Genomic DNA, 144,179 nt, shown 5'->3' with positions numbered 1-144,179 from the left:
TGTATTTTGGAGGAAAATTTTCCTTTTTATTAAGATTGATTAAATATATTTTTTGAAGAATTATTTACTTGTAAATGCTCTTTTATTTTGTTCCAAAAATAAAAAAGCTCTTTTATTTTGGCTTAGTTCCAATTGGAAAGCAATCTCAATATACAATTGAATACCTAGTCATAATAAACATTTTAGCAAAAAATGTAACTCGTGTATTGCACAGGATAGTATTAGTTATATTTATATGATGTAGCTTGGTGGTAGAGAATGCAAGAACTCGTGATTACCTCCACGTAATCCTGATTGCTTTTAAAGTATGAAACAGAGGTAATATTATTGAACATTTTTGGATACTTTAGTAGAAAAGACGATTTTTTTTTTAAGTACTAATCCTAGTTGTGTTTATAAAATACAACTATTCATTTGCCTTTTTTTTTTAGTTGCACCATTTGTGATATCACACTTAACAAATGCATTACCTTGGTCATTAGTATCTTTAATTATACTTCATTAAATTTTTTTCTCACCTATAAATCACAAAAGAATAAAAGATGGTCAAAAGGGATGGTGTGAATCCCTACCTTATAAAAAGTACAAGATTACTCTTATGAATAGTGTGCTGCCAATAATACCCTTTAAAATGTGTATTTACATGTTTCTCTATCCCTATATTTATCCCTACCTTATAAAAAGTAACATTATTCTTATGAATAGTGTGTTGCCAATTATACCATTTAAAATGTATATTTACATCTTTATCCTTATTGATGTGTACATTTTTTTTCTTTATTAACGTAAATTGCCTTTTTTTTAATAATTAAATCACTTTTATGAATAGTGTGCTATCAATTATACTCTTTAAAATGTGTAATTACATCTTGACCCTTATTAATATGTATAACTTCTTTTTTTTCTTCATTAATGTTAATTGCCTTTATTTATATATATATATATATATATATATATATATATATATATATATATATATATATATATATATATATAGGGGTTTGCACACTATTTTAAATATATATATATATTATATATATATTATATATAATATATATATATATTTAAAATAGTGTACAAACCCCTAAAAATATTTATTAACATATTTTCCCTGATTACTGGAACCAACTACTGAAAAAGCTCGTCATACATAGCTTGCTATAGTATGCATCACGCGCGTTAGCCATCCTAGTTAACATTAAAATCCAAGTAGTTCAATCATAAAAATACAGCATAATTTTCAATCATAAATTGCAAACAAGTCCTCTTTGTGATTACCTCTACTCAAGGAAACCCCCAAGGCCCTAATATATAATCCAAACAATCCCTTGACACCACAATAATATCAACCTTGACCACCTCCCAATTCCCAAACTTTCGCAATTTCTAGTATTCCTAGTGTTGTATTTTTACTTTACACAATCTCCCATTTCTCTTCCTTTTTCATTCTCTCTCCTCCTTCGTACGCACCTCGTCCACCACCCAACCCTTCATTTTCTCTCTCCTCCTTCCTACACCGTCAAAGGCGGAAATCCGAATCCTCTCGAAGATGTTGAGGGTGGCGGCAAGGCGCCTCTCTTCTCTCTCCTCTTCTTCATGGCGTCCCGCCGCCTCATCCTCTGTCGTCTCCAAATCCCCTCTTTCTCGCGACGACCAGGAGTCCAGATCTACCCCCTTGTTCTTACCCCATTATTATACTCACCTTCGAGGTTAGGGTTCTCTTCTGATTCAAAGATATCAAAGAATTTTTTGATTTGGTTGAGTTTTTGTTGTTTTGATTTTGAAATTAGGGTTTTGTTTGATTGTGGTTGTTTTGATTCTGTTGATGATGATTTTGTTGCTGGGATTAGAAAAAGATCTCGAAAAGTTGCGATTTTTGGTTGTTTTTAGATGGATTTGTTATGGGTATGCTTTGAATTTGTATATACTTGAACCCTTATTGCTTAATTATTCGGCGATTCGATGAATATGCGGATATGTGTTACTTTGTTTGTTGTGGTTGAAGTCTGAATCAATATAGGCTAGGTTTTAGGAAAGGTGAAATCATTTGGATTTGTGTAATTCGAAAATTAATAGGAGCCTGCCCTGCATCTGGGAGTTTAGATGCCGGTGATTGGGTGTATTGAACTTACCGTATTGAGTTTTTTTAATCGGGTATTTTAGGAAAAATGGAGAGTTGGAGATAGGGATGATTAACTTGAATTATTTGGGAGCGATGTTATTTTGTGTGGGCATACTATCTGTTGATTGCTGATATGATTGTGGTAGCATTGGGAAGATGAAAATTGGGATCGAAATCCGTGGTTTAATAAGCTTCATGGGTGGATAGTTTATAGGAGGAACTGTTGCTTTTAGCAGTTGGCAATTATAGGTTTTCAATGTGGAACAATTTTTTTCAGGGAATTTGTTCTTCCTGAATAATCGCTGGGATGTGCCTTTTAATTTTGCAACATTCATTTCAGCAGTTTATAAGTTGCAAACTTGCATGCTTGGTTCTATGCTAAACCTTGTTAAAACTACATATATCAGCTGCAATCTGTATCTGCACATCTATGCAGGGTCAAGAATTAGGGGGTATTTTGTGTGAAATGTCAAAACATATTTAAACATAGGCTAAGGTGTTTTTGAGGTCAGTCTTTAAATATATAGTCAACCACAAAGGCACAAATTAAAATATCTTAAAAGTAACAAGGAATCAAATTAAAGAGATATTCCAGGAGTTGCTTTTTCAAAATCTTGTAGGAAATTCAGTATTTACAGAAAATCATCATAGTTTCTCAGGTAAAGAAGAACTTTCATTTGAATCCTGTTGAACTACAGTTCTATTTTATTTTTTATTTTTTATTTTTTTGCCTCTTTTGATATCTATTTATTGGAAACAGAGGGTAGCCAAGCCATAAGACCGAGGAAGAAACAGTAAATCTTCCCAAATTGCACATAGATGATCCATTTGGGAGTTTGTTTTGTCTTAATAATATCAATTAATCACATTGCAATGCAATTGATGACAATAGGACTTATAGGAGAACTGAGGCTATTTTGAAGGAATATAAATTCTAGTTTCCCTTGAGCTTAGCTTGATAGCCTTGGGAGAGAGCCCTTTTTCCTTTCCTATTGTTCCTGGCTTTTATACTGATGTGATTCAACGTTTATTTTTTTTTTTTGCTTTGATGCTTGATGAATGTTGTCCATCTTTTTGGTTGGTATCTATTATTGGCGATTCTTTTATATTAGTATTAATTTTCTTATCTGGAAATGTACATGTTGTTAATGGTTCTATGTTAGTAATATTAGTACATGTATAAGTGTTTTTTTCGAGTAGTCGTCTTTGTGAATGATATATGAGTTTACCTTTGATTTTGAATCTAGAGCACCATGTCCGGCTGTATCTGGTTTTGCAATATGCTTCATGTTTTGTAATAGTGTACGCTGTTCTCTTGCATTTTCATTTGAAATTGTACAAATAGCATTTCATAATGTGTAATATTTTTTACTACTAGCTGATTCAAGGATTATTACATTATTCTGGGGCCAACTACTGGACTTTTATAGATGTGGCCATAGGATTTTGTGCTTAACTGCCAAATTTTTTTAGTGGTGAAACATTAATCTTTTGGACTTTGATGGTTGAATGCAGGATTTGCTACTGAGAATCTCGTCCCAAAAGCTGAACATGGCATTATCCCTGATGTTCCAGCTACTGTGGCTGCTATTAAGAATCCCTCGTCAAAAATCACCTATGATGAATACAACCATGAACGATATCCTCCTGGTGATCCCAGCAAGAGAGCATTTGCTTATTTTGTTCTCACTGGTGGAAGATTTGTCTATGCTTCACTTGTCCGCCTGCTTGTCCTTAAGTTTGTGCTGAGTATGTCTGCCAGTAAGGATGTCCTTGCTCTGGCATCACTTGAGGTTGATCTCTCAAGCATTGAGCCTGGCACTACTGTGACTGTGAAGTGGCGTGGAAAGCCTGTCTTCATCAGGCGTCGAACGGATGACGACGTCAAGCTGGCTAACAGTGTTGATCTTGGTTCCCTTCGTGACCCACAGAAGGATGAAGAAAGAGTTAAGAACCCTGAATGGCTTGTTGTGATTGGTGTCTGCACTCATTTGGGTTGCATTCCTTTGCCAAATGCTGGAGACTATGGTGGATGGTTTTGTCCTTGCCATGGTTCTCACTATGACATATCTGGTAGAATTCGGAAGGGTCCTGCTCCTTATAATCTTGAGGTACCAACTTACTCTTTCTTGGAAGAGAACAAATTGCTAATTGGTTGAGGAGTGAGATGGTGAAAGCCACTTAAGCCACAGGGATGATGGTGATATCTAGAATTCTTTTTTGGTTTTCCTTTAGCTATAAAACTTGGATATCAGAATATTCTGAGACATTTCCAGATAAATTTATTTTGCTATAAGCATGCCAAAAAATGCTTGGTGTAATTTTGAGTTTGTAACTTTAACTGGTTGAGTTGATGTTGTCATTATTAAGAAATAATCTGCTGGGCAACTTGCTTAGTATAAATTTTTGTTGGTAGTTTCAACATCTTGCATACAATACATTCAACTCGTGATGTTATATTCATCACTGTTGAGCAAAATTTGATTGTAAAGATTTGAACTTTAGATGCATGTGGCTCTGTAGATTTCTAGAAGTATTTACATATCTGCAAACTCTATTTGCCTTACAAAATGCTCTCAAGACAGATCAAGGGAGTGAGATTTGTTGATCAAATATAACATTTTACTAGTATAGTATTTATTAGTAGCCGGAAAAAGGATCTGCGCCTCTGTGGAGGGTTCTGCTTGATTTGGTGTGACTATCTTTCCAAAATGCCCTTGACATAGACCATCCCTTTTTCATTCAGCTGTAGCTCCTTCCTCATTTGCTCTACTTGCTGATCATCTCCTTGAACTATGACGTCGGACAGTGTCCCATCCTCTCCTACGACCATTTTGATCTTGATCTGTTCCTTTCTTGCTGCACGTTGCCAGTAATATATTCCACTGTATAGGCAAGAAATTACAAGTCCATTAATGCACTAGATCAGAACCATATGCTTCATTGAAATTTCAGGATTTGGCATTTTGGTGCCATTGAGGCATTTGAGGGAGAAGCTGATGGTTGTAGTTAAAAATTGCACCCTGCTCACTTCAACAAATTCAGGATTTCCCTTTCAAAATAACTCTCTTATGGCCTATCAAGTTAGGAACATCCAAAATGCCACTATGTGACCGTGTTTATTCCTCCCTTTGTCTCACTATGATTGTTCTATATTCCTATCTTAGACGTATGATTGACTCATTGTGTTTGCCACAATTATTTATCTCCCCAAAAACCCCAAATAACTCTCGCATATAGATCTGGATGGATGAGTTTATGTAATTAGTAATCACTATGATAAATGTATCATGCTAGGCCAAACTTTGATTGGTCATCGAACGACATTTACTTCGTATTTACAATGTTAAGAGTTTGAAGACTTACGCCAAAGGACTAAGGGCAGTGATAAAAAACCAATTGTTGCCCACATCCGGAAACGTAATCGTCAGCACTAGAGCTACACTTGCTAGGCTTATGCAAGTGCAGAATGTCAGCAATGCTGCTTGCCCCCTACTCGGTACCATCATCCCTTCAAAACTGCACATGCACACCCAAGCCAATACTTTCGTTATTAATTAAGAAAGAAAACTAGCCCTTAATACATCCGTTCGAAAATAGTAGTCACATTATTATTACTAGTTTAAATTATATTAACGACGTGCTATTAACCCGAACAAAGGAGCACAAATAATTAAACAATGCTGGAAATGTGGGAAAGTGTAGTCCACGAAAATAGAAGCAACTTACGTAATAGTCTCTCCTCTATCGGTCACCGCAAAATTGTTACGAGTAAAGTAGGATAAGATTTCTCCTGCAACCTGATTTGGTGCCTTTTTATTCTCATCCGCTTGTACATAAGCCTTTTTTACAATCTATAATTTCAACACCAAAATTTATTAATTAGCCATATGAAATGAAAAACAAAAAAAAAAATCAATTACTAGAGTAAAAAGTCAATAGAACCAATGGCGAACTTAGAAATCCGAGAGCCACAAAGAGCAGTGATGTGTATACGGATAATGGGTACTGGCCTTTTAAAAGTTAATCGACTAAGCTACTTGGCATCTACTCGATTATGAGAATTGAAGCTAGAATAATACCTTAGATTTAACAGAGCGTTTGATGAGAGACCAAAGACCAGGAACAGAGATAACAAAGAGACCCAGTGAAGTATAATAGCTAGCAACAGAATACCCAACACCTTCTGCTATTAGAAACAAAGAAGATGGATTTTCATGAAAATGATTGGCTAAATCTGATGCTATTTCAATTTCTTGGAGGGAGGCAGAAACTGAAATCTTTACTGCCCTTTTCGGCTTCGAAATGGCTGGAAACTGTTGTTGGGTATGATAGGAGAGAGAAAATTCTCTGGTTTTGTAGTATTTGGAGATTGAAGAGCAAGATGATAGTGGATGAGAAGGAGAGAAGAGGTTGGCTGCCATTTTTGTCAATAGGATTGTGAGGGGATAAGACAATGAACAATGTGAAATGCTACAATGGAAGAACTTGGAATGGTGAAGCTTTTGGTGTTAGAAATTGGTTGAGTTGATTTGTTTAAAAGATGAGCACCACAAGCTTTGAATCATGGCCATTGAATTGGTATACATTGATATATGTTAAAATCTAGACCATATACTAGTTCTAGGTAACAAATGACGAAAGGTTACTTTCTTCGTTCCTTAATTAAAAAAAAAATTAAAAAAAATAAGTTCACATACTACATTCGTTAAATGTATTGTGTAATTTTTTGTCAAAAACGGACGTTAAACATTATGTGTAACTTTTCCAAATCTTTCCATTTTTAGTAAAAAAAAATTGAATAAAATTACAAAATACCCTTACTTCAAATTTTTTAACCTCAATCAATAATTAACTATATACTAAAGGCGAAACCTAAAATGACCTTCCTGGTTAAAAAATTTCCTGCCTTATTTTTTTCTTTCCTTTTTATTTATTTATTTATTTATTTATTTATTTTGTCATATATTAATGACATTCATTTTATAACATACAATAATAGCTATTTTCATTTTGACAACATATTTAATCCAATTATACTCATTTTTTTTTACATATATTTTATATACTAGGAAATTTTTAGTTACAAAAAAACTAATATAGATTGAAAATAAGGTAATTGTTATGAAATATTGTGTGGATATCCATTATCCTCCTTTTATCATTCCGGAATATTCTATATCTAGGGTTTATTGTTAAACGCAAACCCTAATTATATTGTACGTATATATACCCTATCATATGGAATAAAGATACACACATTAATTCTCTCTCAAACTTTCATGTTTCTCCCTATTTCACAACATGTTATCAGCACCAAACTCTACCCGATTGAATTAGGTTAAGATTGAATTAGGTTAATCTACTATGAGAATCAGAGTCAAACCGTAACTCTACGCAATTAATCCAATTGTAATTAAAGGTACGCATATACTATACAATTGTAATTAAAGGTACGCATATCCAATTGTAATTATGTTATAATTGATTTATAAACAATTAGCATGAATATTTTGAATAATCATTACCCCCAACAATTCATACTAGACTAAACAAGTACAGTACAACTACAACTACAAGTCTGTTATTTTTGTGCCCTACGGACTGTTGTAATTATATATTGCTTTGTTAACTTTGAATCAATGCCATCGATGCTCTTATCATGATGGGAATTGTTTTGCGGTGAAATTTTACGTGTAGCGGCTTACGTGCAGCGATTTCTCGTTTTATATACAAATGAGGTATATGTTTCACATATAGTCTTGGAACTCACTTGATGGCTCTTTGATAATTACCTTACATGCATGATAAATCATACTTTTTACTATGTATTTGGTTTGTTTTATCAATTATTTATGTATGATATCACATATTGATATTATGTGAGCATTACTTTAAATTATCTAATTGAAATATAATGATAAACAAAATATGTCATAAAATTATGTCTTTAGATCTAATTTTTTTTTTTAGTAACTTGACATCTGTTATACATGATGGTTGCAATAATGCATGTATCGTTATATATACATTTCTGTTAATTTCTCTTACGAGTGAGATTGCTAATATATGCATGATGTCATATTTTTAATATAATTGACTATGTGGATTTTTTTCTAGTTGACCTCAAATTAAATTATGATAATACGAGTATACAACCCCTTTGACTTTACATGCAATGTTGAGTATTACTTTAAAAACAAACTTGAGGACAAATCCATTATTTTGTTAATCATATCAAAAAGGATTTGATTGATGAATTACAGTTTGTGATGATAGTAATGATTATGATATGATATACATATGATTTCTATGAAATGGTAAAGGAAGTAGTGTAATATTATTAACTCGCAAGCTAATACCTATAAATGTATACTCCGTTTCAATTTTAGGACTTGAATTCCAAGTTTTTGGTCTTTAACACTTAGAAATATTAATTTGTGTATGATTGAATTTATTTATATACCTATATACATGAAGTTGGATTATAGGAATGATAAATAAATTGAGCATGAAATACTTACACATATATATGGAGCTAAATTTCCTTAAATTTATAAAGGTTTAAAAACCCTAAAAAATGATATAAAGATATGTATATGACCTAGAAATTTCTATTAGTTTCTAATAAAGTATATTGCTTAATAGCATCCGCGATATTAATGCAATTCTATAGACACAATTCCATGTGAAAAAATATACAAAAGGTTTTGAATGTATTCTAGATATTGAACTCTAAGTGAGTATTGAGATACATAAATTACTAGATTTACTCACTCCATAAGTGAATGAGAGTTCATGTGATTGAAAGAAAGCATGTTTGCATGATGTTTTCGTGATTACAATTCATTGAAAAGCTCATTTAGAATTGCAAACATGATTACATATCAACTATTGGACCAAGAAATAATGTTTATGAGTTTATAAAATGCAAACATAACATTGAGAGAAACTTTACATGATCAACGTTTTATTATGCCCATAAATATAAGAGGTTTCGTTTTTTTAAGATGAATGTGATTGGGCAAGAGGAACATGATTAAGTGTTCTATAAGTATAATTTTATCTAAGCATGTTTTTGCTAAAAGGAACACGTTACTTGATACATGACATTGCCAATAGAATTTATGGCTTAAAAGGTGTAGGGATTTTAAAGGTTGTTGGATTGATTCCATGCATACCCTCATATGTAAGGATTAGGGGGAGATTGTAAGTAATCCTTACACATAAATAATAAAATATATTGATGGTTAGTTTGATACATACATTAACTTAAATATCAACGATTTATCTAATAGAAGTGGCCACATGTTAATTATTTATTTTGAAATGATACCATCCTAAAGATGGAGATAAATAAATGTCATTGATCATATACTAGTTGTAAATGCTCCAATGAAAATTGATGCCCAAGGACAATATCAATTGCTAATGAACCTATAGCACGCCTGAAGCGTGATAGATCAATAGGTTCTAAAGATAATTAAGTATCTTTGAAAAGGAAAGAAGTCACTATCGACAATGACAAATTTGAGGAAGTGATAAATCCCGTTACATTTCTAGAAGAAATCATTTTTAGTAAAATTCATATGTTCCATGATTATATAAAAGACTCCAGAAGAGTATGAAATGTCCAACAAGATTAACATGTTTCAAGATTATAGTCAAAACTCTAACAGAGTATGAGTAATTATTGGATAAAATATTAGTTGATTGTCTTGCCAATTGTATAAAGAAACGCATGTTGGTGTTCTAATATCACATCATATTCATGGCCATGCATAAAGTAAGTTTAATAAAGTAATCACTAGTCTTGAAAAATTGAACAGAGTTCAAATTTAGAGAAGTGACTAGATGTGATAATTAATTAAATTAGGCCATCCGGGTTTAATAATTACCCGTCATGGAAACTTGAACTTTCACTTGATATGAAAGTAATAATGTGTTGACGCTCTCTCATGTTAGATGCATGAAATGAATCGAATGGCAAGACATAACATTGAGATTGAGCTATTATTGAATAGTGATTTGTAATAATTTGTATTGATGAAAATGTCAAGAGTTAATAGGTTTTGATTTTTTTTTTTCACGAAAGAGTAATGGGTGACCAGAAGTTCACCAGAATAACAAATATGTTATTGTCAACTATTAGGTGACCAGAATCTCACCAAATACACTATTTAAATCTTTAAAGATCTCGAAGATCACTACCTAGTAGAATTCTAAGCAAGTGATTTATGCTTGTATAAGAATTCTTTTGATTGGGGCTATTATATGTCAGCACATAAGAAATTGGAAAAGAAGGAAAAACGTATAGCTGCACAACACATGTCTCCCCATTGACATTGATTTCCAGAAGAGAACATATTAGAAAGTGTAACAATAAATACACATGCAATGTAAAGTTAATGAAGAAATGATTCTTCATTGAAATTGTTCTCTAGAAGAAATAAAATTTGTTTAATACAAATCTTTTGAGATAATTATTTTGATTGTGATCCTCCCGATGAAAGGAATTTTAATGTAAATTTGTATACTAAGTTGGTATAGAATTAGACGTCCCTATAAATGAGATATTTTACCAACTTATGGGGAGAAGGATTAGCAAAAGTTGGAAAAATCGGAAAATATATAATTGATGATCCCTATAAAGGTAGTTTAAAAAGTCATATGCCAACTTTTGTCTATATATTATCAAGATATGTTGTACATTTATGATTTGATTTGTATTTAGTTATGACTCATGTTGCATAGCGTTGAAGATACATTTTGGTCATATTATGTGTATACAATGAGATAAAATCTTGCCAATTATACTTGAATTATTACATTTGAAGTGTAGATTGTAAGATCGGTTCCAATATATGTGATATATGGCAAGATAGTGCAGTTGATATTAATACCATAATGTATGAAATACCACAAATAGAAGTGGTATATAGAGATATCTAATAACTATAATAGATGGCCTATGATATGAAAAAAAGGTTATAATGGTACCAATTGGAGATGTATTCAGATATCATAGTAAATTAGCATGCGAAATTGTATCTTATTGAATTTTATAATACCGGTATACTATAGAACCGATAAATAATATGCATATGCATGATAGAATGGACTAGTGAATAAGGGATCTGAAAAATATGTCCATTTTGATGTCGACATAATGATAATGATTATAAGTTTATCATGGACCAGAAGTCCAATAAAATATGGATTTTTAAATCCACACTGTACAGTGTCTTGTAGTATTTTGAGTCCTATGTTTCTTCATATGCATGTGTGAGTCATAGGTTAATGGATTATTCATTGCATATGTCAGAAGTTGTTAGATGCATTACTCATTGTATATTTTGAATAATATGTTATCATGTTTTCTATATCTCATATTGCATGCATTACTTTTTATACAATAATTGTGGTGTATGTGAATGTTCATTCAAAGTATAGTAAGACATATTTACAACTTTGATGGAAAATTAAAAGGAGATATTTATATTCCAATGGACTTATAATTGTAATGAAATTATTGATGACGCCAATTTAATTGCATATTATGAATCATGTAAGAAGAATTCTTGAAGAACTTATATACGACGTATTTAAATATCCAGTCCTACAAAGTTTATATTTTGAATATTGCAATTATCATCAAACTCTTGAAAAGTTTATGTGACTACATCATTGATATCTCAACCTGAAGTTTGAGCATATGAAAGTTAGTGAGATTTGCTTTTTGTATTTGCAAAAGAGCTGTCATGTCAATTATGAAACGTCTAAAGAATATCAATGGAATACTTATGCGTGAGAATGTTTTCTTATGGTCTGGAAGAACCATGATTAGCGTATATAATTACATGTGTTATATTATAATTCATATGAGATTGAAGAATGACATTAATAATATCAAGTTTTGTCTCAAATTATTATTAATGAATGTTTAATTAAATAATGATCATAAATTCTATTATTCACGACCTCCAGAAGAAGTCATAACCATAAAAGTTAAACAGAGGTTTGGAATGATATAGAGATGAATACATGTATGGTGAAATGAAGACACTTCACATGTTCACTTGAAGATGCAATTTCAGTTTAGGAGGATCGAAGACCAACGAATGATATTTTACTACTTATTAGAAGATATCCAACCATATTGGATTCATTGTTGCGGCACTAGAAGATCTCAAGTTATGCATTCATCAGGGGGAGAAAATACGCGCTGCACTCTTTTTCCATTGACCATGGTTTTGTCCCACATTGGGTTTTCCTGGTAAGGTTTTTAATGAGGCGGCATCTCGAGTGTATTACGAAGAATGTTGTACTCTTTTTCCTTCATTAGGTTTTTATCCCACAGGGTTTTCCTAATAAGGTTTTAACAAGACACACTCTTTGACAATGGACATCCAAGGGGGAGTATTATGAAATATTGTGTGGATATCCATTATCCTTCTTTTATCATTCCAGAATATTCTATATCTAGGGTTTATTGTTATCCAAACAAACCCTAATTATATTGTATGTAAATATACCCTATCATATGGAATAAAGATACACGCATTAATTCTCTCTAAAACTCTCATGTTTCTCCCTATTTCACAACAGTAATGTAATATATTATTTTCCAAGATTTTTTTTTATTTTGAGAAAATTATTACCATTTTTTTTTTCTCCAACTTTTAACATTTAACAATAAAATTTATTTTAATTAAAAAAGAAACATAACGTTTATAACAACAAAATCATTTTGTTATAGTATACATAACATATATTGGAAAATTTAATCTAATTATTCTAAATATTAATGTGATTATTTAAAAAATAAAAACCCCTACTACTCACTAAAATTAAAATCAACTAAATTTTCATATTATGCCAGTCAAAGTGTGTCTAACAATTTAAGAATAAATGTATATGAGTTTGTATATGGCTACTAACCTAATCTAATATTTTAATTATCTTATATAAAACCTTATAGCAAAATCAAAATTAATTAATTACTAATCTAACCAAATTAATCTAACTATGCTTACCAAATTTATTTCATCTCCCCCAATAACTCATTGAAATCAACCAAATTACTTCGTCTTTTATGCTAAAAATCATCAAATTTCTCCACATTCATACCCTAATTCTTCACCTTAATCATCTTTCACGTTAACTTTCTCTCTCCTCCAACCTCATTTCAGATCTGGTACTATGAAGAAAAAGACGATTAAGGTTGTTGTCGGTGGGTTGGATGGGTTTTCGTTTGGGTTAGGCGGTATCGTGGGTGGTCTGGGTTCGAGTTGGGGTGAGTTTCGTGGTTCTAGGTTCGAGTTGGGGTGGGTTTCGTGGTTCTAGGTTTGGCTTGAGGTGGTTTGGGTTGTGGGTACGGTGTTCTGGGTTGTGGGGGTACGATGTTCTTGAGGGTGTTTGTAGTGGTGGTTCTGGGTTGTTCTTTGATTTTTGTACGGATTAATGATTTTCTACGGCTGATATTCTTTCATTCGATCCATGGGCCACTATTGTATGGACGATTTAAGGGAGGTTGATAACCGTGAGATTTGATGAAGATCAACGGTGGCGATGATTGTTGATGATGGTGGATTGAGGAGCACGAAGAAGGAGAAGAGGGGAGGGTCTGATTGTTGGGATTTTTTTTTAATTTCTTTATTTATTTTAGAACTCCCCACCTTTTTTAAGTGGGTTAGTCCCACCTTCTCTCTCCTCTAATTTAATTACGTGCCATTACATTTTCTAATCTTTGCCCCTCAAATTTTGCCTTCATTCCCGTAAACCCCTTTAAAGTTGTACAAAATATTTAATGGTGGTAGTATTTGATTTGGATAGTTTTAAATAGAGGTCAAATACAAAGTATGGTTCAAAGCAGAACTCCAAACAAATTGATTTTTTAAGTTTTAGGATGTGTTCTCTTCACCTTATTGGACTTGAAATTATCTGAATTTATCTGAACTCATCTGACCTTATTAAACTTATTAGACCTTATTAAACTTATTGGAACTTATTAGACTTGTTTGAACTTATTAGAACTTATTGAACCTTATTATATCTTATTATTAGTAATTGTTAATACCAACATCCAAGTGTAGGTGTTTCGGGGTTTTCTGATGTCCTGCGGGAGAGTTACAATTCCGAGACTGGAACCGGACGCCTGTACCTGCAAAACAACGGAGACTCCTGGTAGTGGGAGCTCCGCCTCCAACGGTCAAGTTAGTACTTGATTAAGGAGTAATTAATGCGGAAATTAAAGTGATTGGGTCTCTCTAGGTGAGAGTGTTTAATGTATGTAATCTGCTTTTTTAGCGTGATCAGCATGTAATTCATGTAATCCCCCTTAATGAGGATTAAGGGAGGTATTTATAACCTTGGGAAACGTGCCAATCCTAGATTTAGGTTAACCTAGGGCTGATTGGGCTTCCCTCGGAAGTTGGGCCTGGGTGGCCGGTTTCTCCATTAGGCATGGAGTATGCCACGTGTCATGACATAATAGGTCCAAGGTGGACGAATAAGCACGTGCCACGTGGCAAGCCCTGACAGTTCCAACCGGGGGACACTTGGCAGGACCTGATTGGCCCACGTGGCGCATTCCGATTGGTGGGAGCAAAATCCCCTAATCATTTGCCCCTCACAGGTGGCACGTGACTAGTCACGTGTTACCTGTGACAGGTGTCGCACTGTAACAGGCGACGGCCTGCTACAGGTGTCACTCGGCGAAAGGCCGAGAGATTCTCCCGCCCAAATTTTGAATTCTGGAAGTGACCCTTCGCCTTCTCACTTCGCCTATATAAAGGAGTGTTGACTTCAGTCATTTTCACACTTGAGAACTTTGTGAGAGAACATTCGGACCCCTGAACTTGCTCTGACATTTTGGACCCTTTCTGCCTACCGCCTGACAAGCCGACTGCACAGGATTTTCAGAACTCCATTAACGTCACTCGTTCAGGTAACCGTCGGTTCTCTTACTCTTAATTTTCTCTTTATTTTATTCTTTTTTGAAATGGCACCACGGAAGCACACGACACGACCTAGGTTAGTGATCAGCCGGTCACCGGGGACGGCTGAATCTAGGACTAGGAGTGTCGCCTGCCCTTTTCCGGACCCATCTTTGCCCTTTATACAAAGTCCGACTGTATCTGTGTCTATGCAGAGCATGATGGCCAGAACAAAAAAGACTGCCAGGATCTCAAATTCAGACGGCTCCTCCCACAGGGTGCCGATTAGTGAAACATCTGACCAGGCGCCAGATGTGGAAGTGAAACAAAGCGGCTTGAAAACCGGCAGTTATGAGGGAGGAGTCAAAGTGACCCCTTCCCATTTTACAGTTGACAATTCTTCATTCCCTCCGGCTCCTTTTAAAGGAGAGGAGGCGGGCCCCTTCGGGAGAGGGGAGGAGTCGTCCTCTTCGGACTCGTCAGAGGACGATTCCGAGTCTAGCTCTTCTGGCCATGCTTCTCTGGACACAGAAGAGAAAAACAGTCGCCTGCAAGTGGCGAGGCTTTCTCACGCAGTTGAGAAGGGGGACGATTGGGCGGAGCCATCCGCCTCTTACCGAGAGCAAAATACCCCCTACTACTGCACGGTACCTCGGGGCCGGATCACAGCCATGCAAGAGAAAGTGGAGAGCTTTATCGCAAACCACACAATGGGCCCCAGCTTTTTAGTGTTTGTGCCGGATCCAGAAGACACAGTCGTCTGGCCGGCTGGTACCAGTTATGATAGCGCCTGCTTTGGCTGCTACGAGGCGGCCATCAAGGCTGGGCTGCGCTTCCCACTACATCCGGCTGTTCAGCGGATCTTGGATGGGTATGAGTTGGGGTTATGGCAGTTAGCCCCGAACTCCTGGGTCAACGTACTCGGCTATGTGGCCGGGTGCGAACTGCACGGGGTGGAGCCGAGCTTCGAGGCTTTCGCCCACATGAACTACCTCAGCCGGACCCCTAAGGCAGGCGGTACCGGCTGGTATCAATTGACGAGCCACAGGGGCTACCTCATGACGAGAGGTAAAGCAAACAAATGGAAGGACTGGCGGAGCACCTTCCTCATCATTGAGAGTTCAGACACAGAGCTGAACAAGCGCTTCAACAGGTGGAACAGGAATCCGCCCCTTCTTGCAGGCGGCCGCAGCATGCCGCCTGTTCCCCCCAAGGCTAAGAAAGAGATCCTAGATAAAGGACTCTTTAAAGTAGAGTCGAAGGTGAACTCTACTTCAGGGGTACGAGAGCAAGTACCCCTGCACTGCGTCCCAAGCTTCAAATGGCTCTACGACGAGTACTTTTTGGCCGCCTGTGGCCTCAGCAGTCGGTGCTCAAGAGGTAGTCGGCCTGTCGAATACTCTGCTGTTCCGTGCATTTTGTTATAACTTTTATTAACTTTGCTGTTTGTTTTTGCAGCGGACGCCATGAGCAAAATTACCGCCTCCAAGACTGTGGCGACCATGTTGCGGGCCTCCATCATGCAACAGTCTTCAACCGACTCCCCCAACAAGGGGGCACCCTTGGTGGGCTTCGAACCTTTCACCCTCTTTTTGGAGTTGTGTTTATGCATATACTGACTTTTTTCTTCTTTTTTAGACGGGCGCTCCAAGAGTTTCTTCTTCCCAACAGCCGGACCCCAAGGCCCGGAGGACGACTGTTGCGAGCTCTCCTGGTTCTGCCAGGAAACATGCGGCGGCTGAGAAACAGCCGGCCACTTCTTCTAAAACTCCAGCTGGGCCGCCTAGAAGTATGAAGTTGTCCTTGTAAATTTTAGACTTGCTCCCTTTTTTACTAGGTCTAATCCGTTTGTTTATGCTTGATGCAACCGGCCCTCAGGAGCCTGACTTGGTCGAGGTGGCCAAGTCTATGATCAAGGCCGTTCCTCCAGCTGAAAGGGAGGCGGTCAGGGGTGTCGGCACCCTTGACCTAGACGGGATTGCAGGGGTCCTTGCTGAGGTATACTTAGCATATTTTTGAGTATTTGAATTCCAGGTCGCCTGTTTTCTTTTTGTTTGGAAACTGACGCCTGTTCCTTTTTACTTAGGCCCTGCTCCGAGTGAACGGTCTTCGCAAGCCGCTTGACCGGAAGAACAAAGAGGTAAAGGCTGCAAAAGCTATGGCCGCCTCTGACTGTGATAAGGCAATGTTTCAAATTGCCCAAAATGAAGTTCTGACCATTGATATTCTTTATTATCAGGCGCAGGCTACCGCCGCTATCCGGGCTCAGTTAGAGGCGGCCCAGAAGAGGAATAGCGAGCTGGAGGCGACCATCAACAATCTCAAGGCCGAGCTGAGACCTCTTCGCCTAAAGATGTACTCATACGAAGCCTTGGAGAAATCCTTGGCCAACGTAAAGGAACGCCTGGTGACCCAGGAGAAGAGTCTTACTCAGGAGCTCTCGGGAAAAGGCCGAGCAAGAAAAGAAAGAGCTGGTCCGAGAGATGATGGAAGACTCTGCTCAAATCCAGCGCATGACTTGGGGCCGCCTCTTCCCCAATGCCGACTTTGCCTCATGGGAAAAAACGTACCGCCAGTGTTCTAATACATATAATCAAGAGATCCTGGCGGCTGCTGAGGAAGAGGCGTTGGAGGAAGCGTTGGAGGAGGAGGAGCCGGTAGTGGCGCTTGTGCCGCTTGGGGGTAATGCATCAAAGAAGGATGCAGCTGAAGCCGAGTCCAGCAAGAAGAGTGCTGACCAGGCGGCAGCTGCTAATATTGAAGATCTGCCCCCTTCTTAAGCTTTATGTCTTCTTTCCACGGCCTGCGTGCCGTTTGTTTTGTATTTACCCGGCCAGGGGGCCAGGGCTCTGAATATTTTGCCGGTCTTTAATGACCGGCTTCTTTTTAATGATTTTTTTTTGTTTTGCTTCAAATTTTTCTAAGTATTGAATATTCTGATATCCAATTGTTCACTATACCGACTGTTTTACATGGCCGATAGTTGCAGACAGGTACGGATAGTTAGTCACGCCGCCTATGCCCCTGGACGACTGGTTGTCTGTTTCCAGGCTAGACGATCAGTCGGCCATTTATCCAATCGTTATTCGAACCATTTTAAAGACTGGATCCCCTTTAGGCAGGCGGTCTTGTCATTTGTAAAATTAACCAAGTAGGAAAGTGGTTTGACCAAGTAAACATTATTGTTACCTAGTCGCCAAGTAACTGAGTAGTAGAGGTATCAAGCGGTGGGTATCGGTTGTTCCCCTTTATTCGCCAATGTTTGTTGGCTTTTAACTCATAGGTTGTTAACCTAGCAGGAGTAGTGGTTGAGAGCCCCTGTTTGCTAAAAACAGGCGAACGACTCATACCTTTTAGGCTCCATACTAAGTTTGAGAGAGTGACTATGAGTTAACTTTGGTGTTACTCAGTCGCCGTCACTACTGCTTGAGTAGTAAAGGTACTAGGCGGCGGAGGCCGACTGAACCTTTTGATTCGCCAATGTTTGTTGGCTATTAACTCAAGAGGTACCCCCTGCATTTATCCCAAGTAATACAGGCGGTCATCTGACTCAGATGTCAACTGCTACCACTGGTTTGGTTAGTGATAGAGTTATCCTTGTCTCAAAAACGGCTACGTGGTTGCCCTTGGGGACAGTCGTATAGGTGCCGTGTAATTAGTTTATAGAGCAATGTTCCACCCAAAAGGGAGCTGCTCTCTGCGACGAATTTCATCCGGAGGGATGCCGCCGGACGCCTACTATGATGTTGGGACAAGTCGTATTAGTCTTGATTTGATCAGTTGGCTTGGCGCCTGGTCTGATCATTCGGCCTGTGGCCTTGGTTAGTTCTTGGTGAACGTAGGTGCTAAGTAAAAAGAGGGTAGCCGCCTGTTAGGCACAGGGTCGGCCAGACCCTAATCTTTTTTAGCTAAGTATAAGGGGGGTGGCTGTGTGCTTTGGAACCAGTCGGCACTCTTCTATGGAGAGTAGCCGACTATATGTCCAGACGGCGTGCCCCTATGGTGAGTAAAATACTCGATGGAGAGTAGCCGACTGTAAAGGTACAGGCGGCATGCCCCTCTGAAGATAGAGTAAAATACTCAATGGAGAGTAGCCGACTGTAAAGGTACAGACGGCATGCCCTTCTGAAGATAGAGTAAAATACTCAATGGAGAGTAGCCGACTGTTTGTTAGTAGGCGTGCCCCTCTTAGTACAAAATTGAATGTTAAGTATGAAAACTTTTATTAAGTAGCCCTTGACTATTTACATCATTCAAAAGAAATATTACTTAAGATTATCTACATTCCAAGTTCGAGGCAACGGTTGTCCGTCTGGTGTTCCCAGACGGTAGGTACCGTCCCTGACCTCTTCACAGATTCGGTAGGGTCCTTCCCAGTTGGGAGTTAGTTTGCCAGACTCATTAGCCCTACCAACTGCTTCCATTTTTCTAAGTACAAAGTCCCCCACTTTGAGTGGACGCCTGTGTACTTTTTTGTTGTATGATCTAGTCATTCTCAGGCGGTAAATTTCATGGCGCAAGACAGCATTGCCCCTCCTTTCAGGAAGTGAGTCTAATGCCAGGCGCATGGCTTCCCAGTTTGCCTCTTCGTCATATAGCATTACTCGAAGAGTCGGCTCGTAGTGTTCTATTGGAAGAACAGCTTCCGCACCATAAGTTAGGAGGAATGGAGTTTCTCTAGTCGCCCCTTTTTCAGTCGTCCTAATGGCCCAGAGAACATGTGGTAATTCATCCGCCCATAGGCCGCCTGCTCGTTCAATCTTTTTCTTGAGACCGTCTGAGATGATTTTATTAAAGGCTTCTACCTGGCCGTTTGCTTGTGGACGGCCGACAGACGCAAAGTAGTGTGCAATTCCTTGGTCAGCTTTTGAGAACAGGCGTCTCAAATTGGGGACCATTATCAAAAACCATAGACATGGGAACCCCAAACCGAGTGATGACATTTTTCCAAATGAATGAAATTACATCCTTCGTCTTGATTCCCTTTACAGCCTCCGCCTTTACCCATTTAGTGAAGTAGTCGACGGCAACAAGTATGTACCTCCTTCCGCCTGTAGCAGGCGTATATGGGCCCAGAATATCCATGCCCCACTTAGCAAACGGTAGTGGTCTATGAATGGTAGTGAGGTAAGTAGCCGGACGGTGAATTAGCTTGCCAAACCTTTGGAACTTGTCACATTTTTTCACCATCTCCATTGCATCTGCTTCTAAAGTAGGCCAAAAGTAGCCCTGCCGCCTTGCCCGTTGAGCAAGCGTCTTACCGCCTATATGAGAAGCACAGTAACCAGAGTGAAGATCGTCTAGTATCTCTTGTCCCTTTTCTGGAGTAACACACTTTAAGAAGGGTTGAAGGTACCCCCTTTTGTGAAGTTCTCCCTTTATTATTTCAAAACTGGTTGCTCGTTTTTTTCAGTGCTTCCGCCTGTTGATGATCATCCGGCAGGGTACCGTTTGTCAGATACGCCCTGATTGGATCCATCCAGGTTGAGCTTCTGTCTAGGATTGCAATAGGTTCTTCCTCAATGCTTCTCCTAACCATTACTTCCCAAAAAACAGTTCGAGGAGTATCACAGGAGGCGGATGATGCTAATTTCGAAAGTGCATCCGCCTGGTTGTTTTCAGATCTCGGCACTTGGGTCAGATGGAAATCCTCAACGGAGCCGACTGCTTGTCGGACCGCCTGTAAATACTTGATCATGGCCGGATGGTTTGCTTCGTATTCGCCATTGTACTGACTCACTATCAATTGTGAATCGGAACAGGCGTCTATTTTTCTTGCCCCTGCCGCCTTGCACATGCGGATTCCGGCTAGTAAAGCTTCATATTCTGCCTCATTGTTTGAGGCCTGAAAACTGAAGCGTAGAGCATACTCGTACCTGTCGCCCTCTAGCGACTGACATATGACGCCTGCTCCACAACCATTTGAAGTAGAGCTTCCATCCACATATACCTTCCAGACTTGGTCTGGAACTTGAGAGTCAGGAGGACGAGTCATCTCAACAATAAAGTCAGCAAAGGCTTGCCCCTTCACTGCTTTTCTAGGCTCGAAGGTAACTTTGAGGCTCTGTATTTCTATGGCCCATTTGATCATTCGGCCTGACGACTCCATGATGGTCAGTGGCCGCTTGATAGGTTGGTATGTATACACGACGACTGCATGTGCCAAAAAGTAGGGCTTCAATTTTTTAACAGCCATGAAGAGTGCAAGACCAAATTTCTACACTAAGGGATACCTCAACTCGGCATTTTTCATTACATGACTGACAAAGTAGACCCGGAGCTGACAACCGTCTCTTTCAGCAAGGACAACAGCGCTTAACGCATGATCAGAGACGGCCAGGTACATGTAGAGTAATTCTTTGGGCAAAGGGCTGACCAGCCTCGGCAAGGAATGCAAGTAAACTTTCAATTTCTGGAAGGCCGCCTCAGCATTCGGCCCCCATTCAAACCTTGCCTTTTTCTTAATTGCCTGGAAAAAGTATAGGCATTTGTCGCCTGATCGGCTTAGAAATCTTCCCAAGGCCGCCATACAACCTGTTAACTTCTGAACCTCTCGGATGGTACGAGGCGACTGCATGTCAATGACCGCCTACACCTTCTCAGGGTTCGCCTCTATTCCTCTCTGATTGATAAGGAATCCGAGAAATTTCCCAGACTCAACTCCAAAGACACATTTCTTGGGATTGAGCATGACATGGTGCCGCCTGAGTGTGGCGAAAGTTTCTCGGAGGTCCGACAGATGATCTTTCTGAAGTTTAGACTTGACAATCATATCATCAATATATGCCTCGACATTTCTCCCAATTTGATCAAAGAACACAGTGTTTATCATTCGCTGGAAAGTGGCCGGGGCATTCTTAAGACCAAACGGCATGACCGTGTAACAGTATAACCCCTGATCAGTGACGAAGGTCGTCTTCTCCTGATCTTTCTTCCATAAAGGAATTTGATGGAAACCAGAGTAGGCGTCCATAAAGCTCATCAAAGCATGGCCGGCTGTTGAGTCGACCAGGTTATCAATTTTAGGCAGAGGGTAACTGTCTTTGGGGCACGCCTTGTTTAAGTCTGTGTAGTCTACACACATTCGCCAGGTGTCATTCGGCTTTTTAACAAGCACCACATTTGCAACCCAGTCTGGGAAGTAGCATTGCCGAATGAACCCTGCATCAAGTAATTTTTTAACTTCGGCGGCTGCCGCCTGACTTCTTTCTTCGCCATGGTTCCGCTTCTTCTGCCGTACCGGCTTCTTTTTCGGATCCACGGCCAGTTTATGTACCGCCAGATCAGGACTAATGCCTGGCATTTCATGGACTTCGAATGCAAAGATGTCCTTGGATTCTTTCAATAGTTTGTGAAAGTCATCACCAAGGTCTCTCAGAGCAGTCGTCCCAAATTTGACTGTTCGCTCAGGACGTGATTCGTCTAAGATCAAGTCCGTATGCTCACCAGCTGGCTGAGGGCGGAATTCATCCGACCGCTCCTCTGCCAATGATTGCTATTTTTTGTCTTTTCTTGCGGCCCCTGTCTGGGATGCCTTTCTCTTCTTGTCGCCTGCTTCTTGAACAGGCGCACTCTTCTTGACATTGTCAAGGTCTGTTTTTCCACCAGTCGACCCAGTGGCCATAACAGTGGGCTTGACATCCGAGAGATAGCACTCTCGGGCCATCCTCTGATCTCCCCTTAGGGAGCCGACTGTTCCATTATCCCTCTCAAACTTGAGCAACATAAGAGATGGGATTATAACAGCCTTGGAATTATTCAGGGTTGGTCGTCCCAGAATCATGTTGTAGGCCGAGAGTTCTTCTACTACCAGGAACCGGACTACCATGTGTCGTCCTTCCCCTTTTTCGCCCAGGAGGATGGGTAAGTCCACTCGTCCCAGTGGGTGGACGACTCCTCCTCCAAACCCTACTAAAGGGTGGGATGCCGGATGTATGCAATTAGTCTGATATTTTAGTTTCGACAGACATTTGCTACTGATGAGATCTGAGGAGCTTTCGGTATCTATGAGGATTCGGCCAACTCTCTGGTTGGCCACTTTACATTCAATAACGATAGGGTCGTCATGCGGCAATCTTACCCCTCCTAGATCTTCTTCAGTGATGACAATCTCAGTAAATGAATATTTGGAGGGCCGTTCTTGGTGAACTGAATTTACATCGAACCGTCTGATGTTGTCTTTGTTGCCCCTAATAGTGGGGCCGCCTCCTGAGAAGCCGCCTGCAATGGTGTAGACGACTGCATCATCTGTATCGGAGCTGTCGGCCTTTTGATTCTTTTTGGCCGACTGCTTTTTTGAGGAAGTGTTCCCCGCAGATTTCTTGACATAAGTGTCAAGATCACCTTGCTCACCCAGGTGGTCCAGATACCGCATGAGACTGATGCAATCATTGGTGTGATGACCAACATCTTCATGATACTCACAGAATTTTTCTTGGTTCCGATAGTTTGCAGAACCCTTCATGGGGACCGGCTTCTCAATTGAGATCCGTCCCTTGATTTCCTTTAGGATAAATTGGCTATCCTTGTTAAACGCATACTTTGGGGAGTATGGTTTGAATTCTTTTTTCTTTTTCTGGGCCGGCTGTTTAGAGGAATCAGCCGCCCAGACCTCTTTTCTCTTCTCGTCTTTGTTTGACGACTGTTTCTGTCGTCCTTCTCTTTTGTCGAACCTTTTCCCGTCCGACTGTTTTACTGTACTACAAAGATCAGTCGCCTGTATATAGGCTTCCGCTTCAATCAAGGCCTCTTGAAGAGTCGCCACCCTCTTTCGGACCAAATCAAATTTGAAGGTCGACCAGTCCTTGAGACCTCTTAAAAAGTCAGTATAGGCTACTTCATCCGGTAACCCTTGAATCTGTATTCTCATCAGGTTAAACCGCCTGATGTAAGAACGAAGACCCTCCTTCTCGCCCTGCTGAATTGTTCCTAAATCAAGGGTCGTCTTCTTCGCAGGGATGTTCATGGCGAAGTTGGAGGTGAATAAGTAAGCAAGCGTCCTGAAGTTATTTATACAACCAGTCGGCAGGTTGCCGAACCATTGTTGTGTGATTCCTTTGAGAGTCGCTGGGAAACACTTGCACCAAGTGGGATCATCCAACCCTTGAAGGTACATCAGGTTGGTGAATGCCATCAGATGGTCTTCTGGGTTAGTAGTGCCGTCATAGGCGCCTACTAATACATTTTTCACTTTGGCCGGCTGAGCGGCTTCAGTAATTTCCTTGGAGAAGGCCGACGGTTGTTCACCAAGTCTAAGCAACCGTAGCTGCCAGTCCATAGGTTGGACGTTTTTTGCTGCATGTCCACCAAACGGAGGTGGTTGTAAAAAATACTGTTGTTGCGGTATAAACGGTAAGTTTGGTACCGCCTGGTCGCTATGAAAGCCGGACCGACGGGAGGTGCCGCCTGACTGACTCTCATGATACGACTGAGTATGCCTCATCGAGGTATTTCATAGACTGTCTTGGAAGTGTGAAGTAGAGGCCGACTCTGACAATCGGTCACTCTTCTTCTTCTGTAGCAGTAGCCGAGCGTCTGTGTATGTTTGCTTCGACCCGTCCGCTTGAATATGCAGGTTTCCTATTTCCTGGAGTAGGAAAACGGTATTTTGTGAAATCAAGGGCAGGTGGCTCCCACTTCCTAGATTTAGGATGAGGGGTCGCCTCTCGCCCTTGAACTGGTTTCCTCTTCCGTGAAGTGGAAGGTTTCTTAGCCGACTGCTCCTTGTCCAGAGCAGGCGGCTTCTTGTTGATCAACTCTTGAATTTCTCGCTTGAAGTCCCTCATGAAGATCATGAGTTCGTTCCTTGTGATGGGAGCAGACCCATCAGTCGGCTGCTGCCGAACAGGCGGTGCGCCTGCTGGCTCACATCCAGTTTGAAGATGTTCCCGTTCCCTCCTTTCGGTATGACGGGTACGTCGGGCCCTTAGGGTCCCGTCTGAAGCTGTGTGAGCTTCAACTTCAAATTCATTCTCAGTATCGTGGTCCGACTGAATTTGAGGGTCGTCTAGGGGACGCCTCTCTTCAGGAGTCGGTACAGACTTGGATGCCATCTCAGAAGTACTCTCCCCACAGACGGCGCCAAATGTTTCGGGGTTTTCTGATGTCCTGCGGGAGAGTTACAATTCCGAGACTGGAACCGGACGCCTGTACCTGCAAAACAACGGAGACTCCTGGTGGTGGGAGCTCCGCCTCCAACGGTCAAGTTAGTACTTGATTAAGGAGTAATTAATGCGGAAATTAAAGTGATTGGGTCTCTCTAGGTGAGAGTGTTTAATGTATGTAATTTAATTTTTAGCGTGATCAGCATGTAATTCATGTAATCCCCCTTAATGAGGATTAAGGGAGGTATTTATAACCTTGGGAAACGTGCCAATCCTAGGTTTAGGTTAACCTAGGGTTGATTGGGCTTCCCTCGGAAGTTGGGCCTGGGTGGCCGGTTTCTCCATTAGGCATGGAGTATGCCACGTGTCATGACATAATAGGTCCAAGGTGGACGAATAAGCACGTGCCATGTGGCAAGCCCTGACAATTCCAACCGGGGGACACTTGGCAGGACCTGATTGGCCCACGTGGCGCATTCCGATTGGTGGGAGCAAAATCCCCTAATCAGTAGGTACTAATACCTACACCTCCCCCCCCCCCCTTCCCAAGTAACTACAATCAGGTTGAAAAAAAAAAATCCCCTAATTTCTCTCCTCATATAAATGCTAAAAAAAGAAATATTACTACTATATTTTTGCTCTCCTCAAATTTTACCCACTCTCATCACTTTTTCACTCCATTTTCTCTCTCCTAAACTATCAAAATCTCCCAAATTTCTCTTGAAAAAAATTATTAAAATTCTCTTCGATCTCAACTAAAACATTGGATTTAAAGGATGGAATCACAAAATCGAAGGAATTTTCTTTAAAGAAAGGTCGAAAATCAAATTGTAAGTTATTTTTGTTTATTTTGGGAAGGTAAAAGTACAAATCCCAACTTTTTGCCTTGGTCTTCAGTTATTTTTTGTAGACATATATTAAACTTCGGTAATAGTTTTTTTTTTTTTTTTGGAATAATTGGTAATAGTTCTTGATTTCTCATAATTTTTTTTTTAATCATAAAATTGATTTCCTATAATTATAGTAGAATGATGCTTGGTATACTTGTTGAATCTATTTGTAGTGTGTTATTAAATTACAAAAATGTTGGACATAAAAAATGAAAATTGAGTGTAATTGTCTTAATTTTCTGGTTAATTTGACATATTTCGTAGGATTATAGAAATGTAAATTTAGTTCGCAGTGAATTCTTTTTTATGAATGTTTATTTTCAATTTGATGAATGTTCATTTTTCAATGTTCATTTTTCATTTTGATAAATGTTTATTTATATATTAGTATACGGTCATTCATATAGTAATAAACGGTCATTGGAATTCTTATAAATGTATTTTTCACCATTTTCTTCATAGATTCTATAGATCTAATAAAGGATTTCAATAAGAGTTTTTGATTTCTCATACTTTATCATGGAAGTGATTCTTATAATAATATTTGAATTATGTTATAAGAACTTTCATTAATCATAACATGAGTCAATTAAAATTGTTGTTCAGTAAATTTTGACTAGTAAATTAATCTATTGTAAATGTTCATTTTAGATGAACTTTATGTTCATTTGTAAAGGATTAATATTCATATTTTAATAACTAAATTATAGACAAATTATCAATTTGATATATGGAATATAATCATTGATTCTTAATTAATATTATTTATTTTGTTAATTAAAATTGTTATTTGGCGAATTTTGGCTATCAAAATTTAATCTATCATAAATGTTCATTTTTTTATACAACAATAATCATTTTAGATGAAATTAATGTTCATTTATGGTCATTTTCATTTGAATATATGTTCAATTAAATTTGATACATATTCATTCTCTTAAATTATATGTTCATTCTCATATTGAAAGATGTTCATAGTCAATCTAACACAATGTTCATTCTCATATCTAAACATATTTGTTTAGTTTAATACTTATTCATTCAATACTCACATTAAAAGATATTCATTTGAATTTCAATACTTATTTGTTATCATAATGAAAAAGCTCAGTTAAATTTTAATATTTGTTCATGCATTCTCGTGTTGAAATATGTTCCTTTGACTTTTAATAATTGTTAATTTTCATGTTAAAAGATGTTCATTTAGATTTAATTAATAGTTGTTCATTCTTATATTGAACTATGTTCATGTCTAACAATGTGTTCAAATTTGTATTTACAAATGTTTATTTGATTATCCAATTTTATTTATAGTGTGTTTAATTGTAACTAAAATTTTCTTTACAAATTTGATCTTTTACAAGATAATCAAATAAAAAAAAAATGTGAAAGACGATGATGTATATATTGAGAAAAAAATTATGTATGAAGGAAAGCACACAAAACATCATAATAGTAGAAGGGGTACAAGTGTATAACTAGGAGGATGATTCTATATACCTTTTATTTATACCAAATGTATTACACATTAAAAAAAATGATGTTCATTTTGTAAGATATATGTATAATATGTACATTTTTTAAGTTTAAGATTTTCACTTTTATTGTTTTTTATAGTTTTATTTTTTTTATTAAGCTTATGTACATTTGAAAAGTTAAAAATATATCCTTGTATGCTTAAGAAACAATGAGCATGTGTTAATTTAAAATGATGTTATAATGTAATTATATTGAATTACTTTTATTCTATACTGAAAGATATATTTTCAAACAAAGTCTATTAACTGAACTAGATAATAAGGAAAATTAATAAAAACTGTCTGAAAACAAAAATATATACAATAATTTGAATATAGTAGGTCATATTAACAATATTGAACATTTAATGATACAAAAATGAATATTTACATGTACAAAAATGAACATTTTATGTGTGATTCGAAACCGAAAAATATAAGATGACACCATTATGAATGAAAGGGGTGTAGGAAAAAATTTGTATATTATTAGACTTGATTAGAGCTTATTGGAACTTATTAGACCTTATTTAACTTATTGGAACTTAGAGTGTGTTCTATCCACCTGATTTTCACTTATCTGAACTTATCTTATCTTATATGAATTTATCAGAACTTACCTAAACTAATCTGAAATTATTAAACTTTATGAAACTTAATTTATCTTATATGAATTTGTACTTGGGTATCCCTTATCATAACTTATTTTTCCTAAACTGAACTTATCTGAACTTAAGTGAACTTAGGCCTTGTTTAGTTCAACTTATTTTTACTTATTTCAGAAAAAAATAAGTTCAGATCTGAAAAAATAAGTTCGGATCAGATCATCGTTTTATGTGCTTTTGTCGCTAAATATCTTTAATTTCATAATGAAAAAAATTATGAAAATTACGTATTAATAAAATACACATTATTATGAATCTAACAAGATCCCACTTGATAAATTTTTTCCTTATAGATTATCGTACACTTAAGGTCAAAGTTTGGTCAAATCAAACAATAAGATCAGATCAGACCAGATCAGATAAGATCAGATCACACCAGACCAGTCAGATAAGTTCAGATAAGCAAAAATAAGGTGAACTAAACAGGGCCTTATATGAACTTATTACACCTGAAATAAGTGAAAATAAGGTGAATAGAAGATGCCCTTATTAGACCTTATTAAACTTATTGGAACTTATTAGACCTTATTTAACTTATTGGAACTTATTAAATCTTATTGGACTTATTAGACCTTATTAAACTTATTGGACTTTATTGTAACTTATCTGAACTGATCTGAACTTATTAGACCTGAAACTTATTTTTATAAGGTGAAGAGAACAAGCCCTTAGTCCGAGTGTATTGAATCGGTTTTTTTTAGTTATTTAGTTTTATTTTATTTAAATCTGGTTTTAATAGGTATGGATCTAACAACCAAACCAAACTAAATTTATACGGAGTAATATGTTATATACCATTATAGATCTAAAACTAAACTAAAATACCCGCAAGAAAAAAAGTCTAGTCACTAAGAACTAATAAAATATTAAATGAAAATAGGGACCATAAATCTCCTTTTCTATTTCCATTAGTTGCTCTCATTCTCACTCTATCTCTTGTCTTGCAGACTCTCTCACATCTCTCAATTTTTTTATAAGCCCTCATCGTTTTCTTATCTATAATATTATTAAAACTCAAAGGAACAACAAGCTAACGATATGTGTCATCGTCCTCCCGTATGATTTGGCACCACATGAGCGGTATGTGTCACCTAATGTGTCATTATTTATCATTCTAAAACTCTTCATATACGTAACATTCAATCGTATTTAATTTTCCCATAAAATTTAACTCCTAAGTAATTGCACAATATTCTACAATTTAATTTAGAATGCTTTAATCACACACTAATGGTCATTGATTCCTTGGATGCTAATTTTCTACATTCAATACCATTCAAGCAATTATACAAAGTACATTAATATTATTTATTATCATTTACCTAAGTTATTATTTTATTATGCAAAGTAAAATGTATAAAAACTAATATCCATTAATCTTAATTTATTATTTTATTTTCATTTACTTATAAATATTGTTGAACGTTAACCTTCTAAATTTAATTTTGATCAACTTACAAAATTATAGAAATTCGGGGCATCGCCCATGCCAATAACTAGTTGGTTATATTAAAAGATAATTTTGTTTATAATGGTATAATTTGTTACGGAGTACTTGATATGGACATGAGCCATGTTGGCACAAAAAAGGTAAACACGAGCCCGACACGACATAAGAGGTATGTCGGTGAGCCATGAGTTGTATCATTTTGTTGACACTTAACATTAGATACAGTTGTGGAATTGGTATCAGAGTCAAAGCATATGCCACCCAAAGCTCACGTTCTCTATCACCCATAATGCAAACTTGAAACCTTCAAGAAATTAGTAAAAATTTGAGAATTCACGTGTTGCGTACAACATGCTCTATGAAAAGCCAAACTAATATAGTTCTTCCAAAAATATCTGATTTGAGATTTTTTATTTTTTATTATTTTTTATCATTATTATTATGTATACGTAGTATATTTTCATGCCATTATTTAGTAAGCTCTGAAATTTTAGAAGTGCTTTGTTATATTTTTTATTTTCAAACCAATATTGAGTTGATGTAGAGGATGTAAAATCAGTACAAGGGAGCAACTCAAGAGTATGAAAAAAAGAATGGAATAATTTTATAATCACACATCAAAAATTTGCAAGAAAGAATGGAGATAATGATGTAAGGATGGAAGCAATAGAATGCTCAAAGATTTTTACTATTTCCATGACCATTCCAACCATCCAACCAGGTGCCTAAGGAATGGGATACAACTAATCCATAAGCTCTTAAGTTTTTCGCTTTAAATTTTAGAATGTGGATCAAATAATGTAGCACATATTTTACAAATTGGGGAATTTTCTTGAGATAGTTAAATTAGCTTCACAATACACGTTTGTGAGTCTAAAAATTAGATTGGTAATACTTATTTTGGAGGAAGTCACACTAGTGGAAAAATTGCTATTAGCAGCACCCTTTTTGCAACTGGCGTTAAGTACGCTAGTTACTAAAACACTAATTGTAACTTGCTAAAATAATGTCAGTTACAAATTTCGTGTCATTAGCAACTGGTGTAGATATGAGCGTTGCTAATAATTAGTGTGTAATAAAATCTATATTAGCAACTGGCCTATTTAATGCCAGTTGCAAATATTATGTCATAATTGGCTTGGGTATAAAGTTCGAAGATAAATGATACGGCAGATTGAAGAAAGAGTTTTTGGATCTCGATCTCCTCTACTTCAAGCACATCCTTTACTCCATACAAAGTATTTAATTCAAAGTATCGGTTCACTAAGGAGATATATATAAGAGATTGGACCGCATTTGATAACCGATTCAGGTTCGAAGCTTGATATCGGACCCAGAGATAATTTGAAGCATAAGGCTTCGTAAGAACAATCGAGCCCAGTGATTAAAGACTCGGTTCATTGAGTTGCAAGGATCTATATCTTGAGACCTAAGGGGAAGGCCACGAAATATTGAGCCCCAAAGTTTAGAGCTCACGAGCCAATCTAAAGTCAAAGGAAAGAACCAAGGCCCTAAAGGGAGCCCTCAATAAGAGCTTAGGCCCAATCGACAAGTATACTTGCTCGGGTTAGCTCTAAGCTAAAGACCAGGCCAACATCGCGCACTCGGGCTTGATCGGGTGACCTGAGGCCTGATCGGGCGTAGGTGATTTTGCTGCTGCTTCGTTTGTTGGACATGTAATTTATGGGTTATGATTTATAAACCCAATATACTTCGTTTTAATAATTACGTTTTTACACTCTCAATTCCACATTTTTAGTTATTAGTTTTTAAGCAATCTACAACACTCTTGTTCAACATCTATACTAATCTATACTTATATATTAAAATGCGTTGCAATGTAAACCCCTTTCATTATCCCACATTAACTAACCTCTTATGAGAAGGGTGATTACTTAACCATTTAAGACAATTATCAACCATGTTATAAGCATGAAAATAAATGTATATGATTGCAAATCACAAAGTCTAAATAAAAGGAAAAAAAGACACCACAAATTTTAAATACATATAATCACATGCTTTAAATAAAGTAGCAAACCGGTGCAACGCCCGAGCCACACACTAGTTTAAGCTATAATTAAATGCAATTCAAAATTTCTGAAAATTCTCAGTATTTAATTTCTCACTTTTATTTGCTTTAGTTATTATTATTTCAATATGTTATTTATTTGTGTTGTTTGGTTTATAGCATGAGTGATATTTTTTTTAGTTACTCTTGTACAACATTTAAGCTTTAATCAATCATACCGCAATTTAAAATTTCTATAAATTCTCAGTATTTTGTTTCTCACTTTTATTTGCTTTATTTAGTTAATATTATTGTTTTCAATATGTTTATTTTAATTTATTTGTGTTGTTTGATTCATAGAATGAGTGAATGGTTAAATTCTAGGGTTAATGGGATCCATGAATGATATAAAAGGGATGATTGTGGTTATTGATTGTTTGATAATGCATGTTAATTCCTATTGATTGTTTTATTGCTTTTCAATTAGATTTAGACACGTTTGATTTATTTGTGTCGTTTGATTTGTAGCATGAATGATAGTTTTAAAGCGTTCTACTTTACTTTTGTTCAACATTAAAATTTTAATCAATCATAGCGCAATTCAAAATTTACGTAAATTCTTAGTATTTTGTTGCTCTATTTTATTTGCTTTAGTTATTATTATTGATTGATTTCAATATGTTTATTCTAATTAATGTGTGTTGTTTGGTTTATAACATGAGTGAATAGTTAATTCTAGGGTTAAGGGGATCCATGAATGATATAAAAGGGATGATTGAATATTAAGTTATGCACGCACTAAGATCGAGGTACAATATAAATTTGATATTAAGGCTAGTTTCAACATGTAGATCTGGATTTAATAAATAAAAAGCCTGTAAAATTTGTTCCATGGTTAATATCAATTCAAGAGAGCATATTGACCTAGTTAATTGCATTGTTGATTGTTGACGATTGATTGATTATCCTGAAATATTTTTTTTTGGTGAACCTATACCCAATACCCTAGACCTTTTATTATTGATTTAATTATTCTTTGTTATTACTACATGTTATTTCTGTATAATCTTATATGTATTAACATTCGACCTCAATAATCTAGGTTTGATTGATAAATACGAGTAGGAGTAAAAGTATTTACCTACCTGCATAATCCTATTCCCTACCTCTCTTACTACTTGTTAGAGGACTTTAGGATAACTTTTGATTAAGTGATATGACTATAACTCGTCAATGACCTTTTAATGAATCATTTATAGTTTTACAATAATACATAATAAAAATCATTGATGGTCAAATGACATCTTAAAGACCATGAAAATTAAAGCAGGCACATCACGATAAAGGGAGTATATAATTGAATAGCCCAACAACTATGTTTACTTAATACTAACACTATCAACAACTAATTTAAAAGCTAATCTTTACACGCTACTAATTGATCGCTTCACGCTATCTTGACCGCATGTATTGCTCTCTACAAACTACTTGCTATTGCTAGTCTTTACCAACAAGACCCGCGATTTTAATGTCACTTACGTTCCATATTGACCAAGGTCATGAAGCTCACCTAAATACCTAATGACTTTTAAAAGTTAAATCAACCGTTACATCACACCTTAGGACAGTTAAGACTCATGAATGTGGACGTTTTACCAAATTGAGCTTTAAACGGAAACTATTTACGAAAATGGTTGCGTGGAAAAACTATTTACCAAACTAAGCTTCCAGCATAAAACGCTGTCCGAGACAGCGTTTTATGCTCTGGTATAACGCTGTCTCTGACAGCGTTTTTACCTTTTGTATTTTTTTAAAAAAAATTATTAACAATTGTATGTTGAACATAAAACGCTGTCCCAGACAACGTTTTACCTTCTGTATTTTTTTAAATTCAGTAGGGCATAAAACGCTGTCTCGGACAGCGTTTTATCCTTGGGTTTTTTTTTAAAAAAATTCAATGGGTAAAACGCTTTCCGGGACAGCGTTTCATGGCCATATATCAGTATGTTCACTTCAGCAGAATGCGCAAGAACTCAACCTCAACCTCAACGCTTTCCCTCCTCCCTCTCACACTAAACCACGACCGTACTCAAACACCCGCATTGCCGCCGCCGCCCACCCTTGCGCCACCGCTGCTGCCGCCACCTTGCTACTGCCCTCCTCCCTCTCACACTCACTCACTCAATTTCGTGGTTAGCCCTAAACTGAATTTAGTGTAATTGCATAGTTATTGTGGTTAATTATTGTGAATTGTATGTAATTGCTCTTACTTGTTGTTAATTCATGTCAATTGCATGTAATTGTTGCTAATTATTAATGAAAATGTGGTACATTGTTGATAATTATTGATGGTGATGTGGTACATTGTTATTGAAATTGTTCATGACATTGGTGAAGTTGATGATGGTGAAAATGTTGAAATTATTGAAATAGTTTAGGTTGAAATTGTTGAAATAATTCAAATTGTTCATGAATTTGTTGAAATTGGTGAAGTTGTTGAAAGTGAAGTTGTTATAGGTGAGAAGAGTCTTATTTCAGTGTTGATAATTTACCTCGCTCTAGATTTCGATAATCCTAAAATGTGTTTTGGTTATGTAGAATATGGCGTCACAAAATGTAGTTTTGTTATGCCGGTGGGGAGGAGAAATGCTGTTTGATGGACCCCGGGTCGAGTATAGTGGGGGAAATATGGAACCACTAACACTAGAACCGAACATGACTATGAATGATTTGATGAATGAGGTTCATAGTAGTATTGGTTCAGACCCGATGACCGTTGACGTACACATTAAAATGAGGTTTGAGACCGGCAATGGGGTTCAAGTGTTACCGGTTTCTACGAATAAGCATGTGACAGCTCTAAGGAACGTTGTTGCAATGAAGGGTGTTCCCACTGAAATATATGTGGAAACGGTGCCTATATGTACCCAACAAAGTACTCGGCCAGAACAACAATCTACACGTATTTCTGGGTACAACACAGAGCCCTTTCAAGTGCCGTCACACGACATTCCATCAACTGAATATGGGATGGGATCTTTCAGTCGAATGCTGCACGACGATCAATTTCACATGCCATTTAGTTCTCATATTGCTTCACCTGTACATGGGGGGGCATATTTGGCATTGACTGGCGAAGCTTCACCGTCTCAGCATGCGCCGAATCATCTTGAAGATATTGTGAATAACGAACTTTCTGTGTATGATGTGTACACAAATGATGAGGCCGATAGCGGAGAGGAGGAAGATGGACTTCAGAACATGGATGTAGAACCTGCTCGGATGGAAGTGGGCGAGCCCCTGGTTAGAACTCCCATTCCTTGGTTCAGTCAGGTGAACGAGAACTACGAAGTTGATCAGGATTGGGCCGAATCGGGTAGTCATACGTCGTTTGTTCCGGGGGGGGGGAATTTGAGAAGGGGATGTGGTTCGAAAGTAAGAAAGTGCTCCAAGAAATGGTGAAGATGTATTCCATACAGAGGAATCAGTTCTACACCACAATTACATCGAATGAGAGTGTGCTTCATTTGCGGTGCAAGAAAAAATGTGGTTGGATGCTACGGGGTACCAAATCTAGTAAGCACTCGCGTGGCTTCGCCCTAGTCACATACAAAGGCCCGCACCGGGAGAACTGTGTCACGGAAGTATTGTCCACTGATCACCCGCATTTGGATTCGTCGTTAATATCAGATTTTGTGAAGTCCTTTGTTCGGAAAGATCCGTCTTTGAAAGTTGAATTCATACAAGAACTCATCTCCAAGCAATTTCATTTCGATGTCCCGTACCGGAGGGCATGGTATGCAAAGGGGAAAGCAATAGCTGATATTTACGGTGATTGGGAGAGTTCTTACGGCAGACTTCCGCACTTCATGCAAGCCCTCCAACAGTCAAACCCGGGAACGTGTGTTGTGTGGAAGTACAAAGCGTTGGTTGACGGTGTTTACTACAGCAACATGGAAGTGTTTGAAAGAGTGTTTTGGGCGTTTGGCCCTTGTATCGACGGTTTTAAACATTGTATGTCAGTTATCTGTATCGATGGGACGCACTTGTACGGGAAGTACAAAGGAACACTGTTGGTTGCTACAAGTGTTGATGCAAACTTCCAAGTATTTCCTCTAGCATTTGCGTTGGTTGAGGGGGAAAACACCTCCAGCTGGTCTTGGTTCCTGGGTTGCATTCGGGTTCATGTCACTCAACGAGATGGCCTTTGTGTTATATCTGACCGACATCCTGGGATCATTGCAGCAATGACTGATCCGAACGTTGGATTTACCGAGCCGCGAGCCTATCACAGATTTTGTGTTCGCCACATAGCTTCTAACTTGAAGACTCACGTGCGACGAAACGACATGAGAGATATGTTCAAGGCTACGGCGTACCAAAGGCAGGAAAGAAAACTACACGGCGATCTGTGTTTCATTAGTGAGGCGTGTAACAAGGCAATGGAGTACATTGTTCAAATTCCGTTCACCATGTGGTCCCTCTTTCACGACGCTGGACGTAGATACGGGATTTGCACTACTAACTTCTCTGAGACATTCAACAACGTGTTGAAGGGAGCACGGTTTCTACCGATCATGTCCCTAGTCGAGTTAACTTTTCATAGAGTTAACAAATATTTCACTTTGAGAAGGGAGTCTTCTGAGGCAAGATTTGAACAGGGACTTGCATACCCCCCCAAGGTCACTGCCATTCTAGAGAAGAACACCGCAAAAGCCAGATATCACAGAGCGGATGCGTATAACCGTCGATTGCATATTTACCAAGTTACAACAGAAAGGGGAGACCGACTTGGTAGTAAAGGAGGCCATAAACATACTGTTAACTTTCAGTTAAGAACGTGTACCTGCAACAAACCTACGATATTTCACCTCCCATGTTCTCACGTTCTAGCCATATGTGCAACGTACTCACTATCAGAGCGGCCGTGGGTTGACCCGGTGCTGCAATCGGAGGCATACACGAGCACATACGCGCCGCAATTCTGGCCAATCCCTTGCGAGACAACCTGGACGCCCTATAACGGTCCCAGAATCATTCCCGACGGGAGCATGTTGCGTGGAATAGGGCGACCAAGGTCAAAGCGCATACGTAATGAAATGGATGAGACTAACCGGCCCGCGAGCAAATGTAGTCGTTGTCACGTTCAGGGCCATAACCGGGCAACGTGTCCATCGAGACCCTCAGAGGACCCATGACTGTTAACTGAAATTCGTTGTAATCGTAGATGGAGGAATTATTTTGTAATAGAAAATTTTGATTTAATAACATTTGGAACATTTTGATTTAATAACATTTGGAACATTTGATCGTTAACATTTTGGTTAATTGCTAATGCGTTAACTCTGTTGGGATTTGTTAAATTGCATGTGAACAGATACGATGGACGGTAGGGCTGTGGAGCTGGCTGTTGTGGTGGCTGTTGGAGGACTGCAGCATGCAAGCTGTTTGCTGAATCTTGTTTTCTGCCTGGATGCTGGTTGCTGTTTCCAGCAAAAAAGCGCTGTCTGAGACAGCGCTTTATGTTCAAGCATAACGCGCTGTCTGAGACAGCGTTTTATGTTCAAGCATAAAGCGCTGTCTGAGACAGCGCTTTATGTTGAACATATAAAATAGTTGTAGTTGAATTTTTTTTTAAAAAAACCCAAGGATAAAACGCTGTCCGAGACAGCGTTTTATGCCCTACTGAATTTAAAAAAATACAGAAGGTAAAACGCTGTCCGAGACAGCGATTTACCCTGGAAGCTTAGTTTGGTAAATAGTTTTGCCACGCTACCATTTTTGTCAATAGTTTCCGTTTAAAGCTCAATTTGGTAAAACGTCCCATGAATGTTGTATTCAATCAAATATTCAATTTTCTTGTGACTTCATCTTCCTTCAATGATCAATCCCACCAAAAATACTGCAGTATCATTTCATAACTGACATGAAAATAACCGCAATTTGCTAAAATTTCCATCGCCGGCCATAGAAAGAGTGTGAGACACTGATCAAACAGTATCTTTGCCGACACACAAACCCTTTTCTTTTTTGTCTGGGAATAATTTTTTTTCTTTGCCAACCTCAATTTTTGTCTTTTCAAGTTTCCTTTTTTATTCTCAATAATTATTCAAACTCTCTTATTTTTCTTGTTCTTTCTTTCTTCTCATAAACCCAACAAAAAAAAAGAAAAAGAAAAAATCGTTTTCTTTTGATTCTAAATGGCTATGGCAAATACTAGCGAGAGCGAGAAGACGGGGAAGGAGAAGAAGAACAAGGAAGTAATTCGATTGGAGCGTGAATCTGTAATTCCTATTTTAAAACCTAAATTGGTCATGTCTTTGGCTAATCTTATTGGTAATTTTTGCTCCTTAACTTTTTACTTGTAATGTATCTTAAATTGGTTTATGTTATAGAACAGTTGCTGCATTAATTTATCTTGATTTTTTTAAAAAATATTTTAATTAGTTTTTCAAAAATATTTCCTTTCTGGGTTATATTTTTGCAAAATTGAAATGGGGTTGCTTGCCATATGATAGTATTGTTGGAATTTTTTAAGCTGGGGCTAACTGTTTTGGTTTCACTGTTAGTTGAATTGGGGTCAGCTCAATTTTTTGTTGTTGTTGTTGTACATATTTCTGTTTTTGGTATTGTATGTTTTTGTGAAATTAGAAATGAGTTGCTTGATTTCGAAGGATCATCTTGTTTATGAGATAGAATTTGAGTTGAAGCTTGAAAGTTGGGGTTTACTCATTTGGTTTCACTGCTACTTGAATTGGGGTAAAGTAATCTTTTATTGCACAATATTCTTATTGGGTTATGCTTATTTTGTGAAATTTGAAATAGGTTGCTTTTTTCTTTTGACATTGTGATGCGCGTTCCTTAGACAAGTGTTTAAGCTTCTTGGTTTAACTCATATGGTTTCACTGTTATTTGAATTGGGGATAAATTGATTTTTGTTGTACATTTTTCTCTTTTGGATTATGTTAAATTATGAATTCTTGCAAAATTTGAAATGGGTTGCTTGCTTTGACAATATATGGAAGATTTCTAAGTTAGGGGTGTGTTTAAGCTTCTTGGTTCAGCAAATTTTTTGTTGTGTGTTTCAAGTTGGAGTCAGCGCATTTGGTTACACTATTATTTCAAATTTAGTGGGTTGTGGCTTGCAGTTTTTTTGGGATAAAGTGATGCAAGCTTTTCGATTTTTTAAGTATATGTAAGTAGCAAGATTTGTGGAAATTGTCTCAAGCTCTATGACATTATGAATTTGCCATTGAATTTGATTCAAATCCAAATTTGAGAGGCATTAGTCTATGTGTCTTAACGGTACCTATCTGGGAGTATGGGAGATCACTGGTATTGTCAGTTGATTCTTGACATTGATTGGAACAGAGTTTTTATCTGTTGTTTTTTATGCATATATATAGTTACATGTTTTTGTATCCTTGAAAGCTTGTTAAATCTTTTATTTTATATATTGATTCTGGTGTGAAATGCTTTAATATGTTCAATAATATCTTGCAGAACATAGTTCTGACAGAGCAGAGTTTTTGAAGTTTTGTAAGAGAGTTGAGTATACCATTCGGGCCTGGTATCTCTTACAGTTTGAAGATTTGATGGTACTGTGATGGTATTTTTTCTTTAAGTTAATTTTTGTTTCTATTGAATGCCTTGTTAATTTTCATCATTGAAGTCACGTGCCTGATTGCTACAGCAATTATATGCCCTCTTTGACCCTGTTAATGGAGCTCAAAAGCTGGAGCAACATAATCTATCTCCTGAAGAAATTGACATTCTTGAAGAAAATTTCCTGAGCTACATGATTCAGGTGATATGTGGTTTACTTGTTTCTGGTGACCATTTATGATGGCAGGTGTTTGGTTTTGTGCAGCTAACCATTTTATTAAATGAAAAAGTAAAAGTTTGGTGGCATTTTGCAATTTGTCTGTTGTGTTTGATGTGCTTTATTTCTACCAGGTTATGGATAAGAGTAATTTCAAGATTGTGAGTGATGAAGAGTTTGAAGTTGCCCAAATTGGCCAGTATCTTTTAAATCTTCCGATCTCCGTCGATGAAAAGAAGGTCCCTTTCCAGTTCTTTATTTTTGGTGTTTGTGCTAATGACTATTTATTTCACATTTGTTAAGCTTTAACTTCTGTCTGATGCTGCCCTTTCCACTGGCATGTATTTGTTGCTGTGTTGAATTTAGCTTGACAAAAAGCTTTTGAAGAGGTACTGGTCAAAGCATCCCCAAGAAAATCTTCCGGAATTTGTTGATAAGGTAAAAACTGGAACATCAAAATTTGGTTTAGTGGTTGTTTGGTTGGCAATGAATAATGGTGGAATTGGAATTTCACTTTTCTTTTACATCTTCCATCCTAGTAAAATTTAATTGTTTAATTTTGCACACATATTAAAATCATCACACGGACTTGGTTACGTGTATGGCCAAAAGTCTCCCCCTTTAGCTTGAAATTTATTGGCTATATAGGTTGTTTCAGGGCTTTACGTTGTCTTCCTTTAGTTGATGTTTGTTGTGGTTGGTAACATTGAAGTAGGGAGGGTGGGGGTTATTGTTTCTCATATGCATTTATATGAATATTATTATTTTTCTTCTGGATGATGTTATTAAGTTAAAATATGTACTAACTCTGATTCAGATGTTTCAGCATGTTTCTGGTCTTAGGATTGATATTAGTATTTCTTTTGTCTATTATCTTTAGCTTAACCTGGATTACTTTTCCTGGCCATCTTCGTTGGTAGGAATACATGAAGTTTGGTTTACTGTCTTTGTATTAAGGAAAACTATGGTATTTAAAATAAACCAGTTTATAGGTTATACAAATTCATCTACAACTGCTAAAGCTGATGAACATAAAATTTCCTTGATATCTTTATAACATTTTTTTGAAAAAGTTAACATCATGTCTGGTCGGAGTGTGTTGGGCTCTTTGATGGTATAGGCTTTTTGATTTTGAAAGGGAAAATTTGAATGTATTTGATTTCGTTGTAGAGACTTATGTAGCTGTGCTAGATTGTTGTTGTGACTTGGGAGGAGAAGACATAGGACGATGCTTTAGAGGTGTGCACATATGGTTATGAGTGTGATGCTTTAATGATGTTCTTTTTATTTTCATATTTTTTTTTGGTGGGTAGAGGTGTTTGGAGTCTAGTAAGCTTCTTGGTGGTATGTGACAAATGCTGCCTTTTTCAATTTTATGCTTTCCTTTGTACAGTACGATTGGCTTACACGCTAGTATTTTTTAGAGGATGTCTTGTCCTCGTATTTTATATCGTGGCTCTTTGTTTGTATATATCTCTTAAATAATTTTATTGTCGCTTGGGGGTGGGTATATTGAAGATAGATGGATGTACTTTGAGTGAATTGAATCAGCATTTGAGATTTGCTCTGTCATCACTCTTTTTGTTCTTTTTCATGTCTTATATTATTGAGAAAAGGCTACCTTTTTCCTTTGGTTGTCTCGGCTTTAATGCTTGTATTTTATAGTATTTTTTTTGTCTCTTCTTTCAGTATGTAATATTTCGACGTGGCATTGGTGTTGACCGCACTACTGACTACTTTTTCATGGAGAAAGTGGATATGATCATTTCACGCATATGGGCAAAGCTTTTGAGAGTGACTGGGTGAGTAATAGCCTGACACTATATTTTCCGCTACAATATTAAGATTTTAAGAACTTATATCTTGTCACAACTACTACTTCTAGAAGTGTTTAGAGAAAAAAAAAAATCATATTTTGCATATTGATTGGGTTGAGGTGGTATCTGGCTATCTGCGACTTGCTGCAATAATTAGAAGGATCAGGCACAGAACTTCAATGTATGATGATAGAATAGTTCTGGGAAAATAGATACGTGACGTTGAGCTACCAGTTTTTATTTTATTATATTATTATTTTTTTTTATAAAAAGTTAGATCAGTTGACTACTATTTTCAAGTTTATAAAGTTTTGGCAAGTGGAATTGATAAAGATTGTTTTCGAATTTATTCTAAAAATTCTATGCGAAGTAATTGTTTACTTTCTTATGGAACTGTTATAGATTCCAACTTTTTTGTTTGTAGTGAGAACCCTTTCTAACATTTTATCTTTATTGAAAGAAATACTATCAGAAAAAATTATGAGGAATCTGCATAAGTATATGTTGTAAAGATTTTCTTATAAATTAATAGTTAGATTGATTTGACAGATAATGCTGTTTAACTAATATATCAGACTATTATGACTATTAGTCAATGATAGAGCTCTGAGTGGCTTGGATTCTAACAATGGATAAATGCAGGGATTTGTTTGTTTTTTTTTTTTTTTAATATATGTAGAATAAAAGGGAATAATCATAGTTTAGATGCTCTGTAAAGGGATGATTGAATTAAGGTGAAGCTGTGATGGGGCAAAAGGGCAGTGTCATTGGGGGGAGTGGGTTCTTTTTGAATTTACTTATCTGGATATAACCATAGTTTAGATGCAAATCTGCAGCATACAAAGTGTATAGAAAGAAACGAGTTAAGAGTTTGGCTGAAAATAGCTATAACCAACAAGATCGTTTGGGCTTTCTAGATGTTATTCAATTCTGTAGTAATTTCTTACTTCTAATGCTAATAGAGATTGGGAAATTCCACAAATTCAATCAGTTCTTATTCAAATTTAAAACATTTAATTCTGAGAAAGGCTAACAATCGTGGCTTATCTATAAGCTAAATTTAGGGATCATAATAATTTTTTTTTGAAACATAAACTAAGTACTCCCTCCATTTTTTAACATTTGCATCACTTTGACCAGCAATTGCCGAGACATAACTTTGACCATTAATATATTTATTGTCTATTAGTAAAAATATTAATTATGCAAATAGACATGGTAACTAATCCAATGATTTATTACATAATAACATTTATTCATTTTATAATAGTACAAAAATTAAGTCAAAGAGAGTATGTGAATAGTGTATAAATCAAAGTGATGCAAATATTTAAAAGCGGAGGGAGTACTATTACTAAACTTAATAAAAAGACCAATATTAACGCCTATTCTTCCTATGCCAATTATAGTTGCTATAGAAAAAGATGATGAAATATGTCCTTGGGGCCCATGATCCATTACCAAAAGACTTCATACAAAGGCTTATACGGTAGGTGAGATATTTTTTATTAGACGTATATGTGCTTAACCTATTAGTTCTTCACTATGTATTTACTACATTATTAATATGGGAAGGTATTATTTTAGCCTTTTAGGTTGTTATGTTCTCTTACACTATGTTTGGATAACAATAGTTAAGGGAAAGGGAGGGGGAGGGAAGGGAAAGGGAGGTGAGGGGAGGGAGAAGGTGGCCTTCCATTTTCCTTCCAAATCTCTCCAACAATGGAGGGATTTGGTTTATTAAAAGGGGAAGGAAAATGGATCCTTCCAATTCCCTCCCCTTCTCTCCTTGCATTAGATATCCAAACAAAGGATGATGCATCCCTTCTTTTCTCTTCTCTTCCTTTCCCTCCATTTCTCTCTATCCAAACATAGTGTTAGACTATGTGTTATGCAAGATTATGGGTTTAGAAATTTTAGACAAGGACACTGTCTAATATGGGATACGAGTGCGGTGACATGCCTGAGTGGAACATATTCCTATTTTAAAAGACTTTTTTGCATGAATTCTGCCATAGAAATACATATACATACATTTTAGGCTGACTTGTTTGTTTATTCTTGTTGAAATGCATATCTGAAGCCTATTTGTTCGCACAGTGCAATTAGTCTTCTTTTCCTTCCTTATATATCTACATTTCTTCTATGATTATGTTGTTCAAGATGATCGAATTGTATGGGTGAGCATTGAAGTGTAGGGTAAGAATGTATAATCCTTGTCGAGTGTCTAACACGGATATGGAAGACTAATTGAAGAGTCGAAGTATCATAGCTCAGAGAAATGATCAATAATTATTGTCAAATGGCCCAAGGGGAAGGTCAAACTTTCCAAATTCTTGTATATCAGCTTAGGGCACTTAAAGGTAGAATGTGATTCCAAGAATAAATGAAGTGAAACTTGGTCGTAAGGATCTGTGAAGATAATAAAGTGTTTTTTCCACTGTTTTATCATTCTCATCTTTCTTGTGTCTCATGTTTGGTTATAATGCGTTGTAACTTTATATGTTTCTGGGACTGTGTTTTTTTCCAGGATACAAAGACTTCGGTCCATGTTCTCAAAGCCACGGCAGTATTCTATTAAAAATAGAAAGAGAGATGATGAATATGAGTCTGATCAAGATGATCTCTATGTTGAGCGGATCAGAATTCAGAATTTGGAATTCAGGTTTGATATCTGAATAACCCTGACACTCCATATACATGTATGTCCATTGCAGTAGGGAATATTGTTTTAAAGTAACTATATGAATTTATTTCCCTTTCATAATCTCTGCATTATCTGACTTTTTCCCAATCTGTGGAATATTTTGCACATGAACTGCTAATTGTTTCAGAGTGTATGCTATTGTATATTGTTTGTTATGATGTATGCATTATGCTGCATGGTATGTTTTAAAAAGTTACAAAGAACTGTATGTGTAGGATTCCATGGAGTGACACTATAGGAGGACTGTTATACCCTTGAGCCATCATCAAGTAATTTTATCTATGGAATATCAAATGAAGAAAAGCCGAGTAATGTTTTTAAGCTAAAACTTGACTCCAGGTATATAAAAGCCTCAAAAATTAAGATTTGAAGCTTTGCAAAGGGAAGCTATGCCCTTAACTTTTTTGGTTTCTTCTTATTTATTTATTAAGGATCTATTTGTTTCAACTTATTTTCTCTTTTAATACATAATAAGTTCATTTAGGTTTAGACTAAGTGAATTTTGACTCACTTACAAAAGATTGTAAATATGATTAAGAATAGTGCTAAATAGAAAAACAATGGTACTTTCGAGGTGCTACTTCTCTACCAAGATCCCAAGTCTCATTTTGTTCTGAATGCCCTCAATACCTAGCCACATTCCCCTTTTAATTTACAGCCCCAAGTTACATACCTACCATGATTTTCTCATATTCCGCCTCAGCGATGGCATCACTAACTTAAGTGCTTCTTTAGGAAAAATTGATTTATACTATTTCAACTTTAGGCGATCTACTATAAACAGTCCCACCTTTCAATTAATCCTGAATGGGCCTAACTTTTTGATTACGTTAATGCAGATGGTCTTGCATGGTTTACCTACTATAACAGGTAAATGCAAGTACTTTTACTTTAATTCCCCCCACCTCCCCTTTTTCCTCTCCATTTCAATTCTTTTTTGGGCACTTTTATTCCTTCTCCCTTCATCTGTTCCCCCACCTCTGTCATTTCTCCCTTTGTTCAAATGATTGTAAAGCTATCTTCCATGGCTATGGTTTTATTTATTTTAATTTTTTTTTTCTTCAATTGTCTTCTATTCATCCATCCATTCATTGCCTTAGTTGTTGAACCAGCCACTGAAACCCACATCGACACCTCAATACCCACTGAAATCAATACCCAATTATTTTTGTTTTCTCGCTAACATCCAAATGGCCTTCAAGCCTTATCTCTTATGTGATTCCGGCGTACCCTATAGATTAAAGGGGAAATTCTACCAAACGACAATAAGGCCTGCTTTGTTATATGGTACAGAATGTTGGACCGTAAAACATTGCCGCGTGCATAAGATGTATGTGGCGGAGATGCGTATGTTGCGATGGATGTGTGGCCATACAAGAAAGGATCGGTTTAGGAATGAGATAATTAGGAAGAAAGTAGGGGTTACATTGATTGAGTACAAGATGAGGGAGAATCGCTTAGGATGATTTGGCCATGTAAGAAGGAGGATGCTCCGGTAAGGAGGCTCGAAGAATTGCAAAGTTTTGGGATCGTGAGACATAGAAGAAGACCTAAGAAAACTTGCAAGAGGGTGGTTGAGAAAGACATGAGTGCTTTGGGGATCGAGGAAAATATGGTGTTGGTTAGGGTGGTATGGAGGGAGAAAATTCATGTCAACAATGTGTTGTGATTATTTATGTACTTTCTAAATTATTTTCTTATTTAATTTTATTATTTTATCCCACTAATGTTTTATGAACTGTATTATTTTCCTTTGCTAAAGTTTTCTCAAACCTTTATGTTTTGTTATTGAATAATATAAGTACACATTTTGTTAAGGAATGTATACAGACCTTGTTTTGTTTGTAAGAAATTAAATTACTTACATGTTTGTGGGTATCAAAACTTTGTAGTGTTCTTCATGAGTGCTGAAGATGGGTTTATGCATGTCCTCGAGTTTGAGAAAAATTTGATGCCCCGCCTTCTAGGGCTCGGCACGAATCGAATATCCGATTCAAAATGGATTTTAGATTTCCGATAATTGCAATATTTGATATCCGAATCCGATACAAAAAATTTCAGATCGGATGTACGTGAATACTATTAAATTTTTCAACTTTTTGTTTAAATATTTTAGAGAAATTGTAAATCAATCAATCAATCAAAGCCTTAATCCCATTAGTGGGATCGGCTACATGAACCAAATTTGATTATTCCGTGTAATCATCAACAAAAATCTTCCTCCTCCATCCCGTATGATCCAATGCCTCATCCTCATGCAAATCCATATACTTCAGAAATTGTAAATAGTAGGAAAAAAAATTGGATATTTGGATGGATCCGAAATTCAAATTATTTTGGATATTTTTCAGAAATTGATATCCAAAAAGGTATCCGATATTTGAAATTACAAATCGGATATCCTAAATTATCGGATCGGATCTTCAGATAGTTTTGTTCAGCCCCTACTGACGTCTTCAAGTTTGATTAGGTTAGCACCTTTACCCCATGAAGCATAGCCAAAAATTCATTAGTTAATTTGTAGGAAACCTTTTCTTTGGTTAAGGCAGGATATTGACTCAAAAGTCAAAACCTCTACTAATTTTTTATTTATTTATTTTTATTTTTTATTTTATTACTAATAGCATATGACTAGAAAATGGGCTCACTAATGGTTTAATGACCCAACCTCTAGCATCTACCCATTGAGTTTCTTATTTTCATCTTTATGATATTGGGGGTAATGGTATATTGGTATGGTTTTACTCTCATTGCTGGTCCTGCCTTGGTGCCTTGGTGGTATCCCTCTAATGGTGAGTGAATTACCCTTTTAAAACTCCCCATCGAATTCTTGTAATTGTCCTCCCTTTTTGTACGGCCCTTGTTTCTCTTTCTCCTTTCAATTTGATTGAGCTTCATTTCCCCCTCTTTTTTCCTAGAGCAAAATTTGAGATCTCACGAGTGCAGGGTTACCTTGCAAGGAGACACTTAACCTAATATCCGGGAACCCCAAGTATGACATTGGTGTTGCTTAGTTGGAGTTGTAGAAAATCCTCTCTCATACCTACCCTTTCCTCAATCGAATAAGTACTCTATTGCACACCCCTCTCCCTTGAATTGCCTTCCTATTCCTCGATGAAACATTGTACTTGCCAGAATCCGTCACAGGAATCGATGACTCTTCCAGTGTATCCTTGGATATAAAATTACTCGTAGCTCATGGATCTACCATGGCTACATCCTCCTTGCCATGATTGCCACCTAGTTTAATACTCCCTCCGTTCCTAATCAAATGCCCCAGTTTGACCGCCACTTTTGCCAACATGGAACTTTGACCAATAATATCTTTAATTATCAAAAAGTATAAATTATAAAAAAAATTGATTTCGAAATCTATACATTGAGACGCTTTTAACAGGTACCCATATGACTTTATTTTTAAAGTAGGACTTTTATTTTGTAGAGCATTTATTTTGGAACGAAGGGAGTTCATAAGTAACACACTCATTTGAGGAATCACAGGGATGTAGATTGCTTAACTAAATACTGATGGGGCCTCAATTTTCATACTTAGAGACAATCTAGCTTGAGCTTTTGTTTGTTTTATTACAATTACTATATATAAAAAGCTTTTTTATTTTTTATTTTGTTACCTTTTTTAAACCTGGTCTTGGGCAAATTTTGATAAACCTGACATCAAGTGAGTGGACCTTGGACTTGGCTGCTTGGATTGTGAGAGAATGGAAGGTAGGATAGAAGTACTTATTAGATTGTAAGAATCTTTTCTGCTTTTGTTGGGGAAAGACACCTTTTTTTTCTTTTTAAAGCTTGGAACAAATATTCCTATATTTTTGGAGTAACATCCTAGCTGGACATCTTCATGCTGAGATCTTTCTGCTGTTTTTCTTTTCAGTTCCAACTTCTCTTACTGAGGATTTTAACAGCATTTTTGTGGATTTCTTGTACGACTTTGAATATAGAGAGTAGGAGACATTGTTGAGTCTTGTTTTAAGTCGATTTTGTGCCTCTGCAAAGTTTGATGCAAAATAGAATGTTAATGCTTCATACAATTCAATCACCTCTCTTGTTTTTTATGTGTATAACTATTGGACAGTATCTTACATTGCTTTTTTCCTTCAGTTTGCGCAATCTGCTGAGCAAGATTACCATCCAGGAACCTACTTTTGATAGAATGATTGTTGTTTACAGGTATCAGCTTCTTGAGCTCATGTTCTCTTCTTGTGCATATGTTCTCTGTTTTAATTTGTTATATGTTTGGATTTTTTTATTGGCAGTGAAATTAGTTACCAAGAATTTATCTCTGTCATATACCTCATATATTATCAATAGCAAAATTGCTGATGCTAACTAGTACCTTTGTCCAGCATATGATATACCTTTAACTGTTGAAGGGCGCGCATGTGATACTGTGATAGGGTATTTAGAGGTTCAAAGATTAAATTGATGGTCTATTTTATAGCACTCCAGATTATCTCACGTGTTATGTTTGACTGTAGAACTGTATTTATCACTGCTTTGGTTTTGTAGTCAGTTTTGGTTCTCATATTCAAGTAATTTCCTTCACTGGCAGAACAGAAAGCAGTGTGTGTTTTCCAATAAAAATAAATGCTCTCCGTGCAGTGTCTTGCTTGTCAAATTGTTTTATATTGATGCATGATTCCTTCAAACAATTTTTGTTCATATCTTGGGAATGTTGAAGTTGAACTTTCTGGATATTTTTTTACAAATAGCTTATAGCTTGTTTAATTTGATAGGAAAGCAAGTCCTAAAGGGAAATCAGACAGAGGGATATATGTGAAACATTTTAAAAATATTCCAATGGCTGACATGGAAATCGTTCTCGTAAGTGTTTATTATTATAGCCGTTGTGAAGCTTTTATAATTATACTTCCTATAAGTCACCTTTGAATCTCGTTCTTGTGTATGTGTTTTTTTCTACTAAAAGCCGGAGAAGAAGAATCCAAGTCTTACGCCAATGGACTGGGTCAAGTTTCTTGGAACTGCAATTGTTGGGCTGGTTAGTTTTTAATGTTAAGAATCCCGATAAATTGATTCTTGTAATCTTTCACCCACCATTTTAATGTTTTCTTGAGTTGTCTATTATTGCAGGTTGCTATTGTAAGTTCACTCGAGATCAAGGCTGATCCTTGGGTTGTCATAGCCGTCCTTTCCACATTAGTTGGTTATTGTGCAAAGACATATTTTGCGTATGTATTGTCATGATTTCACCTCTCTTTCCCTTTTTTGCTTGGATATTGCTGAATTTTTTTCTTTAATCCAGCTTGAAGATCATGTACAGGCTTTTATGCTACAATTATGATATTATAATGGATTCCAAAACCAACCTTACTCATACACTCTAATAACAACATTAATGAAAGGGAAAGGTTGATTCTTTAACTGTAATTACCAAGACTTGCTTACAAAGCTATTAGCTTGAGGCTACCGATTTCCAAGTGAAATCCCCTCCCCCACCAAAGGGTTTCACTTACCTTGTCTCTCCTCTACACACCATGGTCACCTTGACAACACCACCACTTTGCTTAGCCACCATAACAATCTACCATCCAAACTTTCCACTAAAACCACCCGGTCCAACCTCTCCACCATCATTGCCTTACCAACCTCCACAAAACCACCTACCCTCCACATAATCAATATGGCCACCATGCATAACCAACCAAACTGATTCAAAATCCACTTAACCCACCAACTCCCCCCCCCCCACTTCCACACCTTAAATCCCATGAAATCAGCCAACCACCCACACAAAAATCTACCCTACCACAAAAGCAATCAAGACTGAGGATGAGAAATACCTCTTTTATTAATAACCATGGGTTTATATGGTCAAATTCAACCATGAAACTCCGGATCTCAAGTTATATGGCCAAATTTGGCAATTAAAACCTTATTGATTGGCTATGTAGGAGCAACAGGTCGGCACATGTTGGCAGCGGATCACTGGTGGCCTATGGTCAGTGGAACGTTAGTGAAAAGGAAGGATAAGCAGGTCAGCTGTGGCATTGGGAGGGGGGCAGTGGTGGAGGTTGTAGAGCAGAGAGATGGTTGAGCAGTGGTGAGCGAAGGGAGAGATGGAGTGTAAAAATGTCAACCTGAACACCTTAAATCAAATTTCTTTCTCCTTTCTCTTTCTTAGTTTCATTCTGTTTACCCCTTGCAAACCAAATACCCCCCTAATTTTTCTTATGTTACCCCTGTTCTGTACTCTAGACAGTTTGAATTGATGTTCAAAGATACACTAATAAAAATCCCTCCTTTTTCTCTCTTAATCTATACTGAGCTGACATTGTGCTCCTAAACATGCCATCTTAGCCTGTTTGATAGTTGCTCAACAATTGCTTATCAACCATTAGTGCTATTATTTGATCACCAGTAATCCCTAGTGGCCTGTTTTACTCTTTCCTCGTCTCCTTTTCTCCCATAATCATTACCGTCTGCCATAGAAAGGTTGCCAGTACATCACTTACCACACCTTCATGATTCCAGCCCCCTTACTCTTTATTTTTCCTCCGTTCCATCTTTGCTCTCAATAAGTAAAAAGGTTGCCACTTGCCAGTACATTATTGACCACACCTTCATGCACACACACACGATACTTTTCTTGTAACTTGTGTGCTTCATTGTCTTTTTTTCTGGATCATCCGTGATTGCAAACCCCATTATTCTTGGTAGGTTCTACAAATTTGACGAGATTCGTATGCTTGCAAATTGTAAGGAGTTATCAATTTGTCATAGTACCTCTAATTTCTGATATCCGGACTGGGACTAGAAGTGAAAACTTAACTATCAGCTTATCTAAGCAAGAGGATTCAAGGATGAAATATTTATTTGCCATTAAAACTTTTATTTTTTCAATCAAACAATACAAACTGATCAGCTTATGACATTTAGGGGTGGTTTTATTTTTGTTGTGTCTAAGATCACTTTTTCATCTAGGTCTCTTTGTCCAAACCTTACCCTCTTGCTTCTATAGGTGTTATATATATATATATATATATTGCTTGTTTGAAAGAATAACATGAGAAAAAAGAAGGGGGGGGGGGGGGTGGAGGGGGGTGTTTGGTTTTCCATAATCCTTTTTAAGTGTTGGCCTTTTGAGTAGAAGCCCTACTTCTTATCGTGTATACGGTTATTTTTTTTTTTTTTGGAAGGGAATCGTGTATATGGTTATTAGTCATATTAAGTATGGAAAATCATGCGTGATTTTTGATGTTTCAATGCAAAAATTTGATGTATGTTCTCCATATGGCCCTTAATTCAGCTTTCAGCAAAACATGGCTATGTATCAGAATTTAGTAACTCAGTCAATGTATGACAAACAACTCGACAGCGGAAAGGGAACTCTTCTTCACTTATGTGATGATGTGATTCAACAAGAAGTAAGTCTTTGCATCCTTCATCTTGATGGATCTGCTAATTGCAGTTTCTAACCAAGTCTTTGTTCTGCAGGTCAAGGAAGTAATTCTCTCGTTTTTCATACTGATGGAACAGGGTAAATGTACTAGAGAGGTAATTCAGTACTCCAAATGAAATTAAACCTCTTTAATTTGCTTCTGCCTTTTTAACAATCAAACTTCTGAAATTTAATGACTTGCTTAGGATCTTGATCTACACTGTGAAGAATTAATCAAGGAAGAGTTTGGTCAGAGCTGCAACTTTGATGTAGATGATGCAGTTCAGAAGTTAGAGAAGTTGGGTGTTGTTTCTAGGGTGAGATTCCTTTCCCACCTTCATTACTAGGTGTCTTTTTCTGATCAAGCTTCAAGGATTTCTGGTTTAAGCCTCTCCTGTATTGTATTTGTAATTGAATAGCAGAGTTGTTTTGTCAAATTCTGCATAAATCATCTATTTCTTTTCAACTGGAAGCTTCCTTATTCTAATGCGTTTTAAGGTTTGAACTTCCAGGATTCAATTGGCAGGCATTTTGCTGTTAGCCTTAAACGAGCTAATGAGATAATCGGGACAACAACAGAGGAGCTTGTTTTGAAGGCGAGACAAACTGGCCTTCAGTAATTCTTGATGTTCTTTTCGCAAGGGAAGGACATATACACTTTCTTTAATGGTTTGATTTAAATGTAAATACATGAGGGAAGATTACGTGCACTGCCTGTTCGCCCCTTTGTACGTAACCAAGGTGGGAAAACTGGATAATTCATTTATTGGTTTTCTTATGAGTATGACTATGCTCTATGCAGTACATAATCCACAGATGTGCCACAGGCATCCTTTTCTGGACCTGGCAAAATTTGCTGAATATTGTAGAGTGGTATTATCCCCTTGTTGCACTTGTAAATTTTATTTTAAAAGAAGTAAATCATCTTGAGATGCAAATTATTAGCTTGACACAAAATTATGTTCCTTCACACAGTTATAATCTTGAGATGCAAATTATGAGCTTGACACCATTATAATTTTTTTTGGAGTTCGACCTAGTAACTTGGAAAGTTTAGGTCATGTTTTTCTATGGTATATATAATTCAGGGTTAGGTGATGATATAATTTCTACAAGTAGTTATCAATTAGAAGAGTAGCAGAGTTTTATTTATTATCAATAAGGAGAGTTTAGGGAATTTTTTGTGAGCTATTACAACTGAAATGGATGATGATCTCAAGAATATTGATGATCAAAGTTCCCCTGTAATTTACATAAATTTTTCTACTACCTCTGTTTTACATTTTTTGCAACTTTTGCCAAAAACATCCACTACACATTTATTGCAACTTTTCCAATTTTGCCATTTTTAGTAAGTTTTTTTAAAAGAAATTACATAAATACCTTGACTTAGAATTTAATAACCTCAATTAGATTTTAAATAGTACACTTATTAAATTACTATTCTAACATCATTTATTAACAATTCCCACCAAATTTAATTCATTATTTCAATTCCCAACTAGCTCATTAAATTCATCTAGCAATTGAAATTTCCAGAAATTAAACCCTAACTCGATCTACTTGTTCTTCATCTTCCTTGTTTCTCTCTCTTAAAAAACGAGCAGATCTCCATTAAGCACCCCTCACTTCTCACTCGGTTCATCTAGTATCACTCTCTGTCCTTGTTCATTCATTTCTCTATTTCACAAAAATTGAGTAGATCTGCGTATATTGAGTCCCACAAAAATGGTAGATTTCGAGCCTCTTGACCACGCTATTTGCACAAGTTAGGATGCAAAGGAAATCCAGTTGCTGGATGATATATACAATGCGCTTGAATATGGGTTTTTGTGGCCTAGAAGATTTTACAATTCTGGGAGTTTGGGTGATGTTTTGAGCGAAAATTCCCTTACCGCTTTGGGTAAAGTTCTCAGATCTATTGACGCTGAAGAAGAGGAGAAGGAAAAAAAAGAGGGTTTTGGAAGATACCAAACCCACGAGCAATGAAAGGGCGAAAAAACGTAGATCTTCTGTTATCTTGCCCTTAACTCCAAGAGTGTCCTGCCAAACCATCAGAAAGTTGCGAGGGAAGGGGGCAAAAATTGTTGATGTAGACCATAAGGGGGAAAACGACCTTCCTGCTGCTTCGAATGTGGGCAAAACCGACCCTGCTGCTGCTTCGAATGAGGGGAAAATTGACCCTCCTCCGTTGACGATTTTTGAACCCTTATTTTTATTGATTATTTTTACCGTAATTGTTAATTGTTGGGGCATTGCGAAATTGAGTCCCTGGTTATATGTTAATTTTTTGGTTGCATTGAGAAGGAGGTTTGTATGTACTTGATTGGTTGCCAGTAACTAGAGGTGTCCACCGTGCGAGTCGTGCGAGCTGGGTTAGGGTTAGGTGGGTCGCGGGTTGGGGTTTCATGACACACGGCACGACACACGTAGGGTAGGGTGGGCCGGGTCGTGGGTTGGGTCGGAGAAGTTGGACACACCAGGGTTAGGTTCGTGGGTTAGACGAGTCGTGGGTGGGTCGAGCTGGGTTTGTGGATTAGACGGATCGTGGGTGGGTCGAGCTGGGTTTGTGGGTTAGACGGGTCATGGGTGGGTCGAGCTAGGTTCGTGGGTTAGACGGGTCAAGGTGGGTTAGTGAGTTAGGGTGGGTCGAAGGGTGGGTTAGTGGGTTAGGGTCGGGTGGGTTTGTGGGTTAGGTGGGTTAGGGTCGGGTGGGTTAGTGGGTTAGGGTCGGGTGGGTTTGTGGGTTAGGTGGGTTAGGGTCGGGTGGGTTTGTGGGTTAGGGTCGGGTGGGTTCGTGGGTTAGGGTCGGGTGGGTTGTGTGGTGTTTTAATTTTTACAAAATTAACAATTTGATGGCTTGCTCTTAATTAAGATGCCTACGTATCCTTATATTATAAAATAAGGAATCAAAGCCAGCGTAGTTCTTATATTGTACTTCTTTTGAAATTTGGGGGGGGGGGGGCTTGGACCTATCTTTAGAAAACTAAAATTTAATTTTGCAATTAAATTGTAATTTTCGAAAAATAAGTTGCCTACGTATCCCGAAAGAATCAAAGCCCACGTAGTTCTTAGCGTACCTGATTTAGACTTTTCTAGCCACCCATGTTTGTTGCATCATCATCCCCGGAAGCTGCATCATCCGTTGACGACTCCAATATCATCACAGGATCATCTTCATCGTCTTCGTCTTCCCCTTTAAACCTTGAGTTCTTCTTTCAGCTTGATCCCAATCTTTCTTACAAACACAAATTTGAATGCTTTCCGGAGTTAAGCGAGATCTTTTTTCATCTAACACTCTTCTACCTGCACTAAAAGCAGACTCGGAAGCAACAGATGAAGCGGGAACTGCAAGTATATCTTTTGCAATTCTCGCCAATATAGGAAAACTTTTTTTATGTTCTTGCCACCATTTTATAATTTGAAAGTTGTTGTTGGTCTCATGTTGATATGACAAATAATCATTAATAGCAAGTGTTGAAGAAGATGATGATGAGAATGATGTAGATGCTTTGTGTTTTTTTTTCATAACTTTATCAAGAAAACCAAATCTAGAATCGGAAGTGCTAGTAGTAGTTGGTGTTGCCAAATCAAAACCATAAATAGATGCATAATGATCATAAAGGTCTCCCAAAACAGATTTGCATTTGTTAATATATTCACTAACATCATAATCGATACTTAAACTTGTATAATAAAATTCTAAAAGATTTTCCAAACCTTCAGCTTTGACACCGGGGTCAAGAATAGCAGCAATTCCATAAATGATTGGAAATTCACTAAAATAAGTATGCCACTTACGTTTCATGCTATCAAGAACGGGACGAAGTCCATCAATCTTCATATGCTCTTCGATGGTGTGAACAACTTTAACACACTCAATTATGACTAAATGAACGTTAGGCTCATAAATATAAGAAAAAATATGAGTTGCACTATCAAAAGCATTTAAAACATCACGAACAAAAGAAGCATTAGTCCAATGACTTTCGGTTATTAACTCAGTAGGATCAACACGAGTCTCATTGTAAAGTTGGGTCAAAATATCACGATACTTTATAGCATCACTCAACAACTTGAAAGTAGAATTCCAACGGGTAGGGGTATCAATAGACCATTGTCTTTTCTTAAGACCTCTCTCTTTACACATAGCTATGTACTTTCTTCTAACTGACTGAGTAATCCTAATCCATTTTATAACTGTTCTAATTGGGTTTAGCAATGGTTGCAACTCAGCGAGACCCTCTTGAACAGACAAATTCAAAATATGAGCACAACATCTAACATGCAAGAGACTACCACCCAACAACAAATTCAACTCGGAGTCATTTTTCAAATAGTCAATACACTTTGTGTTTGCAGTTGCATTATCAAGAGACAAAGAAAAAACTTTATTATTCAAGTGAAATTCTTTTAAACAATCCAAAATACGAACTTTGATGTTAAAACCGGTATGCCTTTCTTCCATAGCTTGAAAACATAGTATACGTTTTTGAATAAACCAATCATCATCCACCCAATGAGCAGTAATGCAAAGAAAAGGTTCGCCAAAACTAGAAGTCCATGTATCACTTGTAAAACTAACACGACCATCAAAATTACGAAATAATTCAATCAAACCACTCCTATACTTATAATAAGAAGTTTGTGTATAACGTCTTAGGGTATTTTGGGGGACACGAGTAAATGCAGGTTGTAATGCAACTTTATTAAAATGCTCAACGTTTGCATTTTCACCGTAACTAAAAGGGTATTCATTAGCAATAACTAAAGTACTCATTTCATCAATCATTCTATCTTTATTATAAATGAAAGGTGTACCTCCGCCGGGTTGGTTCATGTATCCACCCAATTGTGTTTGGACGCCACCCCCCGAAGGACGGGGGCCATTTTCGAACAAGTCGTGTTTATTTTGCAAATGCCGACTCAAGGTTTCGGTTCCATCTCCCGTTTTCCAATTATATGACTTGACATTTGCACCTAGCGCCTTGCAAACTAGGCATGTACACGTGAACCTCTTTGGTTGACCAGGTTGCCATCCCGGGGGTGTGACCTCAACTCGTTCAAAATGTTTCCACACCCAAGAAAAATGTGCTCGACCTCTACTTTCACCGCCACCACCTTTCATAAATCAAATTATTAAAATTAATTTTTAAATGCTATTCATGAAAATAAGCTTTTAAATTTTAAATATTTTAATTATACTTATTTAAACGCATTTTTCATGGTAATTAACTAATTGTAAATCATAGAAAATTGGAAACTAAACTAACTTTATAATCATTAATAATAGTTTTTTTTAAATATTCATAACAATAAAAATTTAATTAGAAATTACCTTGAGATGAAGGTTGAGATGTTGGTTGCGATGGAGGTGGCATAGTTGAACTTGATGATTGGTGGGACTCGTGGGAGAAATGTTGTGGTGGAGACGTTTGAATATTTTGCCTATCTCCTAAACCATAATCTCCATATTCATTGACAAATTGGTTTAAATTTTCCGTATTAATTTCATACGAAAAATTTGCACCACCACTCCTTTGGCTACCACTTCGACCACCACTTTGACTCCTTCCCATTCCTCCTCTTGAGCTCATTTTTTTTTGTATGATTACTAATTATAATATGGAGAAGAACTTTTTTTTTTTAGAATCTTAAGAATACTAATAATAATATTAAGGAGATTTTTTTTAACAAAAATATAACTCTATATAACACTTGAGAATTTGAGAACAATAAGAATTTTTAAGTAAGAGAGAAAGAAAGCTTGAATTTGTGTGGAAATTTGAGTGAAATGGAATTGGTATTTATAGGAAAAATAGAATGGATGATCATACACTTAAAAAACTAGCCGTTAGATACAAAAAACTAGCCGTTAGATACAAAAAACTAGCCGTTTTTTTTTTTAAATGGATGTTAGGCCGTGCGGGCCGTGCGGGTCGTGCGAATTGTGCGGGCCGTGCGGGTTGTGCGGGCCGTGCGGGTTGTGCCGGCCGTGCGGGTTGGGTGGGTCATGCGTGCGGGTTGGGTGGGTCATGCGTGCGGGTTAGGTGGGTTGGCTCGTGCGGGTTGGGTGGGTCATTCGTGCGGGTGGGCCGTGCGGGCTGGGTTGTGCCAGGTGGGTCGGGTTAGGTGGGTTCACGGGCTAGGTGTGTCGAATTAAATGAGACAAAACGGGTTGTGCGATTTGGGTCGAATCAAACGGGTTAAACTGAGCTGGGTTGAAATGGGTTGTGTCGAAAATTTTGGACCCACGACACAACCCGGATTAAATCCGAGCTGTGCCGGGCTGTGCCGGATTGAAACCGGGTCGGACCCACGTGACCCACCAGCCGTGCGAGTTAGGGTGGGCTGGGTCCAACCCGGCCCACTGGCCACCTCTACCAGTAACATTAGTTGCTGGCCAAGGGGTGTGTGAATTTTGTTGTTGATTTGGTTGACTGAGTTTGTTGTTGTTGCTGGTATTTTATTTGGTGGACTGAATTTGTTGTTGTTGCTGGTATTTTATTTGGTGGACTGAATTTTGGTTGCTGTTGGTATTTGATTTGGTGGACTGAATTTTGATTTGTTGTTGGTATTTGATTTGGTGGACTGAGTTTGTTGTTGCTGTTGGTATTTGATTTTCTAGACTGATTTGGTGTGCTTGATTTGGTTGCCAATAACATGCTTTGTGAGTACATGCTTTGTGACTTCCTGTGCTTTGTGACTACATGCTTTGTGAATCCTTGTGCTTTAAGAGTACATTCTTTGTGAGTCCCTGTTGGGGTTATGGTGGTTGATGGATGATGACAATACTAAATGTATGAATTTGGTCTCGATGACAAGTCTTTGAGGGGCCATGTCCTAAATATGATTAGTGAGTCCCTTTGTCGTGGTCTGATTTTGCAATATAGAGTCCCTAAGATCTCAATGATTCAATTTGAGAGATCATTCTTGTTACTAAATCTAAATGATGAGGGGACTCATCTGATTTTGAAATGGCCTGTTTGATTTGCTCCAATTATAACATTGTTGAGGTAACAAACACGATTTCATTTCTTGTGATCAAATTATAATCTCTAATGGATTTAGGATGTCACTCATGATTGGTTCAATGTGTACATAAACCTCTAAACCATTCTCTTATGACTTGAATGTGCCAGAATGTCATTAATGCAGAAATCCAAAATGCTCTTTCATTAAATATCATTCATTAAGCACAAATTACACACTAATCTGGCCATAGCTATCACTACACGACTGATTGCCTTTGAGATTCAAAAGATGTCCAAACCACTAAAAAAAAAAACAAAAAAACAAAAAAACAAAGATGCACAAAATACCTTTGTTTATACACATAACCAAATCATAGTTGAGTCCCACTCATATGCTTAAGCAAAAGATGGTTATGTTTGGCAGTCTTTGCTTGGTCAGTTCTTGCTTAAATGCTTAATCAGCATCCACTTCTTGGTGTGTTTCCTCTGCATGATAATTTGGGTCTGCTACTATAAGTCTCTCATTAAGGTATTTCACAACTTCCTCTACTAAATCTTTATCCACCTCCAAATTATCAGGCAACAATCCCAAATTTTCAAGTCTCTTTTTGCCTTTATGAGGAGGGGGGTAGTTGTTACCACCTTGTTTTCCCAGTATCTCAATCATACATGCTTGTAAAGTCAACCAACTATTTGTTTATTTGTGGTTCAAACCACTCATATGCCGCTTCAACCCTTTCAATTAACTTAGTTAGGTTTTTTGGGAATGAATGATATTGGATGGATTGAATCGCGTTGAAAAAGCCCAAATCTAGCACATTCAGGTCTGGGGATTGAGGGGGTTGATGTATGACCTGTATGTTGAAACCATCTTGAGTACATGTTGCAACAAATTATTCATCTTTTGGTATTTGATGGGGTTTGACGTTGTCCCACTGGATGAAGATGTTTTTGTCCATATCTGCTGGCTGTTTTTGCTTGATTGTTGGTATGACTTTGTTGATAAGCATTTCCTTGATAACTTTCCTATTAACATTCTGCAATGCTTTCACCTCCAAAGTTCCTTTCTTACTGTTCTTGGTTTTTTTTTTCTTCTTTTTTTGATGTTAGATAGTAAACAAGGGAAAAATCCCATACTTACCATCATGTATCATCACCACGCTGTGATTTGTGATTGGCCTTGAAATCAAACCCATGAACATAGCCTTGATCTTAAACCTTTTGGATACTTGGCATCTATATGGATTAACCACTTTGGGAAGCAAGTAGAACCTTCTTGTCTTGGGGAATAGATAAAACCACTTTGCGCCTCTTGATGATGATGTACACTGCTAGGACTTGATTATTACTATGTAGTGTAATTTTTTTATTTTTATTTTTTATTTTTTATTTTATTTTATTTTTTTAAGCTAAAGTAGTAGTGGGAAAAAATTCATTTTGAACCTGGTGTGTAATTGGAGCTTAAATTCTTGTTAGGAAGTATTTGTTGTTGTATAAATAGGGGTTGACTTTGTGGGTTGGATTTAAACTCAGTTTCTGTGAAAAAAATTGTTTGGCGGTTCCTTTGATTTTTGGGTGAAAATTTTAGTGCAAAACTTTTGGAGGGAAACTTTTTACCCCCCCCCCCCCCAAAAGTTGGTAGAATTTATAAAATCCCATTTAACAAATAGGGACTCCACATTCTCTCTCATACTTCTTAATCACATGCCTTCTCTTTTCTTAATCTCCATTTCTCATTTTTTGCTTAGGAGTTCATGTCGACTCCAAAGTTGCAAAAAATGTGAAACGGATCGGAGGTAGTAAAAAAAATGGCGTATTATTAAAGAAGGGATGTTGGTCAAAAGAACTTCAAAGCAGCTTAACAAAGATGGATTTTGTGATATCAAGTTTGCATATATAAGAGCTAACGGCAAGCTACTGTAATACAATAAAGAAATGCATGTGTAACCTTAATTGACGTTGAAGTAGCTGCTATTGAGTACAAAAACATCCAGATAAAGAATATATTTCCTTCAAAAGGCAAAAGGCCAAAATTGCATAGATAAAACAATAGGAAAAATTGCCAAAAATAATCTCAACTTTGCTCCGTCCACCCAAATCAGTCCCAGCCAGTCATCTAACTTGTTATTACAAGTTACCAGACACGTGTCATTCTATGATTGGTTAAAAAAAAAGAAAGCCACCCCCACTGCCACACACACCTAGCCAGCCCCTTGCCTCCCAAGCGTCGACCGCTGCCCACCCTCCCCCTCCCACGGCGCCGGCGCCACCCTGACCACCCTCCCCCTTAACCATCATTCCCTCCCCCCCAAACCCCCCCTTCTCCCCCACGAAATAACCTTAAAAAACCATCCCCACCCTCGAAAGGGTTTTATAAGGTTGTTTCGTGGGGGAGAAGGGGGTTTTGGGGTGGGGGAAATGGTGGTTTAAGGGGAAGGGGGAGGGGCTGATGGCCGGGAGAGGGGTAGGGGTCCACCGACCGTAGGTAGCTGGGTCCTATGCCGGCAAGGGGAGGGGATGGCGCCGGCCGAAGGGGAGGGCCTGGGGCGGTGTTGGGGATTGGTGCTTGTTTTTTTTAATTAATTAAAATAATAATAATAATTCATTTTTTTAAAAATTTTTGACAAATCACGTGGTGACTCGTGTACATTAAACCTAAAAAAATTTAACCTGTTTAACAGGTCACCGATCACTAAGTTGGGATTAATAAAAAATAAACGAAAGTTGGGATTATTTTTGACGGACGGAGCAATAAAGTTGGGATTATTCTTGGCATTTTTTCCTAAATAATAATATCAAAATAATAAGACATTAAAAGTGTCAAAGTAAAAAAAGGATGCAATTTATAGTTCATGCCATTCACGTAGGAGAAAAATCTTTCATGCCATTCATGTAGGAGAAAAATCTAAGTTTATAATCTTTAATAAACATCTAAAGTTTATGAAGGGGTAAGTAATAAAGTAGTAAATTCAAGTGTAGTGTAAGGGGATATAAATGTAACTGACCATGTATAGCTCTGCTAATGATAGTATATGGAGTTAAATTAACAACCGTGAGCAGTAGTCATATTCCTTCACCATTAAACTCCTCCACCATTGTTAAAGACCTTTCTTCACCATTAAAAATCCGTGAGCAACAAGCCATCGAACTTCTAATCAGAAATCATGGCCTAGGTAACATTGTTGAAGACCTTTCTCCATGATTTCTCTCACCTCCATTCAGTAGCGGATCTAGGATTTCCGAGATGGCGAGTCACCATCAATTATTAATCACCTGTGAAAATATTTTTTTTTCGGGTCTAGTTCATAATTGATTTTAATTCAAAATTATATAAGAAAATTATATTACAACCAAATTGATTTCAATCCAAAAATAGGACACAAAAACCCATACTACAGCCAAATAAAACCTAAAAAATCCATTTTACAAGCCGAAAGTACTACAAATAATATGTAACAAACAAATAGTACACGCCCATTACTCTTAATAGTAGACAAAAAAAAAAAGAAAAGTAAAATGACCTTAGAGACCGGTTGTTAGATATAATCTGTAGGCGTCATTCGAAGCGTGCCTACTTGAGCATGTTGTGAATATGTTTGGCACTCATGGGAAGTGGGAATTGACATACGATTAGGGAAAAAGAAAAGTAAGAAGCCGCCAACAAGTTTTTAAGGAACTTGTAAACCGTTCACGGATCATTAAAAGACAACCACGAAAAGGGACAACGATAGGCAACAACGATTGACCTGTGAAGGTTGCACCCCATTTATAATCCATGAGATTACTAACTCCATATGGTTTGGAACCACTAAAGGAGGATCAACGATGATGGTACGAAGTGAGTCATAGAGTCACATTCGCTCGTCTTGGCCTCTACTCGATTCTTATCGTGAAAAGTATTCCCTACGATCTCAAAGGCATACAAACAAAGATTCAATTTGCTCCAAACTAAATTAGACTAAATTGGTTGAATGTTAATGCACACATCTAATTCTAAATATAGTGATCACTTGATTAAACAACAAGATTAAAAAGGAACCTAAACCGGTTGTCCAAATTATCTTATTAAGCGTTATATTCAATTACATATTCCCTTTAAACATGCAATATGGTGATAAATAAATATAATAGAATTAAAATTAACATTGGAAGCAATTTAACCATAATATCGTTAGTTAAATCATCAAAAGCATAATAATAATAAACCCTAACATGATACTAGCAATATAAAATAAGAGTAAGTAATTGAATGAATTACTCACGCTCCGCGCTTCTTTAAATTGCTACATCATGAATAAAACGTTATTAACTTCAAAGAATAATAAATCAAATTGAAATTAAGTTAAATAAAAGTAGAGTTGATTTGGTCTAAACCCTCAATCGGTCGTACCTTTCACGCCTTGGTTTAAGTACGGAACTTCAGGTGTTGTATGGATTCCTTGGAGTGCTTAAGGGAGGAATGGTGTAATTAATAGGGCTAGGTTTAATGCCAGAGTATGAGAGAGAAGAGAGAATGTGTGTTGGTGCCCCGAGACTGTGAAATCAACCTCGTATTTATAGAGGAAATGAGAGTGGTGAGGTTCGGAAACCTAGAAATAAGGCGCCGCAGAGAAATGAACCCTAGAAATAAGGCGTCACAAAGAAATGAGGTTTGGACTATGCTTGACTAAATACTTGGACTGATATGTGGACTGATTTGTAGCTTGTGTTTGACTGAATATGGATCTTAAGCACTCCCGAGATAGAATACTCGACCCGACTAATAATGTCGATGAAAGGTTGTTCATCATCGGGTTGTGTTTCAGGTAGACATTTTTAGGTGTCTACTTAACCGTTTTTTTTAATTATTAAAAAAACACAGCGAGAAAAAGGAAGGATACTGCTAGCATCTAAAAGACCGGTTATTTATAATAACCGAAATAATCGGTCTCTTTTAGTTTAAAGAGAAAACAGCCAGGATAAAGAAGAAAGCAGCGGCAGTGACACTTCTAGTACTAAGAGACCGGTTGAAGGAGTCAATCCAGGCCCATAATTACTTATGCTCGCAGGAAGGAATAAAAGAACTTTCCAGCAACTTGATGCTGAGGGTGGAATTCTGTTATGAGGTTGTTAGTGGGTTTTGAGGGTACTATAGTAATTTTGGAATTAGTTTGTTATTCCTTCTTAGTTGTAAGAGTTTGTTAGCCAACTGATTATAAATAAAGGGCTTGTAGGAGGTGATGATTATTCCTTCCTCTCGAAAGAAGGAGAGTTGTATTGTTGATTACACTGATTAGCAATACATCATATCATCAGTTTGGCTATCTCTCCTCTATTGTGCTTGTGTGTGTTTTCTCTGTTGATCCTCGGTCCTAGCAAAGTGGTATTAGAGTAACCACGATCCTCGCCGGAGAAGACTATGGCTTGCCTGACTCATGGTCAACGCTTGGATTTGTTGGAGCAGGAGATCGCTGAGGTGCCTACACGAGTAGCTCAGGAGATCACTACGGTACTTGCGGCATTCAAAACGGACCTCACTGCTCAGCTCGCTGCTGGGTAGGAGAAATTCCGATCAAAGGTTCGATCGTCAATGGTGAATGGGCCACTGCATCAGTGGGACAACCCATTCTCCGCGCAACCGCACCTGGACTATGGTGAAGGTGGTTTCTAAGGAGGATAGTCGAACTAGAAATTGAGGAAGCTCGACTTACCTTTCTTTGACGGTACTAATCCAGATGGTTGGATCATTAGGGCCGAGCAATTCTTCCATTTCTATCAGCTCAGCGAGGAGGATCAGCTGGAAGCCGCAATTGTTGCGTTGGATGGTGACGCGTTGGTCTGGCATCAATGGGAACACCGCCGTCATCCATTGTTGTCATGGGAAGCGCTGAAGAAGCTAACTCCAGCGTTTCAGGACCACCGCAACCGGCACGCTCCATGAGCAGTGGCTCGCTCACCAGAAGACCAGCACAGTTGTTGAATATCGGCGCCGCTTCATTGAGCTTTTAGCTCCGATCGATGGTTTACCGGAGGAAATTGCGAAGGGCAATATATTAATGGCTTGAAGGAAGACTTACGGGTTGAGGTCCGGATCTTAGATCTGGTTACTTTGGACTAGGCCTTGGAATTGTCTATGCGGATTGATGAGAAATTAAAGCTCAGCCCAAGGCCCAAATCAATTAGAAGCCTACCTACTTGGATAACCCCTTACCCAACTTACCGAACCAGCCCAAACATTACCACCCAAAATAATACTACCCTAAACACGAACCCGAACCTAACCAAAAACAACTAGCCTTACCCAAATCGAATCACCTACAACAACCACTAAAACACCGGTGAAATAAGGAGGTTATCAGAGAAGGAAGTTCAGCAGAAGCGGGAACAAGGGTTATGTTTCCGATGTGACGAGAAGTGGAATATTAACCACCGTTGCCGTCGCCGGGAGCTTAGTGTGCTGCTCACCGTTGATGATGACGAGGAGGAGAACGGTGACACCGGTGAACTCGTTACCGTCGAATTTGCTGCACCCACACCACCGCCTATAATTCAACCTCTTGACCCAAGCCCAGAAGTGTCTTTGAGCTCAGTCATGGGCCTAACTAGCCCTAAAACCATGCGCATGGTGGGTACCATCAATGGGGGTAAGGTGATAGTGATGGTAGACCCAGGAGCTACCCATAATTTCATCTCCGCCGCGGCGGCATGCTAATTGCAGGTGCCGATCACTAACCTGAAGAGCTTTGGGGTTACTTTGGGAACCAGGGAAGTAATACAGGGAGAAGGGTTGAGCAAGGGGTGTTATTGGACCTTCAAGGGGTCACAATTATTGAGGATTTTCTCATACTTCCTCTGAGAAACTCAGATGTCATACTAGGCATTCAATGGATCAAAAAATTGGGTACCATAGCCTCAAATTGAAAGACCGAGACCTTGAAATTTCAGGTTGGAGGGGATATGGTGACATTAAAAGGCAACCCACAGTTAGAGAGGACTCGCATTTCTCTCAAGGCAATGGTGAAAACTTTACAGAAGGAAGGGCATGGTATTTGGCTAGAATTTAACTAGCTGGAAGGTCAGAATGAGGAAAAACACCAAATTCCAGCTGCACCCAGACCTCTTACTGATTAGTTTCAGCAAGTGTTCAATATGCCGGCAGGGCTATCTCCTCACAAGGAGATTGAGCATGCCATAACTCTAAAGAGTGGGACTAATCCGATTAGTGTTCGGCCATATCAGTACCCACAATACCAGAAGGACGAGATTGAAAAGTTGGTGTAGGACATGTTGCAAGCGGGAATTATTCAACCTTTTACCAGTGCCTACTCCAGTCCGGTTCTCTTAGTAAAAAAAAAAAGACGGCTCATGGAGGTTTTGCGTTAATTACAGGGCTCTGAATAAGGGTTCCTGATAAATTTCCTATACCGGTGATCGAAGAGTTACAAGACGAACTCCACGGTGCAAGTGTATTCACCATATTGGACCTCAAATCAGGCTACCACCAGATTCGAGTCAAGACAGAGGATGTGCCAAAAACAACATTCAACACCCACGAAGGCCATTACGAGTTCCTCGTGATGCCCTTCGGCCTTAAGAATGCCCCCGCGACTTTCAGTCCCTTATGAACGAGGTATTCAGACCTTTTCTCCGCAAATTTGTCTTGGTTTTTTCGATTATATACTCGTTTACAGTCAATCCATGGAAGAACATTACACTCACTTACAACAAGTCTTGTTGATGTTAGCATCACACCAATTATATGCTAATATGAAGAAGTGTGAAATTAGAAAGGAAAGAGTGGCATATCTTGGTCATGTCATCTCAGCATTGGGGTGGGTGTAAGTTGATGCTTCAAAGGTACAAGCTATGATCAATTGGCCTGTACCCTTGAATTTAAAGGAACTCCGAGGTTTCTTAGGCCTCACCGGTTATTACAGAAAATTCATTCAAGGGTATGCCATGATTGCACAGCCCTTGACTGACCAGCTCAGCAAGGAATGTTGGGAGTGGACGGCTGAAGCAACACAGGCCTTTGAGGCCTTAAAAAGAGCAATGACCAGGGCACCAAGTCTGGCTATGCTCGACTTCTCATTGCCTTTTGTTATCGAGACTGGTGCATCAGGCTATGAGTTGGGGGTAGGGTTATTACTGGGCATTCATCCTATAGCTTATTTCAGCAAGGTTTTGGGCATACGAGCCAGGGCAAAGCCTATGCACGAGAAGGAGTTGATGGAGATCATGTTTTCCATAGAAAAATGGCGGTACTATTTGTTGGGAAGATAATTTACAGTGCGCACTGACCAGAAAAGCTTAAAATTCTTGCTGGAGCAAAGGGAGGTAGGGCATGCTTATCAAAAGTGGGTGAGTAAGTTGCTAGGCTACACTTTTGACATACATTACAAGTCAGGCCCTGCTAACAAGGTGGTCGATGCCCTGTCACGACAACAACCCCCGGAAGTGGAATATGCTGTTATGGTTACTGCTTGTGGAGTTGGTTGGGAATTTGTCAAGTCCTTTATTGATCAGGATGTGGAGTTACAGAAACTGATTACTCAGTTGAACAATGGGACTTAGTTCCTAAATGGTTTTCTCTGGAAAATGGTGTGCTGAAGTACAAAGGACGGGTGGTCATTCCTAACAAATATGAGCTCACTGCTCGCTTGCTTAGGGAGTATCACGACTCTCCGGTAGGGGGCCATGCTGGAGACTTAAAGACATATCAACGTCTTGCAGCGGAATGGTACTGGTTGGGCATGAGGAAGGACGTGGAAAACTATGTCAAGCAATGTCATGTGTGCCAACAAAATAAGGCCTCAACCCTCTCTCCCTTGGGGTTGCTACAACCGCTGCCCATTCCGGATAAGGTATGGGAAGACATATCCATGGATTTCTTTGAAGGTTGACCTAAGTCCACTGGATGGGATTCGATTTTGGTAGTTGTTGATCGACTCACGAAGCATGGGCGCTTCATTCCCTTAAAACATCCCTATACAGCTCAGGGTGTTGCCCAAAGTTTCATGAAGGAGATAATACGGCTCCATGGAATACCTTCCTCCATTGTTTCAGATCGAGACAAAATTTTCCTTAGTGTTTTCTGGTCCGAATTATTTAAGCTCCAGGGCACACACTTGAGAAGAACAACAACTTATCATTCCGAGACTGATGGCCAAACAGAGGTACTTAACAAAGGAGTGGAGTCATGTCTTCGTTGCTTATGAATGGGAAGCCTAAAAGTTGGGCCTCGTGGTTGCCATGGGCTGAATATTGGTACAATACAGCATTCCACACTGCCACAAATTGTACACCCTTTAAAGCTTTGTATGGTAGGGACCCTCCCCATCTAGTGCGGTTCACACCTGGAAGCACAAATATGTCTGCTTTAGAAGACCAATTGTTGGAAAGAGATGCTATCTTGGATGAGTTGAAATTCCACTTGACTCAAGCTTAGTGTTATATGAAGCACTATGAGGATAAGAGTAGGAGAGATGGACATTTTCAGGAAGGGGACATGGTGTACCTTAAACTTCAGCCATACAGACAACGTTCCCTGGAAAAGAGACAGAATGAGAAGCTCTCTCCACGATTTTATGGCCCCTACACAGTGGTGTAAAGGATTGAAAAGGTAGCATACATGCTGCAGCTACCAGATTCTTCCAGAATACATCCGATATTTCACATCTTTCAGCTCAAAAAGGCCGTGGGAATAGGACAACATCTTACCCATCTCCTTGCTCTGCTCACTTCATACATGGTGCTTGAAGTTGAACCAGAATCAGTGCTTGGGGTTAGGACTTCTCAGCAGGCAACAGAGGTTTTGATCAAATGGAAAGGGTTGCAAGATTTCGAGTCCACTTGGGAGCACTTTGATGAGATTGATTGCAGGTTTCCCTCCTTCCACCTTGAGGACAAAGTGAAAGTTTGGGAAGGGGGTATTGCAAGGAGTCAATCCAGGCCCATAATTACTTTTGCTCGCAGGAAGGCCAAAAAGAACTTTCCAGCAACTTGATGCTGAGGTGGAATTCTGTTATGAGGTTGTTAGTGGGTTTTGAGGGTAATATAGTAATTTTGGAATTAGTTTGTTATTCCTTCTTAATTAGCTGTAAGAGTTTGTTAGCCAACTGATTATAAATAGAGGGCTTGTAGGAGGTGATGATTATCCAGAAATTTGTAGTAAGAAGTTTTGGAGAGATTCCTTCCTTTCGAAAGAAGGAGAGTTGTATTGTTGATTACACTGATTAGCAATACATCATATCATCAGTTTGTCTATCTCTCCTCTATTGTGCTTGTGTGTGTTTTCTCTGTTGAACCGGTTATTTATAATAACTAGTCACTTTAATTGATTTTTTTTTTTAATTGAACTTTAAATTTTTTTTTTGGGTTGCTGATGCATGTGCACCAATTCCCTTTATTTTCATATTTTCCTTTGAATTTGGCGCGAAATTGCAGAAATTTCCCATTTCATTTTTGATAATATTTGAGACTTTTCGAGGGAAAACCTAGGTTTGGGACTCTTCTATATTTCGAAGAAGAAGATGAGGCTAGGTCTTCATTTATCTGCATCTGAATTGTTTTAACTCCGTCAAATATCGTTGCCATCCTTCAATTAACGTCTTGGAGAAGAGTCTATATCTACTTTTATACACAACTGGAAAAAAAGAAGAAGATATTATTTTAAAATTAAGTAACACGATTTTCAATACTCTGTATTTACAGAAATGTCATTTGATAAACAACTTCCATTTGTCTCTATGATCGACCAACCTGGTCTTCTCTCACGATAGTAATAACAAGTGGTAGGACATATATCTTTTCAAAGGAAAATGTCTAATTAAAATTATTGCATAGATAAGTTAATGATATAAACTCGGACTCTTCAACAAAAGGAGAAAAAAAGAAGGCAAAACATTATTCATACGATTCATATTAATAATGATAAGTGGGTAGATACTAGTGGTGTCAAATCAGGTATTCAAGTCGGGTTCAAGTTTCGGGTCAATTTCAAGTCGGATCATGTTGGTTTTTCTGACTTACAAGTCGGTCAAGTTCGATTTAGATTATAACAGGCTTTATATCTTTTCAGGTGCAGTTTGGGTTCGATTCGAGTTAATTTTGGGTCGGGTAATGTTTTGGGTTCGGTTTGTGACAAGTCGGGTTACAGACAAGTTTGAAGCAGATAAATTTCGATCGGATGAACTTCAGGTTGGGTCATTCTTAGACTCAAGTCAATTTTTTGGCAGGTTGGTAAAGACAAGTTATAGTAGATTAAAGCATAATCAAGACAGGTCATTCTTAGGCTCGGCTGGTAAAGGTGTTGTAGACACCTGATTGCGTCTCCCCAAAAACCAAACCCAGTGATGAGTACCTTTCACGTCTTTGATTATCGAATTCGGTAAAGAGTTAAACAGTCTCGTGAAGTTCCCTTAAGCCTTAACCATTTCTAACCTTTACTAAAAAATTTTAATCCAAAATCATTTATTTCGTGCCTTTAAACCCAAAATCATTCATTTTGCGTCCTTAAAATCATTTATTTTGTGTTCAACTCATAAAATCGTCCAAATAAGATTATTTTGGTCCATGATCCTGGTCCAATTATTGCTTAGTTGGATGGGGTTTGAAAAGATCTTTCTAATGATATATTATAAGCCCAAATCCGACTTAAAACGAATAAGTTATGGCCAAAATACTAAACCAAGCCTAAATCGGACCTAGGTCCACCTTACCTACGACTCAATTATCATGAGGAGGGTCCAATACCTTATTTCCAATCCTAAACCAATTAGGATTCATTAGGAGTTTCTAGAATCCTCTAGAAGGTTCTAAATTATCCTTTTCCCGAAAGATAAAGATTAAAGAATATGATATTGAATAAAACATCTTTTTTTTTTACTAATAATCCTAATTCCGGTCAGAACTGAATTTCGTGCCTCATAATTTTTTACCAAATCATGGATGGTTGGATATTCCTTGAAATTATCTTTCTAATGATATATATCATAATCCCAATTCCGATTAAAAGATATGATTAAAATACCAAACTCTATCCAAAACTGACACTATTCCACTATTTCGGCCGTATCTTTTATTTTACAAAAGATATCAATCTGATTCTAATTGGTTTGGAAAGTAGACTTCCAGAGCTTTTCAACGATATATTATTTATCTTATTCCAATTTTTGGATCAAAAGTTATGATAAAAACAAAATTTGCAAAACTGCAAGACCATCGCACTGCGACAGCACCATCGCTCTGCGATGGACTTGGCGTGCCATGATACTCCTATTGTGCCGCGATAAAAGGAGTTTGAGTCCGATTTGAATTTTGGCTCTTTTTTTATACTTCGAATCTCTTTTTTCCCTATAAATAGAGGTCTTATCACCCCGTTTTCAATCATTAACAAGCTTGATCAATACCAATAACCAACAATCATCACCAATAACCTCTCTAAAATTCTCTCTCTCTCTCTCTCTCTCTCTTAATTTTTCATGTTCTTAGCCTAGCTTAAATACATCCTTGATGCTCTCCTCAATCAAACACCATACTTCCTTTGCGAGATTCGAATACTCTTCGCCCTTCTCGACGTTGCCTTTGACTTCTACGTGAAAGGTTGAAAGTTTTGAGAGTTTGGTACCAAATCTATATTTCAATTATTATTTGATTTATTTACTTTGTTGATTTAATATTTTTTGAAGTTACTAACGTGTTTATTGTTTTAATAGCAAGAAGGGAGGGACATCAACGTGAGTAATTCGATCACCTTCATTATTGCTTTTGTTTGGAGTAGAAATCATGTTTAGAATATTATTTTAATTCCTGGTATCATGTTAGGATGTTATTAAAATTTCTAGTATCATGTTAGGATGTTATTTTAATTCCTAGTATCATGTTTAGGATGTTTATTTTAATCCTAGTATCATGTTTAGGATGTTGATTATGAATTCTGGTATCATGTTTAGGATAATACTTTGATTATGATTATTATTAGTGACATGCTAGGATTTGTTATTAATCCGTTTAGTATTATGCCTAGGATCTTGCTAACGATGTTTGATGATATTATGATGATGATGATGATGATGATGATTGTTGTGTCATACGTCGCTTGATTATTCATGATTGATTATTATTGCTTGATCACGCCCTTTCTTGCAGGTTTAAAGGGAATTTGTACTTAAAATCACGCCTAATAAGATAATTAATAATTTGATTTTAGGCAAATATGATTTTAATTCAAGTGATCACCAATATTAGATCGGATTGTGTATTAATAATCAACCAACGTAGATTAAACATGTTTAGAGCTAACTTAATGTATGTATGTTGATCGGAAAGCGCACATGAATACATAAGAATTAAGTAAAGGCCGATTTAGGGCGGGTTCAATCTCTTTTAGGTTGGATTCGTACGATCATCCCTGAACATCCAGTCATGGTTCCAGACCACTATGGAGTTAGCGATCTCTGTGATCGTGAATGGGGTGTAACCTTCGCACCCGTGAACGGTTTACAAGTTCCTAAAACTTTTTGGCGACTCTTCTATATCTAGCTTCCTTCCCTAGGAGCGCCGTTATGCCTAAAAGCATGATCACAGTAGGGCTCAAAAGGCTGAGTTTGAAAAATTCCCTACAGTTTTTGGTGACTCCACCGGGGAGAATTACCAATTTTGATTCCTAAAATTTATTTTGGCAATCGATTTAGAATGAGTGGATGAGACTTAAAATATTCTAGATATTCATTGTGCGTAATTTTGATCAACATTGTGGCACAAGCATAAAAAGGTTCACATTGGAAAGACCATCCATAATGCATCAAAAACATAGGAATTATACACGTAGGAAAAGCCAAAAATATCTTTTACAAGTAAAATCGAATAAACGCTACGCAAAATCGGAAAAAACATCGAAAACAGGGATTGTCGTGGCGCACTAGAACTATCGCGAGACGACAGTGACCATTTCCAAACGACAACTCTATCGCGGCGCGATAGACTCTGTTTTCTCGCGCAGAGTTCTTGCGACATTGCGCCAGTCTTCTAGCTTCGTGTTTGCCTGATTCTAGTACTGTTTCGACAATTTTACTTCCTGATTGAATTTTTTCGACTTTTCTAAACTCATATGAGTTCTACATATGGTTTTAGCCCTTGGGAATTCACGCTCCATCCACCCTAATGAACATTCTATGCAACAATGGGTTCATCCGAGATTGTGAATTCACCAAACCATGGAAGCGAGTTTAACTTGGGGGGTCCCATCCATCGTGCCAACCCTTCTAAGGTAAGGTTTCCGCGCGATGCATCCGGACTCATAACCATGGACCCTCTTGGACAACCATAATCCTTGACCTTAGAGAACTAGAGCCATGGTTAGGTTGCAAACTTATTGCATCATGTTGTGACTACTTGACTACTTGTGCATCTTTTACTTTTGCATACCGTATTTGTGATTAAACTAACCCTTTGTGTTGACTTGTTTCTTGTAAATAAATTTTAATGAACTAACCAAGGACTAAAAAGGACTTTGCTTAATTTAATTGGTTAATTAATTTGAACCTATAAAGTCTAAACATACCCGACTCAGCAGTCCATAGGCTTAAACCTTCAAAAGAATCACCGAAAACAGATTAGATTAACGTTCCATTGGTGGCGCGAAAATCTGGTCCGTGTCGCGAAACGCCTGTTTCATCGCGCCGCTATGGTTCTAGCCATCGTTGTCAAAATTTTAGCCAAACGATTCGAATTAGATGCAAAATCGCAGAGTAAGCAGGATCGTTGTAGGATCGGTCAGGATCGCACATGATCGTACAAGATCGGGTGGGATCGGACGATCCTGTTTTTCATTTAAAATATTATTAGTTTGTACAGGATCGATCAAGATCGGACAGAATCGTGCAGGATCGGTCAAAATCGAGTAGGATCGGTCAAGATCGTACGATCTTACTTTTTACTTATTAAAATGAGCCTAATGTAATCAAACTTTTCTCTAAGCTAAGAAAATTACTATCTAACTACTAAAACTATAAATTTTACCATTTTTATGGCTTAAAAAATGTTATCTAATTATGTAACAGCCCTTTTATTACTATTTTTTATCAATTTTGTAGAATCTTACGATTCTACGATTCAATTTTGCCGATTCGATTCTACTCCTCTCACCGATCCAAAGTAGGATCCCGATCCTGATAACCTTGGTTCCAGCGTTCCACGATAGTTCCAGCGCCACGCGATGGTTTTGTTTTTCCTTTCTGAGTCTTCGTGTTGAGTCTAATTTCCATAATTAATCGGTTTAATAAATACACGAGGTCTTAACTTGGTCTTTGTTTGAGTCTAATCACATATTTAGTCCCATGGTCATCACACGAGTCTTGTACATATCACTTTCACTCACGAGTCCTTGCACACACTTTGTACATACTTTCTTCACATCATGCCCATGTCTTAGATCCATGCATGAGTCATCCTTCCTGTCATTCGAGTTGAGGGTCCTTCTATTCATGGAAATTTCCATACCTTTCCACAAATACACCCTTTCCTTCTACATCACCTTTCCATACATTACATATCTCACACTTTCCTTCTTGAACACTTTCCACATTCACACACCTTCATCTTACATGCTTTCTCCATACATATCATTCCCCTCATACGCTATGATCTTTCCCCATCTATACATGTTGAATCGAGTTCGAGTCATATGATTGACAATGAGTATCCATGGTTTCCCCTTTTACAGCGTTCACAAAAAAAAAAAAACACAAAAAAACAATTATCTACTTTTCATAAATTTTATTTTTAGAAAAAAAAAAACTAACTACCCACAAACCACCCTTTTTTTTTTGTTTTATTGAAAAGAACCACGTTTAACTTTGATAACAGATAACTGCACATATTTTTATCAAAATAAGAAAATTAATACCAATATAGTTCCTTCACCCAAAAAAAAAAACAAACCACCAATACAGCCAACATATACCACATTCCTTGTCAAAAAAAAAAAAAAAAATACCACGTTCATCTTTGTTACAAAGAAAAATAAAAAACACTCATGTATTAAAAAGAAAATAAAAAGAAAAAAAATGTACATCTATCTAATCTATATACGTAGTATTATTGTAGATGTTTACTATATGTCTTGAATCTTTTATACAAAAAACTCAACAATCAACAATATTTTAAGGTTAAGATACAAGAAGTGGAGTAAATTTATTTTTGTCTAATTTTTTTTTAAGATCTTTAATTTAAAGTTTTATGTGAGTATTGATTTTCAAAAAAAATTTACAATAACAAATTAACAATATTATGAGTAAAATAATAAATTTCCTATATCGTACAGACGTAGCGTGTGTCTCGTAGCTTGTAAATTTAAAAATCTGATATACACATCGTGTGTATTATACAATAGTATGTCAACTTTAATACAAATTCTCTGTAAAAAAAATATAATAATAAATTATTACTCCCTTTGAATTTCATTACTTGCTCAATTTTTCCGGACACATAATTTTAGAAGGAATAGTAGAAAGTTCTCTATCTGTTTTAAAATGATTTTCTCACTTGAAACCTTTTGTGTAAATTAAGGTAATGGAAGAATTTTAAAATAAAGTATAATTGGACCATTCAAATATAATGAGACCATCCTTTTTGGGAATAAAACACATTCAAACCACTTATTACTTTAGACCATTTAAATAAGGGTTTTATGGGAAAATAATTAAGATAAATGAGGAATTCAAATCAAGGGTAATGCTATATGTAGCCCTACATTAAGCATTAAATACACTCTTGAAAATAGTATAAAATTAAGAATTTATGAAAAAAACACGTGTAAATTAGTGTAATTAGTGAAAATGTGCAATCAAATTAATCATAAAAAATTGATAAAAAAAAGTTGAACGAAACACCAAAAGAAGATTGGAAGGAAATAGACCTGCAATTAGAGATTCCATGGAAAAAGTGCAATAAAATTAATCATTTTTTTTAAATAAAAAATTAAGAATTAAAAAAAAAAGAAAAATATTTACACTAAAAACGCTGTCCGAGACAGGTGTAATTATTTTTTTATTTTAAAATAAAAAGTTACGAATTTTTTTTTAAAAAAAGTCCACATGTAAAACGCTGTCTCAGGCAGCGTTTTACATATTGTTTTTTTTTTTAAAAAAAAACCCAGAGTATTAAACGCTGTTCGAGATGACATTTTACCTTAGAAGCTTAGTTACAAAATAGTTTGACCACGAGTCTAATTTACAAAATAGTTTTGTAACAAAGCTTACTTTGGAAATGATCTTAGAAAAAGACTTCATTTTCCATGTGCAAAATTCTGGAATATTGTAAGAGACCACTCTTGACAGTAACTGCCAAAATGGGTTTCATCCATTTTTTTTATCTCAATCTTTGCTTCCCGATTTCCCATCACTCAATATCTCTTCACGTCTCTTGAATATTCTTTTTAAATTGACCCTTTTATTTAATTAATGTCTCAACCAAATTAATAATTGTGGTGTTGGATTTTGATAATTGCACAAGTTTTGGTACATTCATTGGCTTGACTTGTGTGTTTGAAGAAATGAAGAAGAAGGAGTTTATTCGATTAGACCGTGAGTCTGTAATTCCCATTTTTAAGCCCAAGTTGATTCATGGTTTAACCCAACTCATTGGTAATGTTTTCTTCTTCTCTGAATTCTTTTGTTTTTGCAATTTTTTTTTTTTGCTCTATTTCATTTTAATATTTCACTAAAAGTTGAATTCTGTTTTGTGTATTGTTTTCGAGCAATTAGTTTTGGGAGCTAGTAGCTACTTGTTGTATTCGTTTGTAGTGGTTACATTTAAAGTTTCGGCGTTAATTTGCTACAAATTAAAACTTATGGAGTCAATTTGGCCATTACTTCCATTAGACTAAGTTGCGGGGCTAATTTAGTTGTAATCATCCTCGATAATGCTAATTAATAGTACCCTTTATTTGTCTTACTTGTCTTAGTGAGCAAGACGTTAATACAAGTCATCTTAGGGAGTTAGAGGTGTCAATTCGGGTCGTTGAGTCGGGTTTTGGTCTAATTCAGGTTTTGAATTTAATTCGAATTTGAGTCGTGCTAAACCATTGTGCCCAACTTTCAAGGAAGGTTGAATTCTGGATTGGTTCACTTTCAGGTTAAGTTAGTCGGTTTAAGCCAGTTTTTGATACTTCTAAATACAACTATAAATCTATTTTTATTCCTGCAAAACTTCATTTCTCTTTATTTCCATGGCGAATTCAGCTTCCTCTTTACTACTTTTAGAGAAGAATTTTGGATGTATTCATGAATATCATGAGAAAATTAGGAATTGAAGCAGCTGTTCAGGTTAGAAAGCGGAGAAGACGAGAGAAAATACAATTTGAGTTTCATGTAATATTAAGATTCAAGAACGTGTAACGTACTTACTCCGTAACAGTTGAATACTTGATTAAACGGGTTGAAGGTTTTTTCTTTTTTTTTTTTTTATTTTTTCCCCGTTTTTTTGCGAGATTATTATAACAATAAAGCCAAAAATTGAGGTACTATGTGTAACGAATAATATATTTGAGTAGATTGTGTACCAATTGGAAAAGTCGTTTATACTTCGTACAGGGTTATTGGTTTCTGTTGTATAAATGTAGACAACTATGATGTAATGTAAGAAAAAAAGGTTATCATGTGATATTAATTGGTTTCTGTTGTATAAATTTAGATAAATATGTGATGCATGAAAAGTTTTATTTAGAAAAGTTTTGACTTCCTTTTTTTTTTTTTTTTTTTTCAAATTTGTTTTTAGAATCTCAGTTATTCACAATTTGATAAAACATTATGAATTAATTTCTAAGACATAGCTAATGTGAGATTGTGAGGTATTGTTTGATTTGGATTCAAAAAAAAAAGGTATAGTCTGATTCGTCTTACATAATTAGAGATATCAATGGTAAAATCGGTGACACATGAACATAGTCAAAATAGGAATGTAAAAAAGAAACAAGGGGAGTATTTAATTTTTAGTACAAGTATTTAGGATGAAGTGTTTAGCCATTTAGGATTGCTAAAAGCCTAAGATTGGGGTTTTGGAGACCATTGGAGGTTTGTGAAAAGTTGAAAAAATGATTCTTCTATATTATTATATAGGATTGAATAGAGAAAGTATGTTTCATTTTTTTGTTAATTTTTGGCAGAAAGTGAGTCGGAGAGGGCAGAATTCTTAACATTTTGTAATAGAGTTGACTACACGATTCGAGCTTGGTATCTTTTACAATTTGAAGAACTGATGGTAATTTATACGGTATAATTTGCTCAATTAAGGTGTAGATTATGCTTTGTATGATTATTTTGATTAACAGCTGGATGAATATGTGCTTGATTTTTGTAATGATAGCAATTATTCAAACTTTTTGAACCGGTTACTGGAGCTCGCAAATTGGAAGAGTGCAATTTTCCCGATGATAAAATTGAAGTAGTCGAGGAGAAGTTTCTTGTTCTATTATTTAAGGTATTACCTTTCTGATTTCAACTCAATACTTTCTTTACCAAATTAATTAAATACATGCACTTGTTTTGTGATGATGAGTGATGAGTCTATTAACATGTCAACTGAAACAGGTAATGCAATCATAGAAAGGCTGAAATGTTAATGCATACTTTTCAATAAGAATAGTAAAGCTGTCGTGTGAAGGTAGAAATGTGAAAGCATGATTTCCAATAGGAATTGGAAACTTAGAAACACAGAATCAGTAACCCAATATCATTGCTTAGAAATATTTAACTCTTGTGTTGTAATGAACAATTTTATAAATGAAATAACATAAGAGTTTGTTTGGGTCTACCTGAAGGTGGTTATTGTTACAAAGGCAAAAAAAATTTTGGATTTTAAAAGTTAATCTAAGCTTCCCTTGATGTGGGTTTTTATTTTTTTTATTTATTGTTGTTGTTGTTGTTAAAATCCAAGATAACTATATCAATTTAGGGACAATAATGTGATTTATTTATTTGGAGTTTCCTATTCTCTAACCAAGAAAAAGTGACCTTCAATGGACTTGCATGGATTGTAGTGCGTTTGGAATCATTTTCATGACATATTTTGAAAAAAATAGAAGGGGAAAAGTAAGAGACTTTTTTTCCTCTATTGGAAATAGGTGAAGAGGAGGGAAAGAATTTCCAGGGATCAAATTCATTGAAATTTTATCCTATAAAATTGGAATATAATTTTCAAAATATAAAATAAGATTGTCTCAAATAAGCCATTGCAGCCCTGATTTCCCCCCTTCTAATTAACATTAACCAACTCCTTCCAGTATTGGAAAGAAAATGGAAGCAAACTTCATCCCTCCCCTCCCTTTTCCTTCTCTTCCTAAATTATAACAAAACTCGCTGCAGAGATTTCTTTGGTATCACTAGCTGGCCTCTGAAAGAATTAGCCTATGAATTTCATTATCAGGTCTAGTCAACATTGCCTTCACTTATCTTCTACCATTGGCATTGATCACCTACAATTTCTAAGCCCCTTATAACCTTGTAAACTTGATCTTTTTTTTTTTTTAATTTTTTTTTAATTACTATGTATTATTCTGTAATGGGTACTGAAATGAAGGTGACTCTGCACTTTCCTTATTTTTGTTATCTCGCCATCCAATATTGTTAATTTTAATGTCAAATGTAATTATGCAATACAATGTAATACATAGGGAGTTTTATACAGGTTAACCATACACATTTGCAAAGTTTTTATGACCTTTATTTTGGTGGGTTAATTATTGGCTGCGACAGTTATTTGTTTTAAACAAGCTAATTGGTTATGCTTAAAAAAAAATCACCAAATATGACGAGTCTTGAATAACTTTTATTGTCATTTTTCAACATTATGTTATCTTATTTTTGGATAATTTGACAATAAATCAATTTTAAAGTAATTTTGGAAAAAAAAAAACGCACTATATAACTCTATTGAAACAAAAATGTTTTGTGATGCATGTGCATTTATCTCACTACCTTCGGCAGAAATTCAAGTAAAAAGTTCCAAAATGATCAAATTGCCTTTGTCTTATTCACACTTAATAGGTTGAATTATTTATTGAGCCATAGCTTAAGTGACTACACACAATTCTTAATTTCTCAGTATAACTCTGATGAGTTAGCTAGTAACTAAAGTGTAATTCAGGCAAAGACATTAAGTCATTTTAGATCCTGTTTGCAACAGAACCCAAATAGATATAGTTATTATATGTCAACTAGTTCAATGGGTTGTGTAGCGGTGACAAAGAAGAGTGTAGTGATGGGAGTGAGGTTACTAATGTATATATAAAAAATATTGTATAAAGTTGCCATCATTTGGTAACTTAAAAGGTTTAGTTATACATTTGTAATATAGTTATTACAGGAGAAAGGGCCAATAAAAAGTGATGTGTCCATAGGGACCAGGTTTGTAATTTGATATATTAGGATAGATGTAGATTTTCACATAAAGAGTTAAAGACTACTTGTTTTTTCTTGAAGTAAAAAATAAGATTACAATCCTTTCCTGACAATTATTTCCACTTTGTCTTTCAAGATGTTGGATAAAAGCAATTTCAAGATGGTGACAAATGAGGAGTTTGAAGTTGCTGCATCTGAGAATTATTGTCTAAATCTTCCAATCAAAGTTGATGAAGCTAAGGTTTGTTGTAGTCCATGCTCTCATCAATTTTCACAAGTGCTTTTTAATAGATTAGGTACCTAGACATTGCATAATATATTAAATCTTCCATGTCATTTTGAGACTAAATTCAAAAGAAATTTAGGTGTCTTTCATGTTGTATTTGCATACAATAATGAAAATTCTTAAGTGGAATCAATGAGCAAAGCTATTTAATTGAACTATCTTTGGTTGTCTGTTGTCTTCTTTTGCTATTCATATATTCTATTTGGTTCAGTATGTCTTATTTTGGTGCATATTTTTCCTAACTACTGGATCTTTACATTTGTTCATTCTGTAGCTAGACACAACACTTTTGAAGAGGTATTTTTCCAAGCATCCCCAAGATAACCTTCCCTCCTTTGCTAACCAGGTACATAACAAAACACCTTTTTTTTTTTCACTCCTTGACACATACTATGATACTAATAGAATTAAGCTCTTTAAAAGTTTATTTTGCTGGCTATTGTTTGGGGTCGGCTAACATGAATCGTCATAAGGAACCGTACGATATACAAAAAGAAACATAACAAGATAATTATTTGAAAGAGTTTGAAAAAAAGGTGAATAGAGTGAGAAAACGAAAAAGCATCCAAGAAATATTATTTGAAAGAGAACGAAGAATTAAATTCAAGAGAGTTTTAAAAGAGTGGTTAAAACGTTGGAGTAAAAAACATAAAGGTTTGAGAAAACTTTAGCAAAGGAAAACAATACAGTTCATTAAACATTAGTGGGATAACATAATAAATTAAATACGAAAATAAGTTTAGAAAATATGATCACTACGCTTCGATGACCAAATAAACAATTCTGTTAGTAAATTGCATCATTAATTTTGTGGTCATTTGGTGTGGAGGATGGCTGAGCTTATGTGTTGGTTTATACAATTAATAAGTTAATGTAAAGGTGAACTCCCCACTTTCCATTTTACATGCAATGCATCTCCATCCAAAATTCATAGTCACTTATACTTTTGTAAGAGGTATGAAAAATATGGTTGCATATTTAAAATAGGTAACATATAATGCTTTTAGTTTTGTATATATATTTTTTATGCCCTTCAATGTGATTGAATGAGGGACAGAGGCTTAAGGGGTTTCAAATTGGTGTGTTGTTAAACATGATGGGTTGGAACGATGCTAAGATATTTTATCAACATAGGGAGTAAGTTATATTGGAATTGGACTAAGTTTCATTTATCACTATACTTCTCACTTCTCATTTACAAATGGCATATTTTTGGGAAAATGTAACATTGCCTCCTGCAAAACTTTCATACAATGCATCTTCATGGGAACTCATTGACGTCATTGGGAATGATGAAAGGCTTAGAATGGGAATTTTATGTTAGTTTGAAATTCTGTATGTCTTTGATTGGGAAGTAAGTTGGTTAAAGCCCTCTGCCCTATCCAAACACATATACACTCGCATAAAAGAGTAGAAGTTTAAAATTTAAGATTCATTGTTTCCATGATGTCTAGATATATGTCTAAAATTGCAAAGAGTGGAGGGTTTGTGATCCTCTTGAGTTTACCTTTATAGATGATACCCAATAGTTTGACATCCTACACTTAATAAAAATGGATAGAGAGAGAGAGAGAGAGAGAGAGAGAGAGAGAGAGAGAGAGAGAGAGAGAGAGAGTAAGTAAAAGTGAATCAAACATTTTGAAACACTCCCAATTAAAAAGTGAGTCGAACTTTTGAAATGGAGGGAGTGCATTGTTTTGCTCCTTTGAAATATTCCAAATCATAGCTAAATAAATAGATTCTTTTGTCACTGTCAGTCCTTCAAATTTGTACTAAAGATTGCTATGGAACTTGCAAGTTCCAATTAGTAATACATATCACGGAAATGGCAATGTTTCTCATACGAGTCTTAGCTATCTGAAGATTGGCCTTTCTGGATGATTAAAAAGTTTGCGTGAAAGAAAACATCAAACTATCAATTTCTGCAACTATAATTTGAAAAGAATAAAAGAGGTGAAATAGATATTAACATTCCATATTGATTTATCCCACCAAAATTCTGTAAGTTTTTATAAAAAAAAACTTCGGAATTGGAATTACATAAGATTCCTATTATGAAGGTATTGTTATTTAAACAATAGAGTTATGTGGGGAGAAGGGCTACTAAGTGCTAACAGAGATAAGTGTGACTTGTTCTAAAGAAGCAATGGTCTATTGTAGTAAAAGATTCTGGGTCACTTACTCTGCATACTGTTGTTTATGAGATTCAGTTCTCTGTAACTGTACTGCTGAATGTTACCTTATCTTACACATATTTTATTGACCAAAGTGATTTTGTGGGGGATAGACAAATATTGGAAGCGGCTTTGTTGGCTCTTGTCTTGGTGGATGTTTGTTGTAGGGGTGTGCAGTTTACGCTTGATTTTTAAGTAAGCTGATGATAAAATTTCTTGAATGCATTTGGTCCTAGGTGGAGGAGATGGGTTTGGGGGTGTCTTTCTTTTGTGTGTTTTAGCTTAGTTAAAAGGGAGGCTTAGGAGGTGGTTCTGGGCTTTCTCATCATCATCTTTTGTGTTTTTGGTGGTAGATGTCTTGTGTAGGACGCTTGAAGGGGGAGTAGGAGTAGGAGGAGCAGCAGCAGCAGCAGTAGCAGCTGAAAAGCTTTCCGTCTAATATTCTACACAGATAAGAGCAGAATGTCAAAAAAGGTCACAGTTGGAAATCTTTTCAGCTCAAGGCAGATTTTAATTCTACGCAGCTCTTATCCGTGTAGAATTTTAGACCAGAGACCTTCATGAACCTTGACAATAGTGAAAATCTATGGATAATTCATATATATCTAGTGAGAAGATATAGGAGTTTGCCAGAAAAATTTGCCAGCCCCTTTCTTAAGACATTAACAAAAGGGTCAAAAAAATGATAAAGGGTCAACTTGTTTTTGTTAGTTCTATTTCTTTTCAAGAGTGCGATCAGCAATATATAACCTATATCTTTTGTTTAAGAAATACCATTATAAAGATGTCTTTTTAATTGTGTGTGTGATTACCCAGAAATTGAGTGTGGAGTTAGTCTGATTGTGTTATTGAACACGAAGTACAAAGTAATACCTTTCTTTTTTTAAGCAATGTCATTTGACATTTATTTTTGATCTGTGATTTGATATAATTCTGCTTTGATTAGAAGGGCGAAAGTTATCTCTACACTTTTCAAAATCTTTCATCAAACTAGATCATTTTACTAACAAATGGTGATAGAAATTTTATTTGAAGTCAAAAGTTCAAGAGTCAAATGTGGGATATCATGTTTTTATAGATGAATATATAGCTGAAGAGCCATGTTTTGGCATGGTTGATACTTGATAGTGTTTTGTTCAATTACGTAGGATGTGAGTTATCCATATGAAGGAAATGTAATACAGTTTTTCCTTTTGAAATGCCTATGGGGTTTATTGAGTATATTTCTTGTTTCCTTTTAGATATTCATCTAGTTAATTAACTTTATGCAGTACATAATTTTTCGGCGTGGTTTTGGAATGGATCAAAAGACTGGTTACTTTGTTCAATGGAAAATCGATGCTCTTATTTCACGAATCATGCAAGGCTTTTTGAGATTGACTGGGTAAGTCAAGCAAATAAATAAACTGCAATGTTGTTGATTTTGTTTCCTTCCCTCATTCTAACTTGAGGGTCTAAATTCTATCAAGGGGGTCATAAATGAACTTAATCTAAAAAAAATAAAAATGTTATCGAAAATTTCTGATTCAATGTCAGTCACCCAATTCACTTCTCATTGATGTTCTTATCTGAGAATAATATTGTGTTGGTACCTCTTATCATTGAAGATCTAATACCAAGCTAATACTGCTACACTTGAATGTCCAAACTGTTACTGTAATAAGAAATTTTTAGCATTTGTAAAAAACTTTGTAATGTGTTATGAAATTTGGCTATTAAGAGTTCTATGCGTATGGATTCCTTACAATCAAACTTCTCACACATATGTCAAACTTTATCTGAGGTGGTTACCAATTTAAAAAAGCAATTCTTATTTTTATGTTGTTATCTATAGTTTGATATACCTAGTGTTGGTGATGGAAGGAATAGAATGAAAAGATTATAGTACAATGTCTTTTTATGTCAGAAGTAGACATGATGCACACCTCATACTGTATTAGCTAGAGTTCATTTTTCCTACAGCCAACATTTTCCTTTGCCATGCTCTCAATGTCAATGTGCACCCTATTGGGCGAATTTGCCCTGGGGTTGACCAAACTTTTCTTGGCCATTCTCTCAATGCCAATCAATGCTCAGTAGTTCACCTTATTGGGTGGCTTTGCCCTAAGGTTCAAGTAAAGTTTATTTTTCAACTTTCTCTAGACATTACGCCAGTAGTTTAATGCTCTTATATCGTTTCTGTGGTGTTTATAGTTAAATAAATTGGAAAGCATCAATTTTCGAAGGAACCACTTTGAGTGCTGATTTGCTGTGGGATAGGGCTTCTTTGTGGGCTAAGGCAGTGGGGGGAGTTTAGTTACTTATTTGGGGATATTGGGTGTAATCTGCTTTTTTTAAGTTACAAGGATATCTTGTCCTCTGTTCCTGTACTTTCTACTTGTTGCTGATTCTACCAAAATAAAAAAAAATAAAAAAAATTTGAACAAAAAAAAAAGAAAAAGAAAGAAAGAGCAGAACGGCTACTTTATGGTTATGGTAGATTTGATTGACTTGTAAGTAAACGTTACAGCTACGTATATTACAGTAAGGCAGAATAATTCTGTTCTCCTTTCTTTTATATTGTATTTTTTTTTTAATTCCCATCAGGTTCTCCCCCTGCTATTCACTTGGTTTTATTATATTTATTTGGAGCAGATTACTTGTTGAAATAATATCCTTGCTTTAAAACCTGGTATATTTGGATGTGTTTTGGTGCAGTCTGAGTAAGTTATTCTCAAGAAAGAGAAGATTACGACATGTGAAAAATGAAGAACTGCATGAAGTTTTAGTCACAGAAAATGGTGAAAAGGATGATGGTGATGATGGTGGTGGTGATGAACACAGCTTATTAATTGAAAGGATTCGTATTCAGAATATGAATCTCAGGTTTGAATGAGACTCATATTCCTCTTTTGCTGATAGGGCAATAGTGAATACAAGTAGTAGTATTATTTTACCTTTTTCACTAAATCTACTGAAGTTCTCTGGCATAAGAACATATGAAAATCCATGCCTTTTCAATCCTAATATGCATGCTTAGGAGTTTTTCATCCTACATTAATGGAAGCAATTTTTACTTGAGAGAAACCTGCTTGTTTCCAATTTCCATGCTTACCAGATCTCAACTTAGCTTATGGATGAGTTACATTGAAAAACTTGGTAAAACTATTGTTGTTATTATCTATATGCATTGTAACTGAAGTTACTAAAGGTCCATAAAACCAAGCACATGTTGCTGGTCACAAAATCAAATGACAGATTAATAGTAAATTCGTGAATGCTGATAGAAAGGCTGAGTTGGTGCATTACTCCCTTTTGGACTGTTAATACTATTTATAGAAGTATAAAACTCACTTTGTCCATATTTTGTTCTTAGACATTGAAAACATACATCCTCCGTTTCTTTATTATATATACCATTTTGGTACGCGGTTTAGGAAAGGTAAACGGACAAATTAATTAGAATAATTTTAACATCGATAAGAGAAAAAGTGTCAAGTTGTGATGGTTCAAATAATTTAGATTAATATATGCTACTTTATCTTCTCTAGTTCCTTCCGCAAATAGCATGCCTAGAAGATATGTTGCAGCTATAAAGTTAAACGGACAAATTAATATGTTAGATTAAAATGTTATCGAATTTGCGTCAATGAATATTTTCAATTTTTTTTTACTTTTACACTTAAAATAATTATATATATTGGCGGTTAAAGTTGTATGTTGGCACACGTGCAAGTCAAAGTGGAACAACTTAAAATTGAAACTAGAGAGCATATAAATTTTAAACATAGATTACTGATTACTTCTTTAGTCTAGACTTGCTAGAGACTAAGCTTGCATGCTGTGGGTTATTGTTGCTGCAGCCTGCAGTTGGTATTGTTGCGATATTAGGTCCTTAAATTATTATCTACCTTTGCCTGTTGGCCTAAGGCTAACCTGGTTGCTAATAGAGTGATAGATAATTGCATCTATTCACATATCTGTTGCGTTGACTATTTTTTGACATTCTGCTTTTACTCAGTCCTTGCAACCTACTCAGTAAAACAACAATCCAAGAGCCAACCTTCGAGAAGATTATAATTATATACAGGTAATTTTTCTTCAGAATCCTGTGCTTAATTTTGCCAACATTTGAGGGGATGCTTCTTTTGGAGGCAATGAATGAGGGAGTATGTGTTTGGTTCAACTATAGTGAAGTGTATTGAGGTCAAATTCTAATAAATCTTTTAATTTGAAGGATGGAATGTTACTACTGTTTTGCAACAGGGTTTGGAAAAAAAAAAAAAAAAAAAAAAAACGAATTATCATCTGTAGAAGAATCCTCTTCAGCTGTGATTCTTTAACACAAGTGATACATACCTTCTTGAAAACTGAAAACCTGCTATCTTATAACCTGCAAAGAATATTTCTTATACCTTCTTACATGTAGAAACCCTGCAGATTGAAATCAACTGAAGACGGAAGAGCAATTTATGTAAAGCACTTCAAACACATCCCCATGGCTGATATGGAAATTGTTCTAGTATGTTCAAACACTTCTTTTTGTTGTTTTGAACCATATATATTATGTTGTATGCCTTTTAACAATATCAATTTTTTTTTTTTTTTTAAGCCTGAAAAGAAGAGTCCAGGATTAACTTCATATGACTGGTTCAAACTCCTTGTTTCAGCTGCCATTGGACTGGTAACTTTTTCCTTTTTATAAGTAATATGCCATATTTGAATTTGATGGTTAAAGTTGTAAAATTTAAGTGTTTAACCATTACTTTGAGTATGTGTTTCAAAATGTGGATACATCATTGCCAGATTTGCCTTAAGTAATTTAAAAGATGATTGTTTTAAAATAGAAAGCTATCATGCACTTGTTAGCTTTGTAGATTGCTCATCCAAACAAAATGTGCTATATTATCAGGTGACGGTTATAACCCAACTCTGCCAGACTACAGCTAATCTAAAAGTGTTGGCTACTGTCTGCTCTGCGGTGGTTTGTTATTGTACTAAGATATATTTCACGTTAAGTACTTCTTCCTCTGAATCTTAATGTATTTACTCTATTCAATATGCACAAAGTGCTTGCAATTTTTAATTTTATTAATACTTGTATTATTTTTTTACTCTCGAGGAATTAATCTTCTTAATCTAAAAAAATCTTCAATATATGGATTTCTTTTACACTTGTTTAACATTTATTTCTGGTTTAATTCTCTCAGGTTTCAGGCAAATTTGAAAGACTATCATAGTTTAATCACACAGTCCATGTATGACAAACAACTAGACAGTGGGAGAGGCACTCTACTTCATCTATGTGATAATGTCCTGAAACAAGAAGTAAGTTATGGACTCAAATTATAGTAAGCTTTCTGTGGTTTATTATATAACTCCACATCGATACAAATTATAGTTATCTTTCTGTTGTCGATTATTTAACTCCATATAGATATTCCCAGATTTTAAAGGTTTTTGTTGTTTGTACAGGTTAAAGAGGTTATTATTGCATTCTTCGTGTTGATGAAGTATGGGAAATTTACCTGTGAAGTAAGAATCATTCTCACTATAAAATGCTTACCTTTTTTTTTTTAAGATTTTTTGTACAAATTTACGACTTTGTTGGTTAATTCGACTTGAATATGGAATGTTGAAACAGGACCTTGACCGGAAATGTGAGGAGCTGATATTAGAGCAATTTAACGAACAATGTGACTTTGATGTAGATGATGCTATTGACAAGTTAGAGAAACTAGGTATTGTTTATAAGGTAAGAAATTCATTTAATATCCTTTTGTTTTATTTATAAATTCCAACTAGCCTTAAAAATTAAAACTTGAACAAATGCACAAACTCGAAAATATTAATAAGAACAAATTTACGATTGTATGAGTATAAAGTTATATAAGATAGTTTTCAAATATAACTCTTAATTGTAATCGTTTTTCTTAACATCGAAAAATTCTTAATATGTAGTCTTAATTCTATTTGCAAACAAAAATATGGAGTAATTTTTAAATCATATTTGTATGTTGGATTAATGAATTTTTAAATCAATGTATTTTATGAATTTTCATATTTGTATGTTGGATTAATGAATTAGTATGTGTGACAGAGATCAATAAATCATATTGAACGTATAGATAGAGCTAATTTTATGTCATCTCTATGTATAATAAACTATTGACACGAGAGTGAATGACTAAACCATGTGGTACTGCTTTAGATACAAATACAGGGGTTATATTTCAATCTATCTTTTAACGCAGGATCAATCTGACCGGTACTCATCTGTTGATGTGAAGAAGGCTAATGATTTCATTGGCACCACCACAGAGGAAATTGTTAAAAAAGCAAGTCGGGGCGATGAGTGGTGTGATGACTGAAGGCGCAGTGTACTTTTCCATTGGGATCTAAATCTATGTTGCAAGCTTGCAGATAGATAGGCACCAATTGCAGGGATATTGAAGAGACTCAATAGACACATGCATTTGTGGGTATTGTATTTGTTGGCTAGTAGCTTAATGATATAATCCTATTGAAACATATTTCTGTATACATTTAGATGAGAGTTCTTAGCTAATACGTAGTAGTTTTTTATTTATTAGATCTTTTGCACATAAGTCAACTTACAACATAAGCAAATGAAATTGGCTACAGCATAATGGGCACGCTGGAATTCTCCACTGACATCTTAGCCTGAAGACACGATTCAAAAATTAAACTACATATGTAGAGAAATGTCGGATAACTGACCATAACATGCCCTTTTAACATTGATGGTCTGATGGCAGAAATGCATCTGTGCAAAACTGTGCTCATCAGGGCCATCAGGCTACAAAAATGATAGTCAGGTTCTTTGCCGGTCATGAGTCAAGTTTTCCTTTACATATAAACTGCATAAAATCATACAGGGGTACTAGCTGGAAAACCTGTCTACCATACATGGAAAACTGCAGACTTCAGATTTTCTGCCGGCTAGAGAAAACATAAAAGCTTTATATTGCAGGCCATTTATTTAAAATTTATACTGCAGTTAACAGGTCCTCTTCGATGTGCTGGTCTTATATGCCATCATCATGCAACACAATGGCTATCTTGGAAGTTTGCTAGTCGTAGACTCATAGTTTTTATCCAATAAGCAATTAGTCGTGGAATCAGTTTCACCTGCAGATATTAGAAGTCTCAATTTAATGCAAACAAATACTACCTCCAACCCCCTCAATATACTTCACAGTTGGGATGGAGAAAAAAGTATTGATGAGGGGAAAAAAAAATACTATGTACAGTATGATTTAGATTTTACTTGGTAAAATTTACTTGAAATGGAAACATTAAGTTCATTTTACGACATCCCAAAAAGAAATATGTGAAGCTTTTTAAGGGCACAAAGGGAGTAGTGTCTAACAAGTATAAATGTCTAACAGCTGAGGCAAACTAAAATGCTAAATGGGAAGTTAATGCATCATGACATTGACGAGGAGAGATTACCTACTGTCTATGATCATTTTCACCAAAAGCTGACAGCATATTGCCTTTCATTTCTCCTCAACTGAAAAATTGGACAATTTTAGCTATTAGATCAAATTACCAAATAAACGGATACAATATACACAAAGAAAGCATACTTTCATATATATTCCACAACTAACAAATTCAGTGTACTAGGGGCATCTAACCATATCACATCCAAGAATTCTGATTCTGTTTCAACGTGTGACCTTAGACTTGCAATTCTCATAAGAATATATATTCAATGACTAGTTGACTACGCTCCTCTGCTGTATGTGGGTAGCCATCCCGTGCTGAATAGATAAACAGGAATTGTCCCTGAAGAAAGGCATGAGAGAACATTGAACATCAACTCATCTCCTTACATGTAAACATCTACAATAGTACATTGAATGACCCCAGTGAAATCACAAGATCTTAAATTCAACAAAAGCAAAGGCAGCCTGTAGAAGGCTATGAATGGCTAACTACCTGGCAAGGGACGGGTACAAAATCCCACAACATTAAGTGACCAAAGTTGTCCGATACAAACTTGGTCTCCTGCCTTACTTCTGATAATGCCATTGCCTCCAGCTGAACTTGTCTACAATTCAGTGCAGAAAAAAACAAGAAAACATCTTAGAGCTAGGACTTGCAGCAGAGTATTAAACTATTGATAAATAATGATAACTAAGCTCCTCCTAGCATAGCGTAAAACAAGATTCCTCGTAAAAACATGATAAGAAGGAGAAACAAAAGTGCCCCTACAGGTTTTGTCCCATGCGATATGCATCATAGATGGAGAACCCTTCACATAATAACAGAGTAGCAACTGGAAAGTAATTTAAGAACATATTATATTAAAAATGAAAAGACGTTATACCTTGACTTCAAGAATATGTATTTTTGACAAGTGGATGTATCATAAAGTACACCAAGATGCTTTTGATTGAACAGCACATTGTGCCATCAGGAACTCAGTTGTTTCAATTTCTCAAGAACCTGTTTCATTGATGGCCTAATAGAAAGCGACTCCACAGTACATGACAACGCAAGCTGCAACATCTTCAACAAGTTCTCTTCAGGCCCTGCTTCCCATAATTCCAAGTAGAAGAACTCAGAACACCGCCCCTCGTCCATCAGTAACATGGCCCATCCAACGATATTGAACCCATTACCATACTCAGAAAATGATGGATCAAGAGTTTTCTTCCCTGACATCAATTCTAAAAGCACAACACCAAAGCTGTAAACATCAGCCTTGTCCGAAACCCTACATGTGGTTGCATACTCTGGTGCCACATAACCAAATGTGCCTGCAACATCAGTTGTGGCATGAGTCTGAGAAACTTCAAGCAGCCGAGCTAACCCAAAGTCAGAGAGATAGGCATTAAGCTCCTCATCTAGCAAAATATTGCTTGGCTTGATATCCCTATGAACTATTCGAGGAACACATGAATAGTGAAGGTAGGCAAGGGCATGAGCTACATCGTCTGTTATCTTGTAAATTTCTGGCCATTTAACATTGTTTGCTGATCTGTCATGTATGAATGTCTCGAGGTTTCCCCCCGAAAGATAATTGTAAATCAAAAACATTTCAGTATCTCCTACATAGTATCCAATTAGGGTGACGAGATTCTTATGTCTAACTCTCCCTAACGTCTTAATCTCTGCCTCAAATTGTTGGATCCCTTGGAATCTGCCTATGGACAACCTTTTAACAGCTACAAGATAACCTGGGACAAGTTCAGCCTTGTAAGTTGAACCAAACCCACCAGTACCAATCAAGTTCCGAATGCTAAAATTCCCAGTTGCACTCACCACATTATCATAAGTCAATTCTACTGGGGTATTAGCAAAAGTCACAACTACTTTTCTTCTCAGGCAAGTGAGTCTACCCAGCTTCTTTTTGCCAAAAACAAGCCCAAGCACTATCACTAGGATAACGGCAATTACAACTGAGACAGAAGTCGCTGCTGCAATTATTAAGGATTTCATTTTCCTTCGATGGTGCACTTTCTCAACTTCAAGGGGAACTGGCAGACCAGCTGGTGGTACCGAATAAGGATCAGGACATGAATGCAGAAATCTATTACCCTTGAAGCTTGCACAATCACTTATATTTTGTAGGTGCGGAATATGACCCGTGAGATTGTTAAATGAAACATCCAACTCCACAAGATGGGACAAGGATGAGAATGACCAAGGTATGTCATCCGTAAGCACATTGTGATCCAACAAAAGAACTTTTAGATTGCTTGCATTTGCCAATGCACTAGGAATTGGTCCTTTGAGATTGTTTTCGGACAGATCCAAATCCTCAAGGTTAGTCAATTGACCAAGTTGTGGAGGAATCTCCCCAGTGAAGTTATTCCTGCCAAGAAGTAGTGATTTCAGAGATTTCAAGTCTCCCAACTGCTTAGGTAGAGGCCCAGATAACTGGTTTTCTCTTAAATCAAGATTACTAAGCATATTCAATTTAATGATATCTGATGAAATTGACCCCCACATCTGATTCTGGGCTACTTCAAAACTTTTTAGCTCCAAACAATCCTGAAGTAGCGTTGTATATATCTCCCCAGATATCTTATTAGCAGTCAGATTCACATAAATACCACAAACATTTTGACAACCAGATAAAAACTTGCCAGGAAGAGACCCATTGAAGCTATTTTCATTCAGCAAAAGCTCATATGATACATTACCATTGAGATCGAACAACCCAGCTGACAAAGAAAATAAAGGCAATGAACCAGTGAATTTGTTCCTCCCAAAATCATGTTTTATCACCAGACTATCATCTGACATTGCACCATATTGGACATTCGATTCAGGATCCCACGTGTTGACACGGAAGTAAACATTGTGAATATCTTCTTCATCGAGATAATACAAATTATCCCTCTTCAAGTTCACACCTCCACCACAATTATGATTTTCAGATGGCAGAAGAAGACCTGAAAGTGAGTTCCAACTAACATTCAAATACACCATGCATGAGACTTGAAGCTGCAAAGGGAAGTTTCCAGAGAGACCATTTGAACTTAAATCCAAAAAAGTCAAATTTCTACACATTGCAATACCCTCCGGTATAATACCATCAATATAATTCTGACCCAAATTCAGAGCTCTTAATGAGCAATACTTAGTCCAATTCCAAGGCAAGCGGCCGCCAATATTCGCTCTAGGCGCCCATAACACCTGCAATGCAGGAATCGTAAATACCTCTTCAGGAACACCTCCCACAAATGCATTATACTCACCCCTAAAAATATCCAAAGATCTATCATCACTATACTCAACCAAATTAGTCAGCACAAGAACAGCCAACTTCCGGCAATTACTAAGCTCCCTCGGAATCGTATCCGTAAGACTATTTCTAGAAACATCTAAGACCCTAAGTTCCGACAAACGGCCGATCTCAGGAGGTATACGACCTTCCAAAATATTCCCATCAAGCAACAATGTCCTCAAATTCATACATTTTCCAATCTCAGCAGGAACATTACCAACAAGAAAATTATTCGAAAGCTTCAAATGTGTAAGAAACCAACAATCATGACCCACATTAATCTTACCAGACAGCTGATTATCAGACAAATCAAGAACCCTAATTTTCCCAGACCCAATTAAACTACCCGGAACTTTCCCAGTAAGCAAATTAAACGATAAATTAAGCAAACGAAGCGAAAACGAAGTAAGATTGCTTATCTCATTCGGGATCCTCCCGGAGAAATTATTCCCCTGAAGTTCAACCACCTCTAAACGCCGCAAAGATCCAATTTCCACCGGAATCTCGCCGGAAAACCCATTATTAGCAATCGACAAAACCCTAAGCTCCGTCAAGTTTCCGACGGAAGAAGCTAGGGTTCCGGCGAGAGCAGAAGAACCACCATTTCCACCCAAAAACGTAAGATTAACAGAAACCACTCTACCATTAGAAGAGTCACAAGAAACACCACGCCACTCACAGTAGTGAGTCTTAGCAGTCCAGTTCGAAAGTGTCCCAGAAGGTTCAACAGAAATGGCGGATTTGACGGCGAGAAGCGCGGATAAATCTCTGTCAATGGCGGCAGTGGAGAAGAAGAAGAAGAAACAGGAGAGAGAAAGAAGGAAGAGAAGAGCTCGAATCGGCATTTTAATGGCGGTTTAAGGAGAGAGAAAAAAAGGGTTGTTTCAGAGGTTAGAGAAGAAGAATGTGGGCGGCGGTATGGGAGTTTCCGACGACGGCGAGAAAGTCGCCGGTGAGAAAAGCGGCATTCGCCGGAGAGAGGAGAGAGAAAGGAGGAGGAGAGAGAAAATGAGTGAAGGGATAAAATTGGAAATGTAATGATATGAATGTTTTATGAATGTGTTAAAAGGGTGGAAAAGTTGGACGCATGTTGGACTTGTGAGGAGGGAGCTGACTAATTGACTGGTTAGCGGAATTCGGATTCAAACCCACAAATATACGAATATACGATACCCTCTTGCAAACTTCACTTGCCTAACCTCTTTCTTTGTTTTGCTGTTTTTTTTTTTGGTTTCAAATGTTCGAGATGTTTGAGGGATTTGTCATTTTGTTCAACTAGTTTTTTCAAGTTTTGGTTTTTACCGAAGAAAAATTTGTTAAAAATAAGTCAAACCTTTAATCAGTATTATCAAAATAAGTCAAGCTATTGATTAATTCAAAATAAGTCGTTATTTTGAGGATACCTTCTCAAAATAAGTCAAGTTATCAATTAATTCAAAATAAGTCGACGTTTAGAGGATATCTTCACATAATGTCTGAAAAAAAAAAAAAAAAAAAAAACAAACCTTCTCAAAATGAGTTTAAAATTGTTGAATTAGAGAGTAACTGAATGAATGGTAAAATATGCCACTTGTTATAATTTTATTGGTCATTTTTAAAAAAAAATTAATTAATATGAATAATTTAATTAATTATTTAAAAAAACTTAATTTTTTTCAATTTAATTAAAAAAATACTCTTTTTCTCTCCTACTCATTCCCCAGCCACCCCTCATCCTCCCTTGCCACCGCTCCCCCACCCCTACCCACCTCCCCACCGGCCACCAGTTGCCCACCACTCCCTTTCCCCGCCTCCCATTCCCCCACAACCGAAACCATCACTCCGCCCTCCCTCAACCCCCGAAACCACCACTCCCGCCCTTCCCCATCCCGAAATCACCAACTTTCCTACTCATTCATTGCCATTACTCCACTCCCTAGAGGTTATCGCCATTAGCAAGCTGACTGAGATCTCTTGCCTAGATTTCTAATTTTTTTTTTTCCACTTTTTTTGTTCTCAATATTCATTGCCTTAGCTGCATTTTGTTTTTAATGTTTCATACTTGTCGATTGCTTTCAATTTTCTTACCATAATTATCATGGATAATGATGCTAATTATTATACCTAAATTTCTCATCCTTTCCCACCTCTAAATTAAATTGAAAAGGGGCGGCTCAGTGGTGTTAATTTTGGGCAGTGATCGGAGCTGGGAGAATTTGAGGTGGTTTGTGCGTGGGTCTGATTAGTGGGTGGTTCTTTTCTTAATTTTTTTTACGAAAGGTGAGAATTGAAGGTAAATAAAAAGAAAAAAAAAAATTACCTACTAATATTTTCGTAGCAGGGCACCGGTAAAAAAACGCATTTAAAGTAGAGGGGTAATAAGGTCTATTTATTTTGAGTTAATCGAAAGATTAACTTACTTTGAGAAAACCAGCTAAAGGTTGACTTATTTTTGACAATTTTTCCTTTACAAAATGAGTTAATAGTAATGGAGGGTACTGAAGTTTGCCAAAAGTTGCAGGGAAAGGATTGAACTTTATTTTGTTGCAGGGAAGTGAAAGGAATGATATCCTTCGAACAAGTGTATTATTTCGATAGAGGATTCGGAATTAATTAGGAAAGCTATTATTTAGTGAAATCAAGTGATCGGAATGCCTAGCTGGAGGCCGCTTCCGATCAATAAGATTAATGTATAATTTATCTTACCGCTTGCTCTTGATTGAACCCTACGTGTCACACCCTAATCGTGTAACCAAACAAAGGCGACGAATTAATCCAAAAGGATTAAATAAGCTGATAAGGATTTTACGAACTCAGATGTCGGATTCCGAGCTTAGAGCGTCGAACGTCGAGTCAATTCAAACAATCGACGAAACGATAGAATAAGTCAAACAACAAGTCAACGCGCAAAAGTCCTAGCCTCGCAATGGCATAGCCATGTGAGGGCTAGGCTAGCAAGGCTGCTATACTTGTGCGTGCTTTGGCTGCAAGCCCAGCAGCCACACATGTGTGCTTGCTGGCGAGCTGTCCGAGCACGCAAGCAAGCATCGCTAACCCTGCAACCATGCATGCTTACTGAGCTAGCAGCGCTAGCATTACCCCGCAAGCATGCGAGCAAGCCAATGCTAGCGGTGCTAACATCGGCCCGTAAGCACGCTAGCAAACCTAGCTAGTAGCCTGCTAGCTCGCGTGGGCTTGTGGTGAGTTGGTAGGCCCAGCCAAGGGAAAGGCCACCAACTAGGCGTGATGTAATACCCCGTATTTTGATACGTATTTTCTAAATTAATTAATTAATTATTATTTCCTAAAAAGGGTATTTTAGTAATTTAAATTACTATTTGAATTTTGGAGCCAAAATGATATCTGAATTTTGGCGCTAAAAGTAATTCGAAACCTAATTATTATTTTTAGATTATGGATAAGATTTATCATCAATTTAATTTATTTTAAAAACTGGATTATTTATATATTTTGGATATTTTAATTAAAGCAAAAACTATATTTTATTATTTAATTAATAAGGTTCGAAAATTCCTAATTATTGACTAAGATTTTTGGATTTTCCTAGTGTGGAAAACCTGATTTTCTAGGTTAATTTATTTAGTGAATAATTGGTATTTTATTAATTAATTATTTTATACAATAAATATTATTTACACAATTATTTTTAATTCCTTAAATCTAGCAAAATACTCCCCTACAATATACTAATAGGATACGAAAATTTGAGCTATGGAAGCTCAATATTTTTGGCCCTCTTGATCAAATTTTGGGTGATTTATTTTGAAAAATTGTATTTTTAATTATCTCCTTAAAATCTCTTATTTTCCTTAATTTTATTTCTCCATCTCCTAAATATTTGATCATCTTATTTTCCTACCTTATATCTTTCTTGATTATTCCTTAATTCTATTATTCTTAATCACTTTAATATCAAAACTTTCCATATTTTTTTTCATTCTTTTCTCCAAGTAATTCCTTAATTCTTTCTGCCATAATTCTTCATACATTTTCCTACCATAATTCATGCATGAGCTAGCCTATAAATACCCATTGATTCATGGCCAAACACTCAAACCAATTCTCTTCTTCTCTCTTACTCTTCTTCTCCTCTTTTCTAAAAGAAAATCAGCCCGTATATCTTTGGAGCCAATTTTCGGACACTTCTGATAGTTTTGGGGTAATTTATATTTCACAAAAAATGCTCCTCTCGAAATATCCTTGAGTTTAGGCTCAAGAATCACCTAATTCGGAGTTATATTGAAGGAGTTATAGCCTCTACAAGTTTTGCCTATTCTTTCAAACGCAATTCCAATTCTTCTCCTTTTCATTTCTTTTCTTTCTTGCACCACCACCAATCACCACGACCGCCACCTCCAGCCACCTGTCGGAAGGCTTCCCTTGCCGCCACCTCTCTCTCTCTCTCTCTCTCTCTCTCTCTCTTTTCCTTGGTTTTCTACCTTTTCTTCTTCTCTTCTCTTCTCTTACTTAATTAATTATTATTATTATGGGGGATTTATAAAAATTATTATGAGTAGTTTTAATTAAATAAAATCAGATTTTTATTCATGTTTATGAAAAATAATTTAAAAGGTTCATGTACATATAGTTGGGGGTTTTTAATTTAATTGTTGTGATTATTTGTTAACTTTATATTAGTTAAGGTTATATTTATTCGTAGGGTGTGTTCAATCAAGGTTCTTGAAGTCTATTTGTGTAATTGCTAGCAAGGATCAAAGGTACGTTTAGGTGGCTAGATACCTTTGGAAGTGATTGGTTTGAATAACATGTCTAATATGATTTTATTGGTGATTGAATTAAGTTGATTTGAATTATGATTTATGAAACAAAGTATGGTTGGAAGAATTGATTTTAATATTTGTTTTAATAAATGTATTTTTGAAGGATTGATTTTAAAATCATGTTTTGAATGGTTTGAATTACTTATCATGTTTGAATAAAGGAATTTATTTGAAAAGCTTGTTGAATTAAATAAAAGGTTTTTCAAAGGAAGAGTTACTGATTTTGATAATTTATTTATATGAGATTTAATTCTCAAGTATTTATTAAAAGGTTGATTTTGAAGGCATGTTGAATTAAATAAAAAGAAGTTTTGATTTAACCTATTATAAAGGTTGATTTTATTTAAGGAGAAATTATTGAATTATTATTATTAAAGCTTTACAAGCATGTTAGTAATCCCACTATGCGGATTTGGTAGATAAGACTTTGGATTTTGTATGACCGAGTCTTTCCTCAAGAATAGCCTTACAATATAAGGAGACTAGTTTGGGGGGTGTGCACACTTGGGTGAGGAATTGGTTTTAAAAAAGAGGAATTGGTTTTATTGAATTGATTATTGAAATATTGAATTTTTGGAATTGGTTTTATGAATCATTTCATCGAATTATTGAATTATTGAGAATTGGTTTGAAACATGAGTTTTGGAATTTATTGGATTAATTATTGGAATTGTTTTTAAAAGCATGTTTGCAAATAAGTTGAATTTACTTATCTTGCACTTATCGTACTTAGCATATTTTGCTAATTCGTATTTCCTATTTGTTTTGGTTCGCCCTATTTACCGTAATGGTAAACAGTGTTGACTATTTTCGGGTGGTGTCATGAATGAGCATATGGGAGTCCCGGGATTTGCTTCACCTAGTTTAGGAATGTTGGTCTTGTCTTTATTTTGAGTACTCATAACAATGTTACTATTTTTATAAGTATTAATAAAAGAAAGTTGAGTTTCAGCTGCAAGTTTTGTTATTGAGTTAAGTATTTTGAGTAGCCTTGTGTAATCACGCGGCGGTAATACGCCTAAGTCTATCTCTACGGGATAATTATACGTATTATACTAATATTTCTGTGGAGGGAGGTTTGGGGGTGTTACAAAGTGGTATCGGTTTTCAAGGTCCTAAAAAGATTAAAATTGGGAATAATAAAAATTGTGGGTAGAGTTAAGAGGGCATATAGGATAGATAGAGTTTCGCATTTGTGTGTGAAAGTCAAAAGCTTTATTTTTATATAAAAACTATTTTCCTATTTGTGGAAAGATGATTGAGAAAAGGATGCTCGGGTTCTCTACGGAGGCCTATAATGGGTACGCCTCTCTGTTTAGGAAAGGCCTCGCCTCGACGCTGTAGGTAACTTTCCTGGGAGACGCTGGCTCGACCGTCCTATATCATGACTCAAGTAGATTATTATCATATTCGAAAACAAAAAGAATTGAAACTATTTCAAAGCTTGAGTCAGTGTGATTGGTTGTGCATTAAGTTGGTGTTATAACACCTTAGTTTATGGTCAAGAGGTCCGATATTTTTTTTTTTTTGAGTTTATTGCCCATGGTTGGGTAATCTTGAGTTATACTTGGTTATTATTGAGTTATGAATTGCTTTATGCAGATGGAATTTATGAGCTGAGTTGCTTAGGCGAAATACCATTGAATTGATAATTTATGTGTGTAAACAAGATAAAAATGGTTGATGATATGAGGAATAAATTTTTTGATTTAGATTATTTGAAAGGTGATAAGAGGTCCGAAATTTTGGTGTTTAGATGCTCATAATTGAGTCATCTTAAGTAATACTTGTTGATTGATATGTATTGCATCATGCAAATGGAGTTCATTGAGTTTTGATTTGAATAGCTTATGTGGAATAACATTAATGTGTTCATTGAATTGATTTATTTATATGTTTAAATATATGTTGGATGAAGTAAAGAAGTATATTTTTTATATTTATTATTGATCTGTGAAGGGATTAGTGCGTGTTAATGATTTTGTGACTAAATTAACCATCCTTGTTCTACCTCTTTATGAGAAGTTTGACCTCGAGGTGTTCACTCAACCACCATGGCTACTTCTATTATCTCTAGCCCATTTACCTGGTGCAAAGTTAAAAAGTATGAATCTTTGTTTGAGAATGAGAAGCACCATCATGAGGGGGAATTGCTAGAAACCTTAACTCGATTCAAAAGTGATTTGTACTACCTTAAAGTTAACTATGAACCTAGGAGGAGAGTTGTGGAACCACCAAAGTTGGGGAGAACCAAACCTTGAAAGAATTTAAACAACTTCATTACTTGAACTCTCAACTACTCTTTTGTTTATCCAAGACTTCACAAGGAGTTTGTTTCCTCCATTGATGAATCCATACCACCTTTTGAAAGACATAAAAATTATCCTTCTCCTTCTCCTACTCCAAGTTATGAGACTCCTACCTTGTAATACCCCGTATTTTAATACGTATTTTAATTTAAATAAGTATTTCTTAAAGTATTTCAATAATTCGAAATGAATTATTTACGGTGTTTCATTAATTTAAAAAAGAATTACTTTAATTAAAAGTTTATTTTTAGTTATTTAGCAATCTTGAAAATATTTTATTTTATGATTTGGAAATATTGGAACATATTATTTTATAAAAAGGAAATTTGAAAGTCAATGAGTTTTTTAAAAAAAGTCAAAATATTAGTTTGACTAGGAAAGAGATCATTAAGGGTAAAAAGGGAATTTAAGTATAGGAGGGTTTTAGGCTAGAAAAGAAAGTATAAATACCCATCACATGGGCAAATTAAACTTGCCCAAGGTGGAAAATACCCAAAGGTAACTCTCTTTTTCTCTCCTCTTATTTTCTCTTCCCCTTAATTTTTCCCCTTCCCCATTATTTTATTATGTGTCATCACCACACACACACACACACCACCACACACGCCGGCCACCACCACGGCTGCCCACCGGCAGGCAGCCACCACCAGCAGCCACCAGGCGGGCGCGGCAGCAACCTGCTGTAGTGGTGCTGTGCGCCGGTGTTCGAATAATAAAAAAATTATTCTTTTTGTTTTTAATTAAATCTAGCCTTGATCTAATTATTGTTTTTGGGTTTTGTGATGATTTTTATGATGTTTGATGATAAGTATTTTGTATATAAAATTTCAGATTTGGTTTTGAATTAAAAAGCCTCAAATTATAACCCTAGGTTTCTAAGTTTATGTATATTGATAGAAATTATTTATGGGTGATTTAAATTATTGAAGTAAGTGTTTTAAAACACAATTACAAAAATTTTAGATGATTTAATAAATTTGGAATTTTTATATATAAGCTATAATTATGTTTCTTGAAAGGATTTTTAATTACCCATTAATTGGGAATAAAAGTAAGAGTTTTAAATTAAATTGCAGCTTGTTTTAGAGGGTTTATGAGTGATTTAAAGAGTGCATTTATTGCTGGAAATTTGTGTGGAATAGGTATTAATGCCACTTTGTAATTTTGGTTTGTAGGAGACTTCCAAGTAAGTGATTTTATTTAGTCGTGACGATTTTGAAATCATATTCAAGGTACGTTCGCGTACTTGGTAATTATTGGAATAGGTAGAAGCATGCTAGGCTTTGTTTAATTAATTCCAAGTAGTATCATGATAGGTGTTGGTTGGAATTTTGTTGATTGGATTGATGTTGGTAAATGGTTTGTGATGTATGAATTTTTTATGATGAATTGGTGATTGGAATTAATTATGTTGGCATGTTGAATATGAACCACACTTTTATTTTTGGCACGATGGAGAGCATGTTTAATTAAGCTAAGTGTTTAATTTGGATTGGAATATTAAAAAGGAATTTTATTATGGTTCATATAATTTTTTATTGATGCTTTAAGCATGAGAATTGAGCTATTTAAGTGTCTTAGTACACAGGAATAAATTATATTGCAGTGCCTACGTGCACTTATGGTGTTCTAAACACCGAGAGATAGGATTTGTGGTGCCTTATGCACTTAAGGTGTTATTTAACACTGAGGTAGATTAAAAAAGGGTTCAACAATTGAATTTATTTGGTCATTAATTATTCGAGAATTAAATTGGTATGTTTGATTACTTGAATTAAGTATAATATTTGATTGTGTTATGGTTTGAGAGTCATCACCAAGTATAATAATATGTAAACAACGTTAAGTGAAAGAGATTACGCACCAAACCTCTTGGAACGTATATACCTTGAGTATGAATATATGGGGGGAGTTATGGGGTTTTATATTTAACCATGACTTCTACTGGGAGTACAGGACGCTGTATTTTCCTTATTAATTATTTTATGCGCCGGACGTCCAGTCACTTCACGTGACATTTGCCTCCTGGTTAGCTCCCGGTGTAGTTTACCTTAATTTATTTGGGGCAGGGATTTGGTGGGAAACCGTTCGATGCGTAATCAAATTAAATAAGCAATTTATTTATTTATTGGTTGGTTGTTTGGTATGTTGCATGCTTGTAAACAGGTGCGACAAGGTAGGTTGCGTGGTGATAGGATGAAAGCATGTTAGTGTGTTTTTATTACGCTTATGTACTCAGCATTGAGAATTGTGTGTTGTATGTTTGTTTGGCCTTGTCTTTAACTTGGCCCTACGATGACCCATTTCTAATGGCGAGTAGTGGGGACAAGTAGAGAGAAGTTTTTCAGGTGATGAAACATTTTTATGATGGGCATGTGTGAAGAGCGAATCATGCTTAGTTCTCATAGGAATATGCTCATTTAATTGCTTTGAATATTATTTATTTTATTATGCTCATGAGACAAACGTAAAGGTTTTCAGTATTATTTGGTTTTAAGGGCCTACAATGGTTCCAAATTGTAGGTTGACTTTGTTTGACTTTACTTTCATTTGGTTTGACTTTTTAAGTTGACTTGTTTTAAATGGTTCTAAAGATAGTCTTTCACGTGTGTGTCTTTGATATTTGCCTTAGCCGTTTTCACGGTGGCGGTAATGTCTTAGATTTTCCTATTTCGTATTTTAAAAGGGCAAAATAGGTATTTTAAAGGAAAGGAATTTCTAGTGTGCTACAAAGTGGTATCTGGGAGCTTTGGTTGAGATTTTTATTACCACTAAAGCCAAAAACGTGTTTAAAAGTGTTTTATTTTAAACTTGGCCAAGTTCTTACTTAACCAAGTTATTTTAAAAGAGGGTTATTTCACTTGTTTTAATTTTTGGAAATTAGAAAAATTTATTTATTATTTTATTTTTTAAAAAAATAGGTCCGGATTTTTTTTTTATTTTTTTAAAGTTTGGGACATCCGAATATTTTTTTTAAATGGATGTCCAAATTTTTTTTTTATGATTGGCCGAATATTTTGGGCATTTTCGGGGCTTATTTTCGAAAATTAATTATAAACGAGGAGTCAAAAATATTTTTTTTAGTTTGTTCATTTTGCAGGAAAGCAAGGATTGAGGTAAGTATTATATGTTAAAAGCTTTTAAAAGCATGTTAGTGAGCTTGAGTAGGTAAGAATTTGGGCATAAAAGTTAGAAATAATCATTTTCTTGTATGCATTAATATTTTAGGTTGTGATGTTTGATCATGTGGATTGATTAATTGAAAGCATGTGATTAAGAATAAGTGAAATTGTTTGATTGAACATTGAACCTAATTCATGCAAGAACTGTATTGTTTTTATTTTCTTTGGGAAAGGAATTGTTTTCTAAGCCTTTGCCTTTACAGGATGTCGCTTCCTAGAAAACTTTCCCAAATTGGTACTCTAGTTAAGAAAAACAATGAACATCCGTTTGACTATGTCAAGAAAATCCAATTCTATTGTTCCTACATGAGCGATGTCTTAGGAGACAAGCACTATGATCTTCTTGATCGTGTTTCTGCTATGATTATTCACTGTCTTCTAGATGAACCCCCATATCTTGCTCTTAAATCAAAGTTCTTTGATTTCTATTTACCAGGGGACATCCCAAACTACTCTAAATATAAAAATTTCTATGGACAATGGTACCCTGACTACAGATACTTGATTTCTTACCTCGTTAGAGTTGAGAAGGATCATTGTCAGCACTTACACATTCCATATCCCAACTACTACTATTATAATTCGGCAGGGAATAATTCCCCTTCCACTAGTCATCAGTCGGGAAGTTCTTCTCCCATTCAGGGTAATCAAGCAGGGTCAGATGGAGGGCAGGAAGAAGGAGAGATGATGGATGAGAGTAACCATACTGTTGATAGTTCCGTTATGGAGATTCCAAATCCAAATCCACCTCCAACTCCAATTATAATCGATATATCATCTGACGATGAGGAAGATGAAGAGTTTGTCCAAGTAGAGCGAGAACCAGAGTCACCTGAACCAATGGAGGAAGAGGATGACCTTGAATTCGATCCTGGAAGCTACAAACAATCTATCGACAAGAAGGATAATGTTCGAAAGGACTAGATTTTTGTAGTTCCATTTCTTTCAAGATTCTTAGATTCGTTTCCGCATTTTAATTATTCCAGTTTCAGTAAGGCAATAAGTGGCATGTCCACAGTGAGTCAGTAAACTTATGTAGTTGCATAAGTTATTTAAACTCATTTTATTTCAGTATTCCATTCATTTTCTTACTCAGCAATAAAATTTCATTTATTTCCTTGTCAATTAATTCATTTCGTATCATTACTCCAAGAAGCCATATCTTACTCACAAATATTCCAATAATGCATTTCTAAACTCTGGGAATCCATGGGAATTATTTTTATTTATTAATGTGATGCTTTATTAAATGTGTGGTTGGTTAGCAATAAATATTTGGTTGACAGAGCTGCAAATTTTGGGAATTTTTAACTTTTGTAATCCCAATTTGTAAGCTTAAAATTTAATATGTATGCTTCAAGGGTATTAACTAGTTAGATGGGTGTTTAACTTGAGAGCTTGCCAAGACCATTTTTAATAAAGACCCCCTTTGTTTTAATTCATGCAAAAAAAGATAGCAGGAGGGAGTGGTAACCACAACGATGGAGGAGAGCTAAGTGAAGTTGTGAGGCAGTTGATAGCTGTTGCCCAACAATTAGCAAGGAACTCAACCAATAATGTAGATGCTCAGGGAGAGCTATTTAAGTAGGTGGCGCAGAGCAAGCCACCAACCTATCAAGGAGAGCCTGATCCAACTATACTGGAAAATTGGTTAAGGGAGTTTGAGAAACTGTTTGGGGCAGTAAGGTGTTCAGAGAACTCAAACGTAGGCTGTGCTACCTATTACCTCAGGGGTGAAGGTAACCTTTGGTGGCAGCAAAATGAAGCTACCATTAAGGCATTACCTGGATTTAATTGGACTATGTTTCAGGAGAAGGTTAGGGATAAGTTTTACCCTAGCTTCTTACAAAAACAAAAAAGCTGAGGAATTTTCTAACCTTGCAATGGGGAATATGTCGGTTCCGAATACTACACCAAGTTTATTGAGCTGTCACGATTTGCTAAAGAGTCTGTTTAAAAGTCTAAGGCTAGGAAGTTTGAGAGTGGACTGACTACTGATTTGCAGTTAAAGCTGTAAGGGCAAGTATTTGAAACCTTGGATGAAGTGTATGGGAGAGTTGTACTCCTATATGCTTTAGAATTAAAGAAAAGGAAAGAGATAGTTGAAGAGGAAGGAAAGGAAAAGAGAAAAGAGGTGGGACAGAACTCTGGAAACCCGCAAGGAAACCGGAACAACATAAAAAAAACAGAAGTACCACCATAATAACAACAACTTCCACAACAACAATAATTTCCACAGCAACAATCGTCAGGGAGGACGAAACTTTAATGGTGGAGCTAAGAACTCTACCCAGGGAAATAACAGGGGAGCAAGACATTTATACTGCAAGAGGTGTAAGAACGATCATCCTGGTAAAGATTGTGATGGAAATTTGGTTACCTGTGGTGCTTGCAACAAGTTAGGACACATGGAGTATGAATGTTTTTCCAAGGATCCCAATCGAAACCAAACAGAGCAATAATCAAGGAAGGGCTCAGAGAAACTTTCAGGAAAGCAACAACTATTCAGGAAGGGGGCACAATAAAATGGAGCGAAGGGCAACAACAATAATATTGGAGGAAATTAGGGGAAAAGTGGAGCTCTAGGGAAAGAATGTGATGAGTAGGCATAAAGCTGATTCCATGAAAGATGTAATCACTGGTACCTTTTCTATTAACTCTATTCCTGTTAAAGTCTTGTTTGATTCTGGTGCAACTTTTTCTTTCATTTCAAAGGCCATTGTTTCAAAACTATCAAACTGTTTGAAAATCGTAGATGAGGTAGATTTGCCTATAGTTATTCCTACGGGTGGAATAGTAAAGTGTAACAAGACCTTTAAAGATGTACCTTTAGAAATCGAAGGAAAAGTGTTTTTGTCAGATCCCATCGAGTTTAGGTTGAGTGACTTTGATATCATTTTGGGAATGGATTGGTTGAGCAAGTACAGCACAGAGATTAGTTGTCGATCACAGAAAGTAAAAATGATTACAACTGATAACTAGTTGGTGACATATTGGATGTATGGTGAAACCAAGTGCCTAAGGATCATATCTGTGTTAAAATTGGAAAAGTATATCAAGAAGGGGCATCCAGTGTATTTTTGTAGTGTGAGGAATATGAAACATGAAGAGACAACTAAGCCTGAAGATATCGTAGTAGTAAATGAGTTTCTGGATGTGTTTCCAGAATAGATTCCTGGAATGCCACCCAAAAGGGCAATTGATTTCACAATGGAGCTAGTTCTAGGAACAACACCAATTTCCAAGGCACCATACCGAATGGCACCTGCATAGATGAATGAGTTAAAGGAACAATTGCAGGATTAGTTAGAAAAGGGATACATAAAACCAAGTGCATCACCTTGGGGAGCGCCAGTGTTATTTGTGAAGAAGAAAAATGGAAGTATGAGGTTATGTATTGACTATAGGGAGTTAAATAATGTCACCATAAAGAACAAGTACCCATTACCAAGGATTGATAACCTATTTGACCAGTTGAGAGGCGTAACTGTGTTTTCTAAGATTGATTTAAGGTCTGGTTACCATCAACTTAGGATTGCAGATGAAGATATTCCTAAGACTGCATTTAGAACAAGATATGGACATTATGAGTTCACAGTAATGCCATTTGGATTGATGAATTCTCTAGCAATCTTTATGGACTTGATGAATAAAGTGTTTCATCCATTTATGGACAAGTTTATGGTAGTGTTCATAGATGATATACTGGTGTATTTGAAGAGTAAAGAAGAACATGTAGAACATTAAAGGGCAATTCTGCAAACATTAAGGGAAAATAAGCTTTACGTAAAGTTCTCTAAGTGTGAGTTTTGGTAGGAAAAAGTGGCATTTCTAGGTCATTTTGTGTCCAAAGATGGGGTAGAAGTAGATCCAGCAAAGATCGAGGCAGTGAAAGGTTGGCCTACGCCAAAAATAGTGTCTAACGTTAGGAGTTTCTTAAGTTTAGCAGGGTATTATAGGCGTTTTGTGAAAGATTTCTCGAAAATTGCTAAACCTATGACCTCTCTAATGAAGAAGGACAAGAAGTTTGAGTGGGATGACAAGTGCGAGGAAGCATTCCAACTCTTGAAACAAAAGCTAATCATAGCACCAGTGCTTACACTGCCAGACGATAGTGGAATTTATGATGTATATAGTGACGCATCCAAGAATAGTCTAGGATGTGTACTTATGCAAAATGGGAAGGTGATTACGTATGCATCAAGACATTTAAAGACTCATGAAGTAAATTACCCTACTCATGACTTAGAATTAGTTGCAATCATTTTTGCGCTAAAGATTTGGAGGCACTACTTGTATGGAGTGAAATGTAGGATTTACACAGACCATAAGAGTTTAAAATACATTTTCACTCAAAGGGATTTAAACTCACGCCAAAGGAGATGGTTAGAATATATGACAAATTATAACTTAGACATACAATATCATGAATGGAAAGCAAATGTAGTTGCAGACGCTCTAAGTCATAAAACTAGTCATGGACTGAATACTTTGATAGTGGTTGATGAATAATGTAGAGAAATGAGGAAAATGAATTTAGAAGTGGTAGAATGGGGAGTGCCAGCAGGCATACATGCAAACTTAAGTATTCAACCAACAATATTTGATGAGATAAGGGAAAATCAAGCAGGAGATGTAAAGTTGGATAGGATTCGTGAGAAAATGAAACAAGGAAAAGCTACGGATTTCAAAATTCATGAAGATGGGAGTTTAAGGTACAAGGGTCGTTGGTGTGTACCACAAAAATGTGAGGAGGTAAAGAGAAATTTGATGGAAGAGGGTCACAATACACCATACTCAATACACCCAGGAGGGGACAAGCTATATAAAGACTTGAAAAAGATGTATTGGTGGCCCATAATGAAGAATGAGGTTGTGGAATTTGTGGCAAAATGTCTAACTTGTCAGAAGGTGAAGATAGAACACAAAAGACCGCAAGGAACTGTGAAATCATTGGAAAATCCTGGATGGAAATGGGATTGTATTTCAATGGACTTTGTGACTTGCCTCCCAAAGTCAAAGAGTGGAAATGACACCATTTGGGTAGTGGTGGATAGACTTACAAAATATACAGTGTTTATACCAATGAAGGAGACCTGGAAGATGGAACAACTTGCAAAAGCTTACATAAAAAATGTGGTGAGCTTACATGGAATTCCAAAAGATTGTGTTTGATAGAGATCTAGGTTTCTTTCAAGATTCTGGAAGAGTGTGCAGGAAAACTTTGGTACAACACTTAAGATGAGTACAACATTTCACCCTGCCACAGATGAGAGAACCATTCAAACCTTGGAAGACATGTTGAGGGCTTGTGTTATAAATTTCCAAGGGGGATGGGAATATATCTTGGGCTCAATTGAATTTTCCTATAATAATAGCTACCATGCAAGCGTTGGCATGGCTTTATTTCAGGCATTATATGGAACGAAGTGTCGCAGTCCGATCTGTTGGAATGACATAAGTGAAACAATGATTTTAGGGCCTCGATCAAATGATCGAGGATACAATTAAGAAGGTAAGGGAGATTCAAGCTAAGATTCAAGCGGCGCAAGATCGCCAAAAGAGCTACGCGGACTTGAAGCGTATAGAGGAGGAATTTGAGGTCAGTGACAAAGTATTGTTAAAGGTGTCACCAATGAAAGGTGTAATGAGATTTGGAAAGAAAGGAAAGCTTATCCCAAAGTATATTGGTCCATTGAAGTATTGCAAAGGATAGACAAAGTAGCTTATAGGTTGGCCTTACCTATAGAGCTAAGTAAAGTGCTTGATGTATTTCATGTATCTCAGTTAAGAAGTTATATCCCTGATAAGTCACATGTGCTACAACGTGAAACCATTAAGTTAGATCAAAGCTTAACTTATGAGGAAAGACTTGTCAAGATCCTTGACAGTAAAGTGCGTAGTACACGCAATAAGGAAGTTAAGATTGTTAAAGTGCTATGGTCTAACCAAGAGTATGAAGAAGCAACTTGGGAAGCTGAGGATGAGATGAAAAAGAAATATCCTGAGTTGTTCAAGGTATGGTGAGTTACGAGGACGTAACTCGTTTTCTTTAAGGGGGGTAGAATGCGGTAGAATTTCGCACTTATTTCCCTGTATTTTCAGTTATTTTTTTGTGCTTTTTGCACATTTTTGACGGTTATTTCGAGTAATTTTGATTTCAAAAAGACATTAAAGGCAAAAGTATGACAAAAGAGTGCATCAATATTATACAAAGTGAGGAAAAAGTTTGAATTTCGTTACCTAAGTTTCGGGACGAAACTTCTTTTAAGGGGGGTAGACTGTAATCTGTAATACCCCGTATTTTTATATGTATTTTAACTTAAATAAGTATCTCTTAAAGTATTTAAATAATTCGAAATGAATTATTTATGGTGTTTCATTAATTTAAAAAGAATTATTTAAATTAAAAGTTTATTTTCTAATTATTTAGCAATCTTGAAAATATTTTATTTTATGATTTGGAAATATTGGGGCATACTATTTTATAAAAAGGAAATTTGAAAGTCAATGAGTTTTTAAAGAAAGTCAAAATATTAGTTTGACTAAGAAAGAGATCATTAAGGGTAAAAAGGGAATTTAAGTCTAGGAGGGTTTTAGAAAAGAGAGTATAATACCCATCACATGGGCAAATTAAACTTTGCCCAAGGTGGAGAATACCCAAAGGTAACTCTCTTTCTCTCTCCTCTTATTTTCTCTTCCCCTTAATTTTTCCCCTTCCCCTTTATTTTATTTTGTGTCATCACCACACACACACACCACCACACATGCCGGCCACCACCACGACTGCCCACCGGCTGGCGGCCACACCACTAGCACTCGTTGGCAGCATAAACCACCAGGCGGGCGCAACAGCAACCTGCTGTGATGGTGCGGTGCGCCGGTGTTCGAACAAAAAAAAAATTATTCTTTTTGTTTTTAATTAAATCTAGCCTTGATCTAATTATTGTTTTTGGGTTTTGTGATGATTTTTATGATGATTGATGATAAGTATTTTGTATATGAAATTTCAGATTTGGTTTTGAATTAAAAAGCCCCAAATTATAAACCCTAGGTTTCTAAGTTTATGTATATTGGTGGAAATTATTTATGGATGATTTAAATTATTGAAATAAGTGTTTTAAAACACAATTACAACAATTTTAGATGATTTAATAAAGCTGGAATTTTTATATATAAGCTATAATTATGTTTCTTGAAAGGATTTTTAATTACCCATTAATTGGGAATAAAAGTAAGGATTTTAAATTAAATTTCAGCTTGTTTTAGAGGGTTTAAGAGTGTTTTAAAGAGTGTATATATTGCTGGAAATTTGTGTGGAATAGGTATTAATGCCACTCTGTAAATTTGGTTTGTAGGAGACTTCCAAGTGAGTGATTTTGAGGTCATATTCAAGGTACGTTCGCGTACTTGGTAATTATTGGAATAGGTAGAAGCATGCTAGGCTTTGTTTAATTAATTCCAAGTAGTATCATGATAGGTGTTGGTTGGAATTTTGTTGATTGGATTGATGTTGGTAAATGATTTGTGATGTATGAATTATTTATGATGAAATTGGTGATTGGAATTAATTATGTTGGCATGTTGAATATGTACCACACTTTTATTATTGTCATGATGGAGAGCACGTTTAATTAAAATAAGTGTTTAGTTTGGATTGGAATATTAAAAAGAATTTTATTATGGTTCCTATAATTTTTATTGATGCTTTATGCATGGGAATCGAGCTATTTAAGTGTCTTAGTACACAGGAATAAATTATACTGCGGCGCCTACGTGCACTTAAGGCGTTCTAAACACCGAGGGATAGGATTTTCGGTGCCTTATGCATTTAAGGTGTTATTTAACACCGAGGTAGATTAAAAAATGGTTCAACAATTGAATTTATGTGGTCACTAATTATTCGAGAATTAAATTGGTATGTTTGATTTCTTGAATGAAGTATAATATTTGATTGTGCTATGGTTTGAGAGTCATCACCAAGTATAATAATATGTAAACAACGTAAAGTAAAAGAGATTACGCACCAAAACTCTTGGAACGTATATACCTTGAGTTTGAATATATGGGGGGAGTTATGGGGTTTTATATTTAACCATGACTTCTACTGGGAGTACAAGACGCTGTATTTTTCTTTTTATTTATTTTATGCGTAGGACGTCCAGTCACTTCATGTGACATTTGCCTACCCGGTTAGCTCCCGGTGTAGTTTACCTCAATTTATTTGGGGAAGGGATTTGGTAGGAAACCTGTTCGATGCGTAATCAAATTAAATAGGCAATTCATTTATTTATTGGTTGATCGTTTGATATGTTGTATGCTTGTAAACAGGTGCAACAAGGTAGGTTGCGTGGTGATAGGATGAAAGCATGTTAGTGTGTTTTTATTACGCTTATGTACTCAGCATTGAGAATTGTGTGTTGTATGTTTGTTTGACCTTGTCTTTACCTTGGCTCTACGACGACCCATGTCTAATGGCGTGTAGTGGGGACAAGTAGAGAGAAGTTTTTTTAGGTGATGAAGCACTTTCATGATGGGCATGAGTGAAGAGCGAATCGTGCTTAGTTCTCATAGGAATATGATGTGTTTTATTTTCTTTGAATATTATTTATTTTATTATGCTCATGAGACTAACATAAAGGTTTTCAGTATTGTTTGGTTTTAAGGGCCTACAATGGTTCCAAATTGTAGGTTGACTTTGTTTGACTTTACTTTCTTTTGGTTTGACTTCTTAAGTTGACTTGTTTTAAATGGTTTTAAAGATAGTCTTTCACTATGTGTGTCTTTGATATTTGCCTTAGCCATTTTCACGGTGGCGGTAATGTCTTAGATTTTCCTATTTCGTATCTTAAAAGGAAAAAATAGGTATTTTAAAGGAAAGGAATTTCTAGGGTGTTACATACCTCACGTAGGCGTCCAAACCCAATAGCCAATTTTCACATTGTAAAAAGCCTAAAGTTCATGATGCTTCATATTCATATATAAGATAACCAAGTCTAAACTATCATCCACCTTCTCCAAAGGTCCAACGTTATTTCTTCTAATCCAATTTGTGGCCATACTATAGCCTAATTTATAACCCAATTCAAAGCTCAAGCCATGCTCCAAAATGCAGTGATTACAACCCAGTTTATCCAACTAAAAATCCTACTACACTTGGCCCAGTTATTAAAACTTATTAAGTGGATGGTAAGGTAAACTTTGATGAGCCAGATTATGATCCTTCCAAAGAAGACTTTGATTCTGAGAATTCAGATGAAGTGGTTGAATTGCTTTGATATGTTATTGCTTTAAAATTTTTCTATGTTTTGGAATGAATTAAGTGTTTTGATGGTGTATTCCTTATAATTTTCAAGAATGGAATGAATAAATCAAGGGTTTTGTCTTCAAGAGCGAGAAATAAGTGATCTGGTTCCAAAGTAGGCAAGGTCCTTAGGAACTTAACCAACATAGCTGAAAACATCACGCAAGTGGTGAACCAAGGAAATTTTCATTCTGACTTGGATTCTTACAGTGATATCTTTAAAAGGATAGCCGCAGCTAAACCACCTGTGTACTTGGGAAAGGAAGACCCAATCAGTCTTAAAATCCGAATTAGGGAGTTTGACAAGCTATTTGATGCCATCAATTGCCCAAGTGAGCTGAGGGTGAACAACGGTGTTTACTACCTGAGGGAGGAAGCTGACTTATGGTGGACCCAAAGAAAGGATGAGTTGTTGAAAAGACCAAACTTTGGGTGGGATGAATTTAAGGAAGCCTTGAGGGAGAAGTTTTACCCTTCCTACTTGAGAAAGCAGATTTGTATGTAGTTTACCAACCTGAGAATGGGGAACATGACTATCGCTGAGCACTACAACAAGTTCATTAAGTTGATGAGATTTGCCCCGGAAGTAGTTCCCACCGAAACTATCAAAGCCTAGAGGTTTGAGCAAGGCCTAACCTTAACCCTTGAAAGGAAGCTTGGGGGAGTGACTTTTGAAACCTTGGATGAAGTTTATGGTCGTGCTACCCATTTGTACGGGATTAAGGGAAGGGAGATTGAGAGTCCTGAGGGAGAGGAAAGAAAGAGTTCTTAGTTTTTTCACGGAGGTGAAAAGAAACTCAAGCCAAATGGGAATTCTCATGAGAATGGAGGTTTTAATGGAAGAAGGGAGAATAAGGGGAATTTTTGGAAGGGAAATGATGGATAAGAAACCAATGTTTGAGGAAATGGGGATCAAGGAAACAATGAGAAACCCAAGAGATTGTATTTTTGTAGAAGGTGTGAGAAGAACCACCTTGGGAAAAATTGTGAAGGTAACCCAGTGACTTGTTATTATTGTCAAAAGCTAGGGCACCGTGAATATGAGTGCTTTAATAAGGAATTTGATGTCAAGGCAGGGAAAGTTCAAGAGAGTAAGAACCCATACAAGCCATCTCAATCTAGTGGACCACAAGTTGGAACCAGTAGCAATGGAGGGAATGTTCCCAAGGGGCGTGTGTTCGTAATAAATAATTGTGAACGTCAAAGCTGTGAATGATTTGATATGTTCTCTACGTTGTTAGAATTTTAATTGGTTCAAGTTTTTCGAATCCTTCTATGCGACTCTCATTAATAAAAGTTGAATTATAATAGTATTTGAATTTTCAAGATTCATGTGAAGTTTTCATGAGAAACATAATTGTTCGAATTCTTAGTGCATGTTGAAGTTTTACGGAATTTTAATTCCAAGGTGGAAGATACATATTTGATTATATCAAGTGGAAGTTGGAAATAATTATTTTCATGTGCAAATCATGAAATTGTGCATATATATGATTTACATGGTTTATATGACAGAATATATGAATTCGAAAATTATTGGTGGAATAAAAATTATTTAATGAGTGTTCCTAATATTGGAATTGGTATTTAATTTCCTTATATGGAAATAGATGGGTTTATGTGAAATATTTATTTTATATATTAAAATTGTATTTTGGAATGATTGTGTTTGTTGTGAATTTCAATAAGCTAAGTTGTTGTATTGATTTATCTATTTCAGTGTGAATTTTATAAGTTTGATATAATCTATTGATTAATTTCTGTGACCTTATATGGTATAATTAATTATGTGATATGTGGCATGTATTTGAATCATACGAAGTTACATGTGGTCAATATGGTTGAGTTTGTTATTTTGAGATGAGGATTTGATGTTTACCATGGGATAATGAGAAGTTATTTTGAATTGTTATCATGAATATTGGGAGGATTTGTGTTATCCAAGACTTTACTAATTTTTGGAATATGATTTATGTTGAGCATGGAAATATTATTTGTGGTAATGATGAGTTAAAGGTTCTACATAAGTGTTGGAGTAAGGTATGTATTTTTGGAGATATGAATTTTGATATTAGCATTAATTTATGATCGTTTGTATCTAAAGGTGGAAAGTATTCATATTGCGAGAATGAATATTGTGATGATTATTTAAAGCAAAATTGTTGATGATTGAATCTTTGAAGAAACTTAATACAAAAGTTAGAGGATTTTGAGTCAATTGAAGTGAAAGGAAGTATAAGAAATAATATTTGAGATGGAGGAATTTGTTTAAATTGAAGTTATTTTGAAGAAATAATACCTTGTGAAGGGATTTATTGAAGTTAGTTAAGGAAATGATTGTTTGGACGGTTACTTAAAGGATTTTACTCTAAGGGATCTACGACAAAGTTAATGGATATAGAGAAGTTATTAATGATGGAATAATCAACGATTGCATTTTGAGCTATTTAAAGGATTGCCTTAAAGATAAGTTATGGATTATTACAACCAGATAGAGGAATTTGAAGTTATGAGAAAAAATTATCGAGTTTTTGAGTGTTTTAAAGGCGAAGTACTATGTTATTTGAAGTGACCAAGAGTTAATGATTACGTTTTAAGGTTGTATTACCAGGATTAGTTATTAATCTACGAGCTGAGCGATAAGAGGGTCAAGATGAGATATGTTCCTTTCATACTTGGTACCTATGACAACCTTTGCTATGAAGTTAAAATATGTTATTATTGTAATTATAGAGTTTCTTTATGAAAAAGTAAGACTTTTAACAAGTATTTTACAAGTATGCGAAATGAATTTTCAAATATATTTTCAAAATAAAGTTTTGTATTCCTTGTTTTTAAATAATGGTTTAGATTGAAAACTTTCATAGATTTTTAAAAATATTTTATTAAATATTTTGATTTCAGTTCATACCTTATAGTGTTTCAACGATTTCTCCTTATGAAAGTATTTTAAATTTTTCGAATGACTCGTAAAAATATTTTACGAGTGTTCTCACTACTTTTGTAAACAAATCATTTAAAAACCTAAGTTCTTTTGGATGTTTGAAACTTGCTGATTTTCCTTACTTTGATTGATGATTGTTGATAAAGTGTTAATATAGTTGATTTAATGAGTTAATGTGTTGGTCGAGTCACGGGGACGTAACTCCTTTTAAGTGGGGTAGAGGGCAATAGAGTTTCGAATGTTTACTTTTCGAGTCATTTTTGAGTGATTTCGAGTCTTTCTTGAGTTTGGTTGGAGTCTTGAGTCAAGTTAGGATGTGCATGAACCAAAAATTTAAAATGATTTTCGTTTCTCTTTTGGCTAAGTTTTGGGTCGAAACTTCTTTTAAGGGGGGTAGACTGTAATACCCCGTATTTTGATACGTATTTTCTAAATTAATTAATAAATTATTATTTCCTAAAAAGGGTATTTTAGTAATTTAAATTACTATTTGAATTTTGGAGCCAAAATGATATTTGAATTTTGGCGCCAAAAGTACTTTGAAACCTAATTATTATTTTTAGATTTTGGATAAGATTTATTACCATTTAATTTATTTGAAAACCGGATTATTTATATATTTCGGATATTTTAATTAAAGAAAAAAATTATTTTATTATTTAATTAATAAGGTTCTAAAATTCCTAATTATTGACTAACATTTCGGATTTTCCCAGTGTAAAAAACCTGATTTTCTAGGTTAATTTATTTAGGTATTTTATTAATTAATTATTTTGTACAATAAATATTATTTACACAATTATTTTTAATTCCTTAAATCTAGCAAAATAAATCCCTATAATATACTAATTGGATCCGAAAATTTGAGCTATGGAAGCTCAATATTTTCGGCCCTCCTGATCAAATCTTGGGTGATTTATTTTGGAACATTGTATTTTTAATTATCTCCTTAAAATCTCTTATTTTCCTTAATTTTACTTCTCCATCTCCTAAATATTTTATTATCTTATTTTCCCACCTTATATCTTCCTTGATTATTCCCCAAGTAATCTCTTTTGCCATATTATTTTCATGACAACACACTTTCCTTAATTCTATTATTCTTAATCACCTTAATATCAAAACTTTCCATATTTATTTCATTCTCTTCTCTAAGTAATTTCTTAATTCTTTTTGCCATAATTCTTCATACATTTTCCTACCATAATTCATGCATGAGCTAGCCTATAAATACCCATTGATTCATGGCCAAACACCCACACCAATTATCTTTTTCTCTCTTACTCTTCTTCTCCTCTTTTCTGAAAGAAAATCAGCCCGTATATCTTTAGAGCCAATTTTCTGGCACTTCTGGTCAGTTTTGGGGTTTTTCTATTTAACAAAAAATTGTTTCTCTCGAAATATCCTTGAGGTTAGGCTCAAGAATCACCTAATTCAAAGTTATATTAAAGGAGTTATAGCCTCTCCAACTTCTGCCTATTCTTTCCAACGCAAATCCAATTCTTCTCTTTTTCCTTTCTTTTCTTTCTTGCACCACCACCAATCACCACGACCGCCACCTCCAGCCACCTGTCAGAAGGCTGCCCTTGCCGCCACCTCTCTCTCTCTTTTCCTTGGTTTTCTACCTTTTCTTCTTCTCTTCTCTTATTTAATTAATTATTATTATTATGGGGGATTTATAAAAATTATTATGAGTAGTTTTAATTAAATAAAATCAGATTTTTATTGATGTTTATGAAAAATAATTTAAAAGTTTCATGTACATATAGTTGGGGGTTTTTAATTTAATTTTTGTGATTATTTGTTAACCTTATATTAATTAAGGTTATATTTATTTGTAGGGTGTGTTCAATCAAGGTTCTTGAAGTCTATTTGTGTAATTGCTAGCAAGGATCAAAAGTACGTTTAGGTGGCTAGATACCTTTAGAAGTTATTGGTTTGAATAACATGTTTTATATGATTTTATTGGTGATTGAATTAAATTGATTTGGATTATGATTTATGAATAAAGTATGGTTGGAGGAATTGATTTTAATATTTGTTTTAATAAATGTATTTTCGAAGGATTGATTTTAAAATCATGTTTTGAATGGTTTGAATTACTTATCATGTTTGGATAAAGGAATTGATTTGAAAAGCTTGTTGAATTAAATAAAAGGTTTTTCAAAGGAAAAGTTACTGATTTTGATAATTTATTTATATGAGATTTAATTCTCAAGTTTTTATTAAAAGGTTGATTTTGAAGGCATGTTGAATTAAATAAAAAGGAGTTTTGATTTAACTTATTATAAAGGTTGATTTTATTTAAGGAGGAATTATTGAATTATTATTATCAAAGCTTTACAAGCATGTCAGTAATCCTATTATGTGGCTTTGGTAGATAAGACTTGAACTTTGTATGACTGAGTCTTCCCTCAAGAATAGCCTTGCAATATAACGAGACTAGCTTGGGGGGTGTGCACACTTGGGTGAGGAATTGGTTTTAAAAAAGAGGAATTGGTTTTATTGAACTAATTATTGAAATATTGAATTATTGGATTATTGGAATTGGTTTTATGAATTGTTTCATCGAATTATTGAATTATTGAGAATTGGTTTGAAACATGAGTTTTGGAATATATTGGATTAATAATTGGAATTGGTTTTAAAAGCATTTTTGCAAATAAATTGAATTTACTTATCTTGCACTTATCGTACTTAGCATATTTTGCTAATCCGTATTTCCTATTTGTTTTGGTTCGCCCTGTTTACCGTAATAGCAAGCAATGTTGACTATTTTCAGGTGGAGTCATTAATGAGCATATGGGAGTCCCTAGATTTGCTTCACCTAGTTTAGGAATGTTGGTCTTGTCTTTATTTTGAGTACTCATAACAATGTTACTATTTTTATAAGTATTAATAAAAGAAAGTTGAGTTTCAGCTGCAAGTTTTGTTATTGAGTTAAATATTTTGAGTAGCCTTGCGTAATCACACGGCGGTAATACGCCTAATTCTATCACTACGGTACAATTATATGTATTATACTAGTATATCCGTAGACGGAGATTTGGGTGTGTCTTGTGTCTTTGAGCCCAAGGCTTGGCCGGCCAACTTGGCTTGTCTCTTAGGTGAGGTGGCGACTTGCTTGGGGAACAAGGGAAGCAAGTGGTCCTCACCTATCCTCTCTCACAAGATGCTAATTGTTGTTTGCTAATTGATTCATGTAATTAATTTAATTTAGAATTAAATTAATTGATTATTTTCTCATTTTATCAACTCTCCCACATGGAAAGATGATTGGGGATTTTGGGAATGCTTTGCCTATAAATACCAACCTTGGGAGTTAAGAACTTATACAATTTTAAGTAGAACTTAATAAGGCATCTTCCAAAAGCGTGATAAAACCTTTAAGTTCGTAAAACTCCAATTTTGGCTCGGTCTCGTCTAAGCTACAAGATAGGAGCCGTGTTCGGGCGCGTGGGTGTGCAAAGTAGGAGGATTCGCGGGTGCGTGTCTTCAGCTTTCCGGGGGGTCGTGCTCGGGTTTGTGTGAAGCATGATATGAGGGTAAGAATGTCTTTTCCCTTCTTTCTTACTCTCCCTCTTTATGTGTTTATCACTTTATTAATTGCATGTTTGTTTGTTTAGTTGATTTAATTATGCATGCGGTCCGAGCGGGATTTGGTTCCGTACGGTGCTCACGCATCGTAAAACCTAACAAGAAGGTAGCGAAACAGGTTACTAAGCCAAATTACCTTTTATAACCGGTTACTAATTTTTTTTTTTTTTTAAAAAAAGGAAAATGATATATTCTGACATTAATAAGGCAAGGTACTTTTTGTCTTTCTGCTCCCCCTCCTTACTTTTCCACATTTCTTTCATCATCAACTCCAAAATTTCTCTCCTTTAATTTATAAAAAATTAAAAAAAATCCCCTCCGGCTATAGTACACTAGTCAGCCACTGCAATTCACGTCCCATCGCGCCTCTTTACAACTTAATATTACTCCGTACAATTTTTTAAATTTGTTTATCCATTGGTGAATACTCTGTATTTTTCTTCTTTAACTATGTTATCAATCCTCCATTTCCCCTAATTTGTTTGTTTTTCTTATTTGTTAATTTTTGGGCTTGCATGCAGTTCCCCTGCATTTATTCTTTAGTTTATTTTTTCCCCTTTTTGGGTCTCAGTATTAATAATGAGAAACATGAGCATGGTTTATAGTGTAAATTATCAAAGAAATCGATTCAAATTTTTAAGGGTTTTTGATTTATTTCCTTTTTCAAAAGTTACATGTTTATTACCCTCTTTTTAGGAATAAAATTTCTCCAAAACCCTATTTTACCATATCAAAATTTCCAATTTTCCAAGTTTCTTTCACTTCACAACTCTTCAAAAATGTCAATTTCCAGGTACCTTTCATGGTGATATTTTGGTGGTTAGGTGAGAATTCGAGGTGGGGGCTCGGTTTTTTTGGGGTGATTTTTTTTAAATATAAAAGTGGCGAAATTTCCTCTATTTAAATTTGAGATGATTTTTGATTCTTATATAAATAATATTATTGTATAAATTTTCATTGTGGTTTAATTTTCATTGTTGGGAACACCCTACCATTGAAGGATGGAAGAAGGGAGAAAGTTCAAAGGAAGGGGAGGAGAGAGAAAAAGAATAAAACAAAAGGAATTCTTTTTTTTTATTTTTTAAAATAAATTGCAGATAATCGGTTACAACAAGTATGACCAAAAAATATTACCTTCGACCGCCAACTCATCACCTTATTTGCAACAAATGAAACTTCAATACCTTAAGTGCAACTTTCACCAAAGTTCAGTACTATAGGAATTTTTTCAAATTCAACCTTTTTGAGCCCTACTGTATTCATGCTTTTTGGCATGGTGGCGCTCCAAAGGAAGGAAGCTAGAGATAAAAGAGTCTCTAACAAGTTTTAGGAACTTGTAAACCATTCACGGGTAATTAGGGGATTTTTCCCCAACCAATCATTATCTGATAAGTGGACCATTCAAGCCCTGCCATGTGTCCGCCACATGGACCAATGGGGGGGACTTGCCACGTGTCAGGCGTTGATTCGTCCACCATGGACCAGTTGTGTCACGCCACATGGCCTCCCCTATGCCAAATGGGCAAAACGGCCACCTAGGCCCAGTCTTCGGAAGAAGCCCAATCAGCCCTAGGTTGACCTAAACCTAGGACAGGCACGCTTCCCAAGGCATATAAATACCCTCATTAATATATCCTCATTAAAGGGGGATTAAGCAATTAATTACTCTCACCTAGAGAACCTAAACACACTGATCACTCCTCCCCTAGAGGAACCAGATCTCCCAACCTTTACTTTTCCGCATTTATTACTCCTCAAACAGGTACTAACTTGACCATCGGAGGCGGAACTCCCACCACAAGGAGTCTCCGTTGTTTTGCAGGTACAAGCGCAAGGATACCAGTTCCGGAATTGTAACTCTCCCGCAGGACATCAAAAAAACCCGAAACAACGGGTGCAAAGGTTACACCCCATTCACGATCACGGAGATCGTTAACTCCATAGTGCTCTGGAACCATGACTGGATGTTTGGGGATGATTGTACGAATCCAAACTAAAAGAGATTGAACCCGCCCCAAATCGGCCTCTACTTAATTCTTATGATATTCATGTGCGCTTTCCGATCAGCATACATACATCAAATTAGCCCAAACTTGTTTAAACTACGTTGGTTGATTATTAATGTACAATCAAATCTAATATTGCTGATCACTTGAATTAAAATCATATTAACCTAAAATTAAATTATTAATTATCTTATTAGACGTGATTTCAAGTACAGATTCCCTTTAAACCTGCAATAAAGGGGCGTGATCAAGCAATAACAATAAATCATGAATAATTAAGCAACATATGATTAATTGACACAACAATCGTCATCATAACAATATCATCAAAACATCATTAATAGTAAGATCCTAAGCATGATATTAAACGGATTAATAACAAATCTTTGCATGTCACTGATTAAAATCATAATCAAAGCATTATCCTAAGCATGATACTAGAAATCATAAACAACATCCTAAATATGATACTAGAAATTATGATAACATCCTAACATGATACTAGGAATTAAAATAATATTGTAAATATGATTTCTACTCCAAAATCAAAGAATAGTGATAAGGGTGATTGAATTACCCACTTTGATGCCTCGACCTTCTTGCTATTAAAACGGTACACACGTTAGTAACTTCAAGAAAGGTTAAATCAATAAAGTAAATATAGATTTGGGGACCAAACCCTCATAACTATCAACCTTTCATGTCAAGGTCGAAGGCAACGTCGAGGATGGCTTGGATTATTCAAATATCGTGAATGAGAAATGGTGTTGTGACTGATTTGGAAGAGTATCAAGGATGTGTTTAGGCTAGGCTAAGAACATGAAGAATCAAGAGAGAGGAGAGTATTAGAAAGGGTATTGATGATGATTGTTGGTGGTTGAAAATAGGGTGAAACAACCTCTATTTATAGGGAAAAAAAGAAATTCTAAGCAATCAGAAAAGATCCAAATTTGAATCTGAATAAAAATCCTTTTATCGCTGAGCGACAGAGTCCATCTCGGCGTGATGGAACTATCGCGGCGAGTTAGACATCAGTTTTTGCAATTTTTGTTTTTATCATAACTTTTAATTCAAAAATTGGAATAAGATAAATAATATATCATTGGAAAGCTATAGAAGTCTAATTTCCATATCAATTAGAATAAAATTGATATCTTTTGTAGAATAAAAGATATGAACGAAATAGTGGAACAGTGTCAGTTTTGGATAGAGTTTGGTATTTCGTTCATATATTTTTTCGTTATAGCTCGGAATTGAGATCATGATATATCATTGGAGAGATAATTTCAAGGGCTATCCAATAATCTAATACATGGATAAAAATTATGAGCCAATAAAATCATCTTAGAATGTCTTTAAATTCAAATAGAACAAGGATTATCAAAAAGAGAAGTTTTATTCTATCTCGAACTCTTTAATCTTTATCTTTTCAAAAAGGATACATTAGAACCTTCTATAGGAGTTTAAAAGCTCCTAAGGAATCCTAATTGGTTTAGAATTGGGAATAAGGTATTTGGACCCTCACATGATCATTGGGTCGTAGGTAAGGTGGACCTAGACTCGGTTGGGCTTGGTTTAGTATTTTGGCCATAACTTATTCATTCTAATTTAGATTTGGACTTATAATATATCATTGGAAATATCTTTTCAAACCCTATCCAACTAAGCAATAATTTGACCAGGATTATGGACCAAAATAATCTGGTTTGGACGTTTTATGACTTGGACACGAAATGAATGATTTTAAGGACACGAAATGAATTATTTTGGGTTTAAAGGCACGAAATGAATGATATTTGATTAAAAAATATTAGGAAAGGTTAGAAAGGTTGGTCAAGGCTTAAGGAAACTTCAAGAGACTCTTCAACTCTTTACCAAACTCGTTAATCAAAGACGTGAAAGGTACGCATCACTAGGTTTGGTTTTTGGGGAGACACAATCAGGTGTCTACAAGTACCTTCTTGTAATATTAACTCTTTACAAGATCGTACAATTAGATTCTCTATATAGCTTTGATTCCTTTGTTGGAAAAAAAATACTCCCTTTGTTTTATAAATATTGCACCACTTGCCTTTTAAGGAAGTTTCACAAAAATTGCACGCATCATATCCATTTTACAAGTAGGAAAATAAATACGTATTTGTGTTCACATTACAAATACCCTATATACTCAAACTTTTTTACACTTGATTGAGTTGATTCTTAAGTTTATGTGTACAATCACATGGTCAATTTTGTATTTTTACCTTTCTCTCTCTTTTTTTCCATTACCAAAAACTTTGTGCCCAATTCTTATGGTGCAATATTAAAAGAACGGAGAAAGTATGATTTTTTTCACCAAATACCCCTAAGTTATCACTTTAATCACCATATACCCCTTAACATTTTCAAATTCGCAATTAGATTTTTTTTGTGTAGTTGCTACATTTTAGTAATCTAACATGTAATGATTCGTTCGGTATTACTGTGGTTTTCAGTCTTTTTTTTTTTTTTTTTTTTTGTTTTTGAAATTATATGCTATAAATCACATAAAGAATAAAAAATGACAACAAAAGAGTGAAAGCTACTTTATTTTTTTTTTCTAGTTTCATGTGTTTTGTTTTTTTTTTATTTTATTTATTTATTTTTTTTTATAAAATATGGTTTTTCACCAAATGCCCTTGACCTTTTAAACAATTCACCAAATACCCTCAAGTTTCTCAAAATTCACCAAATACCACTAACGCCTATTACTATTCACACCTTGACCTCAAAATACCCCTGACGTTAAAGGTTTGTTAGCACAAATTTAGCATTTAGCCCTCATTGACTTAAATGGCGCCATGAATACCATTGACTCCCTAACTTGATCATAAGACCCAAAAAATATTTAACCCCTCCTATTCCTCTTCTACTCATACTCTGTTCTTCAAGGTTGTAGCAAGAAGGAACCCTAAAAAATCACCACGAAAAATCCAATCTTTTCAAATTCTAAAGTTCAAACCTGCAACAACAAAGTACCAAAGAGCTAGTGACACTGAATTGTGGGTAGAAAGAAGCTTTGTGATGTCTTGCGAAAGGATAGGCTAACTTTGAAGCAAAATTGTAATCGGAACATTGCATTGTTGTCTGGCAACTCACGCAAGGTACTCTTCTGTCATTTGTTCTTGAAATCACGTTCTGTTTTTAGGGTTTTTTTTTTGCGGAAATTGATTTAGGTTTAGGGTTTTGAAATGATGAGTTGTATGTGATTGCTTGATAAGTTTAACTTGAATGTGGTTGATTTATATCTGTTATTGTTTGATTAATGCTTTGGTGTATTTGTTTTGCATAGAATTTGTTATGGCCAGTTATGTGCTAATGTAAAGGAGTAAATTGCCAGTTGTTGTGTGCTTGTGTTGATGTGAATTTCTTGTGTGCATAGGATGACTCATGTATGACTGGAGGTTATCCATAAACATGATGCCTTTCATGTGTTGATTGATGACACTGATAGGAGTAATTTAATGGAGTTGTTTGAGTACATATTTGAGGATTCTGTAAAACAAAATGACTACCTCCCTCAATATTTCACTTTGTTCATTGATAAACCTAGAACAAATGATACTGATTTGTTGAAAAGGTAGGAGTGGAATGAGGGTAAGGAAACAATAAAAATATGGATAGAGGCAACATATATATGTTCCAGGAATTGTATTTAAGGATGCTAAAGCTAATTGGAAAAGAAGGATTAGAGATGAAGCAGAGAAGGTAAGGTTAAGGATGGAACAAATTAAGAGTTTGGAAGAGGAATTAGAGGCTGACAGGCAGCTTAGAGAACACCAAGCAAGCATATACTATTTGTGTTGAGGTTCCTGTTGTTAACGTAGAGGATTCAAGAGTTGAGTATATGAGGGTTTATAACACTCCAGTTGCTGATGAGGTTTTCCTAGGCCAATCTCAAACATAAGACTCCCAACATTCAACTTCTCCCAAGATATCCCAACCAACATCACCTCCAAACCAGAAAAAGAAAACACCTAGGAAGAAAATGTGTCCAAGAAGGAAAAAACCTACCCCTAAAAAAGGAACAAACAAAGATTCTCATCCACCACCAACTTCTCCACCACAACCAACTTCCCCACCATAACCAAATTATCCACCCAAACCTTCCCCATCACCAGTTTCACAACCAACATGAGCTGAACCAAAAAAGGGAGGTAGATCTAGACCCAAAGGCTTTAGAGTCTCTAAAAAGACTACTGCAAAACAAGGGGTAAGTATTGTTAAGGCTCAAGACAATAGTAGAAGGAGGTCAGGAAGAAATGGAGGTAGGACAAAAGAGATGGTTAATTATGACAGTAATGATGATAGTGAGGATGATGACTACATTATGTTAGGCAGTGACAGACGATGATGATGATATTGCTGATTTCATAGTGGATGAGGAAGAAATTGACTGCTTGTATGATGATATCCCTTAAAAATAGTTTGATGACTACCTTGACGGATCTTCAAGTACGGACCAAACATATTTGAATGGCAAAATTTGGACCCATCAAGAATTTGGATCTATCATTTTAGAATCTTGGTTACTATTTTTAGATAGATAGTCATTCACGAAAGTCTTTAAAGAATATTGCATACAAGAGGGATTTGGAGTGTTTGTTGAAAAATCTAACAAGGGAAGGTATGTAGCCAGATGTGCCATTGATACATGTGACTGGAGAATTTTTGCTGGAGCAATGACTGATAAGGTAAGTTGGGCAATTAAGAAGATGAGTGGGGAGCATAAGACTTATGGTAGGCTGGAGGTGAGCCTAGTGGTAACTTCAAAATGGCTTTGCAATCATATGTAAGGAGACATTGAAAGCAAATCCTGAAATACCTGTTGAGGCTTTACAGAAGTTATGTATGGAGAGATACAAAATTATGGTGAAGACAAGGTTATTCTATAAGGTCAATGCAATGGCTAAAGAAAAAATTCATGGAAGCTTTACAGAGGCATACTCACTTCTGCCTAGGTATGCAAAGATGATAAAGGAAACAAATCTTGGTAGTTATGCTCTTTTCTCATGGACAAAACAAAGAGGAAATGATTGCCCAAAATTTAAAGCTTACCTTTTCTCATTTGTAGCTCAAGTGAGGGGATTTTTGAGAGGGTGTAGGCCATTAATTGGGATTGATGGTGCCCACCTTAGTGGATATTTTAAAGGCATTCTCTTAACTGTTGTTGGTGTTGATGGGAATAATGAGATATTTGTTATTGCTTATGGGATAGTTAACACTGAGAGCATGGATAGTAGGTCTTACTTTCTTAGAAATCTGAAGATTCTATTTGAAAAGGAAGGTTGCAATAGAGATGACTGGACTTTCATCAGTGATAGAATGAGGGTAATGCTTTTGTATTATGTATTTAACTTCTCTTGGCTATCTAACATTTAAAATGAATTGTCATGGTAATGGTTTATTATGTGAATTTGTTTCAGGGAGTTGACTCAGCTGTGGATGAAAATTTTCCTAGAGCTACTAGAAGAGTATGCTGCCAACACTTGTATATGAACTGTAAAAATGAAGGGTATAGTGGGATATCATTTTACAAGTTCTATTGGATAGCAGCTGATGTATACAATGAGTATGTTTTTAACAAGGCAATGGAGAAGATCAAAGATTATGATCCAAAGGCTGTAGAGTACTTGGAGAACTGCACCGAACAGTGGTCAAGGCATACATTTGACCCAACTATTTGCTGTGATCATAATACCACAAATTTTGTGGATTCATTCAATGGATGCACTAAACCCCATAGAGATATGCATGTCTTGACACTCCTTGAAGGTAACATGCTGATTTTTTTCTTAACTTAATACCAGCACCTGTTTTTACTTATATGCATACTCTGAACCATTCAAATATCTACCCTGTTTTGTATTTCTAGCTATTAAGCAGTGATGTATGAAAAGAATTAGATCAAGATTTGAAAAAGCAGATGCTATGGGGCCTGATGACTTGACTAGGTATGCAACTAAGGTTTTGCAAAGTAGGAGTGATGAGTCTAAGTTCTGTTATGCTACATCATGTGGTGGTGGGGAATTTGAGGTAAGGGAGAGGCATGTTCATTTTTTAATTAAGCTGTAAACTGGTTGTTGTTGTGGGAAATGGCAGTTGTCTGGATCCCATGCAAACATGTGTTAAAGGTCATTTACCATGAAAGACTGCAAGCTATGGACTTTGCGTCTGCTTACTTCAAGGGGGCTGCATACAAACAAGTATATGCAGAGCATATGCACCCCATGCCTAACCCAAGTCAGTGGCATTCCTTCAACCTCCTTGAAACACAGCCTTCATTCATAAAAAGAAGTGCTAGTAGGCCTCGCAAGCAGAGAAAAAGAGGGCCAAATGAAGCAAGGAAAGGAAAGAGAACAAGCACAATTAAATGTAGTTTATGCAAAGAAATGGGGCATAACAAGTTAACTTGTGCTGCAAAGATAAGAAGACAACTGCTAAAGCTAGCACATCTAGGACCAAGTCAACAACCAAGAAGAGATCAAGGAAGGTTGCATGAACTACAACCCATGACTGAATTGCTGCAACTGATATTTTTTTAGCACAATGTCATCAGATTTTTGAACGTTGATCATCATATTATGTTAATATGTTTGAGCAACAACTAATTGTTTTGAACATGAATTATGCAAGAATAGATTACTGTATTTTTTTGGTCACTTGGATGAAATTGCCATTACTTTTGGAAAACAAATGTCTTCTTATTTATTTAATTTTTTTTTTGCTGTTACAACCCAATCACTTCATCATTACAACTACAATGATTACAACCATCACTATCCCTACATTTTTTGCTGTTTTTTTTTGTTTTTTTTTTTTAATTTTTTATCTTCTTCTTTAGTTGTTGCTTTTTGATCTTCCTCTTTAGTTGCTTCAATTTTCATTCATATTGATCTGTCCTTGCCCATCTCCTACTTTTGTGTTTCCCCTGCTCTGACATTCTTACTGCTGGTTGCTCCAACTTTCATCAATAGGACCTTTGCACCATTTGAAGTTGTTACACGCATCAAACTTGTAATATAGCCTTTGTGGATTTAATGATCACTCGGAACTTCTAATTGTAAATTTCCTCCCACAACTGCAATATTTGTTTGCAACTCTTTTATAAGAGTACTCATACATTGAGGAGGATGATTTAGAGATATAACTCATGGTGTTAAAATTTGTGGTTAAGCAAATAAAAGGGTTGTTATGTGTTGAGTATTTATGCAAAAAAGGGTGTGAATCAAAACTAACGGCTAGTTTCCTAAATTGCAAACTAGCTGTTGTACCTCCAAAAATAGAGGTATTTTGTGTAATTATTTTACAAAGTTAAGGCATTTGGTGAATTAAGTTTTGTACTAATGGACCTTTAACGTCAGGGGTATTTTGAGGTCAAGGTGTGAATAGTAACAAACGTCAGTGGTATTTGGTGAATTTTGAAAAACTTAAGGGTATTTGGTGAATTTTTTAAAAGTTCAAGGGCATTTAGTGAAAAAACCGAAAAAATAGAAAAATAGAAACAAAAAACAATAACAAACAGGCCTAAACCGTTTGTTTCAAATCCTACCTAGAGCTTTATTTCTTGTAAGGAATTTTTTTTATAAGTGTTTATAATATTTAGAATCACCCTCTAGACTAAATACCATACATATAGAGGGGTAAAATATTATTCAAAAATACATTCCTTAATATTTTATCAACATAAAATTTTATTCTAAAATATACTCCTCAATATTTATGTATTGAAAGGAATGATGTTCTTCAAACAAGTGTATTACTCCGATAGAGGGTCAGAATTAATTAGGAAAGCTAATTATTCATTGAATTTAAGTGATCAGAATGCCTAGCAGGAGGCCGCTTTCAATCAGTAAGATTAATATAATTAATCTTACAACTCGCTCTTGACTGAACCCTACGGATCACACCTGTTTCGGGGTTGTTTTTGGAATCCCTCGAGATATAGGTCGTGAATATAGCCAGACAGCCGCAGACACCTGAAAACAACAAATATTCTATTTGACGGAATATTCGCCTTCGACGATCAAGTTAGTGATCGAAAAACGAGAATACTTAAAGAGAGAAAGTAGAGAGAAGTTGGAGCAATTTACTATGCATTAAATGATATGTCTCAATCTAACCCTCCCATCATCAATGATTGGGGTATTTATAGGGGTGGGAATGTGTGTCATCTAGGGTTTGATGACCTAGAATGGTGGGTGCTGATTGGCGGCGCAATCAGAGTAAGACATGTGTCCTAAAGGGCACCGTTTTCATGCACCTTTTTAGGGAATTGGGCCTCTTGATATAAGAAGGCTTTCTCTCATTCAGGTGCTCCTATGTTTTTCCACGTGTCGTCTTCCTATAGGGACACATGTCGCCCTTTCACTGGGCCACGTGTCACTATAGGATTGGACCACATAATGGGGTATTTTTACCCTCAACATTTGTCCCTCAGAGGCATATGGGCCGCCTCCTCTGATTTTCACTCATCCATGTATGTTTGAGTATCGGGCGGCTTTGAACAATTTTGTTGAAAAGGGGCGGACAATACTTCCACCTAAACTTGGGAACATTCCTTTGGGCTAATTTCCACGAGCCGTCTGCCTGATTTCATTTTGGATCGAGGTCTTGGAATCAGACGGACGAATGCATGGTGCCGCTTGATATCAGGTGGGACACATGTCCCTTATATCTTCCGGACCAACGGTTTAAATTTGCTAATCTGGCCGTTTGTTTTAATGTACTGTTAGGGTAACCGTACACCTTCCCCGTCTTTATTGACGGAACGATTTAATTAACTATTTGAGCTTCTAGGTTAACTTTTTCAAAAAAGAGACGTTAAGTCTCCTGGGCGGGAAAAGGTGATTTACCATTTTACCCCCATAAATTTACTTATAAAAAAGGCTGGTTTGACTTCATAAAAACACTTTGCATTTTGTGTTTCTAGAGAGAAGTCAGAGCTCTTAGAGAGAGAAAGTGATTTTCTTCCCTAATCTTCAAGAGCTCCGCCGAGTATTTGAGTTTTCTGTTCGAGTTTTTAAGTTTGCCGGTCAACTTGTCATGATCTCCAAAGTCCTTCAAGTTTTCTACTCGTATAGAGGTAACCGCCTTCTTCTTTTAAATTCTTCATTTTTCATATACTTGCTTTTATTTTTAAACATGAACTGACACATTACTCGGATTCGTCCTTCTCTCCTCATGAGGGCGGTCGTTCTCCTGGGACTGAGGAGTGTAGAGTGGACGGAGACGACTTCTCTTCACTTTAGAGTGGGTCCATTTCTAGTGCGTACTAACTCACCCCATCTATTCTTATCTGTCCCTGCTGTCGAACATGGAGCATACGAGAGCGACGTACGACCAAAATATGGTCAGAGATAGAGACGGACACCTAGTCAACCCTTTAGTTCCTTATAAACCAAATGATACGGACGTAGGTGATACGGACGCTACATTTAGTGGTAGCGCGTGTTCTGCGGTGAAAGTCACTACTACCTCGTCTGAGCAGAACATTCAACAAAAACCCCCTTCTTCATCTTCAACTAGGGAGACCAGGGAAACTGATGTTGGGGCGTCCGTCTAAAATTTGAAACAACGCCAATCACGATAAACCATCTCAGTCTTGATGTTGTTCGAACTGCTTTATTCTAAAAGACCTTCTTCTTCAATTCAGACAGACCTTTAGATCTGGCTGGAGAGGGGCGTTCGACCAAAATCCCTAACAATCCCCATCTCAAAACACCTGCTCGGTCAGGCCGACTTAGCTGCGTATCTCTGAGAGGCCTTCAACAAACATTCAAGCGAACGCTACTAACGCGTCCGATCTGCCTTCTCGTAGCGGGCGGACGCTGATGGAAGGAGAAAAGATAAGGGTAAGAGACCCTTAGTGCCAGAGAGCACTATAGTTGTTGAGCTGGGCCATGGCTCAAAGGAAGGTAGCTCGGCCGAAGCTGCTGAATTGGATGGACTACTGTCCTCTGACTTTGGTTTGGCTAGGAACCCTGAACCACAAGTTGCCGAGCAAGAGGCAGAGAACCCAGACGAGTGGATGAGGAAGCCAATATGGTCAACCTCAATGACCCATTTACCTGCACGGTCGGCGATGTAGACCTTGCCTTCCTTCATGACAAATTTGAGAAGTTTAAGGAATTTCTTATGCTTGGGAGAGGCTACCATATCATGCCACCAAGGTGCTTTAATTCGATGGCCGCCTCAGACGATGAAGGGGCTCAAAGCCAGAGCTTCAATGTGTATCAAGCCGCCTTGGAGGTGGGCCTTCGCTTTCCCCTTCATCCATTTGTCCAAGAGCTGCTGGCCGAGTAAAACATTGCATTGTTTCAGCTTGTACTGAATAGCTGGGCCAACATTTTTGGTTATTTGGTGACATTCCTAAGGAATGGCTTCACCCCCAATTTCCCGGTTTTCTGTACGGTGCACTCAGTGGTGCGAATGAATGCCTAGACTTACGACTGGTTCATCCTTAACACTCGTCTCGACTACTTAGTATTCATGCACAAGCCGTCCAAATGGTGTGACTTGAAGCATTATTTCTATCGCATTAAGACCAGCAGCTAGGAGTTTAACCTACGGATGAACACGTTTAATGCCGAGCCTCTTCAGCTCGGATGGGGCGATCACAGGCTGACTAGGCCGCCTGTTCACCTGGACCATGCACACCAACTTGACTATTTCAAGGTTAATAAGGTATTTAGAGATGGGAAGCTGGTGGTCGTGCCGTCCAACTAAATCCAACTAACTGACTAGCTCAGGGATTCAATATTCATGTCGGCGTGCGGCTTGTGGCGGAACTACCCCCAAGGTGGAATTTTCGTGACTTAACCATCCGAATTATTTTTGTTTGAAATATATTCTAAGACTTTGTTCTTTTTCTTTTTCTTTTCAAACGAAGCCATATCAAATCTAGACCTAGAGAAGAAGCGGGAGACAGACATATCCGACTTTAAGCTCGAGTGCTACCAGCTCCTGAGGCAAAACTACGAGGTGATCAAGGGGGTACTTATTCTCCAGGCTTATTTTTTTATTTTTTTATTTTTTTTTTGCGTTCGACCTGCTATGTAAGGAAGGGCATCCTTCCAACTTTTACTCGGAAGGAATGATTTTCCCTAAAGTGTCGAGCTGGTATGTTACATACGAAGGTTGTTCGTTCCAATTTTGCCCGAATAGGATAGTCTTCTAAACTTGCCGAGCTGGTATGTTGGGAAGGTTGTCCTTTTCGATTTTTCTCGGACAAAAACTTAAAATTTTCTTCTATTTTCAGACAGCTACCCTAAAGCTGGCGAGGAAGCGGTCAACATCCGCTTCGAAGGACGAGGGGTCTTCCAAGACTCGCAAGACTACTATGTCCAAAACCCCCTTAGGGTCGCAGGTGGCTAAGGCAAGGTCGGAGGCTGCAAAAGAGCAGTCTAAAGGAGATTCACCTCAGCTGATACCAAGTGGGGCCTCCAAGACCTTGGAGCCACAAAAATTTGATGTGGCCTAAGAGAAAACCGTCCGAAAAGACGAAGAGAGAAAGTCGTCCCTTCACGAAACGACTGGCGAAAACATCTTGACTCCGCATCCCGAGTTTTTGTTCGAGTCTGGGGAGCAACCGTAAGCTCCTCATACGGACAGAGGGTTGCATTCTCAACCTCTGGGATCCGCAGGCACCACCATCTTTCTCGAGAGGTAGTAAATCTGATCTTTCTCTTGGCTTTGATATTTTTGCCTTGTTTTGATTTTCTAACTCCTCTATATTTTAAAGACATTGCCGAGGAAAAGGACGTTCAAGCACCCGACTAGTCACTGACTAGGGCCGATCGCAAAGCCATCTGGGAGGCCATGTCAAGGGCCATCCCGACAGACGTGTAGGACAAGTTTTGGGGAATCCACGAAGGGTTCCTCGGACCAATGTTAAACAACTGCACTGAGGTAACCCGACTTTTGTCAAGCTTTGATAATTTGTTTATTTTGCACTTGATTTTTCTTAATCTGACTTATTTTTGTCTGTTTGCAGCTCTTCATTAGGCTCAACACCTTACATGATTGGCGCGCCCGAGAGAGGTGTTAGATCTAGGAGGTCTGGAACGATATTAAGAAGATCCAGGATGAGAATACCGAGATGCTGGCCCTCCAAGGTATTCGGCAGAAGGCCGCCTTAATGAGCTAAGAAAGAAGTCGGTCAAGTAAAATGAAGACATAGTGAAGATGGGCGACGCCCTTAAGCTTGAACGACTCGCTCGCGAGGCTCTTCCAAAGGAGAGGGTTGAGGCGATCACCAACGCCTCCTAAGGGAAGGAGGGCTTTGAGGCTTCTGAGAAGCTTAAGGTCAAGATTGAAAATAGCCGCCAAACCCTGGAGGCCGCCCTGATCGGGACGGACAAACTCAAACAAGAGGTCGAATGTCTCAAGAAGGAGATAAAGGCTCCCAAGCAGATCACTCCTCAAGAAATGGTTCAGATTGAGGAGTTAGCAGTGAGGAAGCTCAAGAACCAATTTAAAGAGGCCTTCTATATGATGTTCAACATCAGTGAGGTCTCTTACTATCAAGAGCGCTTCTTTAGCCGCTTGGACTATGTCTCCTTTAAAGAGGAAGCCACTGCTGTTGGGGAGCCTATCCCCGTTCGTCGCCACCCCCTCCCCCGTTCAAAGTGATGATGAGGAAGATGATGAAGATGAGGAGGAAGAGGAAGAGCCGGACAAGAAAGATGAGGCAACCAAGGGTGATGAGGACAAATGGCCGGCTAAATGAGGCGCTTGGTGTCTTTTGGTGCAGTTGTTTATGCTTCATGCTTTTATTTATTACTTTGAACAATTTCCATCTTTGTCGGCTATTTGAGCGGTTTTGTAATACAACTTTTTTTAATTTTTCCGCCTGTTTGAGCGGCTTTAATTTATGAAAGTTTTCTCTTTTCTCTTCATTCATACTTAGCATATTTTCGCAATTTTTCATGCCTTTATTATGCGTTTTTGCGTATGAATGGTCATATACTGGGGTATGCCCCTTTATTCGGCATTTTGTCCAGTCCATACTTAAAGGGTATGATGTCTAGTAAGTTAATCAAATCACAATAGTGATTGCCCTTGGACTAGGCAAAAGCCGAATGAATTTCTATATGCGGCCGTTTAATTGGCTTTATATTTTATTCGTGTCGAGTCGTCCTTTATACTATCTTATAGACGTACTCGTGAAATTTCAGATATGATCACAACCTGATAATTTCTAAGTATTTATATGGCTTAATAGATTAGGTATGCCCTTGCCTTTGGACTGAAAATGCCTTAAACAACTTTTGGACCACCTATTTTTGTCCACCCGTTTAGTTGTTTAGCCGGATGGATTGGGTTGCAAGACGACCATTGCGGTCGAGTTGCCTAGCTGGGGGATATCCTGTTAGGATTTTCTCCCGGCTTTTCAGTCTTGCCTCATTTAGAGGCCGAGTTACTATATTGCTAGAAACATTCATTTTCATTTTGGGCAGCATTTCTTCTCAGAATTTATTAGACGGACGTAACATATAAACGCAAAATTTCAATAACAATGTTTGACTTTTTCATCAATTTTGTCAAAATTACATTGTTTGGCCGTACGACTTTAATTACATAGCTCGGTTGCTAGACCTAGTTGTATCTACAACTTTTGAGCTAAGTACAAAAAACTTTACACATAATATTTTTTGATATTGTCCGTATTCCACGTATGAGGAAAAGGATGGCCATCTAAGGCTTCGAGACGGTAAGTACCGTCTCGCACTTCTTCTTTAATTAGGGGTTAACTTGCCATCTTCTTTAGCTTGGCCCTTCCCAATTAGGGGTTAACTTGCCATCTTCTTTAGCTCGACCCACTCCTTCCATTTTCCTTAAAACCAAATCTCCCATCTTAAGCGGCCGCTTTGACACCTTTTGATTATATTCCCTTGTCATTTTTAGACGATATATTTTGTGTCAAAGCACCGTATTGCCCCTAGCTTCCGAAAGGAAGTCTAGGGCAGTCTTCATGGCCTCCCAATTGGCCGATTCATCATATAACATCACCCGCATAGTGGGTTCGTACATTTCGATTAGGAGCAAGGTCTCAGCACCATAGACCAGAAAGAATGGGGTCTCCCCTATTGAACATTTGACCGTTTTTCGAATTGACCATAGAACATTAACCAACTCATCAGCCCATAGGCCGCTTGCTTTCTCAAGCTTCCGCTTGATGCCACTAGAAAGAAACTTGTTATAGGCCTCAACTTGGTCGTTGGCTTTTGGCCGACCGATTGAAGTAAAGCAGTGTGCTATGCCCTGGTCACTAAGCCAATCTCTAAGATGGTCGGTCTTGAATTATGGCTCATTATTGAATACCATTACTGTGGAACACCAAAACGTGTGATTATGTTCTTCCAAATGAAGGCGGATACATCTTTCCACTTAATTCCTCGGACGGCCTCGACCTCTACCCATTTCGTGAAGTAGTCAACTGCCACTAACACATATCGCCGCTGCCCTGATGCAGGAGTATTCGACCCTAAGATGTCCATGCCCCATTTGGAAAAGGGAGTATACTACTTATGGTCGACAAACTATTTGCCGAACGATGTATAAGGGTTGCAAATCTTTGGCACTTGTCACATTTTTTCACCATTTCCATGGCGTCCGAATTCATGCTCGGCCAGTAATCCCCCAAGTGGGTCACCTTTTCGGCTAAGGCTCGTCTGCCTATATGTGATCCACAATGCCCCTGATGGAGGTCGTCCAGAACTTCATGCCCCCTTTCCGGCGTAACACACTTCAGATAGGGCTTAACAAATGATTTTTTGGATAAGTCTTCCCCCTTGAGTTTTAACCATGCCGCATTTTTATTGATCAACCAACTCTCCTTTGGATCGTTTGAAAGAACTCTATCTTTAAGATAAGATACAATTTTGTCCATCCATGTGGAGCTTCGGTCAATTGTTTGAACGAACTCGTCATCAATGCTCCGCCTCTCCTTAACTTCCTAGAACACTGATCTCGGAGTATCACATAATGCAGAGGAGGCTAGTTTGGACAAGGCGTCTGCTTGATTGTTCTCGGACCGAGGGACTTGTTGCAGCGTGAAATGCTCTAGGACCTTGGCCTATTCCTTCACCATCTGAAGATATTTCATCATCGTCGGCTCCCTAGCCTCATAGTCACCATTCACCTGGCTGACTATTAGCTGAGAATCCGAACTAGCATTAATTTTTGTTGCCCCGACCGCCTTACACATTCTAAGGCTGGCTAGGAGGGCTTCATACTCGGCCTCATTGTTGGAGGCTTGAAACTGAAATCTCAAGGCGTACTCAAACTTATCTCCCTCCGGATATAGATAAATAATACCAGCACCACAACCGGTCGCTGGTGCGCTTCCATCAACAAACACCTTCCATATCTGATCCCATGCCGGTTGTTTGTCCAACTGTGTCATCTCAGCCAAAAAATCCGCAAAGGCTTGACCCTTGATTGCTTTTCTGGGTTCAAATGTAATATCAAATCCTCTCAATTCTAAGGCCCATTTAAGCATTCCATCGCTGGCCTCAAGTGTAGTAAATGACTTCTTCAACTGCTACTCCGTGTAAACCACAATTGAATGAGTAAAAAAGTATGGCCTTAACTTCTTTGATGCCTTGAATAATGCCAAGCCAAACTTCTCAATAGGTGGATACCTAAACTCGGCATTGTGCAACACATGGCTGATAAAATACACAGGGATCTGATGCCTGACCCTTTCAGCCAACAAGACAACACTTAAAGAGTGATCAGAAATTGCAAGATACATGTATAGCTTCTCATCTTTGAGCGGACTAACAAGCTGATGGAGGGTATGCAAATGATTCTTCAGCTGGATAAAGGCTTCCTCGACTATTTTAGTCTACTCGAACTTTGCTTTTTTCTTGATTGTTTGGAAAAAAAATAGCGACACTTATCCCCCTAATCTTGACCAAAATCATCCGAGAGCGGGTAAGCAGCCGGTCAATCTCTAAACTTCTATTATGGTTCTGGGCGATTTCATGTCTAAAACCACTTGGATCTTCTTAGGGTTAGCTTCAATACCGTGCTGATCGATCAAGAATCCGAGAAATTTGTCGGTCTCAACACCAAAGACACACTTCTTTAGATTTAACATCATCTTATACCACCTGAGTTCGGTAAATGTTTCTTAGAGGTCACTCAGATGATTGGCCGGCTTTTTTTATTTAACAATCATATTATCAATATAAGCTTCCATGTTCCGGTCGATCTGATCTTTGAAGACTGTATTAACAAGTCGTTGAAACGTGGCAAGGGCATTATTCAGGCTGAATAGCATGACTTTGTAACAGTACAATTCCTGCTTAGTCACAAATGTTGTTTTCTCTTGATCTTCTTCCCACAAAGGGATTTGGTGGAATCCAGAATAGGCGTTCATAAAACTCATCAAGGCATGCTCGGCTGTTGAATTAACCAGTCGGTCAAGTTTAGGCAAGGGAAATCTATCTTTGGGAAGTTGAGGTTAGTGTAGTCAACACACATCCGCCAAGTTCCATTCAGCTTCTTGACCAAAACTACATTGGCCAGCCAATCAGGATAATAACATTGCCGAATGAAACCCGTGTCCAACAACTTCTTTACTTTGGCCGCGGCCGCCTGATTCCTATCTTCACCATGATTTCTCTTCTTCTACTAGATGGGCCTCACAGTTGGATTCACTGCTAGCTTATGCACAACCAAGTCTTGGCTTATACTCGGCATCTCATGAACTTCAAATGCAAACACATCTCTGAATTCTCTTAACAAATTTACTAAGTCATCTACAAGCAAGTTTATGGCCATGGTGCCAACCTTGATCGTTCGATCAGGCTGGTCCGGGTCCAACACTATGTCCATATGATTGGCGGCCGGTTGTGGCCTTAACTCTTCTGGACGGCCGATGGTCATTAACTGCCATGCCAGCTCTTTCTTGACTGACTTGTGATTTTTGCCGACCTGCATTACTTGGAGTGACCCTTCTTCTGAATTTTTCTTGGACGTTCTGCTATGTCCGAGTGAGGTAGGTTTTCATGGTCAACTGATTACATTCTTTTGCCATTACTTGGTTTCCCTAAATGGAGCCTATTTTGCTGTCCGATTGCTCAAACTTCATCAACATTAAGTGAGGACAATTACATCCATTGCCGAGTTCAAGGTCGGACGGCCGATGATGACATTATAGCCAGTGAGCTCTTTAACAACCAGGAAGCGGACGACCATGTCCCTTCCCTCTCTTTTTGCTCAAATCGGACGGGCAAGTCTATCTATCCAACGGGATGGATAATGCTCCCACGAAACCCAATCAACGGGTGTAAGATATCCTTCAAGGAGTCTTGTGGAAACTTTAGATTCTTCAAACAAGCTAGGCTGATTATGTCGGACGAGCTGCCAGTATCAATCAGCACTCGTCCAACCTTCAGGTTGAAAACCTTTAGTACAAACACCATAAGATCATTATGGGGGGTTTTGGTTATGCCTCTGTCTTCCTTGTAGACAATCACCTCTGGAAAAGGCTCCACTTTTACCTCTTCCGCGTGCATCACTTTGCCATATTGCCTAGCATCTTGTTTAATTCTTATTATGGTGGGGCCGCCTGTAGTGAAGCCACCTGAAGTGACGGCCACAAATCCTGAGTCTGTGTTATTCCCATCTTCATCATCTTTTTTCTTCTCCTTCTTTATCTCGGATTTGTTGTCCATTCGAGAGTAGGTAGACTTAGACTTCAGTACGTACGAATTGAGCATGCCCTTCACGTCCAGTTTGTCCAATAACCTTTTTAGGTTATTTCATTCGTTTTTATCATGCCCCACATCCTTGTGGTAATGGCAATACTTATTCTTGTTTCTGTATTGAGTCGGTCCCTTTAAGGGCTGAGGCTTCTCGAACTTGAACTTGTCTTTGATTTCCATCAAAATTGAGTAACAGTCTTTGTTGTACTCATACTATGGCTCGTACGTCTTGGCTTTCTTGAACTTGGTCAGTTGGCAGTCGGCTGCCCGGACTTCTTTTCTTTTGTTACTTCCTCCTTTTTGCCGGCCGAGTCTTGCTGAGAAGAAGGTTTCTTCTCGGCGCCCTTGGCTGGCTTCTCTGCTTTTGTAAGCGAACAGAAATCAGCTGCCTCTATATATGATTCTGCCTCCGCAGAACACCTGCATATGTTCGAATCTTTTTTTTGATCAAGTCAAATTTGAAACCAATATGCCTTAATCTTCGAAGAAACTCCGAGTAGGCCATTTTATCCGGTAGGTTTTGAATTTGTGCTTTCTCCATGTTAAACCTTTGAACGTACGAACGCAACCCCTCCTTCTTCCCTTGGACGATGGTCGCCAAGTTAAGACTAGTCTTCCGAGGTGGTATGTTGTAGGAGAAGTTTCCAACGAACAACAAGCTGAGAGTTGTGAAATAATTAATGCATCCAGCCGGCAGACTGTTGAACCAGTATTGAGCCACACCCTTGAGGGTGGTGTAGACACCTAAAATTGTCTCCCCAAAACCAAACCTGATGATGAACAACCTTTCACCGCTATTTTTGGTCGGGTCGAGTATTTAACCTCGGGAGTGCTTAAAATCCATATTCAGCCAAACACAAGCTACAAATCAGTTAAAGTATTTAGTCAAAGCATAGTTCAACCCTCATTTCAGCCCAAATCATTTTTAATCCATTTTCATTTTATTTGTTGATTAAGGCCGATTAATAAATATTCAAACCCTAAACCTGAAATAGGTCTCGAATAGCTGAAACGATGCCTAATTATCATGTACTTAATTTAAAATAAAAGATAAAAATGAATTTAGAAAAAATTTCAAAAACAAAATTGTTGCGGCTAGGCAATTTCTGCCATGCTACGGCAATTTCAGCCACGCCACGACAATTTCTACTGCGCCACGGCAATTTCTATCGCGCCACATCAATTTCTTTGGCTCGGTTTTATATTTTTAAGTGGTTTTGACTTTGAAACAAATAGAATTTCATATTGTGCCTTTTCAGCATTACCATGCCACGACAATTTCTACTGTGCCCCAGCAATTTTGTTTTGACACGACAATTTGTTTCTTACAACGGCTCATTTCTAGGGTTCCGGACCTCACCCCTCTCATTTTCTCTATAAATACGAGGCTGATTTCACAGTCTCGGGGCACTAACACGCATTCTCATTTTTCTCCCTCACATTCTAAGCCTTAAACCAAATAATTCTCTCTTTCTCTCTTATGCTTTAGCCTAAAAACTTGCTTTTATAATCCTCACAATTCGTCCCTTAAGCACTCCCCGGAGTCCGTACTTTACCTGAAGTTCTAAACTTAAGCCAAGGCGTGAAAGGTAGAACTGTTTGAGGGTTTGGCCCCAAATCAACTTTACTTTCTTTTATTTTAATTTCTATTTTATTATTGAATTTCCTTGAAGTTACTAATGAGTTTATTGTTTTATAGTTTCAAGCAAATGTAATCAAAGTAATGAATCGTGTTCCTTTTGTTCCTATTATATTTCTAACGATTTTTGTTATGTTTGTCATATATTAATCGTTATTATGGTTAAATTGCTTCCAATGTTAATTCTATTGTTTATTGTTGATCACCGTATTTCATGTTAAAGGAAATATGTAATTGAAAATAACGCTTAAGAAGATAATTTGGACGACCGGTTTAGGATCCTGTTTAATCTTGTTGTTTAATCTAATTGATCACAATATTTAGAATTATATGTTGCATTAACATTTAACCAATTTAGACTAATGTTAGTTTAGAGCAAATTGAATCTTTGTTTGTGTGCCTTTGAGATTGCAGAAATACTTTTCGCTATAAGAATTGAGTAGAGGCCAATACTGGCGAATGTGACTCCATGAATCACTTCGTACCATTATCCCCAATCCTCTTTTCGTGGTTCTGAACCATATGGAGTTAGTAATCTCATGGATTATGAATGGGGTGTAACCTTCATGGGTCAATTTTTGTTGCCTATCATTGTCCCTTTATCGTGGTTGCCTTAAATGATATGTGAAGAGTTTACAAGTTCCTTTAAAACTTGTTGGCAGCTCCCTATTTTCCTTGTCCCTGAACGTTGTCCCTAATCGTATATGTTAATTCCCACTTCATATGAGTGTCAAGCATATCCACAACATGCTTAGGTAGGCGTGCTTCAAATGACGCCTACAGGTGGCCGGGAAGCATTTACACTAAGTGGCATCATCCACATTTTTCAAGTACAACATATTTTTGTATGAGAAGATATGCTCTTCAGGGTTGCCCATACCATCATAGGCACCCACCAATACACTTTTCACCTTAGCTGGATAGGGGGAGTTAATAATTTCTTGAGAAAACTAAGGCGGCTTGTCACCAAAAGCCAACAAGTGCATTTGCTAATCAATAGGTTGAGGTTGAGCGGCTGGTTCGGCCAAGTAAGCTGCCTGGTCGTACGGCTTGCCATTTTGCCCGTACTGCCTGTTCATAAGGGGAGTAGGCGGCAGAATTGCACCATAATTTTGGGGCCTTTGAAACTGAGCTAGTTGAGATAAAGGAATTAAAGTTTGAGTACAGTGAGCTTGACTCCTGCTAGTCCTGGCCGGGCTGGTATGCTTGGAGAGGGTGTGGTTTGACATTTCATCCGGCATTGTGGGGGTGGAAGTGGTGTCCGAGTAGTAAGACCGGGCTCGCTCTTGCCGCTTATGCCGAAGATAGCCTCTAGAATCCTTGAAGCACATAGCTCATTTGGCTGCCTTAGAGGCTGCCTGGTCTACCACAAGCCGACTTCGATTTCTTAAGCAGTCTCGACCAGTTCGTCCGAGGCACCCTCGCAACCTCGACTGTATCCTGAATGGAGTAACTCCCGCATCTTCAGTATTGGCCGCCTTGGCATAGGGTTTCTTTTTGGTTCCTTCTCCTTCTTTCTTGGGCGACTACATAGAAGAAGTGGGTATCCTGCCCTCAAACTCCTTTCGAAGCTTGGCAAAAGTAGCCCGCAAGGAGCTGGTTGTTACAGGAGGGTCCTCGGCCTCATGGAATGAGGCGGTCAGAGGATCATTGTTGTTGATAGTAACCTCAAGATTCTCTACATGTTCGTCCTGACCAGGACTGGGTGTCTGACCGTCTTTAACCATTTTAGATTTGTATCCCCACAGACGGCGCCAAATATTTTGGGAGTTTTTTGGAACCCTCGGGATACAGGTTGTGAATACAGTCGGACATCCGCAGAAACCTGCAAAACAACGAATATTCCGTTTGATGGAATATTCGCCTCCGGCGATCAAGTTAGTTACTGGAAAACGAGAATATTTAGAGAGAGAAAGTAGAGTGAAGTTGGAGCAATTTACTATGCAATAAATGATATGTTTCAATCCACCCCTCCCATCTTCAATGATTAGGGTACTTATAGGGGTGGGAATGTGTGCCATCTTGGGTTTGATATCCTAGAATGGTGGGCGCTAATTCGCGGCGCAATCAGAGTAGGACATGTGTCCTAAAGGGCGCCATTTTCATGCACATTTTTAGGGAATTAGGCCTCTTGATGTACGGAAGCTTTCTCTCATTCAGGTGCTCTTAGGTTTTGCCACGTGTTGTCTTCCTATTGGGACACGTTTCACTGGACCACGTAATGGGGTATTTTAACCTCAACAACACCCAATCGTGTAATCGAACTAAGGCGACGAATTAATTCAAAGGATTGAATATGTCAATAAGGATTTTACAAACTTAAACGGTCGGATTTCGAGCTTAGAGCGTGAAGTCGAGCGTCAAGCATTGAGTCGATTCTAGGAATCGACGAAGACGAGAAAATATTTTAATTGACACAAAGTTCAAAACCTTGGTCGTAGCCCCGCATCGGCCTAGCATGGTGCTATCCATGCAGGAGCTAGGCCGAGGATAGCTAGCCAATGCCGAAAGCATGGCAATTAGGCCGGGTGGTCATGCACGCAGCATATATGGCAGTCAGCACAGCACACCATGCGGGGCATGGCTAGCAGCGTTAGGCTGCGTGTGCCTGCTAGCCCGCACGCTAGCAGCTAGCTAGCAGGCCGGTACGCACACCAGCCCACCATCCAGCTACGCGTGCTGGGCTAGCGATAGCTAGCAGGCTCAGCCAAGGGGCCAGGCTGCCAACGTGGCGTGCCTTGGAGCCTAAGGGTGGGTTGCCAGCTGGTCGATGCTTTTTAAGGGGCGGGTGGCCTTATTAAGCTAGAGAGAGGTGTTGGGTTTCGTAGTGTCCGACACTACGCGGAATGAAACCCTCCCAAGACCCGTACACAAATTAATGTAACTAAACATGCATATTAAATAATAATTACATAATTAATTAACTAAGAGAGAGAGAAAAGACGATCTTACCCTCGACGCGTACTTCGCTCCTTTAGAGCTCGTTCTTGAAAGCGCTAGCTCCGCAAGTGCATGAGCCTCCGACGGCTCACACCCTCAAGACCCGACCTGAACAATCCCTACCCCGAAGGTTAGTCTGGGTTAGACCAAGAACTTAGAGTATTAGAATTAAGGTATTCTCTTCTTGGAGATCCCTTAAAATTCTCAACTCAAGTGTCCCTTCCCAATCCTAAATGATGGGTATTAATAGGGAAGGGATCCTTGAATTCCAATCTCCCATCAATGTAGGAGAGTTGGTTAAAATGCACTTTATTCAACTTATTTTAATTCAAAAAAATTTAAAATGCTAGTGAATTAACAAACAACAAGTGTCAAGTGGAGAGCAAGAGGTTAAGTGAGGACCACAAAGTGGGGGGGGACCATCCACCCCTTTCTCCCCAAGGAACCCACACAAACCGGCTCCCCACACAACACAATCAATGCACGCGCGCCAGCTGGTGCTGCCAGCCTTGGGCGCCAAGGTTGCCTTGCTGGCGGCCTGGCCCCTTGCCTAGGCCTGTTAGCTGGGCGCTTGGCATGCACGCAGCCCAACACACAAGCACGCACACTCGCAGCCCACGCACGCACACTCGCAGCCCACGCACGCATTGCGTGCTGCTGCTGCTGCGTTGCTCGTGTTAGTGAGGCCCAGCAAGCACTTACGTGCTGCTGGCCTTACG

At 36.8% G+C, this 144,179-nt stretch overlaps 7 protein-coding genes across 10 annotated transcripts; 5 read left to right on the top strand and 2 right to left on the bottom strand.

The window, feature by feature from the left end:
- The first annotated feature begins 1,341 nt into the window (after positions 1–1,341).
- On the top strand, positions 1,342–4,525 carry LOC110727198 (cytochrome b-c1 complex subunit Rieske-4, mitochondrial-like). The gene is made up of 2 exons (XM_021906758.1): positions 1,342–1,709; positions 3,638–4,525. The coding sequence occupies exons 1-2, from the start codon at positions 1,550–1,552 to the stop codon at positions 4,279–4,281; spliced, it is 804 nt and encodes a 267-aa protein (XP_021762450.1). The 5' UTR covers positions 1,342–1,549; the 3' UTR covers positions 4,282–4,525.
- On the bottom strand, positions 4,501–6,984 carry LOC110727197 (protein COFACTOR ASSEMBLY OF COMPLEX C SUBUNIT B CCB1, chloroplastic-like). Its single transcript, XM_021906757.1, has 4 exons — positions 6,205–6,984; positions 5,852–5,976; positions 5,489–5,641; positions 4,501–5,007 (listed from the first exon to the last, which is right to left on the bottom strand). The coding sequence occupies exons 1-4, from the start codon at positions 6,544–6,546 to the stop codon at positions 4,821–4,823; spliced, it is 807 nt and encodes a 268-aa protein (XP_021762449.1). The 5' UTR covers positions 6,547–6,984; the 3' UTR covers positions 4,501–4,820.
- Positions 6,985–35,160: 28,176 nt separating this feature from the next.
- Positions 35,161–37,207, top strand: LOC110727258. Its single transcript, XM_021906825.1, has 2 exons — positions 35,161–36,490; positions 37,074–37,207. The coding sequence occupies exons 1-2, from the start codon at positions 35,161–35,163 to the stop codon at positions 37,205–37,207; spliced, it is 1,464 nt and encodes a 487-aa protein (XP_021762517.1).
- A 336-nt stretch (positions 37,208–37,543) lies between these two features.
- On the top strand, positions 37,544–52,464 carry LOC110727196. Its single transcript, XM_021906756.1, has 15 exons — positions 37,544–38,032; positions 39,200–39,294; positions 39,390–39,503; positions 39,653–39,757; positions 39,885–39,956; positions 41,208–41,320; positions 43,866–44,000; positions 48,162–48,230; positions 48,797–48,884; positions 48,988–49,059; positions 49,152–49,249; positions 51,328–51,445; positions 51,516–51,575; positions 51,666–51,776; positions 51,972–52,464. Exons 1-15 carry the CDS (start codon positions 37,897–37,899, stop codon positions 52,077–52,079), a joined length of 1,494 nt encoding a protein of 497 aa, XP_021762448.1. The 5' UTR covers positions 37,544–37,896; the 3' UTR covers positions 52,080–52,464.
- A 23,257-nt stretch (positions 52,465–75,721) lies between these two features.
- LOC110727195 lies at positions 75,722–88,817 on the top strand. Of its 3 annotated transcripts, none has more exons than XM_021906754.1 (15): positions 75,722–76,057; positions 77,578–77,672; positions 77,778–77,891; positions 79,947–80,051; positions 80,371–80,442; positions 83,542–83,654; positions 84,968–85,135; positions 86,271–86,339; positions 86,690–86,771; positions 86,862–86,933; positions 87,162–87,262; positions 87,460–87,577; positions 87,725–87,784; positions 87,894–88,004; positions 88,504–88,817. In XM_021906754.1, the coding sequence occupies exons 1-15, from the start codon at positions 75,967–75,969 to the stop codon at positions 88,618–88,620; spliced, it is 1,488 nt and encodes a 495-aa protein (XP_021762446.1). In that variant the 5' UTR covers positions 75,722–75,966; the 3' UTR covers positions 88,621–88,817. The 3 variants fall into 3 exon arrangements, with proteins under 3 accessions (XP_021762446.1, XP_021762445.1, XP_021762447.1); XM_021906753.1 differs by having other exon boundaries at positions 77,578–77,684; XM_021906755.1 differs by lacking the exon at positions 75,722–76,057 and adding an exon at positions 76,105–76,856 and having other exon boundaries at positions 77,578–77,684.
- A 160-nt stretch (positions 88,818–88,977) lies between these two features.
- LOC110727194 (LRR receptor-like serine/threonine-protein kinase RPK2) lies at positions 88,978–95,512 on the bottom strand. Of its 2 annotated transcripts, none has more exons than XM_021906750.1 (5): positions 90,609–95,512; positions 90,218–90,329; positions 89,914–90,064; positions 89,726–89,786; positions 88,978–89,401 (listed from the first exon to the last, which is right to left on the bottom strand). In XM_021906750.1, the coding sequence occupies exon 1, from the start codon at positions 93,860–93,862 to the stop codon at positions 90,695–90,697; it is 3,168 nt and encodes a 1,055-aa protein (XP_021762442.1). In that variant the 5' UTR covers positions 93,863–95,512; the 3' UTR covers positions 88,978–89,401; positions 89,726–89,786; positions 89,914–90,064; positions 90,218–90,329; positions 90,609–90,694. The 2 variants fall into 2 exon arrangements, with proteins under 2 accessions (XP_021762442.1, XP_021762444.1); XM_021906752.1 differs by having other exon boundaries at positions 89,730–89,786.
- A 10,375-nt stretch (positions 95,513–105,887) lies between these two features.
- LOC110727257 lies at positions 105,888–106,271 on the top strand. The gene has a single exon (XM_021906824.1). The coding sequence runs from the start codon at positions 105,888–105,890 to the stop codon at positions 106,269–106,271; it is 384 nt and encodes a 127-aa protein (XP_021762516.1).
- Positions 106,272–144,179: the final 37,908 nt, after the last annotated feature.

This window comes from Chenopodium quinoa, unplaced genomic scaffold (genome assembly GCF_001683475.1).
Source record: "Chenopodium quinoa cultivar QQ74 unplaced genomic scaffold, ASM168347v1, whole genome shotgun sequence".
NCBI lineage: Eukaryota > Viridiplantae > Streptophyta > Magnoliopsida > Caryophyllales > Amaranthaceae > Chenopodium > Chenopodium quinoa.
The sequence above is the reverse complement of the archived record's forward strand: the minus strand, read 5'-3'. Positions and strand labels throughout refer to the sequence as shown.

Coding starts and splice junctions, on each gene's coding strand:
- LOC110727198 (XM_021906758.1), top strand. CDS start 1,550: ATGTTGAGGGTGGCGGCAAGGCGCCTCTCTTCTCTCTCCTCTTCTTCA. Junction 1,710..3,637: donor TTATTATACTCACCTTCGAG/GTTAGGGTTCTC, acceptor GGTTGAATGCAG/GATTTGCTACTGAGAATCTC.
- LOC110727258 (XM_021906825.1), top strand. CDS start 35,161: ATGTATTCCATACAGAGGAATCAGTTCTACACCACAATTACATCGAAT. Junction 36,491..37,073: donor AGAAAGGGGAGACCGACTTG/GTAGTAAAGGAG, acceptor GCATGTGAACAG/ATACGATGGACGGTAGGGCT.
- LOC110727197 (XM_021906757.1), bottom strand. CDS start 6,546: ATGGCAGCCAACCTCTTCTCTCCTTCTCATCCACTATCATCTTGCTCT. Junction 5,977..6,204: donor AACGCTCTGTTAAATCTAAG/GTATTATTCTAG, acceptor TTGAAATTATAG/ATTGTAAAAAAGGCTTATGT. Junction 5,008..5,488: donor ACTGCCCTTAGTCCTTTGGC/GTAAGTCTTCAA, acceptor TTGCCTATACAG/TGGAATATATTACTGGCAAC.
- LOC110727194 (XM_021906750.1), bottom strand. CDS start 93,862: ATGCCGATTCGAGCTCTTCTCTTCCTTCTTTCTCTCTCCTGTTTCTTC.
- LOC110727257 (XM_021906824.1), top strand. CDS start 105,888: ATGAGTAGGCATAAAGCTGATTCCATGAAAGATGTAATCACTGGTACC.
- LOC110727196 (XM_021906756.1), top strand. CDS start 37,897: ATGGCTATGGCAAATACTAGCGAGAGCGAGAAGACGGGGAAGGAGAAG. Junction 41,321..43,865: donor AAGCTTTTGAGAGTGACTGG/GTGAGTAATAGC, acceptor GTTTTTTTCCAG/GATACAAAGACTTCGGTCCA. Junction 49,250..51,327: donor TGTGCAAAGACATATTTTGC/GTATGTATTGTC, acceptor CCCTTAATTCAG/CTTTCAGCAAAACATGGCTA.
- LOC110727195 (XM_021906753.1), top strand. CDS start 75,967: ATGAAGAAGAAGGAGTTTATTCGATTAGACCGTGAGTCTGTAATTCCC. Junction 76,058..77,577: donor TGGTTTAACCCAACTCATTG/GTAATGTTTTCT, acceptor AATTTTTGGCAG/AAAGTGAGTCGGAGAGGGCA. Junction 80,443..83,541: donor TTCCCTCCTTTGCTAACCAG/GTACATAACAAA, acceptor AACTTTATGCAG/TACATAATTTTTCGGCGTGG.